The sequence below is a fragment of the Magnolia sinica genome, chromosome 15 (genome assembly GCF_029962835.1).
Source record: "Magnolia sinica isolate HGM2019 chromosome 15, MsV1, whole genome shotgun sequence".
Classification (NCBI taxonomy): Eukaryota; Viridiplantae; Streptophyta; class Magnoliopsida; order Magnoliales; family Magnoliaceae; genus Magnolia; species Magnolia sinica.
This window is the reverse complement of record NC_080587.1, coordinates 76,827,690-76,971,868: the sequence shown is the minus strand read 5'-3', so window position 1 is coordinate 76,971,868 and position 144,179 is coordinate 76,827,690. Positions and strand designations below refer to the sequence as shown.

Here is a 144,179-nt window from a genome sequence, read left to right as displayed (position 1 = left end):
TAAAAGATTAAAAGAATAAATCAATCAACCACAACTCAAGGGATTATAGTGGTTCGCCTGTGTGTTCACCAACTGTTATACAACAGCCACACAAAATGCTACTCCACTCCTAATATCCTCACACAGGGGATATTAGCGTTCACTAAAAATAGGTTTTCCCAGGTTCACCCAAAACCTTTACAATTGTGTCTTTGTATGTGGGCTTACACAATTAAAAAAACCCCACTTCTGAGTTTTCCTGGCTTTCCTCAGATAACCAAAATAATAAGATTTTTCTGGCAAATCTTGAAAGAAACTAAAATAATAGAAAGGAATTTACAATATGTAAAATACCTGAAAATCTCCTTCGTTGTAGCAGCCCGGTAGAACCAAATCAAAGTAGATGATTGAATGTCCAAGTTCAATGTCCAGTACTCGATTACAATGGTTCTAATTCTAATAGATTTTAAATTAAACCAAATAGGGCTTGCCTTAATTGATTTTGATTCCAAAGAAAGGGAATAATAATTCCTCTTTATCAAATCAGATTGGAATATAAGAAACAAAATCAATTAAAATAAAGCTAAGGAAAGAGAATATTAAATAAGCACACTTAGCTTAGATGGAGCACAAAATTATCTCTCAGAAGTTCGACGAAGATTGGCTTGAATACTTTAATTAAATCGATAATTTCTTCTGAGATTCGTGCACTATTTATAGGTGAGAAGATCGGGTCTTCGACTGGTCTAAAGTGCTCTTCGACTAGTCGAAGCAACAACAGATATTTGAAAAATTCGGCTGGATATGCTCTGACCGTTCTACGACTGGTCGAAGCTTTCCTACGACTAGTCGTAGGTCACCTACGACTGGTCGTAGGTTTCCTTCGACTGGTCGTAGGTCCTGTAAACCATCGCTGGACTTCGAGTCGAAGGTTATACGACTGGTCGAAGATCAGTCGACACTGTTCCTACGACTGGTCGAACAGATTCTAGAACTAGTCGAAGGCTAACAGATTTTATCCGGAATTTGTAACAAACTCACGACTGGTCGAGGAATTTCTTAGACTGGTCGAAGCAAGTCTAGGACTAGTCGAAGAAGGCCTAGGACTAGTTGAAGAACAGACCAATCACATGTAAAATAACATTCGACTTATGTATCCGAAATGACCTACTTCTAAGGTCAACCTATGGTCAATCAAACCTCAATCATGAAGTATGGACATTGAAGCATTAGGAACAAGTGACCTTAAAGTATCAGTCTTGAAGTCTTGATGTAGATCAATCTTGAAATCTTCATGTAGCTCAATCTTGAAAGTGGCTTGAGTTTCAGCTTGAGTCTTGAGTTCAGCTTGAGTCTTGCCTTGTGAGCAGTTCTTTCATTCAAGATCTTGAGTCTTGTACTTGAGAGCTTTGCTTGTTGTGAGCTTAGCTTGTTCATGAATGTTGATCCTTGAGAGAGCTTCACTTAAGCAAGTTATGTATAACATAACAGTGATTTTGTCATCACAAATTTGACAATAGACAGGGATATAAACTATAGCACTTACAATCTCCCCCTTTGTCAAATTAGTGACAAAACACATTATCAATATAAACAAGAGTAAAACAACTGGTTAATACCTGTAAATCAATATTCAACATTCAACCAGTTTCAACCAGTTTCATTCAACAAGATCAAACATATACTCCCTTTAACTCCCCACTCTCCCTGAGTAACATAACCAATGCTACCCCTCTCATAATCATAGTAAGAACAAACCATTCTCCCCCTTTTTATCACAATATGACAAAGGAGAACTAAATAAAGGAGTTCATGAGAGTAAACATGAGGAGAGAATAGAGTATAGCAAAAGAGTCATAGAGATACTCAAGATAACATCACATATATCTAGCATAAATATTACATCAAGAACAAATATCCAGCTTAAAATCCAACTCAAACTCAAGCAAACAAGTGCTAAGTAATAAAGTTATTACAGACCAGAAGTTTCATAAAAACTAGTCAGAACTAGAACTTGAAGATGGAGCAGGAATAGAAGGATTAAGTTGGTGCATGCCTTTGTTCAAGCGCCTAAGATATTTGCGCATGTATTTGAATTGCAAATCATGAGCAACAGACATGTTTTCCAACTTAACATTTATATTCTCAACTTTACCTTCTAATGCACTCAACGTGCATCAACATCAGATGGTATAAAATCTGGATCATTAGCTGAGTCAGAATCCAGTTCCTAAAAAATGTCATCCATATTAATGTCAACACCAGCTTCTTCAGGACCACCACCACCACCACCACCTTGTTCAGGAAGCAGATCCAACTTCATCTTATTAATATTAATATCGTTGAAGATCAGATGATGGATTGGTGCTTCATCAACAGGCATATCGACTAACATATGAGTAGCCAATACAGTCATAAAATATGCAAAAGGAATGTCACTATGACCAGGATGGAGTCGAAACTGAAGAATGAAATGACAGATTAAGGATGACAAACAAATCTGAGTACCATTAGAAATAGCATGGATAACACGAACCATAAATGAAGTCAGGTCAGATTTATTACCCGAACGAGGATACAGATTAGACACAAAGATTCTGTGGAGAATTCTGTATTTGGGTAACAAATACCTTGGGGGGAGCGCATTCCCTTTTTGAGTCCATTGAACATCCATATTGCACAAGTCTTTAGTTAGCGTACGTTTTTCAGCCATTGAGGGTTTATTAGTTAAGTTATGAATTGGAATACCCTCACCATTCACAGGAATTTTCATAAGAGCTGAAATTAAATGACGATCAACGTCAAAAGGCCCTTCTCTAGTAGAAATTTGAAAAGTTAAATTATCCTGTGAAAATGCACTAATACATATAAACATGGATTGGGCAATGGACCGGTATGCAGGCCCACCCCAATGCAATAAGTTAGTCCAACCTATAGCTTCAAGCATAGGAAGGATGTCAAATGGAGCAATGTGATTGACATCAACAGGATGTTCAACGATAACATTACGTGATCTAATGTCCCTAACATATGATGGATCATCATTAGGAACAAGAAGATGACGCTTAGAGATAGCGGTCGATCTGGAGGAAGAAGAAGGACCACGTGAAGTAGTTTTTCTACCTCTAGAAGCCATTTGCAACAAGGATTTAAAGGAATAAAGAAGTTGCAAAGGATTGAGAAGTGGGTTTACTCAAAACAGATTTTTCACAACCCAAACCCCAAATCTCAATGATTTTCAAAATAGAAAGCTTCAAGAGAGAAAAGGAAGCAATCTTGACACAAATATGCAAGAAAAACGGATTTGGAACACTAACCTTGAAGAACTTGAAGGATGGGTACGACGAGTCGAAGTTCGGCTCCAAGGAAAAGAAAGAAGAAATGAGGAAGAAAGAGAAAAATTCCCAATTTGAAGTGAAACCCGTGTTCCACGACTGGTCGTGGGTATCTACGACCGGTCGTAGTACGACTGGTCGTGTATACTCACGACTGGTCGTATAAACCTCAAAAATTCAATTTACTTGCAAATTTTACAAAAATTGAAATACAATCTAGCAAATATATACAATATTATTCAAGAAGGCATAAATTATCAATTTAAAATGCACATGCCAAGATCAAATTTCATCTTTTTGAACCTGCTTTTATCAAGAGGTTTTGTGAAAATATCAGCACGTTTATCTTCAGTAGGAATATATTCTAGAGATATAACTTTTTCTTCTACTAATTCCCTTATATAATGAAATCTAATGTCAATATGCTTAGTACGAGAATGCTGAATAGGATTTTTTGAAATATTTATCGCACCGAAATTATCACAATATAATAACATAGAATCTTGTTTAATTCCATAATCACTTAGCATTCGTTACATCCAAACAAGCTGTGTACATGCATTACCAGCTGCAATATACTCAGCTTCAGCTGTTGAAAGTGATATAGAATTTTGTTTCTTACTAAACCAGGAAACTAAACAATTTCCAATAAAAAAAACAACCACCACTAGTTGATTTTCTATCATCTAAATTACCAGCCCAGTCAGCATCCGAGTACCCAGCTAATTGAACATTGGTTTCATGAGGATACCAGAGACCAAGATTTACAGTACTTGCGACATATCTAATAATTCGCTTGACAGCAATCAAGTGAGATTCTTTTAGATCAGATTGATATCTTGCGCAAATACCAACACTTAGAGAAATATCAGGTCTGCTAGCAGTCAAATATAACAAACTATCAATCATACTCCGATAAAGTTTTGAGTCAATATTTTTACCATTAGAGTCTTTTGATAGTTTCAGGGCAGTACTCATAGGAGTATCGAAATTTTTACCATTCTCAAATCCAAATCTTTTGATTAGATTTAAGGCATACTTAGATTGAGAAATGAATATTCCTTCAGGTTGTTGCTTTACTTGCAATCCAAGGAAATAAGTCAATTCCCCAACCATGCTCATTTCGAACTGTGATTTCATCAAATCTGCAAACTCAGTAGTCAAGTTAGTACAAGTTGATCCATAAATGATATCATCAACATAAATCTGTACCATTAGGATATGATCATTATGTTTTTTAACAAATAGAGTTTTATCGACAGATCCCATTTGAAAATTATGACTTAAAAGAAATTTTGTTAGTTTCTCATACCATGCCCTAGGTGCTTGTTTTAATCCATAAAAAGCCTTTTTAAGCCGATATACATGATCAATATTTTTGGAATCTTCAAATCCCATTGGCTGTTCAACATAGACTTCTTCATGTAAATCGCCATTTAGAAAAGCACTTTTCACATCCATCTGATAGATCTTTATCTTTCTAAAACATGCAATGGATATAAATAGTCTGATAGATTCAAGACGTGCTACTGGTGCAAAGGTTTCATCGAAATCAATCCCTTCAATTTGAGTATAACCTTGTATCACCAGTCTAGCCTTGTTTCTAATTATATTTCCACATTCGTCAGACTTATTTTTGAAAATCCATTTTGTTCCAATGATGTGTTTATCTTTAGGTCTTGGTACGAGATACCAAACATCATTTCTTACAAATTGGTTGAGTTCATCTTGCATCGCAACAATCCAGTTCTCATCAGCCAGAGCTTCTTTTACGTTAGATGGTTCAATTTGGGATGTAAAACATACATAATTACATATATCCTTAAGTTGTCTACGGGTGCGAACACCGGTGAGAGGGTTTCCAAGAATTTGTGTGGTTAGATGATCTTTAACAGTCCTCAACTTAGAATCAGTCTGATTCGATGAAGTATCGGGTTTATCAATGATTAGTACTTCATCATTATCTGAATTAGAAATTGGTGTGTTTAAGTGATCATCAATGACAACATTAATGGATTCTTGAATCACACCAGTCCTTTTGTTCAGAACTCTATAAGCTCGACTGTTTAAGGAATATCCTAGAAAAATACCTTCATCACTCTTCGTATCGAACTTTCCTAAATTTTCACGATCACGTAAAATATAGCACTTGCTGCCAAAAACTCGAAAGTATTTAACAGTAGGCTTTTTATTGAACCACAATTCGTAAGCCGTTTTATTATTATCTTTTCTAGTGTAGACTCGGTTAATAATATAGCAAGCTGTGTTGACTGCTTCAGCCCAAAGATTTTTAGAGAGCTTCATGCTATTCAACATGACGTTAGCCATTTCTTGAAGCACCCTATTCTTTCTTTCTACAATTCCATTCTGTTGTGGAGTTTTGGGAGCAGAGAATTCATGTAATATTCCTTGGTCAGTACAGAACTTCTCAAAATTGCTATTCTCAAATTCAGATCCATGATCACTACGAATTTTACTGATTTGAGAAGATTTTTCAGTTTGAATCCTTTTGAGAACTTTTCTTACTTCTTCAAGGGTTTCAGATTTATCCCTTAAGAAGACTACCCAAGTGAATCTGGTAAAGTCATCAACTATTACCAAGATATACTTTTTACCACCACGACTTTCCGTTCTGGTAGGTCCTATCAGGTCCATGTGGAGAAGTTCGAGCGGTCTTAATGTGGTATTTGAATTCACCTTTTTGTGTGAGTTCTTTGTTTGTTTGCCTATCTGGCACTCACCACATATTTTATCTAATTTCTGAAGTTTGGGTAAACCTCTTACAAGTTCTCGTTTGCTCAATCGATATAAATTTCGATAATGTACATGTCCAAGACGTTTGTGCCATAAATCAGTCTCGTCTGTATGGACCATGTAACATGTTTGATTAGATGAGCTGGATTCACTAATAATATAGCAATTTTCAGACGTTCTACGTCCAGTTAATATTACAGAACCCTTATTGTTTAGTATTTCACAGCTTTGATTAGAAAACCGAACATTATGATTATTATCACATATTTGTGATATACTAAGCAAGTTATGCTTTAGGCCTTCAACGTATAAAACATTTTTAAACACAGGCAGATTAAAAAGTTGAACCGTACCTTGGCTTATAATCTTGCAGTTGCTACCATCACCAAATGTGACTGAACCATCAGTCATATCTTTCAAATCGGTGAATAAGGCTTTGTCACCTGTCATATGCCTGGAACATCCACTGTCTAGGTACCACTTTGAATGACTTGTTGCTTTGAAAGCCGTGTGAGCAACCAAGTAGGTGACTTTAGGAACCCATTTCATAACTGTTTTGGGTTTAGAAACATAGTTGGTCTTCTTTTGTGTATACTTGTAGGAATGACCTATAGAGTTAGATTTTAAGAGCTCCTTGAGTAAATCAACTATCTTTTCAGCTAGTGGATTTCGTTTCTGATTAAAGTTGACATGGCTGTTTCTAGGTTTTTGAAAAGTTTTTGAATTTTTAGAAAAATCTTGATAAGTATTTTTCCCTTTTGAGTTTGAGGACTCTCCTTTAACAAACATAGGAGGAGTATACATTTGTTTAGGAGGTAAATTTTTATCATAGCCCAACCCGGATCGATCGCCACATTTTCTTGCCGGGACGTTTTCTAACTTTAGGAGCACACATTGGCTAATTCCATGTGTCCTTTAAACTCAGAAGAGAAGATACTTCAGTTTTAAGTTTCTCAATTTCATATTATAAATCAACAATTAGGGAGTTTTTGAATTCCAAATCGCATTTTGATTTTTCAAAACTATCTGAAATTTGTGATTTTTCTAAGACAAGTGAATCAAAACAATTTTTGAGTTTAGAAAACTTTTCTTTTTGAAGTTTAAGTTTGTAACAATTTTACAACTTTCCTTATATAGGGCATTGTAAGCGTCTTGAAGATCATCTTCATTTTCACATTCACTATTCAGATTTTCTTCACTTGTAAAGTCATTATCTGAAAATGTGAATTTGGCTAGAGTCATAAGAGCTTTGACCTCATTGCCCGACTCAGTTTCAGAATCTTCTGATTCAAAAGAACCTTCAGAATCAGATGATTCATCCCATGTAGCCAACATACCCTTCTTCTTGGGTTTGTCCCTTTTAAGACATCTATTTGCTAAGTGCCCATATTCTAGACAGTTGTAACATTGACTATCTTTCAAAGATTTTCGAGATTTGGGTCTAAACTTCTTTTTGTCATTTGATTTTTGAAAATCAACCCTTTTCTTGCTTTTGAAAATTTTGTAAATTTTTTTAGCTAAAAGAGCTATATCATCTTCTGAATCAGAATTTTCTTCTGAATTACATTTAGAAGATTTTAGCGCGATAGATTTACCTTTAGGAGCTTTAAAGTTTAACTCGTAGGTTTGTAGAGAACCAACTAGTTCTTCAACCCTCATATTATCCGTATCACGAAGTTCCTGGATTGCAGTTACTTTAGAATTGAACCGTTCAGGAAGTGAGCGTAGTATTTTTGCACACACTTTACTTTCTGGGATTTTATCGCCAAGACCCCACATTGAGTTTACAATGTCATTCAATCTAGTGTAGAAGTCCATAAACATTTCATTTTCCTCCATATGAATTTCTTCAAATCTGGTTATGAGGAGTTGGACTTTAGATTTTTTGACAATTGTAGTACCCTCGTGTGTCATTTCTAATATATCTCAAGCTTGCTTTGCAATATCACAAGAAATGATTCTTTTGAACTCATCCGGTGATAGTGCGCAAGTAATTGCATTTAGTGCTTTAGCATTTGCACTACTCTCACTTTTTTGAAGAGTGGTCCATTGGTAATATGGTGTGGTTTTCATTGATTTTGAACCATCAACTCCAGTAACTTCCATGATAGGAGGATTCCATTCAGTCACTATGGCTTGCCACACATTTTCATCCATTGATTTGAGGAAGATCCTCATTCTGGCTTTCCAATAGGCATAGTTGGAGCCATCAAAGGGTGGAGGCCTAGTGACTGAAAGGCTATCAAAATTTGACATCTTAAATAGCTTAAATCGTTAGCTCAGGAATTAAATCCAAGAATTAAAAAAGAGTTATTAGGCTCTGATACCACTTGAAAAGGCCAAGCTATATGTCCTAGAGAGGAGGGGGGGGGGGGGGGGTGAATAGGACAATGCCAAATAAAAACTTATAACAGCGGAATAATGAAGAAAATGATAGCCAAATTAAATAACAATGCAGGAAAGAAAAACAACCTCAAAATTCAGATCTTGAGAGGTTGATACAAACGTTATTCTAAGGACAACCTTACACCAAAAACCAGAGTTTATGGTAGGACAACCTTATTTCTAGAAAGGTCTTTGTATCAAGTCTCAAATCGAAGAGGAATACAAAAATAAATATAAACTGAATTGAAATGACTTGTAATTAAAAATGTATTGTTCTAGGGACAGCCATACACCATAAAAATGGCAGGGCAACCTTGCTGGAACAACTTTCAAATGAAATTGAAAATCAAGCTTAAAAAGGAATAGCAGAAAATAAATTCTAAGCTATTACAACATTCTCACAAAGCTTGAAATAATTACAACATTCACCACCATACATACATCCCACAAAAATTAATTAAAAGATTAAAAGAATAAATCAATCAACCACAACTCAAGGGATTATAGTGGTTCGCTTGTGTGTTCACCAACTGTTATACAACAGCCACACAAAATGCTACTCCACTCCTAATATCCTTACACAGGGGATATTAGCGTTCACTAAAAATAGGTTTTCCCAGGTTCACCCAAAACCCTTACAATTGTGTCTTTGTATGTGGGCTTACACAATTAAAAAAACCCCACTTCTGAGTTTTCCTGGCTTTCCTCAGATAACCAAAATAACAAGATTTTTCTGGCAAATCTTGAAAGAAACCAAAATAATAGAAAGGAATTTACAATATGTAAAATACCTGAAAATCTCCGTCGTTGTAGCCGGGTAGAACCAAATCAAAGTAGATGATTGAATGTCCAAGTTCAATGTCCAGTACTCGATTACAATGGTTCTAATTCTAATAGATTTTAAATTAAACCAAATAGGGCTTGCCTTAATTGATTTTGATTCCAAAGAAAGGGAATAATAATTCATCTTTATCAAATCAGATTGGAATATAAGAAACAAAATTAATTAAAATAAAGCTAAGGAAAGAGAATATTAAATAAGCACACTTAGCTTAGATGGAGCACAGAATTATCTCTCAGAAGTTCGACGAAGATTGGCTTGAATACTTTAATTAAATCGATAATTTCTTCTGAGATTCGTGCACTATTTATAGGTGAGAAGATCGGGTCTTCGACTGGTCTAGAGTGCTCTTCGACTAGTCGAAGTAACAACAGATATTTGAAAAATCCGGCGGGATATGCTCTGACCGTTCTACAACTGGTCGAAGCTTTCCTACGACTGGTCGTAGGTTTTCTTCGACTGGTCGTAGGTCCTGTAAACCATCGCTGGACTTCGAGTCGAAGGTTGTACGACTGGTCGAAGATCAGTCGACACTGTTCCTACGACTGGTCGAACAGATTCCAGGACTAGTCGAAGGCTAACAGATTTTATCCGGAATTTGTAACAAACTCACGACTGGTCGAGGAATTTCTTAGACTGGTCGAAGCAAGTCTAGGACTAGTCGAAGAAGGCCTATGACTAGTCGAAGAACAGACCAATCACATGTAAAATAACATTCGACTTATGTATCCGAAATGACCTACTTCTAAGGTCAACCTATGGTCAATCAAACCTCAATCATGAAGTATGGACATTGAAGCATTAGGAACAAGTGACCTTGAAGTATCAGTCTTGAAGTCTTGATGTAGATCAATCTTGAAATCTTCATGTAGCTCAATCTTAAAAGTGGCTTGAGTTTCAGCTTGAGTCTTGAGTTCAGCTTGAGTCTTGCCTTGTGAGCAGTTCTTTCATTCAAGATCTTGAGTCTTGTACTTAAGAGCTTTGCTTGTTGTGAGCTTAGCTTGTTCATGAATGTTGATCCTTGAGAGAGCTTCACTTAAGCAAGTTATATATAACATAACAGTGATTTTGTCATCACAAATTTGACAACAGATAGGGATATAAACTATAGCACTTATAGTTATAAGTGCACGCATCGTAGAGTCTTTCGGTCAACTACTATATGTTATGATTGACCTAAGAATTCCTCGGTCGACCAAACTACATTGCACCGTATTAAAAACACTGCATCAGTAGTATCTAAGTCTTTCTCTCCATTTCTATTAGTAGTATTAGGTGGAAGTGAAGATCAAGGTTTGATTTTACTCATATTGAATATGATCAGTTCGAATGGACTAGGAGTAGATGAACCATTCAATTTGATCATAATTAAAGATAAATGTTCCAACTAGACTAATGTAAATTAAAAATAAATGCATGCTCTCATTAGGTTAATGTTAAAGATGAATGGTTTGATTTGACTATATATGTTTACAACATGAGTGGCACAGATAATGTAAGGAAACTCTAGAAGATAGACCGCACTGGATTGAATGAAAATCCACAGTGCCATTCTAAAACTCAGCTGGTCGACCTCACAAAATTTTTAAGGTTTGGGCCATGAATTTAGACGGCGTGTATAAAACATCAACATCATGATCTCACCAGTTATGTCTCAAGAAAACATTTGATAATGAGCCCACCCTTGATACCTTCCTAGGTCCCACCGTGATGTTTATTGGCCATCCAACCCGATCAATAAGATCAGACTTGGACGGAGGCAGCAGGCTGTTTGCATATTACCTGCAGGTTTCTCTCTCTCTCTCTCTCTCTCTCTCTCTCTCTCTCTCATACACACCATGATGGTCCCACACACAAAATGGTTGGCATCTCTCTCTCTCTCTCTCTCTCTCTCTCTCTCTCTCTCTCTCTCTCTCTCTCTCTCATATACACACCATGATGGTCCCACACACAAAATGGTTGGCATCACATTCTATTAATGTTGCATGTGGTCTGGCACACCTGAACCACGCTCCAAGCTTAAATTTTTGTGTGGCATCTAATGTTTGGAGTGGTTTCATATAATCATCATGCTGAATTATATGAAAATCAAAGCTGGTTCTCTCCTAGCTATTTTCTTTTGGTGAGTCCCACCTAAGTTACAAGTCAGCCTGATTATTTATTTATTTATTTGTTTGTTTCTTGGTAAGGCTTAAATTGAGATTACACATTTAATTGTTAGAGCAAATCTTACATAAACATCATAGTGGGCCCGGCAAAAATCAAGTCCAGCGCTCCTCTCTCAACTCTCATAGAGTATAGAGATTTAAAAATAAAAAATTTTTAAAAAAGAAAAAAAAGATTTGTACATCCGCAATTCTTGATTTTGACTAACTACCGTGATGTTTACCTAAGATCTACTCCAATTGTTAGATATTAGTTAAAAGCAGGCCAATAGGTAAAAATTTAGGTTGACCTGTGATGCTAATGGGCCAGACCAGAGGTGATATAACTTGAGAGAGATATCCACCCTTTTACTAGGCTCGTCCTGATAATTAGATTTAATACAAATATTAAGCCTGTATCCCAAAAATCATATCCATTGTTGATTCACATTTGGCTGCACTAAATGAAAATTGTTTGAGGTGCGAGTGTTGCCTTGTACATTTTTTCTAATCATGTGGTCCATCTGAACCATAATGGAGCTCATTAGATTTAGTCCTCCTTTTATAGACTTCTCGATAATAATACTAATTGAATGATCATAATTAGAGGTGGGCAACGATCCTGGCTAGGCTGAGTTGGGTCTAGTTTGGTTTGGCTCGTTATTGTGTCAGCCCAGTTTGTGGATCGACTTGGTTTGGGTTTCGGGCCAACCCAAGCAGCCCCAGTTTGATTTGCTCTAGAAAAATCAGGTGCGGGCCGTGATCAGTTTGGTTGAAAATTTTGAACTGAGCCGGGTCGAGTTCAAATAAGCAGTGACTCTTTTCTTTGTTGTTTGTTTAAATAGAAAAGAATTTTAAAAAGTTAGAAATAAAGACAAAAGTATCTTACTGCATGATGTTTAATATCCTCCAAAGGAGTGCAATTTCAAAATAATTATCATCATTACCTTTGGGGTTTTTGACGGTGAATCAGGGGTGGCCGGGCAAGGGCTGTTGGATAGAGGTTTGAATGGTGGACAGTGGAGGGCGTTGGCAAAACGGCAGGACAAACGGACCAAGGAGATATCGCTAGGCAAGGGGTTTCAATAGAGAGAGAGAGAGAGAGAGAGAGATATTGGGGATTGGGTGTGGCAAGAAGAGTTTAGGTTTTTTTTTTTTTTTTTTAAATTATAACTAGTATTCTACGGGCCGAACTAGTCCAAACCAGGCGAGCCGAGCTTCGGGCCAAGCTAAGTCAGTGTTGCAAGAGTTTGGGCTCAGTTCATTTTTTAAACGGGTTGCATTAGGGTATCTAGTCGCTAGCTCAAACTCCGCTTTGAACCAGCTAAATCGGGCCTTTTCGATATGGGTCGGGCTGAACTTCCAAGCTAGACCATTTTGTGCCCAGCTCTAATCATAATTTATAAAGTCAATGGCATGAGAAATGGATAGGCAAGATTATTAGCAGAAGATGGGTCTGTATTAGATTCTTAGGACCATAGATTGATATGAGTTTTGTAGAGTAATTGGTGAAGTTTAGACTAAACCTGATGGACAGTTAAGATGGTTGATTGGGATGCCAATGAGTCCCAACTAGGTGTAGAAGATTTCCATAACTGATTAGGGATTTTGACCAAAGTAGCATTATGGTATTGTCAAATACTTCAAATGTCCTAGCTAGTGCCTAACACATTTTTTTAAAAAAAATTAGGATGAAAGTGTCCTTACTTACCTTTTGTGTTGAGCCCAGCGCACGACAACAGGAGGGATTCGGATGGGGTAAATATTGTGGGGCACACCATGGTGTTTGTAAGAAATCCACACCGCTCACATGCTTTGCCGAATCATTTTATGACATGACTCTAAAAATGAGATAGATCCAAGGCTCAAGTGGGCCACACAATTGAAAATAGTGGAGATTGTATGCCCACGGTTATAACATTCTTGGGGCTAGAAAAGCTTTGGATTAGGCTAATATTTTTATTCTTGTGGTCCATCCCCATGGTAAGGACCTTATGAATGGATTAGAATGTATATAAACATTACAATGGAGCTTAGAATGGTTTGAATGGTAAACACCTATTTTCACTATTTTCAGTCATGTGACCGGCCCATTGAGTTTCAAATCAGTTTAATTTTTTATCTCATGTCTTAACATGATCTTTCAAAATGGATAAATGGACTAGATTTCCTACAAACAACATGGTGAGCCCAACATAGCTTCTGGTGGCACTAACTACCTACAAAAGAGTTTTCTCTTGAAATCCGTGTCAATGTGATGTGATAAGATGTGAATTGGGTAGCAGGACCTAACTAGAGATAGATGGTCTTGTGGGGCCCACTATGATGTATGTTTTTTATCTACACCACCATCCATTTTAAAAGATTATTTTAGGGCATGAGCCCAAAAATAAGGCATATCAAAAGTTCAAGTGGACTACACCATAGAAAGAAGTGAGATTGAAAACCTATAATTGAAACCTTCTTGGAGCCATAGAATTTTTATATGTAACTCATTTTGTAGCCCGTAGTGTTCAATTAATGGATTTGACACATATCTCAGTCGGCCTCGTAACCCTTAACATATGACAACCTAGATTGTTAATGCATGATTACTTCGATTGTTAACACATTACCACCATGACCTCAGCCATTATCACTTGACAACCTGACTCTTACCACATGACAGCCACGAATCAAACCTTGAGAACCTCGGCCTTTAGCACATGACAACCGCGAGCGACCTAGACACTTAACACATAATGTCAGAAAATGCATTCGATAGGAAAATACCAGTGCTACTTTGTTTAAACATTTTGATTTTTGGAGTGTGTGGCAGTACCACAATGCTACTTTGTGAAAACTCTTAGGGCTCGTTTGGCCGGGTGGATTGGAAGGCTTTGAATGGTATTAGGGTGGATGGCATGGATTTCTAGGTAATAATGGTGTTGTCAGTGGATTGTCTGGAGATCCATGGGATTTATATATCCCTGGATTGCTATATCCAGTCTGTTTGGCGCGCCCGGCCAATCTTGGTTTTAAACTTTCTCATCCCTTCTAATCCCTCAGGCAAATTTGAAGGATTAGGGCAGATTTGATGGGATTTAAATGTAATGATGGTGATGTCAGCGGATTGTCTTGAGATACCTGGGATTGGGATCAGATCACCGACTCTGTTTGGCACGCCAGGCCAATCCCAGGATTTGACTTCCAATCCCTTCCAATACCATCCAATCCCTTCCAATCCGACCGGCCAAACGGGCCCTTATGATTATTTGTGGCTTTGGAAGCTCTCTTTTTCTTGCCAATATACTGTAGATGTTGCAGTATGGTCGGTGAATCTAGACTGTCCAACTTGTGGACCCTATTTTGAATGACCCATAGGTGGATTAACCTCTCTAATTTAAAGATATAAGTATCTGATTAATTGACTTTTGCCTTATCTTTCTTAAGCATCCATTTAAAGGCCACAGATTGATGACTAAAATAGTGTGTTCTTCGCTGTGGACTTTCTACTGTGGGTCATCTACAATATTTCTGATAAGATAGACGGTTCAGATCAACAACCTTAGAGCCACTTGTATCACGGAGTGGCATTGCCCCATGACTGTCTAATTGGCAACCGACGTACCTTTATGACTTTGTCATGCGATATTGAGATGCATGCACTTCCTCCTGACAGGCTAATTAATTATGGGCCCCATGTTTATGGAACTGCCCCCAAAGTCAAACTAATCAAGTGATTATAACCGTTCAATTTTTTGTGTTGAACTCGTAGATTCCTGTGATCATTTTCCTTCCCAACCATCATCTAATTGCTTCTGAGTGATGGCCCCAGACCATTATCTCATCGCTGTAATCTTTTGGTCCACTCCCCAAACTATAGTGGGTCCCATAATTTGGATGGCCCGGATTGAAAGATATATGCATATATTGCATGCGACCGCGATTGGAGTAGTATGAAGCATGCCAAATCACAATTTGAAGCTGTCGCTATTTCATGCTCATCTAAAGTGCATCACATGTTTTGGATATTGGATTCAGGTGTGGATTTGAATTTTGCTATGGATGTGGAGCGAGGTGGTTGGTTATGGATGATTTGTGTTCCACTCTAATGCGTGGACGGTCTTGATGATAATAGATGGTGACCATAGCATCAGATTCTGCGGTGTTCATGATTTCAAACATTTGCCTTTTTTTCTTTTTTTTTTCTTTATGGATGCACGTTACCCGTTTGAGAACTAGAAGAAAAAAATAATTAAAACTCTACAAAAGGGTTATTCATGTGTTCAGTTTGTGGGACCACTGAGCGTTTATGGAACAGAACCTGAACCTAAATAGTGCCCTGTTGCACCTATCCGTACAAGTGGGGTCCATGTTTTCTTGAATACTATATCAGGTCACTATACACAGACCCACCCTGGATTTTGAATGGTTCTAATTTGGCCACGGTAGTCCAGCCTAATGGCGAGAGATGAATACTTGTTTAGTCATCCAACTTTCAGTGGGGCGACCCTACCGGTCACGTTGGATGACAGTGCCACACACACTTCCCGGGATTGGGTACTTCACACGTCGGTTCTTAACAAGGACTCTAAGTATGGGTTTTATCCACACCGTCCATCCATTTTGCCATATCATTTTATGGTAAAAGCCCAAAAAAGATGAAATTCTAAGGCTTCAGTGAACCACATGTTGAGATTAAACACTTATGGATCATAAAAGATTTGGATCAAGCTGATATTTGTATTTTCCCTTCATCCCCATCCATTGGAAGCGGATTGGTTTCTGTACCACACACCAGCTATATAGCTGATGATGTATTGACGTCAGCAAGTTCTGTAGGTCCCATTATGAGGTATGTGTTATGTCTAAACCGTCCATCCATTTGGCGAGCTCATCTTAAGGCTTGATCCGAAAAATAAGACAGATATAAAGATTAAGTGGGCCACACTGCATAAAGCAGTGGTGAATTGAACAGCTACCATTGAAGCCGTTTTGGGGGTCACAGAAGTTTCGGATCAATATGAAATTTGTTTTTCCTCTTCATCCATGTATCTGTGACATTATTAATAGATTGGACGGAAAATATACGTTATGGTAGGCCCTACAAATTTTTCAACGGTGAAAATCACTATCTTCACTGCTATTTTTGGTGTGATCCATTTGAGCTTCAGATATGATTCATTTTTTGTCTAATCCTTTAAAATGATCCCTAAAAATGGGTGAACGGTGTGGATATAATAAATACATCATTGTGGGGCCAATGTAACTTTGATTTAATTTGAACCGTTCGTACAACTCAGAGCTCGAGGAGCCAGCAAATCCGTTTCCTATCTATGTATCCATAAGAACAGATTGGATGCCAACTAAACATCATGAGTGTTTTTTTATACACACCATCCATTCAGATCTCCAAAAATGATGTTTAAATCTCAAGTAAACTACATCAGATCTCCAAAAATGATATTTAAATCTCAAGTAAACTACATCACAGGAAAACAACACGTGTCGCAAGCTCAAACAAGTAATTGGAAAGGGAACTCAGATTTCTTGTCCAAAGTAGGAAAATTTTCGTTTGTAAAATATAAAGTGGATCAATCAGATTACAAGAAAATAAGTCTGTTCCGGATTCTTTGGAAAGAGTTGTGTAAGTTTCATCCTCCTTTTAAACTCTTCCTTATTTCCACATCAATAGCCTACGTGAGTTCAACACCGTTTAAAATGTGATGGAGATACATCATATGTACACATGCCATAATTTTTTTTGCAATCCAGACCGTTCAATATCTGAACAGACGATGAATCGAGCATAACCAAAATATTAAAATTTGATTTTTCTTCAATTTTGGATCATTCAATATCACATTATTTTCAACTATATGTGATAGCTGTTAACTGGAATAGGGCACTTTGGATGGTTTGGATAGCTATAAATCAATGCCACATGTGAGGAGGATGAGTCACTACCATTTCCGAATGGTGCTAAACTAACATAAGAACATCTTCGTGCAAAGTAAAGAAAAAGACAGCAAGTAATATCTCTTCCTACGTCAAAGAATTAAAAGACCTCCCTGCCATAAGGCCTTTGGTACTCTGCAGAGTTTGATGGATGATACTCAGGCACTTAAAAATTGCATAAAGTAGCACAAAATTAAAACAAATTAAACTGTCCAATCAATGATATACAGTATAGGTATATCATGAACCTTGTATTTAGCTTATTTGATTACTTGACCATCGTATTGAAATGCAAAATATCCAACGGTCTTATTTCAATAAACAAGTGTCCATGAATCAGATGTTAGAATTGGTCAACCAATCCGATCAAACTTTGCTAATGGAAGCAGATTTCACAATTTAGTCGGTTTAATTTGAGTTAATGTGGCCCACGTATGTGATTTCTCAGAGCCTGCATATCAAGTGTCATACACTGCCAGAGCTTAAAACAAACTTACCTTTCAAAGCAGTTAATCAGATGGATGTGGTAGGATCTTCAAACCGACAATACGTATTTCATACACTGATTTTTCTTGTTTAACATGAGGTTTTAGTGATCCAGACCATTGGATCCGTTGGAAACACCGTGGATGGGTGATGGTCCAAAATTTTCCTTAATCAGACAATCCTAACCTATCAGTTTGTGTCCTGCAGATAGACGATAAACATGTAAAATAAAGCATCATTTTAGTGGCCAGGATCTTTCAGTCTGGCTGGATTGTTTTGAGGGATGGTCCATTCTCCTTAACTGTTGGGCCCCACTTGTTGAAATGTAAGGCGGGGTATATTGTGTATATCCTCGGGTGGAGGATCTTCTTATAATAGACGACCCTCCTTTAATTAGACAAGACAGAAAAAGGAAAGAGTGACAGAGACTGATGCTCTGGCAACGACTTACAATCTATACGCATGCGCTCTGTCTTATGGTGCCGCATGCATCCATTTCCAAACGTTCAAATCATGGCCTACTATCGATGGATCACAATCCATAAAATACTCTCAAAACATGGTCCAAGTTCCTCACTCTCCAATTTTTCGTCATCAAATGGACACATATGTTCATCAACTATTCTCTACGGTCGTACAACCGATCTCATGTTGGTAATATGCCCATCTATGGTCAGATCCTCAACTTGGACGGTTTGGATTAAGGTGAATATACACCTCTTGTATGTTGGCTGCTTGCATGTGTGTGGTATTGAGTGATCATACTCACTAAAAGCGTGGTGGCGGATCATTTCTTAACACATCCATCCATTCCTCGTATGTCATACATGCTAGTCAATCCAGACCATCCAATTTGTAGGTCCCATCGTGGATTAGCTCTATGCCGAAAATAATACTGATCTGACCTCACAAACCTTGTGAACGGTGACAACCAAGTGAAAAAGAGAATGGTCAGTTGATGAGCATCCAAAGGTGGTTGTCTGATGCACATGAAAGACATTCAAGGTCGAGTACAATTGCACCGCCATACCAGAGCATATAATATACATTAGAATTCCACTGCACAGGCCACTCAGCCAATCAAAATAAAAGGGAGTTTGGTCATTAGGGTGGTAGACTGAGGAGAGTTTCAACACCAGGTCAAAGCTACGTGGGGCCTACTGTGATGTTTGCGAGAAATTCATCCTCTTTGTTCGTTCTGCAGTATCATTTTAGGACATAGCAACCAAAACTCATACTTATCCAAAATTCAAGTGGGCCACGTGAGAAGAAATAGTTGGAATTAAACAGCTACCATTAAAACATTCATGTGGCCACAAAAGTTTTTCACCTGGCTTAGTTTTTCATGTTTTCCGTCCATCCCAGTGAGAATTAAACAGTTTAAATGGCATATAAACATCACGATAGAGCCCAAGAAAATTTCAACCGCAGAAATTTATTTATTCTATTTTCCCTCTCATATGGCTGAGTTTCGAACCTATCTCTTTTTTTTTTTTTTTGAACCCATCTGATTTTTTGTCATATATCCTTAAATAATCTCAAAAAATGGATGAAAGGGTGGATTTCTCACAAATATCAGTGGCCCCACTTAGCTTACCAGCAAAGGAACATCCTGTAAGCCGGAGATCTCATCCCATTCTCGTACCCTTTTCAAAAAGGTTTTCAAACAAACTACATCAATTGCAGCTATCATCATCGTCCACTGGTGTGAGTGCTAGTAAATGAGTCTATTGCTTGGGTGGACCTCACTGTAATATTTATCTAAAATTCATCTTGACCAACGGGTACATTACCTCATGTGTCCAATGGTCTAAAAATATTTTCATTTGTGACTCAAGTGGACAACATGATTGGAAATGATGCATATGATCCATAATGATTACCTTCCAAAATTTTACCTTAGTAGGGCCCACCTGTACTATAGATGGTCCAAATCTAAATACTTATTTGGCATCTAATGGATGGGTGAATTTCATACAACAATAACAACAATAACAATGGTCATTGTAAAAATCAAAATCAAGGGTGGAGAACTATGTCCAGCTACTTTCTTTGGAGTAGGTCATCCCATTTTTTTGAATGGCAGGAATAGATGTTACGTCACCCCCGCCAAAAATCAAAGTTCCGTGCAAGTTATAAGGAAAAACCCCACTTGCATGTGGGACTATCTTTTGATTAAGATGGCCCATTGTTATGTTATATTTATAAAATCCATTCGAAGGATTAGATATTTAGAAAAATAGATGACCCCACTAACAACAAAATCCAACCATTGAAATCTTATCATCAAAATCTTTTTTTTTTTTTTTTTTAAAGATAAATAAATACCTATAAATAACACAAGAACACCAACTAAATCCCTCTACGAAAGAAAAAGAGAAAAATGGAAGAATCTTCAAACTCAAATACCTTACTCGAAGTAGTAGATGATTTCTATATAGCTCTCCAAAATGAAGAAGGTCTCATCCCAATCTCAGATGAGAAGTTTGCAGTAGAATTACAGCTCCAAGAAGTCATATTTTCATCAATTCTCCTTATTCTTTCCACCCCATCTCTCGAAACTGCAATCATACCGTCGTCGGAGAATAACGACACGACTCCGACGGAATCTAACACGTTGGTTATAACCGAAACAGGCGAATCTTCAAGAAGCTTCTGCGACATATGCGTGGAGGTGAAACGGCCGCATGAAATGTTCATGAACAAGAACTGTTCTCATATGTTTTGCAACGATTGCATAAGCAATCACGTTGCGGTGAAGATCCAAGAAAGCATAGCAATGGTTATATGTCCTGGTTTGGAATGTAAAGGGGTTTTAGAACCTGATCTCTGCCGTCCAATCATCCCCACCCAAGTGTTCGAGAGGTGGGAAGCTGCTCTTTCCGAGTCGATGGTTCTTGGATCGCAGAAATTTTACTGCCCTTTCAAGGACTGTTCGACGCTTCTGATCGATGATGGAGGGGATGTCGTGAGACAATCAGAATGCCCGAATTGCCGGAGATTGTTCTGTGCACAGTGCAAGGTGGCATGGCACTCGGGCATTGGGTGTGAAGAGTATAAGGGATTGCATGAAGATGAGAAGGGGAGAGATGATCTGATGGTGATGGAGCTTGTTAAATCAAAGGAGTGGAAGAGATGTTCTCGCTGCAAGTTCTATGTGGAGAAGACAGAAGGTTGTATGCATATGACTTGCAGGTCAGTTTCTTACTTTCTATCTATGTATTTATCTTGATCTTGGCCGTCTATCAAGTGGATCACACCATGCACTTATACTGGATCAATTCTCATTGTCATGAGGGCTATTTGTATACAACAAGCATCGATCAACAGCTAAAATAAAATGGCCCATTTGCACATATGGTCCACCTCATGATGTCTATTATCCAGCTGCAGAAATGAAATACAATACCGAAATATTTGTTAGCTCTTATCATAGAGGAGTAATGATCAACCTCAACCGACAGATAACTACAATGGTTTTGTTTGGGTGTTTGATTTTCAGGTGCGGGTTTCAGTTTTGCTATCGATGCGGATTGACGTGGTCGTTGATCCACTCATGTAGCTGCAACACAACGTAGAGAAAGATGAAGGTTGGATGGTGATGATTGTTTTATTAATTAAGACTTTCGTGGTAGTTGATGAATTGAGTAACTTGATGATGATTGTGATCTCATCTTAGATAAATCAAACTGTGGATTTTAAGGGGGTGTTTGGATTGTAAGTTACTTTATATATAAGATATATATGTCTAAAGTAACTTATCTTGGTTTCTACCTTATAAATGTATTTAGTAAATAATGTAATTATCAGCCAAGAGGTAGAAAAGTATGCTTGTTTTATAACACCACATAAGTATTAGTTTGTTGGGTCTACCCTTAACATAGACTTCCATCATGTGGGCCCAACCTTTGATGTGGACTACTCATTATATTGGGCCAACCTTATTGCTGTCTTCAATGTGAATTGTCCAACATGTGGGGCCTACCTTCAATGTGGACCATCCACCATGGAAGGCCCACCGTCGATGTGGGCTATCCATTATGCGGGCCCACCTTGGATGTGGCCCCACCTTTAATGTGGAGCATCCATCATGTAGAGCCTAACTGCAAAGTGCCCTGTCCATCAAGTGGGGCCTGCCTTGGATGTGGATCATTCCTTATTAGGGGTTGATCTTAGATGCGAACTGCTCTCATATGGGGCCCACCTTGATATGGGTCATCTATCATGTGGGGCCCACCTTTGATGTGGACTATCATCATGTGAGGTCCACCCTGGATGCGGGCCACTCATCATCGGCACCTTTGATGTGGATTGCGCATTATGAGGGGCCCACCTTGATGTGAGTCATCCATCATTTTGAGCCTACCATCAAAATAAACAGCCTATCATGTGAGGCCCACCTTCAATGTCTATTGCCCATCATGTGGAGCCAACCTTTGATGTGGACTATCCATCATGTGGGCCCAACCTTCAATGTGGGCCGTCGATCATGTATGACCTACCTTAGATGTGGACCATTCATCATTAGGGGCCTACCTTTGATGTGGATTGCCCACTATAAGGGGCCAACCTTGCTATGGCTCATCCATCATGCTGGTCCCACCTAATTAATGTTATTGCCAGTCATGTGGGGCTACCTTTTATATCACCATCCCTCATGTGGAACCTACCTTTGATATGGATTGTACATCGTGTGGGCCCCACCTTCAATGGGCCGTCTATCATGTGGGGCCTGATTTGGATGTGGGTCATTCATCATTAGGGGTCTACCTTTAATGTGGACAATTCATTATGTGGACTCATCTTGGTTTGGATCACCCATAATGTGGGGTGCACCTTTAATGTGGACCCTCAATCATGTGGGTCCCACCTTTGATGTGGACCTCCCATCATGTGGGGCTTCCTTTGATATGGACCATCCATCACTTGGAGGGAGAAGTAGAAAAGTTCAAATTGAAAGCAAGAAAAAAAAAGTTTTGGAGATAATAACTTTTATCGCATGAGTTACTTTTATAATGATGCTTTTCAAGCTAATATAATACTTGGTATATAAACAGCCCTAAGTATTGTTAATGAAATGGCTCAAACTAGTTACATTTAGCTACCTATTTAATTTTTCTTAAACAATTTCATTGATTAATGGGTAGTTTTATCATTTTAGTAACTTTAATATGACAGAATTAGAAGTGTACAGTCCTTTGTTTGCCACAAGAGGAATTTTCTATTTGTTGCAATGTTATTGGACCACATCATACATCATTACAAACCGTAAAACATGAAATCTCTACTTGTAGCAAGCAGAGGATCTGAATTCTAGAGGAAACTATCCCTTTGACAATAACTTGTTTAACGAGAGACTTTAATGAAAAATTAATTTAAAAAGATACTGGGAAAAAATATTATATTAATCAGGTACTAATTTGTAAAATTCCCAAAATGTTATAAACTCCAACCGTGAGTTTTATGTTTAATAATCCTTCTATGACCCTTGTGGAATAATTGCTTTGGAAAAATCATCCATTGTTATTTTCTCCATATATAGTAGACAGCTATTTGGGGTAGCAGTGTGCTTTGCTGGCACCATAAGAACCAAAGCTAGAGCCAGGTGCAAACCCCACATGGACCTACCATAGTTAGAGGTGTACATGAGTTGAACCGAGTAGAGCTTGGCACAACTCGACTCAGCTCGGCCACTAGCTGACCCTAGCTCAAACTCAGCTCGGTCCTTGAGCCTGACTAGCCAGCTCGACTCGGTTCAGTTAGCAGCTTGAGCTAGTTCGAGCGAAGATTGATTTTCACAAACACATGGAGTGCACTTTTAATTTCTCGGTGTATGTAAAATAGTAACAACTGTTTAAAGATATTTCATCAAACGCCTTGTAAGCAACATCAAAATCAAGAAAAAAGGATATCTGTTTCATATACATACCTTCCTTACCATCAGTCGACACTTCGTTGAGTCATTTCATCGAACACTTGGTGAGCAACATCACTATCAAGATAACCGAGTCACCAGACTGGTTCGATCCAAGTTCGATTCAAGTTGGAGTTCGATCCGAGTCGAGTCGAGCTCGAACTTGGTTCGAAATTCTTTCGAGCTCAAAAAATCAGATCGACTCAGCTTGAACTCAGTTTCGAACCAAGTCAAATCGAGCTTTTTCAAGTCCAGCCGATCGAGTTAGCTCGGTTAGCTCGCCCAAGCTCGAGCCTATAAAGGAAACGGGTTGGGCCAGGGCCCAACCAAGCCCAACACAAAAATCTTAATTTAACACTGAATGTTCAAATCTATCCCTTTGATCTGGTGGTGCACACATGCGCAGATAAGTGGACATCTATAAAATAAAAATAAAAACCAATGTCCAGATGCAAGATGCATTTGGTGCCGATCCACATCAAAGGCGGGCCCAAAATGATGTCAGCTGGGTGGACTAAAATGATTAGAGCCTAAGCCTGGCTCAAAAATTGACTGGGCCATGCATGACAGACTACAGGCTAGTCCAAAGCCCCAGCTTGGCTAGTTGGGGGGGCCCCTCACCAAACCTAATTCTTCGTAGGTGTGCAACTCGGGTAGTTGGGCAATCCGGGTCCAACCCGACTCAAATTTCAACCCAAACTCAACTTGACCGGAATTTGTTCAACCTGGACCTAACCTGATTTCACATAGGTTCGCATTTTCCAACCTAAACCTGACCTGAGGACCTTAACAACCCCACACCAGGGCTTTCACAACCCAACCCGAGCTGGTGTTTGATCAATCCGGTTCGGGTTGACCTGAACCAAATCACAAACCTATTTCTTAGGGCTCCCAAACCAGTCAGGTGGGCTACTATAATATTTGTGAGAAATCCACTTTAGTCCATGCGTTTTGGCAAATCAAGTTTGGACAAGTGCTAAAAAAATGAGGCAGATTTAAGACTCAAGTTCGTGCATGACAGGAAACAGTGATGATTGAACATCCACCATTGAAATCTTGGTGGGGCAATGGAAGCTTTGGATGGCTAATATTTTTATATTTTCAATTCATCCCAATAAGAATGATGTAATGAACAGTGTGGATGGCATATAAACATCTATCGTGAACTCAGAAGGTTTCATTGATAGGTATTTTCCTACCTACTATTATTTACACTGTAGTTTGACCTACTTAAGTTTTGGATATGTATCATTCTTGGGCCATGTCCTAACATGATTTGAAACATAGATGGGATGGATTTCTCACAAACATCACGATGAGCCATAAGTAAGCCTTTCCACAGACATTCCACGTTTACATTTTAAAAATGAGCCATATGTAAAGCTCAACTAAACCACATCACACAAAATAGTGGGGACAATGACATCTGACGGTTCATATCAGTTTGATATAAAACTTATGTTGGCATGAAAAGTTTTTAATGGTAAGAGTTCAATTCTCACTATTTTCTATAATGCGGTCCACTTGACGTGTAGATCTGCCTCAATTATGGGGTCGGGCCCTAAAATGAGCTGAAAATTTGGATGGACGAAGTGGATAAAATAGATACATCATGGTGTGGCCGGCAGAGTTGCGACATCAGCTAGCCGGATGGTGTTGGGAGCGAAATTGCATCACACGGTGACAACTTGAAACACGGACAGAGGAATGAACATGATGATCTCGATCACCGTCTTCCTCAAGGATAACTACTCCAAATCTATAGAACTTTTTTGGACTCCTCACAAATTGTAAATAATTCATAATTTGATTGATGAAGTAAATAAATGAATTCACAACCCTTTAAATAGAGATATCCAGCAATGAGAGAAATTTTAAAATCATATTACAACTAAAACTCCTATAATTCGCAACTTACTATAAGTAGTAAATTTATTAGTCATGATGTCTACCAAAGCATAAGGTTTTCGGCCAAAATTAGTATCTTATTTGGCTTCACCACATTGTTCTCCTAATTATTTTAAACACCTTTTGCATTGGGTGCAACTCTTAAAGTCCAATGGGAGAGTTATAATCAAATTAAAACTTATAATTTATAATAAAAATGAAATTAAAATAAGAAAATGATTATCAATCCGGTGGTATTTTGCAAATACAGCGTACGGTAGGATGTTTAAAGTAGTCCCTTCCACTCCAAAATTAATGTCTTATTTGGCTTCACCACATTGTTCTCCTAATTATTTTAAACACCTTTTGCATCGGGTGCAACTCTTAAAGCCCAATGGAAGAGTTATAATCAAATTAAAACTTATAATTTATAATAAAAATGAAATTAAAATAAGAAAATGATTATCAATCCGGTGGTATTTTGCAAATACAGCGTACGGTAGGATGGTTAAAGTAGTCCCTTCCACTCCAAAACTAATGTCTTATTTGGCTTCACCACATTGTTCTTCTAATTATTTTAAACACCTTTTGCATTGGGTGCAACTCTTAAAGCCCAATGGAAGAGTTATAATCAAATTAAAACTTATAATTTATAATAAAAATGAAATTAAAATAAGAAAATGATTATCAATCCGATGGTATTTTGCAAATACAGCGTACGGTAGGATGGTTAAAGTAGTCCCTTCCACTCCAAAATCGTATATTTTAGGTGTCATATCTCATCTCGAGTTGCGAGGTATGCACGGCTCGCGGCATGACACTCCGGATCACTACTGTCCTCCACGGGGACTTTTCTGATCCATCTTAGCTATAAAACTGTCTGCCCACTGCACCAAACACATACATCATACATACATCATGATGGGCCAGTGAGCTTTTTAGCTGGGTCGAGGGGTCACCAACCAATCCGCGTCGATGTTTTATACGATCAGGACGTCCTATGGAAGGGCATGTTGACACGTGTCTCAAAAGTAAACCATTTCTCATTATTCCGTTACCCCCAAAATCATAAGTGTACGGGATCATTTCTCCTTATTTACTTCCCCCATAAGCAATCAGAACCCCTGGTCTTCCTTAACCTTTTATGTTTCTTAAAAGTCAATGTTAGTTCACCACCGTTTAAAAATTTGCGTTTTCTCTGTGTACGCACACATGGTACTTTTCCTGCAATCCAAACCGTTCAATTTCTTACCAGACTCTGAATGGAGGTTGTCCAAAACATCTAACTTAGAAGAGAATATTAGCCTCTGATTTTTTTTTCCTTCAAATTTGGACCACTCATTAAATTTTCAACCATGGTGGTGACTCTTCCCCTTCACATGTCGCAGCGATGAATGGTGTGGTAAAACCCGTACATCACAGTGGGCCTCACAAGGCTCCTGCCCTGGTTCGATTCCGAGTAGGGGCAGGACGCAAATCCGCTTACCTCAGACCATTTGACTGGAGTCGCAATTTGAATGGTCTGGATAGCCCTACAAGTGAAGAGGATGAGTCACCACCATTTCTCCAATAGTGCCAAGTTAACATAGGAACCTCTCCGTACAAAAGCAAAAGAACCCCTGGTTAAATAAAGAAAAAGATCCCAAATAATTTCTAAGACTTTCCAGGTCACATTATTCCAAAGACAAATTTACGAAAAACACCTCAATTCGGACGCGGTTTCCTTTCCTGCCAAGGATTCTTTCCCGGGAAGTTCCTGCCAAGGATTTTGTATGGGCCACTGCGATGTTCGTTAGAAAGCCACTCCGTCCATCCATCCGTTTTTTTAGATCATTTCAGTGAGGGATTTAGTGACCGCCGTTGAAATATTTCTATGGCTACAAAAGTTTTATATCAGTTTAAGATCTTGATATCATGTTATCTCGGTGAAAATGACCTTGCAAACGATTAGGATGAAATATAAACATAAGGTGAACCCTAGGAAGGTTTCAATGGTAGCCATTTCATTTCTCACTGTTTCATCTTGTATGACCCACTTGAGTTCTGAATCCTCTTCTTTTTTGGTTGGATGATAAACAATATACCTATCAATGTTCACCCTAGCTCTAAATTATTTTTCATGGTAGGACTCAACTGAATCATGAATCCACCTTATTTACCTGATTGCCTATAATCATTATGATGGGCCCGTAAAAATCAAGTCTTGAATGTCTCTCTCAACCATTTCCCTTCATGTGTGACCCACTTGATTATACATCTAATGATCAGAGCGGATCTCATCTTGATAGTTCTGACCATTAGATGTACAATCGTATGGACTCAAGTGGGCCACAAGAAGATCAACGGTTGGAGATAAAAGTCTACACTTAATATGTAAAAGGCCCACATGAAGATTATATAAAATCCATTCTAACCATTACATGACGCACTAAAACTTAGACCTCATACCTAAATGTCAGGTCCACCGGTGAATCAAGTGGGCAACGCTAAGGGGAAAATCTTGGGTATGGCCCACCCAAGTAGCAATCATGGATGGTACGGATTTTTTGGCCTTTACTCTAACATTGGGTGACTCACCTAATAATTGGAGTGGATTTCACATAAATACTAGGGTATGGCCCACCCAAATAGCAATCATTTTTTTCATCTTTCCTTAGCTATTAATTAACATTTAATAATTATTTAATTAATTTCCGATTCCAAAGCGTTTAACCGGTTGGACTTGAGAGTGTGTCATCAAAAATCAACTATAAATAACGCAAGATCACCCACAAAATCCATAGAGAAAAATGGAAGAATCATCTAACTCAAATGCCTTACTCCAAGTTGTAGATGATTTCTATATTGCTCTCTTAAATGAAGAAGATCTTATACCAATCTCAGATGAGAAGTTTGCAGTAGAATTACAGCTCCAGGAAGCTATTTTTTCATCAATTCTCCCTTATCTCCAACGCCCATCTCTCGAAATTAAGATCGAACCGTCATCAAATAAGAACAAGATGACTCCGACGAAATCCGAGACGTTGGTTAAAACCGAACGCGGCGAATCTTCGGGAAGCTTCTGCAACATATGCACGGATCTGAAAGACCCACATGAAATGTTCGTGAACAAGAACTGTTCCCATGTGTTTTGCAACAATTGCATAAGCAAGCACATTGCTGTGAAGATCCAAGAAAGCATAGCAATGGTGTTATGTCCTGGTTTCGAATGTAAAGGGGTTTTAGAACCTGATCTCTGCCGTCCAATCATCCCCACCCAAGTGTTCGATAGGTGGGAAGCTGCTCTTTCTGAGTCGATGGTTCTTGGGTCGCAGAGATTTTACTGCCCTTTCAAGGACTGCTCGGTGCTTCTGATCGATGATGGAGGTGATGTCGTGACACAATCAGAGTGCCCGAATTGCAGGAGATTGTTCTGCGCACAGTGCAAGGTGACGTGGCACTCTGGCGTTAGTTGTGAAGAGTATAAGGGATTGAATGAAGATGAGAAAGGGAGAGATGATCTGATGGTGATGGAGGTTGCTAAGTCAAAGCAGTGGAAGAGATGTTCCCGCTGCAAGTTCTATGTGGAGAAGACAGAAGGTTGTGTACATATGACTTGCAGGTTAGTTTCTTAGGCTCTATCTATCTATTTCTCTTGATCTTGGCCGTCTATCAAGTGGGTCATGAAGGCTACTTGTATACATCAAGAGTCAACAGCTAAAATGAATTTTCCAATGTGGACATGTGGTCCACCTCATGATCTTTATGATCAAGCCACAGGAATGAAATACAATACAGACCCATTTGTTAGCTGTCATTCTAGAGGATTTCATGCTCGACCCAAATCTACAGAAACTTCAATGGTTGTTTTGGGTGTCTGGTTTTCAGGTGTGGTTTTCAGTTTTGCTACCAATGCGGATCGGACTGGTCCAATCATACTAGCTGCAACCCGACTTAGAGAAAGAAGGGGGTGTTGGATGGTGATGATTGCTTCACTAATCAAGGCTTTCATGATAGTTGATGAATTGAGAATAGTATTGTTAGCCATCTTCACAATTCAATCAAGACTATAAAAAGACTTTATATGAAAAGATAGCTTTTATAAGTGTGTTATGTCTCATACTCATATGAGGATTGAAAGAAACTGTTTTTATAATTTCTTAGTGTGTGAAGTCTTTACTGTATGGATTTATTTATTCTCATAAAATTTACCAGATCATTGGGGGTTGATTCAGCCACTCCAATGATTTTTTATTACCATGAGAAAATCCAAATGTATCTTTATGAAGGCAAATAGACACTGTGGCGGCTAAAGAAGTTTTTAATGGTAGTCATTCAATCTCTATTGCATCCCATAATATGGTTTATGATGTTTCTCATTTTTGGGCTCATGGATTAGGTGCAGATTAGCTATTACCTGAGCAACAAATTAGCAGAGCCCACCTTGATATGTTTGTGGTATGTATTCCATCAGTTTTTCAGTCTCATTTTAGAATGCGATCCCAAGCCTTAAAAAAATAGTGATTAATGACCATTAAAAACTTTTTGTAAGCCACAAGTATTGTATTCTTTGTATTTTCCATTCATCCAGGTCTTCTTGGCATTATTATCAAGTTCAATTGGAAAAAAACATTACCAAATCTTTATAACGAGCCCTTTGAAAATTTTAATGGTGTGGTCCACCTTACGTTTGGATTCACTTAATATTTTAGACCATGTCCTAAAATGGGCGGGAGAAACGGATTGACAGCCTGATATCCAACACATCATCAAGGTGGGCAGGGTAACTCCTAATCAGCTCACTCATGGATGCATGGGTCCCCATAGCTTTTTAATCAGCTAGGTGGGTGGTGCACGGGTCACCAGCCAATCCGCGTCCATGCTTTAAATAGTCAACAAATCCTACATCCTACATAGGACGTGTTGACACGTGTCACAAGATTAGATGCTATGATGTATGTGATCATTTCTCATTATTAGCCTCTGCACAAAGCAATGGAAAGAGCGACGAAGTTGGATTCGCCTCTTTTTCAAGTCTTCCCGGTCTTTCGCGCTTCCAAATTTGAAAGAAAATGTTAGTTTATCACTGTTTAAAAAGTGTTGGTTGCTCTTCACATGCGTACATTATTTTTTTCCTGCAATCCAGACCGTTCAATATCTGAGCAGACTATGAAAGAAGGATGATCAGAACATCTAATCTAGAAGAGACTCTTAGCATTTAGATTTTTTTCTTCAAATTTGTACCACTCATTAAATATTAAACAATCTCTAGAGATATTAACTAGACTCCAATGTAAGTAGTCTGGATAACTGTACATGGGTGCCACGTGGGAAGAGTATGAGTCACCACCATTTTCCAAATGGTGCTAAACTAACATAGAAACATCTCCTACAAAGACATAACCACCCGCTTAAGTAAAGAAAAAGAGCCCAAATAATTTCTTAGCCAAAGAGAAAATAGAAGTGGTACTCTGTAGAGTTTGATAGATGATACGCAGGCACTTAGAACTTGCACAAGATAACATGAAATTAAATAAAATTAAACTATACAAAGAATGATACCTCGTTTAGATATATCATGAACCTTGTATTTAGCTTAGATGATTACCTGAATATCTGCTTGAAATGCTAAATATCCAGTGGTCTTATTTTAACAAACAAGTGTCCATCAATCAGATGTTAGAATTGGTCAACTAAATTCGATTAAAAATAAGCTAATGGAAGCAGGTCCCATAATCTAGTCGGTTTAATTTAAGTGAATGTGTCCCATGTATGCTATTTGTGAGAGCCTGCATACCGGGTGTCGTTCACCATCAGAGCATTAAAAAAAATCCCTTTCAAAAGTAGTTAATTAATCAGACAGATACGAAAGGACCTTCAAACCCGAGTAGGAAATACGTGCTCTCAGGTTGAAGATGGATCCCAAACCTTCAAATTGTGGCCCACTGTAGATGGATCACAATCCATAATTCACAATCAAAACATGGTCCTAAGTTCACTACCCAATGTGCGGTCATCAGATGAACAGAAATGTTTATCAACTATTCCATACGATTGTACAACCAATCTGATTTCGATATATGTCCATCTATGGTCGGTCCCACAACTTGAACGGTTCGGATTGATGCAAATGTGCACTGCTTATATGTTGGCTGTATGTGTATGGTACTGAGTGGTCATACTCAATAAAGGTGAGGTGTATCATTTCTTGACACATCCATCCATTCCTCGTACGTCATGCCATACGTATAAGTCAATCCAGACCATCCAATTTGTGGTCCCATTGTGCGTTGGGCGAATGCCAAAAGCAATTCTGATCTGACCACACAAACCTTGTGATCGGTGATAACCAAGTGAAAGAGAGAATGGTCACTTGATCAGCATCAAAATTCATCATCCCATTCAGAGTGTGAGCCCACATTTGAAATGTGGTTGTGTGATACACATGAATGACATACACGGTGGAGTATGGTCCCTCCAACGTACCAGAGTATATATAAAGTAATAGAATGCCATTATACCACAGGGCCCACTTAACCAATCAAAATAAAACGCTTGCATCAGTTGCATGCAAAACCACGGACCACTTTCAAACGGAAAGCGCACAAACCCATCGCAAAGCGCCGCTAACAATAAAATCCAACCATTGAAATCCCATCATCAAAATTAATAATAAAAAATTAGGCACTCAAAATTAGGATCATTTTTTCTATGGTGTGACCCATTTAATCAGTGGATATGACTGAACACTGTACCAGTGAATCTTAGTGGTGGGACCAACCTATTGGAAGGTCTGGATGTCACATGTACTTAATAATTTTCAAGTTATATGGTATGAGTGGAGTGTAACTTAATTGTAGTCCTGTCCGTTGGACTTGGATTTTTCTTTTTCCAGGAAGATTCACTTTTTCTCTGAAAGATGAGACAGGACCACCGCCCTAATTTTTTAGGGGACCCACCGTGATGCTTACGTGAGATCTACTCTATCCATAAGGGCTGGTAATCCGTCCAGGGAGGGCTCTGTAGGGCTCACCGTGTTGTAAGTGTTTTATCCACGCCGTTCATCGCTTTTCTCGTATCATTTTAAGATATGAGCCAAAAATGAGGCATGTTCAAGGCTTAAGTGGACCACAAAGTGGAGATTGAATATCCACCATTAAAAACTTCTTGGGAGCCAAAGAAATCTCGGATCAAGCTGATATTTGTGTTTTCACTTCATCGACGTCTACATGACCTTATGAATAGGCTGGATGGTTTTAAAAAAACATCACGTTGGCCCTTAAAAAAGTTTCAACGGTGTGTGTCATTATCAGTGCAACTTCCTTTGGTGTGGTCCATTGTAGCTGTGGACCTGCCACTTTTTTAGTATCATATCTTAAAATGATATGAGAAAAGCGGTGAACGGCGTGGATAAAACACTTACATCACGGGGGCCCCACAGAGTCGGGCGGGAGTAGGACGCAATCCACGTCCATCCATTAGATATCTAATCATACATTAGGGCATGGGGAAAAATCTAGGAGAGAGAAACGTCAACCATTGATTTTTACGGGCCCATCACGATGCTTATGTACGCAACCATTAGATGCCTAATCCAACGTTGTTACCGTTAATTTTCACAGAGCCCACCATGATGATTATATGCAATCCACACCAACCATTAGATGACACATTAAAAATTAGACCTGGGTTCTAAAAATCAGGCCCTTCATAAATTCATTTGGGCCACACCAAGGGAAATAGCTTAAAGGGTTAGTGTTGACATGTCTACTGTTTATAATCGTGTGGGTCCACCTGAATCGCTTATGCAGTTGAGTTTTTGGACCTGGCTCTACTATGTGGTGAATCACCTGATGGACGGGCTGGATTTCACGTAAACTCTACCGTAGGGCCCATCTGTTTGGGCAATCCCTTCTCCCTCAGTCGCATTTATTGGCATTAATTAACATTAATTAATTTCCCGTTCCAAATCTGACTGGACCTTGAGACTGACTCATCAAAAATCACCTATAAATAACACTAGATCAGCTATCAAATTCCTCTAAAGAAAGAAACAGAGAGAAATGGAAGAATCATCAAACTCAAATATCTTACTCGAAGTAGTAGATGATTTCTATATAGCTCTCCTAAATGAAGAAGATTTCATACCAATCTCAGACGAGAAGTTTGCAGTAGAATTACAGCTCCAGGAAGCTTATTTTTCATCGTTTCTATCTTATCTCCCACGCCCATCTCTCGAAACTTCGATCGAACCGTCTTCAAAGAAGAACAAGACGACTCCGACGAAATCCGACACGTTGGTTATTACCGAAACCGGCGAATCTTCGGGAAACTTCTGCGACATATGTGCGGAGGTGAAACCACCACATGAAATGTTCGTGAACAAGAACTGTTCTCATGTGTTTTGCAACGATTGCATAAGCAAGCACGTTGCTGTGAAGATTCAAGAAAACATAGCAATGGTGATATGTCCTGGTTTGAAATGTAAAGGGGTGATAGAACCTGATCTCTGCCATCCGATCATCCCTCCCCAAGTGTTTGAGAGGTGGGAAGCGGCTCTTTCTGAGTCGATGGTTCTTGGGTCACAGAGATTTTACTGCCCTTTCAAGGACTGCTCGGTGCTTCTGATCGACGATGGAGATGATGTTGTTACACAATCGGAGTGCCCGAATTGCCGGAGATTGTTCTGTGCACAGTGTAAGGTGGCATGGCACTCGGGTGTTGGGTGCGAAGAGTATAAGAGATTGGATGAAGATGAGAAGGGGAGAGATGATCTGATGGTGATGGAGCTTGTTAAGTCAAAGCAGTGGAAGAGATGTTCCAGCTGCAAGTTCTATGTGGAGAAGACAGAAGGTTGTTTGCATATGACTTGCAGGTCAGTTTCTTACTCTCTATCTATCTATTTATTTGATCTTGGCCGTCTATCAAGTGGGTCACACCATATACTTGTCTCTCTCAACCTAAACCTACAGATACTTCAATGGTTGTTTTGGGTGTCTGGTTTTCAGGTGCGGTTTTCAGTTTTGTTACCAATGCGGATCGGACTGGTCTGCTCATACTAGCTGCAACATGACATAGAGAAAGAAGAAGGCAGTGGATGGTGATGATTGCTTCACTAATCAAGACTTTCTTGATAGTTGATGAATTGAGGATATTAATGGGTAGCCATCCTAACAATCCAATCAAGAACACTAAATTCAGTTATTTGACAAAAAAGACTATATAGGAGAAGATAGTTTTTATATGTGTTGATGTTTTAGATTCATTTGAGGATTGAAACAAGTTTTTATTAGTGTGTGAAGTTTCTTATCTAATAGATTTATTTGTTTTCGTTTGTATTTTCAGGCTAGTTGTTTAATTTTTAATAAAACTTTCATTTTATTGCTCTAATTCAATTTTATTTTTTTTATTACCATAGTTGGGCAAATTGGATGGCAAGTATTTATTGTTGTGGCTCCAAGAAGTTTTAGATGGTAAGGGATCAAATCCTTTCCTGTACTGTGGTCCACTTGTGTTTGGGATCTACCTCAAAATTGGGCTCGTGAATGTTACTGCGTTGATAAGACACATGTACCTACCTCATGGTGGGCCCACGCTAGGTGGATATATGGGTCAACAGCCAATCCGCGTCCATGTTTTATACGGTCAGGATGTCCTACACAAGGACAAGTTGACACGTGTCTCAATTAGGAAGAGTTACGAAGTTCCATTCACCTCTGAGTCGGAAGCGGATTAGATATGACATGGTGAGTATCTGATGACTATTGAAGTGGCGTCACCAAGCCCTGTAAACCCCACCATGATGCATGTGTTGTATGCATGCGGTCCAACCATTTTTAGAGATAGTTCTATGGCATTATCAAAAAAAATGAGATAGATCTAAAGTTCAAGTGGACCCACCACAGAAAACTGTGGGAGCAGTCACACCCACTGTTGAAACATCTATAGAGCCGGCCAATGATTTATTTTTGAAATCCAAGTGATTCATAAGTTAACATTGAGATAGATGAAGTGCATATATATATATATATATATATATATATATATATATATATATATATATATATATATATATATATATATATATAGCAGCTTCACGGGAACTACCGTGGCCATTAAGAAGTTTTGAACAATGTCACTATTCCCACTGTTTTCTATGGTGGGCCTTATTGAACTTTAGATCTATCTCATTCCTTTTGTAATGCCATAAAATTATCTCTCCAAATGATTGGACGGTATGGATACATGCATCATGGTAAGATATACAGAGCTTGGTGACGTCACTTCAGTAGCGATTTGGCTACTGACCTCGTCATTATCCAATCCGCGCCACTCCGAGTCTTCCCTGTCTTTTACGTTTCCACGTTTAGAAGTCAGTGTTAGTTTGTCACTACTTAAAAAGTGGCGGTAACTCTTCATACGAACACGTCGTATTTTTCCTTATAATCCAGACCCTTCAATATATGACCGGACTCTGAATGGGGGATGAGCAAAACATCTAACTTAGAATAGAATATTTGCAATCCGATTTTATTTTTATTTTTTTCCAAAAATTTAGACCACTCGTTGAATTTTCAACCATCTCAGAGAGATATTAACTGGACTCGCAGTTTAGATGGTCTAGATAGCTGTCCATCAGTGACACGTGTGAAGATATGAGTTACCACCATTTGCCCAGTAGTGCTAAACTAACATTGGAACCTCTAGGTACGAAGAAAAAGAACCCCAGGCTTAAATAAAGTAAAAGAGCCCAAATAGGGTCTTAGACTTTCCACGTAACATTATTCCAAAGATAATAAAACGGTACTCTGCAGAGTTTGATAGATGATACGCAGGCATTTAAAACTTGCATAAAATAACATGAAATTAAATAAAATTAAACTGTCCAAAGAGTGATACCCAGTACAAATATATCGTGAACCTTGTATTTAGCTTATTTGATTATCCGAATATGGGATTGAAATGTAAAATATCCAATGGTCTTATTTCAAGACACAAGTGTCCATTAATCAGATGTTTGAATTAGTCCACTAATCCGATCAAAATACACTAATGGAAGCAGGTTCCACAATTCCGTCCGTTTAATTTGAGTTAATGTGCTTCATGTATGCGATTTCTAAGAGCCTGCGTATTGGGTGTCATACACCACCAGAGCATTAAAAAACTCACCTTCCAAAAGCTGTTAATCAGACGCATATGCTGGGATCTTCAACCTGAGAGCAAGTATTTCATCATCGGGTTTTTCTGCAAGAGGTTTTGCTGATCCAGACCATTGAATCCGTTGGACACGTATGTTCATCAACTAGTCTAAACGATTGTACAACCAGTCCAATATTGATATATGTCCATATATGGTCGGACCCACAACTTGAACAGTTTCGATTAATTAAAATGTGCACTACTTATGTATTGAGTGTTCATACTCAACAAAAATGGAATGTATCATTTCTTAAAATAAAAGGGGTATCCAAATAAAATGGAATGTATAATGGGCAATCAAATAAAATGGAATGTATAATGGGCAATCGGTCCATGACCTCATATATAGAGGAACGCTCAGCTACGCACCAATTCGCATGTCATTAAGTGCGGACCTTCTTATCAACCATCAGATAAGGCAGACGGTCTAGATGAAGGTGCTCTTAGCGCGAGCTTGAAAAAGCGAGTTTCTTTCTCTTGCACGCCTCTTCACCTTATTCTCGAACTCTCCGACATATGCGGCGGAAGCCTTTTTCACATGGAATTCTTCCACTAGAATGCTAGGTAGGTCTCACCAAGATGTTACTGATAAATCCACGCCGTCCATACATTTTAAAAAATAATTTTATGGTGTAAACCCAAAAATGAGGTAGATCAAAATCTCAAGTGGGCCACACAATGTTGATAAAACTCTCACCATTAAAAACTTGTTGGGGCTTCCAAATTTTTAGATCAAGCTGATATTTGTTTTTTTCCATCATCCAGGTCTGTATGACCTAATCTACACATTAGATGTCTAATAAATATCATGGTGGGCCCTGAAAAATATTTAACGATAAGAATCATTATCAGTGCTGCTTCCTATATCGTGGTCCACTTGAGATTTGGATCTACCTCAATTTTGGAATAATGCCCTAAATTGATAAGAAAAAATGGATGGATGGGATAGATTTCTCAAAAACATTATAGTGGCCCCCACCTAGGTTTTCAATGCGCCAAAGGCTTTTGCAGGAAATCCGTCGCATGCGTTTCGCATAAAATTCCTAGAAACCTAAGTGGGACCTACCGTGATGTTTTTAAGAAATCCAATCTGTTCATCCATTTTATGAGATCATTTCAGGACAAGTGTATAAAAATAAACCAAATCCAATACTCAAGTGAACCATATCCAACTCTCAGGTGTGCCGTACCATGGGAAACAGTGGTCATTAAAATGCCACCATTAAAAACTTCCTATGCCTCACCATAATGTTTATTTACCATCCAACCCATTGAAAATGTCACACATACAAGAATAAAGAGAAAAGAAAAATACTAGCTTGTTCCAAAACCTTTATGGCTCACACGAAGTTTTTAGAGGTCAATCACCACTCATTCCTATGGTGTGGTCCACTTTATATTTGGACCTGCTTTACTTTCATTATTATGACCCTAATATGAGCATGAAAAACTGATGGACGACATGGATACACACGCATACATCAAGGTGTGCCCCACGGTTAGGGAAACACCCGCTATCCTGTTACCATGGTAACACCTGATCCGCTCCCATGGGAAGCAGATTGCGTACTGAGTAACTCAGTACGGTAAGCGTACTGAGTAAACTCTGTGGAGTCCACCTTGACTTATGTATTTTATCCACTTCGTCCATCCATTTTACCTGATAAATTTAGGGCTTGCACCTAAAAATGAAATATATTCAAACCTCAATTGAGCCACACCACAGGAAACAGTGTGAATTAAACATTTACCATTGAAAATTTCTTGAGAGCCATGGAAGTTTTGGATCAAGCTTGTATTTGTGTTTTACCTTCATCCATGTTTGTGTGATCTTATGAACAGGTTGGATGAGAAATAAAAATCACTGTGGGCCCTATAAAGGTTTCTACAGTGGAATCATTATTCAAACTATTTCATGTGGTATGGTCCACTTGATATTTGGGTATGCTTAAATTTTGGTCTCAACCCATAAAATAAGATGGAAAAATGGATGGACGGTGTGGATAGACCATATACATGTGGTATGTGGACCACTCAAAGCTTCCGCCCGTTCCCACAGACGGGCAGAGGTAGGACGCAATTAGATATTCTCTAATTGACAAGTTGTGTACTCAGGTGCAAGTCCCTACCGAAGTGACGTCACCAAGCTCTGTGGGCCCCACTATGATGTATGTGCTGTATCCACGTCGTCCATCCATTTTGAAATATTATTTTAGTGCATGAGCCAAAGAATGACGCAAATAAAAATCTGTACTGGACCCATCACAGAAAACAGTGGGGAGAGTGATTCCCACGGCTGAAACTATCCTAAGGCTCACCATAATGTTTATTTGAAATCCAACCTGTTCAAAAGTTAAAAGATTAATGACATAAGGTAAAACACAAATATCATCTTGATCTAAAACTTTTGTAACCTTTAGAAGTTTTTAATGGTGGACATCAGTCTCCACTGTTTTTGTGCTGGGGTCCATTGGAGCCTTGGATTTAACTCATTCTTTGAATACTGCCTTAAAATGATATCTCCCAATGGATGTAAGGCATAGATACTGAACATATATCATGGTGGGACCCATGAAATTTGGTGACGTCACTTCAGCAGCCAGTCTGGCTACTCAACCTGTCAATAGCTAATCCACGCTCCTCGTGACTACTGGAGGTGAATTTCTGTGCTGGGAACCAGGTGGGGCCCACCGTGATGTTTATATGGAATCCACCCCGTCCATCGGTTTTGCGAGCTCATTTTAGGCTATGAGGCTAAAATTGAGGAGGATCCACGACTCAAGTGGTCCCTACTAAAGGAAAAGGTGATTAGGGAAATTCATACTGTTGAAACCTCCATGGTTCTACCTCCATAATGAGGTACGCAATCCGCTCCAAGAGTCCAGGTCCTTCGGGATCTTGCTAAGTTGGCTGGAGATCTAATTTAGGTAGGGCCCACCATGATGTTTTTGCAAAATCTATCCCAATCATCCATTTTTTGAGCTCATTTTAGGACTAAAGACCAAAAGCAAGCAGTATACATACTTAATTGAGCCTTAGTGAAGGAAAAGGGGGCAGGCAAATTCCTACCATTGAAACCTCTTTGGGGTTGACAATGATGTTTACATGTCATCTATACCATTCATAACATCATTCCTACCAGGATTATCTGAGAACACAAATATTATCCTAATTCAAAACTTTTGTAACCTTCAAATATTTCAATAGTGTAAGTTTAATCTTTACGTTTTTGGCCCACTTGAATATTGGATTCGGCTCATTTTTATATGCATGTCCTAAAATGATCTCATAAAATGGATGGACGGATTGGATTTCTCAAAAACATTACGGTGGGTCCCACCTAGGTTTCCAGCGCGAATGGCTTTCGCAGCGCGAAGCGGAAGCCTTTCGCGCATTTGAAACCTAGGTGGGGCCCACCATAATATTTTTGATAAATCTACCCCATCCATCCATTTTTTTCTTATCATTTTAGGGCATTATCCCAAAATTGAGGTAGATCCACATCTCAAGTGGACCATGATATAGGAAGCAGCGGTGATAATGATTCTCACCGTTAAATATTTTTCAGGGCCTATTGTGATATTTATTTGACATCTAACCTGTAGATTAGGTCATACAGACCTGGATGATGGAAAAAAACAAATATCAACTTGATCCAAAAATTTGGAAGCCCCGGTAAGTTTTTAATGGTGAGAGTTCAATCAACCTTGTGTGGCCCACTTGAGATTTTGATTTACCTTATATTCGGGTTTATACTATAAAATTATTTTTAAAAATGTATGGACAGTATGGATTTATCAGTAACATCTTGGTGAGATCTACCTAGCATCCCAGCGGAAGAATTTCATGTAAAAAAGGCTTCCGAGAGTTTGAGAATAAGATAAAGAGGCATGAAAGAGAAGGAAACTCACTCTTTCAAGCTCGTGCTAAGAGCGCCTTCATCTAGAATGTCTGCCTTATTTGACGGTTGATAAGAAGGTTCTCACTTAATGACATGCGAACGTGCGTAGGTAAGCGTTCCCTCCTCATATATATATATATGGGAAAAGGTATTATGCGCTCCAGTTGATGGGAACGTCCCATGAGGTTCAGCTGTGTGGGCCTCACCGTGATGCGTTTCGAACATCTACCCCATCAGTTAGATGCACCATTCCATCGTGGGCCTAGGTCTCAAAAATCAAGTCAATCCGTGACTTGTGTAGGCCACACCACATACAGAAGCGGAGAGGGGCCGTGCACCATTAAAACATTCATAATCATTTTTTGGGCCCACTGAGATGTTGTTTGCAAATCCAGCCCATCCATTATGTGTGTCCCACTTGGATGAGGGTTCAAACCAAGTTTCAGCAGCATTCAAAACTCAAGTGGGCCCCACAAAGTGCTTTTATATGTTTTTGGCATGTCTTCACATGATTTTAGATGGTATGGCCCACCTAAGTTCCGTATACGGTTGATTTTTGGAATATCTCATAATTTAGAGGGGACCCATCAAATTCACGATGTTAATGGTCGACACGCATCACGGTGGGGCCCACACAGCTCGACCTCACAAGAGCTTACCGTGAGGTCGAGCGCATAGTACCTTTACCATATATATATATATATATATATATATAATAGAATTCCACTACACATGGGTCACTCAACCAATCAAAATAAAAGGCACTTGCATCGGAACCACTTTCTACGGAAAGCATATAAATCCATCGCAAAGCCACACTAACAAAAAATAAATAAATAAAAATCAACCGTTGAAATCCCATCTTCAAAATCTATTTTTTTTAAAAAATTAGGCACTCTCAAGTCGAACGGGTTAGACTATACCTCAAGAAGCGGATTGTGACCTGCCCCCACCCGGGCGTTAATCAGTCGACGAAAGGGATCTGTGGGGCCCACCGTAATGTCTTGGGTTTCGTGGGGAGTGGCGACGTGCAACAACAATGGACGTCGTTAGATTTTTCTTTTTCTAAATATGGTACTTGACGATGGACGGTTTGGATGAGGGGCGGTTGCAAAATCCACGACCGCAGAAGGAGGGATGTGGGAGAGGGAGTCTTAACTTCCAATGTGCGTTAACAGCACGCATGCACGCACGTTGTGTTTTTTTAAAAAACAAAAAATTATAGGGTGGATCAGATTGGCGGGACCCACCGAATGAACGGTTTGGATCAGAGTGGGTTTGAGGACAGCGACGGGTCCAGACCCAGGACGTAGCTAGAGAGGGAGGATCTGTGGGGGCCACCGTGATGTATTTGTTATATCTAAGCCGTTCATTCATTTTGAAAGATCATTTTATCGGATGAACCCAAAAATGAGTCATGTTTAAAGCTTAAATGGACCACACCACATGAAACAGTGGAGATTAAGTAACTACCGTTGAAAATTTCTTTGAGGTCGGAGAAGTTTTGGATGAAGCATATTTATGTTGTCCATTCATCCGGGTTTATGTGAGTATATGAACAGGTTGGATGGAAAATAAACATCACTGTGAGCCGTAGGAATGTTTCAACGGTGGGCATTATTGTCTCCGGTGCTTTCTGTGGTGTGTTCTACTTGGGCTTCAATCTGCCTATTTTTGGATCATGATCTAAAATTAGCTGTGAAAATGAATGAACGGCGTGGATAAAACACATACATCATGGCGGCCCAACACAGTCCCTGACAGGACCGTCCGATTCTGGCTACGTCACCGAATCCGGGCCCTAGAAAATAGGAAGGAGTGTAGCTATTGCGCTGACGCACGTCACTGTATATATTCTTTTTGAAACGCGGCGGACCCACTATGATGACGGGAGAGATGCAATCCGTTCATTAGCTTTAGGGAAGATGCAAAACAGAGAGACTACCGACCCTTGGCCCATCCTTATGTTAATGTGAGATCCACTCCGACCATTAGATGTGTAATTCCACTTTATACCCATGAAAAAAAAAATTTAAAAAGTTTTATAATCTCTGATTCAAATGGGCTACAAAATAGAAAACAGTTGGGATAAAGATATCTGCCCTTGATTTATACAGGGCCCACCATGCCGATTATATTCAATCCACTCCAACCATTAGATAACATATTAAAACTTAGTACCGGTCTTAAAAATGTGACTCATTTGTGATTCAAGTGGGCTATACTTGAAGTAAATAGATTGGAGGGTGAGCATTGACCTATATATTGTTTCTAATAGTGTGGTCCACCAATATCATGGATGTGGGGCTGAGTTTTTTTTCCCTGGCTCAAACATGGATCACTCACCCGATGGTTTGATGGTTGGGATGGATTTCACATGGTTACAATGGTGTGGCCCACCCATTGGGCAACCCCCTTTCCCCCTCTCTCTCTCACACATTTATTAACATAAATTAATCATTTAATTAATTTTCATTTCCAAAACGTTGAATCGGTGGGACTTGATAGTGACTCGTAAAAATCACTTATAAATAACACTAGAACACACTTACAAGCTCTCTTAAGATAGAAACAGTGAGAAATGGAAGAATCATCAAATTCAAATACCTTATTAGAAGTGGTAGATGATTTCTATATAGTTCTTCTAAATGGAGAAGAGCTCATACCAATCGCAGATGAGAAGTTTGCAGTAGAATTACAGCTCCAGGAAGCTATTTTTTCATCAATTCTCTCTTATCTTCCCCGCCCATCTCGCGAAATTAAGATCGAACCATCTTCAAAGAAGAACAAGACGACTCCGACGAAATCCAACACGTTGGTTATTACCGAAACCGGCGAATCTTCGGGAAGCTTCTGTGACATATGCGCAGAAGCGAAACCGCTGCATGAAATGTTCGTGAACAAGAACTGTTCTCATGTGTTTTGCAACGATTGCATAAGTAAGCACATTGCGGTGAAGATCCAAGAAAACATAGCAATGGTTATATGCCCTGGTTTGGAATGTAAAGGGGTTTTAGAACCCAATCTCTGCCGTCCAATCATCCCTGCTCAAGTGTTTGATAGGTGGGAAGCAGCTCTTTCTGAGTCGATGGTTCTTGGGTCGCAGAAATTTTACTGCCCTTTTAAGGACTGCTCGGTGCTTCTGATCGACGATGGAGATGATGTCGTGACACAATCGGAGTGCCCGAATTGCAGGAGATTGTTCTGTGCACAGTGCAAGGTGGTATGGCACTCGGGCGTTGGGTGCGAAGAGTATAAGAGATTGAATGAAGATGAGAAAGGGAGAGATGATCTGATGGTGATGGAGCTTGCTAAGTCAAAGGAGTGGAAGAGATGTTCCCGCTGCAAGTTCTATGTGGAGAAGACAGATGGTTGTATGCATATGACTTGCAGGTCAGTTTCTTACTTTGTATCTATCTATTTATCTTGATCTTGGCCGTCTATCAAGTGGGTCACACCATGCACTTGTCCTAGCTCAAAAATCAGCCTGTTCTGATTGTCAGGGCTACTTGCATACAACAAGAATCAATATCTAAAATAAATATTGCAAGTTGCATATGTGATCCACCTCATGATCTTTATGATCAAGCCACATGAATGTAATACAATTCCGACCCATTTGTTAGCTCTTGTCCTAGAGGATTTTGTCCTCAACTCCAACTACAGATACTTCAATGGTTGTTTTGGGTGTCTGGTTTTCAGGTGTGGGTTTCAGTTTTGCTACCGATGCGGATTGACGTGGTTGTCGACCCATTCATGCTAGCTGGAACATGATAGGGAGAATGAAGAAGGTGGTGGATGATGATGATCCCTTCACTAATCAAGACTTTCGTGACATGTTGATTGTGATCTCATCTTAGATAAAGTAAAGCTGAGGTTTTTAATGATTGTTACTGAAATAGGCCATTTGAGGATAGTAATGGATGGCCATCCTCACAATTCAATAAAAAACAATACATTCAGTTTTTTGCCATAAAGAGACTATATATAGGTGGAGATAGTTTTTGTAAGTATATATTTTGATGTTTTATGGTTATTTGAGGATCAAAAGAAACTGTTTTTCCTGTCTAACCTTATCTGATCCAGTATGAATTTTTAGTCCCTTATTGGGGTATGAATTTACATGCATATCATCGCAGTGGTGGGTCTGAAGTAGATCACATTGCCCTAGGGGTCTTGATGGGCCACTTATACTAAGGCCATTTTGCCCAAAAAAAATTGATTATTCTTCTCTAATTTTATTCTCTTTTGGGGCAAAATGAAGGTGGGTGGAATCCAATGCATGCCAAGCTTATAGATAAGGGAGGAAATTAACAAACAGAATGTGAGGATACTTCAGCAGTATTTTTAATTCAATCCCATCTAATACCACCTGATACACTGAACCAAACAGACCCATAATGTTAGGATAGGGGATAGCACGTCAAGAGCATTCTATACCGGTTCTTCACTGGTAGAGGTGTGAACTATCTCAAAGATATTGACATGGTGGTACATGACTCGACCAAATAGTAATTCTGAGACATTGACCATATCGCTTCTTAAATCCCCAATTTGCATCGCAAGTGTGAAGTTACTTTTCCGTACAGATTTATTTATTTTCATTAGTATTTTTTTTTCATAGTAGTTGAAGATTTAACAAAACCTTTGATTGATTCCTTCAATACAATGATTTTTTACTACCATAGGTGGGCCCAATTGGGACCCACCTGTAAATTAGGCACTGGACTGCTCATAATTCATCTTCCTATCTGTGTTCTCTCAGATTGGTGGGATTGGGACTTACATCTGGAGTATGTGGTACTGTAACTAGGATCACACAAGTCTGAAATAATGCAGTGGCAGGCAGCAGATCCAAACCATCCATCTAATGGTTCCATCAGTGAATGAACCATAGATAATTAATTAGACTAACCATCCTAGCCATGAGAACAGTGGCCTTCAAATGGACAGTAAAATTGGAATCAGTGAAAGTTGAAATTCAACAAGAAAAATGAAGGGCTACAACGATCCATTCAGTGTGAATTTTATGGGCCATCTACTAGACCACTGGATTGAAACACTGGATCAACAACCACACCAGTCGTGCGTAAGTTACTGAACATCGAATGCCCCCTTCCGAAGGAATGTAGTCAATTAAAAACCTGAAAGTGGACCATATCATAGAGGACATACCAGAGAGAGAGAGACCAGCCATGCAACAGTTACTGAACATTGAACGTCCCCTTCCTAAGGAATGTAGTGAATTTAAAACCTCAAAGTGAATTTAACTGTTGGAAAAGCTTATTTGGACCACATTTATGCAAATGGAACACTAACTTTGGTTAGTAGGTAATCTCTAATGTTATCAATAGAATTATATAGGAGTGTTTTTAAGAAAAGAAAAGAAGGCCCAAACAATGCATTTCTTGCAACCGCAAAAAGAAATAGAAAAAGAAGATGGTGATGAAAGAAAGAAAGAGTTTCTCAAGAATATCATTCAACAATAATTAGAAAACTAAGTCATGTGTATTTAGAGTCACTTTAATCTTTAAAAAACAAGGTTTTTCCCTATAATTGATCTCTTAAGCATTGTTCAAAACCCCAATTAACAGACTGTGAAAACCCAAGATTCGCAGTTTGGCTGGGATTTGCTTATCTTCTTCAAGATTGGAGAGTTTTTGACCCAGAGTCTAATTCGAAAACTGAAAAGAACCATTAATGAGCCAAAATATGAGTAATCTCATTTAAATTAACAGTAATTATGTATTAGAGATCTAGATCTCTAATAATAATTGCTGTTTGCTAAAATGAGATCTTAGTCTCATTTTTAGGAATCTACCAAACAGGGTCTAAGATTTCTATCATTCCTTGAAATGAGGTGGGTACTACTAAAATCCTCATGCTAGAGTGAAAACAACCATCCCATGCATATTCAAAATTCTAATAGATTTTATGGAAAAGAAAGTAGAATATAACACCTCAGATTAAACGTCTGTGATCAATGAACAACTTCCCCCACAACATCCAGCCTCCTTATGCTTAGAACCTACATTTTCAGACGTCCAAGATCAGGTCACCTAGGCAAGAGATGAAAGAGTTTTCTTCTTGACGGATTCAAACTAGATTCCTATCATCCTGACCTTGACTTGCAGCTGAAGGAATTTGACATAGTCAATGATATATCATCAAGCATCAACGCCTTGTACGTCTGCACAAAGAAAAGGTGGAAGATTTAGCATCTCTCCAGTTCCAGTGATGGCAGCACAGAGGCCATTCTAAATTCTACCTTCCCACACACACAGATGCCAGTGGAATGCACAAAATCAAGGCTATACTTGCAGTACTCATATATAGGAGGGATTATTTCCATATACATAAGGATGTAAATCACCCAAGATTCAGTGATTCAAGTTAATGATTTGATAGCGAAAGGGAAAATCCACCAAAAAAAAATTTGCCCTGACTGGGTAATTCTAACCTTTCAATTACTCACCTACATAGATAGAAGAAAAAAGAAATAGAAGAATGGTCCAGGAAAATGGACAAAGATTGGGTGGTGAGGATCCTTCAATCATGAAATCTTTTGGGGTATCCACAACCCATTGTGGGGATTCTGAGCCACCGAACCATGGGCCCCACTTGTACGAAATTGGCACATAAGGAAACCACATGTTCTGTTGCATTAGGGCCTACCCTGCAGTCCCTCGCGCCTGAAAGGCTCAATCTCAATTCTCAGACTTTCTTGAGAAATACCAAAATCTCTTAAAGATAATGTTTTCCAACTAAGAATTTGTTTGTTCTACAAATAAGCTATGGATCACTACAGATTTTACAACAATGAAAGCCATTTTTTCTCCTCCAGTGAAGGTAATTCAGTTTTCTTTCCAAATTTACCTCGAAGGTTAGAGGATTTACTGATGAGAGTGAAGGATTCTAGGCTACCGGTAAGAAGATCTTCGGCTATCGTTTGAGGATAGGGATTCCTTGGAATATGTTTGGATGCTTGATGGAATTACAATAATTTAAGATCTAACATGAAAAACACGGAACTGAAAATAGGGTTTGGTCGCCATTATGATTTCAAATTGAGAAACCCCAACTTTGTTCATCTACCTTACCCTATTTAGAATTGGATTATCACAATTCAGTTCAATTGAGCACCTAAACACATCCTTTCTCATGTCTGGGAAAGGGTCGAAGTCACACAGAAACTAAGAACTGAACCCATGATGAGAATTAAAAAGCACCCTTTGTGAATTTCATGAAAAGATTCACGTTGAAAATGGTATGCATTAGAACTAAGGTCAAAGTGAGACGATACCTTATTAGAATTTGGGACAAGTTCTTGCGAGTTCTTCTTCCTTTCATCAATTCTCTCTCGGAAGCCGCATTTGTTCATTAGATTAAAGCAACCAACTTCCCAATTTTGAAAAGTCAGAAACTAGACCAAATTCCAGAACACAAATGACAGGTTGCGGACACTTTCATGGCAAAGATGGACCAGAGAAGGCCCAATTAAAGTTCGAAATGATCTAGACTGTCGGAACCTTAAAACAGTCATATTTCGAAAACCAGAATAAGTTTTTCAACGTATCTTTTTTTGGTAGGAGAAGCTACTTTAGCCAACCAACCCGCTAGGTTTCCAACCCCGGATTTTTGAGATTCCATCAGATCGATGGTCAAAAGTCCATTTTATTTTTGTTTTACTATAAATAGTAAGTTTTAGTTCTATTATAGCTTTTGATCCTTTAAGTTTTAGGGCCAAGGAAATTTAGGAGAACAGCGTGGTTAGTCCAAATTGGACACTATTTTTGGCCGAAAACCATGAAATTTAGTAGGGGAATGATGACCATCTATAAATTAAGTTTACTATTTATAGTAGGTCACCTTTTTAGGGAGAGTCTAAAACTCCATCCAAGGTTTGAGGTCATTATTTAAAGGATTATAATTTCTTTCTTTTTTTTTTCTTTTTTTTTTTATCATCTATCAATTTATTTTCGAATTTATTAGAAATTATTTCTATTTTATCCCTCATGGATTCAAGGAAACTCTGTGAGGAATTCAGAGAGCTCCGTGGATTTGGAGTAGTTATCCCTAAGGAACACGACAATCAAACTCATCACATCTTTTCCTATGTCAACAAACCACCAAGAACATTTACAAGTGGGCTACAATGTAAAAAATTAAAAATTAAAAAATGCAGAGAATATGATCACTCTCTATCTATCCATCCATCAATCTCAATTTATCTATCAATGTATCTATCTCATATGATGATAATATCATATACTAACCAATCCAGCATTATTGTGTGGATATGTGGCCTGACCATTGCATGCTCTCACCGTGGTTTTACTGCTCGATTGCAACTAGCAACATCGGCAGAGATTGTAATTGAGAAACAGAAGATTGGTACATTATATAATGCTCTCACTGTGGACTTGCTTGCATTCAGCCCCCATTTCTCCCTTCTGAGATATAAGCTGCCTTGATTATGAAGAAGCTCTGTCATCATGACATACTCAATAATCTCCTCATCTAGAAGATGCCTTCATAGCATGTCATCTAATGGTTGGAGCAGATTTTATATAAGCATCATGGTGGACCATGCATGTAAAAATCAAGGGTGAACATCTCCCTCTCAATTTTTTTTCTTTTTGTGGCCCACCTAAATCACGGGTCTGCCTATGTTTTTGTACATAGGCTTAATGTAGGATTACACATCTAATAGTCAGAGTAGATCAAGCAAAAATACCACAGTGGGCCCGTAAAAAATCAAAGGGCGGCATGTATAAATTTGCTCCAAGGTGTTGAACTATAGGTTAAGGTCCAACCAACATATAACTTTTGATCTTTTTTGTTCATACAAAATCCACGTCTGATAGATTTTACTAATTATTGGAATCACCTCTTTGAAAAATTAGCAACATCCACCCATTGGGTGGACCATACTTATGTTTCACTATTTACCAATGAATCCAGATCCTCTGCTTACCATGAGTAGGAAAATCCTGCTTTCCTGGATTGTGATTGGTCCACATCATCACTGATGCTACAAAGCACTGCTTCATTAAATGCAATGTATGATGATGTGGTCCAATTAGATTGCAACAAGCAGAATTTTCTTGCTTGTGACTAGCAGAAGATCTGGATTCATTTACCAATATCTATAAGATGTTTTATATGGTGTGACCTAGTTAATTAGTAGGTAGGACTGGCCACTGTGGTAGGAGAATTGTACACATGCCTGAAAGAGAACCAAATTGTATGACGATTGACATGTGGCCATGATTAAAGTGGCATTTGAATAAGGTGGCATACCCAACATGTCAATGAAAGACCTACCGAGGCAAGAATCCAATTACGGATTTGGACATGATACACTTAGATCATCTTTCACAATTCTTCTTAAGTGGGAGATCTTTTGGAGAAATTTGAAGGTCTTGCCATGATCACGAAGATTCTGTATATAAATCTGAAGACCAGACCAATATCCAAGTAGATTGGCCAAATCAGGAGAGAATTGACACCAGTAGATTGGTCCTATATTCAGGCATTAATCAGAATTAAGAGAATTAGAGATTAGAATCTATTGTATCTGGTCCCACAACCAAAAGGGAGTGAGATTGAGGAAATGTAGAAATAACACCACAAAAATCTCTCTTAGGATTTAGGAACGGTTTTAAACCGTGGTTCAAGAAGGGCGTCGCAAAAATTAGGAACGGTTCCCAACCGTTTCTGAAATAGGGCGTCGCAAAAAATTAGGGACGTTTGAAAACCGTCGCAAATTTTCAATCTCCAACCCCCTTCCCAAATCGTTCTTAATTTTTGGGGAAGGTATTTTTTCTTATTTAAAAATAGTTTTAATCCAAAAAAAAAAAAAACCATGTTCTTACGAGTAAAATCCAATAAAATTGTAGCAGCACTACAATTTTAAGCACATGAGAAAAGCCTACATCAATAGTAAAGATTCTCCAAAATGCAAAAAAAAAAAAAAAAAAAAAAAAACAACGTCCAAGTTGATATACCCTCTTCTCCAAAACAAGCATGTATTTGAAGTCAATTTTTAATTTAGGTTAAACCCTTCTTAATTTTAGGAACAATATTTTTCCTTAGGAAGGATTTTGAACCCTTCTTATTTAGGAAGGGTCGATAAAAGCCATACAACTATTGAGAAAGGCAATAATTTTTTTATTATTGGCACCTGTATTTTTTTTAATATTTGAAATCCAAATAATATTGCAGTACAATTAAACAAGGTGCAATGTATACGGACCTTGACAAGATACATAACCATCACCATGATACTGAACACCATCCACTATAGGGCATTGACATAATCTACCCCTGAAAGTGTCCTAAACAAACAGACAATCCAAAGATCAGTGAGAAGTGAGAAATAAGACATCATTCACTGAGAAACCCACCTCTATACAATGGTCGTATGTTTTTACCACATGAAAACTATCTTAACATGTATCATTCGCAAGATGCATTTAACACTATCTCATTCACAATACCTTGCAAGTAGAAATATTCAATTTCTAGTTCTGCCAACAGCCGTCATTCCTTTCAAGGCACTAGTTAGTCTCAAGATCTGTACACACGACAGGAAAAACCCAATAAAAATTCAATGCCTAGATCCCATAAGGAATTTCTAGAAACCAATCTCGACTAGAAAGCCGTAGGCATGTGTTTAACCTCCACTCAAACCATATGCTTGTTTGCGTAAAAATAGACTTGCTGATGCTTTATGCCATGAGAGTTTCACCTTCTCTATTAACTGCATCGGACCACAACAACATAATCACCAAATCATGTGGATGATGAACAAAATCATGAAATCCAGTAAAAAAAAAAATGAACCTCTTTGTTGCTAGCACTGATAGCTCAACCAAACAAAGACGAGACTATCTTCTAGCCAGCAAGATTAGAAAAGAGTGACCTAACGTAACCAAATCAAGAGAAATAGAAGATTCAAAATAGGCGAAAAGCAGCCCACACCACCAAGACCATCCTATGTCAGCATGTTTTGCAATGAATTATGATAACCATGGGAACTATGAAATCCAAATGCACTTTTACATCAAGTGTTGAAACTCAAAAGCAACCCATTCAAATGACCGTTATTGAATCATAATACAAAATCAAAGCAAGGTCACTGATATGAAGGATTTTTGTCCTTCAAAGTATATGCTAAGAAATAAGGAAACAACTTAAAAGAAAAAAGTACAGCTTTGACGACATAAATGGATAAGTATTGCAGACTCCATGCAATGCAAATGTTCATCAGATCATGGTGCTAAGGCCAAGAACTGTCTGTAGAACTGCAAATGCAGCTTGGAAGAAGCAAGAATCCATCAATTTTCTTTCTTTCATCAACTTGGGGAGAACCCCAACTGACCAAAATCTTTTTCATATGCATATTTTATGTCCCTGTTTTCTACATACTATTGAGGTAGCTTAAGAAGCTTGGTACTCTCATTTTTTAGTGCTTTCAACATAAATATGTACGGACTCACTAACAACAAAATGGTGTTAGTGTACAAGTAGTGTACAAAGGAGGGAAGAACGTCATAGTATACATCACTTATCTTAATGGTGCCACTCCTGCTCTCCTCCATCTTGTTCTCCAGCATTTCTTTAAAAACTGAAGATTTGCTCGTCCATACAAGAAACTTCGAACAAGCGTAGCTAGACAAATGCGTTCAAAAAGTTCTATCTGAATACAACTTTGAGGCTAACCAAACGGCCCCAAGATAAACATGAATATAGTATAAGTGCTACATATGCACGCCACAAAAGCACTTATACATGCATGTGCACACATAAAGACACTAGCATGTTGCATCTACGAAAACTTCCCTGTTACTGTAGTCTGTCACCATTCAACACTTTCAGTACTTACAAGGAACGAATGCTATCCTTAATTTCCTGTAGATGATTATCATCCTTCCAATGAGCTGTTGCATCAATGTCACAGATGACCAAATATTAGAAGGTATATGAAAAAACTAAGAGATCATCTTGACCTGATTCAGAATGCCAGCTTCCAACAGTCCAAAAGAAAATTGACATAGGATAAGGCCACCAAGTATTACTAGATAAAAGAGGAGAGTCAGGGTTCCAATGTGCTTCTTCTTTTGAACTTCGAGATACTTCCTGCAATTGTATGATTGCCCTGATTTGTGGCTTAAGATCATTCATGGAGAATTGCTATAGCGGCAATAGTACGGGAACTAAGAAATGGAAAGGAAAGGCAAAATTTCAAAAGCATTATGATAATCACTGGAGTGTTACCTTTTTAAAAAATTTCCCATAGGTTATGGTTTCAGTTATGATTGGCTGTTAGATGGTGGGTGGGCTCCTGGCACGATTGATTTGAAGATCCAACGGTTGCCTACCTTCTGATGAGGGTGATTTTATTTTTATTTTTGTGAAATGGGCACTAAGGTGGTCATTCATAAACCAAGAACATATAAAAAGATGAAAATTCTGTTCATATTGGAAATGCATTTATCAATCCTGATTAGGAAAAGAGAATATAAATGAAATTGAATTACCTGATTGTCCCAGTCAGTTCTCCATGTAAGGTAAGATAGTACAAGAGTATGAACAACCGTGCCGAACAGCATTCCAATCCAAATCCCCTACAAAACAAATAACATAATTAAGAAAACCAACCTCCTATTGCTGCATTTAGCAGTTTTTTCCAAGCAGTCATTTGGTAGTATAGATTCTTGGAAGTTAGGATTTTCAATAGTGGATTTTTGAACAACATTCCAAACAACCTTGCACAACATAAAAACCAAATCAAGATGCATTGAAAAAAAAAAAGGAAGAAGAAGAAGAACCAAAAGTTAAGCTTATTTGATTATCTATCAGATTGGTGGAAATTTATTGGAATGGCTAAAAAATGAAAAATATCCAATGGCTTCAACAAACAAGCATCAACGAATCAGGGGCTAGGACTGCTCAACTATTCTGATTTTCAGACTGTAACTCAGCAATAGTGGTTTCCAAAATTTAGTTGGTTTAATTTGAATTATGAATGCCACAACCATCAAGAAACAAAACCTAGATGGGAAAAGCAAAGAAAGAGCAATTTTTGAAATCCAAGAGGTCTCTCTGACCTTCTGCCCTCTCTCTATATATTTCACAGCAAAGAGCTCCTTATTTTTTAAAACCTATTGGTACAAAGACCTGAATGAAGGGAAAACGTAAATATCAGTTTGATACAAAAATTTTGTAGCCCATGAGAAGTTTTTAATGGTGTGACCATTCAATTACGTAATTTACTATGGTGTGGCCCACCTTAGATTTGGATCTGCCTCATTTTCGGATTCAAGCTTGAAATAAGTTGAAAAGATGAATGGTGGGCTTGAATAAAATACATTCATTATGTGAGGAAAATTTTTGGTTACTGAGTTTTACATTTCTCAGCTTATTAATTCCTTAGTTTCTGGGAAAAATAAAAAATAAATCAGTTCTTGGTTGGTTTTTACATTTCCCATGAATTCCTTTTGGTCATAAATCTTGCCCCAACTTCTAGGCAGGGAGTGGAAAACTTGGGGAATTAAAACATGATTTTAGACTCTTCTAAGGTTTTCCCAGAATTTCATGAATAAAGTAGTGGCACAAGTGTATGCATAGAGTCCAAGTGTATGCATAGAGTCCAAATATTTATGTATATGGATCTCTATAAATAGGTTCTCTGGATCTCTAAAACATGATTTTAGACTCTTCTAAGGTTTTCCCAGACTTTCATGAACAAAGTAGTGGCACAAGTGTATGCATAGAGTCCAAATATTTATGTATATGGATCTCTATAAATAGGTTCTCTGGATCTCACAGATGAATTGGACCATACATGCATGGGTTGCTTGGGGGTCCCACAGTCTAAGATGAAGTGCGTTCCACAGGCGGACCTAGTTGGCCATGTTTGGATGTGCATGTGAGATGAATTGTAAACGTTCCATTTAAACAGTCTAGTCTGTAAAAAGCTGCAGGTGGTGTTCCTCCAATTCCTTGGTATCATAAAAGAAATTAATTGCAATTGGATCATTCCATCTTTATTAGATTAGTATTCAATTCAATTGGATAGATCATCCAAATGTGCACACACCCTAAAGGTGCTGGAAATTAGTGCCTTGAACAACATCAACAAACACAAAGCAATATGACAACATTCAACAATCAAATTTCAGTGGCTTAATAAACATTAAATGATTCTTGAATCAGATATTCACTAGTTCAAACAGAAACTATATCACACAGAGGAAATTTTTTTTTTCTTTTTGCATAGCACATTAACAACTCATTATTTGCACACGCATGTAAGGTGTAGTTCATCTGAATTGATAATCAGGTGAGCCCTGATTGGACAATTCCAGCCCTTGGACTCGAGCACCTCCTTTAGGGGAAAAAAGGATAGTGAGAGGAGCATGGGTTGATGTGTTGTAATTTTCCCTAAAAGTCCTCAAATACAAAGGCTGAAAATCCTCAAAGACTGGCGGTCCCATGATCAGTTTGGTTGGAAAGAACTAATAGGTGCTTTCGGAATAGCAGGGCCATAGCTGCTCTAGGATTTTAATCATTAAGGCAATTCTATAGTTGTCATAAGTGGGTCATGAAATTGGTATTCCATTGGTGACTAGCATACATCATGGATAAGATTTATGACCCATACTCTGATTTTGAGGTCTTATCCCACCAGTACTGATAAGCAGCGAACCTTTAGAATGGACTGTCTGTAAGCAATCAGTTCCCCTAGAGGAGAAAGGGCCACCGCCTGTCTTTGTTTTCCAGTTCTTGCTTATCAGGACCATGCATCTATAAAGTACACAGACAGGCCTTCCTTTTAGTAACTCGGCTTTGCTTGGTACTCTTAGTCGGTTTCCTCACATCCACAGATTCATCTTCAATGTCCTACAAAAAAAAAAAAAAAAAAGTTTGTGTCATTGAGCATGCCTCTTTGGCGCCAGGAATTTGGTAAATGGATATTGGGTTGTCATTTGAGATGTAAGTTGCATATGCAGAGTCGCAGACTATAATAGATTTATTCTTGCTTGCAAATTCCACCAGTTTTTGTTCCACAGCATGTTTCACTTCTGAAAAGAAAAAGATAAACAAAAAGATAAAAGAAGGAAGAAACACCCGTGTGCCACACCGAGATGAGTGTAGAGCTGGCAAATCTCTCTAGCTAGAGGTTACTGACAATGTTAGACTGTTTCCTAAGAAAAACAAACTGCACATGTGGACAGCTAGGCTGTGCAGAAGACCCAGTCAGAAAATCATGGTTGTACACTCTTCAGATGGATGCCACACTTGGAATGAGCTGTGATTGGTCATGTCAACAAAATGACAGAAATATATGAATGTAACAATAATCAAAGTCATGCCAAAAGGTTACGAAGTTATAAACTCCACAAACACAGTGTCAATAAGATAATAATGAGAACTGATCGTCTATAAATCACCTACCATCCTCTTAAAAATGGATGATTGTAGAAGAAGAGAAGGCATGAAAAAACTGGGTTGTAGTGTACAACCAGTCCTCTAGAGTAAATACTCTACCCAAGCAGTACATATGAAAATTACATACATTGCATGACATGATAAGGTTCTTAACAAACGAATAGCACATGATACAAATTATCTGTTCAACCATGGAGAGGCATTTACAAATGAGAAGAAACAGGCATTCCATGAACAACACAGAATCTGCTGTTGTGTTTGGATGCACTATTGTATTGAATCGCAATAACTAATTAAACGAAGTGCCAAATTATCCAAATGTAATTTCCTTAGCATTCATAGGGCTTAGGCTCAATAGTGCAGTTACAGGAGTTCCAAATGTAATTTCCTTAGCATACATAGGGCATATAGAATGGGCTAGCCTCTTGGAAAGTTCCTCTTTGCCAATCCTCAGAAAGCTGTTCTCCTGCAAGATTGAGTAAACTTTGGCATATAGAATTTGGAAAAAATAAAAAATAAAAAATCAATTCATATATGTGTTCATGCCTTGATCTTCGTGGGTTGGTGAACCCGTTTTTGGATGTCTTGTGATCCAAAAAGTTTCTTCACCATCTCATCCAATTCTGCAACCTTCCTCTTGAGATTAGCCTTGTCCATCCATACAAAAGGTAGAAGTGATAGCAAACATCATTAAAGCAAGGTACGGTAGATGGTAATGAACTCGAACAATATAAAAAGGAATTCTCCACACCTTCAACGTCTCATTTTGGGCCGTGAGCAACTGATCTCGTTGTTGAAGCTGCTTAACTGTCAGTTGGGCATCTAGTACTGCTTGCCGTTGATTGATTTCCTCAATCCAGCTACAAAAACAGAGCGCCCATATGAAACTAGTCCTAGAACTTCATTTTAAAATATTGCAATAATGAAGACATGAATGCAAGATGTTATGCGGTAGGAGTGAATAGTTCCATGCACCAAAAACAATGTTCTTTAGGTACTGGAAATCCTTTTTTTCTGCCAGAAACTGCAATTAAAACGATAAAAAAATAAAAAATTTGCTGCTTGGAGGAAATTCTTTTTTCACCATTTGGAGCCTTTACTGCAAAATGTTGTTTTGAGGCTTGCTTTGCTCTACTCTCCCATGGCTAATTACCATGATCTTTGCAACTATTTTGAATCCCATCAGATAAACTATCCAATTAGCTCTAGATCGTCATAAATCGACATTTGAGTATGAAGTTGTGGTCGAAATGATCAGAGGCTTTACGTTAGTTCTCTATTAAATAGAATAAAAATGAGCTGATGGCCCAAACATGTGATTCTCCTTTTTTATACAATATAATGTGAGACTTCGGAATCTAATACATTAAGGATCAATATTTAAATGGCACCAAGGAAAGAAAACAGATGGAACAGTGGAATTTCAGGTGTAGTAAATTAAGAGAACTTACCTGATTAGCAGCATCTTTGGCGTATCTAAATAAAAACCAGCAGGCCTGGAAATTGATCTGTTCAAGAGTGCTGGAAATTAAAAAATGGACTTTAAGAGAAAAGAAGGGCTCAAGGATAGAGTCCTTCAAACAGAAAGTAGATGCCTAATAATCAAAACCATCCAGGCTGCTTCCTTTTGAGACATGCCACTCATGGAAATAAGCTTGGATGCAGTACCAAAAAAGTTCCAATTGGCGAAATATCTGGTTCAAAAGTGAGGGCCAATCACTCATTCAAGACAAACATTTTGCTTCTTATTAAATGTGAAATCTTCCAGATTGGGGCATCAAGGGCAGGCTTAACAGGCTTCCTTCAGATTGTGTGGGTGACATGGTGATGGCCACCGTGAAGAAAGGTAAACCAGATCTCCAGAAGAAGGTGATGCCTGATGTGATCGTTTGCCAGAGGAAGCCTTTTAGGCGAAAGGACGGTGTTTACATGTATTTCAAAGATAATGTTGGCGTTATAGTGAACCCAAAGGGTGAAATGAAAGGATCTGCAATCATTGGCCCCATTGGAAAGGAGTGTGCTGATCTGTGGCCCCATATCACTAGCGCAGCCAATGCCATTGTATAAAAAGAGTTCCTTGTTTGCAGCATGCTGCCATTTTTCGAATACTACCGGCAACTTTGGCATTAATGATAGTTTCATGCACTTATTAAGCTTGACTTGTGGATTTGTTTAGTAGAATAGCAATTACTTTTTATTTTTCATCGCTTGTTCTTGGACTAATGTTTTCATGTTGTCATTCAAATCTGTGTTGGAAAAAAAAAAACCTGTCACAGCCTGCAGAACTTCAAAGCCAGTCGAAACAGTCCGCCAATGGCAGCCGGCTCAGCTTCATCAACTGGGCAATGGAATGTGCATGTCGCCAGATGCTGACAATGACCTTTCCCCTTCCAGCATTTGGACTGGTGCTGAAAATTTTTCATGGCTCCCTCAACTGACCATATATGTTGCTTCCACCGTGTACCATCACCTGAGAAAAAAAATAATTCTATATGCATCATATGTTCATGCATACAAAAGCATATATACATGTCAACAGGGATATACATGTAGTCAGCTCAAAAACTGATTATAGTAACAATCAATTGAATGAAAAATTATCAAACTAAGGGAGCGAGATCGAGGAAATGTAGAAATAATTAACGTTGATTGGATCATTCAGATGCAACAATGACCTGATCAATTTGAGATGCGAGAAGGAAGGGTAGAGATTATTCTAATCAAGCCCAAATTTAGATGTAGTAATGTCTTGAAGGTCCAATAAAGGATTATCTATGTAAAAGTGAAGATCGGGAAACCAATGATTTCAGATTTACAGAGATTTTCCTATTCAAAATGCAAGCTGTAAATGCGAAGGATCATGCACCATCAAGGAAACCCAACAAGGGTTTTATTGCCTTAATAACATATAAGAGAAACATGCGATGCAGAGCTCCAAACACATTCTATCTTCTTTTACATTTATCCTAGTACAGTTTAGCCTAGCATAGCCTACCTTTAGCATATATTACTACCGTCCAGTGCTATCACTACAGTACCATATGTTTAACACAAACATCTACGACCATAAGTTGTTAGATTCTAATCAATTGAGTTCTAGCTCAGGCTATCAACTTTTTGGTTGCATCCTACTGATCATTTGCATAGATTGTCTATTCATATGGACGAATTATATATTTATCCTTTTTTCATTATTTTTAGCTTGTTTTTACTTTGTCGATTATAATGAGCCGCATTTTCATATTAATAAAATTAGAATTACTTTAGTCTTTTTTTCATTTATCTATTCATATTGTTTTTTTGAGAAATACATTTGTAGCAAGTAGTAGTGAAAGAAAGTACTTAATATAAAGTAAAAAAAGAATACATTAGGAAGGACCTGCTACCCTTTCGCAAATCGTATGATCGCCGCTCATGAATATAACTGATGCCTGGCTCAATAGTTGGATTTCCTAATCCGGTCTTACTCAGCCATTTTAGTGTGGGGGTCACTAGTGTTTAATCAAACATTGAGTTGAGTACGACTCTAGAATGCCCGCACTTTCTAATTGCACCCATGAATCGAGTACAACCCTCGATCACATGTGTGGCCTTGTGCTTGATTGGATTGTGCATATAGGGCCAACTTGTTAGAAGGTTTGGAGTCACATGCACTTAATACCTCTGAAGTTATGGTATTGGTGGATTGTAACTTATAGTCCAATTAGTATACTTAAGAAATCTAATATTTTTTTGAAGATCCGCTTCTCCTCATAATAGGGGAGGCAGTACTCCTGCCTTTGATTTTCAATAGGCCACTTGTGGAAGTGAAATTTACATGAGATCCACTCCTATGAGTAGATGTGTAATCCTATGTTAGCACCATGGACAAAAATTCAGACTGACCAGTGATTCAAGTGGGCCACAAGAAGGGAAAAGGTTGGAAGAGGAATGTTCATTGATTTTTACATGGCTACCATGGTGATTATATAGAATCCACTCCAACCATTAGATGACGCACAAACAATTAGGCCGGGGACTAAAAGTCAAGCCCATCTGTGATTCAAGTGAGCCTCAATCAGATAAACAGTTTGGAGAGTATCCTGTTTCTAACAGCATAGCCCACCTAAATCTGGCTGACTTTTTGGTCCTGACTTTAGCATGAGTGACTCACCCGATGATTTGGGTGGATTTTACATCAACACTACGGTGGGGCCCACCCAAGTGGACAACCTCTTCTGAAGGTGGATTACCTCCTGGCTTGTGGACAGTGCTTGTGGCACTACCATAATGTATGTGTCCATCCAATTTTCCATATTATTTTAGGACATGACCCAAGATGAAGTAGATATAAATTTCGTATGGACTACACTATAGGAAAAAGGTGATAATTGAACGACGTACCATTAAAAACTTACTGGGTAGTACATAAGTTTTGAATGAAACTGATATTTTTGTTTTCCCTTCATCCGGGTCTGTGTGACCTAATCAACAGGTTGGATGGCATAGGAAGATATTAATGGTAGGTGTTCAATCACTAATGTGATGGACGGTGTGGATAAATTACATACATCATGGTGGGACTGCATATCACTGTTCAATAGCCATTTCGCTACTCGCAGCGTTAGTAGGCAATCCACGTCAACCCCTCTTGCTTATTAGCATTAATTAATATTAATTAATTACTTAATTAATATAAAAAATCACCTATAAATAACACAAGAACGCCCACCAAATCCCAAAAGAAAGAAACAGAGAGAAATGGGAGAATCATCCAACTCAAATACCTTAGCGGAAGTAGTAGATGATTTCTATGTAGCTCTCCTAAAGGATGAAGATCTCATACCAATCTCGGATGAGAAGTTCGCAGAAGAATTACAACTCCAGGAAGCTATTTTTTCATCAATTCTCTCTCATCGTCGCCGCCCATCTCTCGAAACTGCAATTGAACCGTCGTCGAAGAAGAGAAAGACGACTCCGACGAAATCCGACACGTATATAACCAAAACCGGCGAATCTTCGGGAAGCTTCTGCGACATATGCGCGGAGTTGAAATCGCCGCTTGAAATGTTCGTGAATAAGAACTGTTCTCATGTGTTTTGCAACGATTGCATAAGCAAGCACGTTGGGGTGAAGATCCAAGAAAGCATAGCAATGGTGATATGTCCTGGTTTGAAATGTAAAGGGGTTTTAGAACCCCATCTTTGCCGTTCCATCATCCCCACCCAAGTGTTCGAGAGGTGGGAAGCCGCTCTTTCCGAGTCATTGGTTCTTGGTTCGCAGAAATTTTACTGCCCTTTCAAGGACTGCTCGGTGCTTCTGATCGACGATGGAGACGATGTCGTGACACAATCGGAGTGCCCTAATTGCCGGAGACTGTTCTGTGCACAGTGCAAGGTGGCATGGCACTCGGGCATCGGGTGCGAAGAGTATAAGAGATTGAATGAAGATGAGAAGGGGAGAGATGATCTGCTGGTGATGGAGCTTGCTAAGTCAAAGAAGTGGAAGAGATGTTCCCGCTGCAAGTTCTATGTGGAGAAGACAGAAGGTTGTGTACATATGACTTGCAGGTCAGTTTCTTACTATATATCTATCTATTTCTCTTGATCTTGACCGTCTATCAAGTGGGTCACACCATTTACTTGTCCTGGCTCAAAAATCAGGTTGTTCTTATTGTCATGGGGGCTACTTGTATACAACAAGAATCAACAGCTAAATAAAATTTCCAATTTGAACCTTCACTGTACAAATGTAGTCCACCTCATGATCTCTATGATCCAGCGCCACAAATGAAATATAATACCGATCCACTTGTTAACTCTTATCCTAGAGGATTTCGTGCTCAACTCCAACCTACAGAAACTTCAACGGTTGTTTTGGGTGTCTGGTTTTCAGGTGTGGGTTTCAGTTTTGCTACCGATGTGGATCGACGTGGTTGTCGACCCATTCATGCGAGCTGCAACATGACAGAGATAATGAAGAAGGCGGTCGATGGTGATGATCACTTCACTAATCAAGACTTTAGCGATAGTTGATGGATTGAGTCACATGACGATTGTGATCTCATCTTAGACAAATCAAAACTGTGGATTTTGAGGATTGTTACTGAAATGGGCCATTTGGGGATGGTAATAGATGGTCATCCTCACAATTCAATCAAGACAATACATTCAATTACCATAAAGAGTCTATATAGGAAGATATAGTTTTTAGAAGTTTGTTGATGTTTTATAGTCATTTGAGGATCAAAACAAACTGTTTTCCTGTCTATCTTCATCTGAGCTAATTTGAATTTTTAGTCCCTTATTAGGATGTGAATATACATGCATATGATTGCGGTGGACAGTTGGATATGATGGGTCCATCGTAGATTGCACATGGACTTAGGGGTCTTGATGGGCCCACTTACTAAGGCCATTTGTGCGAAATGTGTATCTCTCGGTTTTCTCTAGAAAAAAATAAAAATAAAAATCAGTTCTTCTCTATTTTTATTTTCTTTTTGGGCAAAACGAAGGTGGGTGGTGTCTTCTTCAGAGACTTGGTGTTGGGATATCTTCATGGTTTGTGCATGCTATGAGAAATTGTATCTTGGAGATGGCATGTCGGGGGCCTTCTACACCGGTTATTCACAGCGAGGGGCGTAAACTATCTCAAAGATAGTAACATAGTATGCGCCTCAACTCTAGTAATTCTGTGATGTTGACTGCATTTTTTCTAAAATCTATCGTTAGTGTGAAGTTCCTTTGCCACATGCATTTATTTGTTTTCATTCATATTAGGATTTAACAAACCTTTGGTTGATTTCTCCAATCCAGTGTTTTTTTATAATTACCATATCTGGGCCCAATTGGGACCCACCTGTAAATTAGGCACTGGGCGGCTCATTGTTCATCTAACCATCTGTGCTCTCTCAGAATGGTGGGATTGGGACTTACATCTGAAGTATGTTGTATGTATGTGGTATTGTAACTAGGACTACAGAAGTCTGAAATAATGCAGGGGCAGGCAGCAGATCCAGACCATCCATTTAATGGTCCTATCAGGGGATGAACCATAGAAAATCACACTAGACTAAACATCCTAGCCATAAGAACAAGTGCCTTCAAATGGACAGTAAAATTGGAAATCAGCAAAGGTTGAATTCAACAAGAAAAAAATGAGGAGCTAGGTCCATCCATTCAGTGTGAATTTTTTGGGCCATCGACTCGACCACTGGATTGAAACACTGGATCAACAACCACACCCACCATGCGTCAGTTACTGAACATTGAATGTCCCCTTCCCAAGGAATGTAGTCAATTAAAAACCTGAAAGTGGACCATATATATATATATATATATATATATATATATATATATATATATATATATATATATATATATATATAGAGAGAGAGAGAGAGAGAGAGAGAGAGAGAGAGAGAGAGAGAGCGCGCAAAATTGGCTGATAGAGAGTAAAATCCAAGTCTTACGTTGATAAGCATGCAAACTTTAAAAAAATTCCCTAAATACACCTGAGCTATGTTCAAAATCCCTTCCAATGTCCTGTTAAATCTCGAAGTTTACACCTGTTCGAACTAATTGCATGGGCAAAGTTGTCTGTTTGCTACTTGCATTGTGTATAGTAGAGATGCATTGGTATCTTGCAACAGCTACCTAAATTCCTATACCAAAAACTCAGTTCATTGCTATGACTAAAGAGTAGAAACTATCCAATTCAAATCTCAACTTCAACTCTTGAAACTATTCAAAAATACATTTGGATTCATGTGTATGCATGCACATAGGGATACAATGTTAGAGAAGTAAAAAAAAAAAAAAAACGGAAGAAGAAAAAGAAATACCAAGCAACAGCGGTTCACATGCTCGTTAGAGAGTTGGTACTTCTGAGAGAGGTCTTGGGATCAAACCCTCCCTCTCACTTCTTTTGAAAACGATTTCCAAGTGAGCGACAGGCTTCAAGTCGCTGCAAGTTGTGTCAAGTTGACTGAATCACAGGGTTGACCCAACGAGTCACACTCAATCTCATCGATTCGAGTTGACTTGGCCAAGTTTCAAGTCGATTCACCGAGCACCGAGTTTTAGAACTATGGTGTATATAGGCATCTAAGCAAGAACTGCATAAAAGCTAGAAACCCAAACCCACTTTCAGTACAGTGAAAATTCTCAATTGAAGAAAGGAGATAGTTCATTTATGCATTGGGCTTCCATTCTCAGCAAACTGATTAAACCTTCATTTTTCTCATCAAAATATATACATACAACTAAATATCGTGTGTATACAACACATGTACACATATCTATTGGCATGTATACAACTACTGCCTAAATTTCAAAAATCAAAACCCAGTTCGGCTACACCAATGGTTTCAGAACTCTTATATTCAATGCGGGTTTCTGCACTTTCTCCTGTTTAACAATAGCCTCATTACGGCCATCGATCATGGTATCTTCACCGCTCTTAGAGAGCAATGGTCATGAGGCAGGGCCTTTCGTTGATTGCTTGATGCCAGTTATCTTCGGGCCTTGTTGTGAACATGTGTCATCCCTCCGCTGTCAGCTCCTGTTATGCCCCCAGCCCCGCCTCTGCTTTGGCAATCCAAAAAAAACTGTGCGGCTTGCATATGAGCTGCCTCCTGCTCTAGGCCTTTTCTCATATGGCCATGTTGTGCCGCATTTGCTGTCCCTGGGTAATGTTGTTGCTACTTGGTGTTTGTATGATTGATCTGTTGCTTGGGAGGAGCTGGATGCTTGGTAGGTGGAGGAAGTTGCTGGTTGTTGCAGGTTCTGGAAATGGCTCTTTGGGAGATGCTGGATGATTGGCGGTTGTTCTGCGGCATGGCTGGTTCCTGTGATGCTGCTTCAGTGCTCGGTCTGAGCAGGATCAGAGGTGATGGATGGGCTGATTGTTGGCTACTCTGAGCAGGAGAGCAAGGAGTTCCTGGCTCACTGTGGAGATATCCAGGAGGAGATGCTGGGTGATTGGTGTGCTATTTCCTTGTGAGGCTGATGGAGAAGTCTGCTGGAAGGTGTGATTAGCCCAAGCAGGACTGTGGTTGTCTGTTGTATGCTTGCTGGGCTTGCTGCATTGCGGTTAACCTGTTGTGCATCCAGAAGGAGTAGAAGCAAATCCACAGAAGGCCAGCCACATCTCTGTTTTTCAGATGAAGCTGCTTCTTTGGTTCAATTGCCCTGTGTCCCACCTTCAACAGTCAGCCTTTTCATCATCTACCAGGGCTGCTGTCCATTGTTTTCCTTGAGCTGCTGTGTTTTGCTGTATTTATTTGGCACAGTGTTTTCCTTTTTGTGGTTGATCTATGTGATAGATGAGGCCCATTCTTTTTTGTGGCGCCTGCCTGAATTCCTGTACAGTTTTGCCAATCAACAAAGTTAAGTGTGGTGTGCTCCCATCTTTCTCCAAAAAAAAAAAACTCAAAAAGAGAATTAGAATATACTTTTGCAGTAGAAATTGTCAACAGCAATGGTCATCATATATGCCCATTTGTTTCAAGGTATTGTTGGCTGTCTGGTCTATAATTACATGGGACCAATGTTCAAAAACCCAAAACTCAACATGCGGACTCAATGACCCAATTCTGAGTTAATTTGAATCTGAATCTAAATCAACTACTCGACCAAATGTTGTATATTTAGAAAACTTACGCTCTCTTTTTTTCATGAGTTTTGAAATACTCAATATGTTCTTTTGTACTCAGGTGGAAACCAAGTTACCCATTTAACTTGATCAAGCTTTGATTGAGTCAACTCAGTGACTTTTTAAAGTGCCAAATCGCTCTTTTTGATTCTTCATAGAACTCCTAGATGTAAACTGCTGCTCTGAAAAGCAAACATATTCTTACCTAGAACATGAATCCAAAGTTCATGGATGTGAAACATTTAGGAAAACCTATGATTTATTTCTTTTATTTTCACTTTCAGAAAAGCTTATTTGGACCACATTTATGTAAATGGAACAATAATTTCGGTTAGAAGGTAAGCTCTAATGTCATCAATAGAATTATCTAGAGGTATTTTTAAAAACGAAAAGAAGGCCCAAACAATGCGTTTCTTGCAACTAAGAAAGGAAGTAGAAAAAGAAGATGGTGATGAAAGAAAGTTTCTCATGAATATCATTTAACAATAATTGGAAAACAGAGTCATGTGTATTTAGAGTCATTTTAATCTTTGAAAAAACAAGGTTTTTCCCTATTATTGATCTCTTAAACATAATTCAAAACCCAAATAACTGGCTGTGAAATCCCAAGATTTGTAGTTTGGCTTGGATCTGCTTATCTTCTTCAAGATCAGAGAGCTTTTGACTGACCCAGAGTCTAATTCGAAAACTGAAAAGACCCATTAATGAATCAATTCAAATCTTTTCGAATTTTGCTGTTAGGGCCATATTTTGTAGACGCAGAAATATGAGTTCATCTCATTTAAATTAACAGAAATTGTGTATTAGAGATCAAGATCTCTAATACATAATTACTGTTAGTCTCATTTTCAGGAATCTACCAAACAGGGTCTAAGATTTTTATCAATCCTTGAAATAATGTGGGTCCTACTAAAATCCTCATTTGAGAGTGAAAACAACCATCCCATGCATATTCAAAATTCAAATAGATTTTATTGATAGGATAGTATAATATAGCACCTCAGTTCCCATGCGTATTCAAAATGCAAATAGATTTTATTGAAAAGAAAGTACAATATAGCACCTCAGATTGAACATCTGTGATCAATGGAACTGACCCTGCAGCACCCAGCCTGCTCCTGCTTAGAACCTACATTTTCAGACGTGCAAGATCAGATCACCTAGGCAAGAGATGAAATAGTTTTCTTCTTGATGGCTTCAAACTAGATGCCTATTATCCTGACCTTGACTTGCAGTTAAAGGAATTTGACATAATCAATGATATATCATCAAGCATCGACGCCTCGTCCATCTGCACAAAGAAAATGTGGAAGATATAGCATCTCTCCAGTTCCAGTGATGGCAGTACAGAGGCCATTCTAAATTCTACATTCCCACACACATATTGATGCCAGTGGAATGCACAAAATCAAGGCGATACTTGCAGCACTCGTAGAGGAGGGATTATTGCCATATGCATAAGGATGTAAATCATCCAAGATTCAGTGATTCAAGTTAATGATTTGATAGCGGAAAGGGAAAATCCACCAAAAAAAAAAAAAATCACCCAGACTGGGTAATTCTAACCTTTCAATTACTCGCTGACATAGATGGAAGAAAAAAGAAATACAAGAATGGTCCAGGAAAATGGCCAAAGATTGGGTGGTGAGATCCTTCAATCATGAAGTCTTTGGGGCCATCCACAACCCATTGTGGGGCAACATGATCAGGATTCTGGCCACTGTACCATGGGCCCCACTTGTACGAACTTGGCACATAAGGACACCCACATATTCTGTTGCATTAGGGCCCACCCTATTGCCCCTCTCTCCTGAAAGGCTCAATCTCAATTCTCAGACCTTCTTGAGAAAATACCAAAATCTCTAAAAGGTAATGTTTTCCAACTAAGAAATTGTTTGTTCTACAAATAAGCTATGGATCACTACAGTTTTTACAACAATTAAATCCATGTTTTATCCTCTGGTGAAGGTAATTCAAGTTTCTCTCCAAATTTACCTTAAAGGTTACATATGAGAGTGAAGGATTCTTGACGCAGGGATGAACGTGATGAGGATAACTACTCCGAATCCACGGAGCTTCTCTGGACTCCTCACAGAGACTTCTCGAATCCACGAGGAAAGAAAGCAGAAAAATAGAAATAAATTCTAAGAAATTCGAAAATGATTAATTGATCACTAAAAACGAGTTCACAATCCTTTAAATAGAGGTACCAAGCAATGGGAAAGAAATCAGAATCAAACTACAACTAAAACTCCTAGAATCCGTGACTTGCTATAAATAGTAAACTTACTATTTATAGACGGTCGTGATGTCTACTAGTGATTAAATGATCACTACAAACGAGTTCACAACCCTTTAAATAGGGGTATCAAGCAATGGAAAAGAAATCAGAATCAAACTACAACTAAAACTCCTAGAATCCGCGACTTATTATAAATAGTAAACTTACTATTTATAGACGGTCGTGATGTCTACTACTGCGCAAGGTTTTCGGCCAAAAATAGTAAGTGTTTTATTTGGCTTCACCAAACCGTTCCCCTAATTATTCTAAGCTCTTTTCACATTGGACGCAACTCCTAAAGCCCGATATATGAAGAGTTATAATCAAACTAAAACTTACTATTTATAGTAAAAACGAAATTAAAGCAGGGAAACGACCGATCCAGGGGTTTTTCGCAATTCCGGGCTGCGCAACCTGGCATAGCGGAGTTGGTTGGCTAAAGTAGCTCGTTCTACCCCAAAATCATATATTTTACGTCAGGTAACTCATTCTGGATTGCGAGATACGCCCGATCTAAGGTCCGACGGTCCGGATCACTTCTGTCGTCGACCGGGCCTTTTCTAATCCATCTTGGCCATGAAACTATCTGCGACCCGCTCTACATCATTTCTAGGCTGCTGGAAATATGATCTTCAGCTATCTTTTGAGGATAGGGATGCCTTCGAATGCATTTGGAAGCTTGATGGAATTGAACTGCAATAACTCAATAATGCGAAAATAACTAAAGTGTAGATATGTGCACGCCATTCATAATGAGGGACTAGCCCCCAAATTGAAATTACAATCATTTAAGATCCAACTTGAAAAACATGGAACTGAAAATAGGGGTTTGGTCACCATTATGATTTCAAAGTGTGGAACCCCAACTTTGTTCATTTAGCCCACCCTATATAGAATTGGATTATCACAATTCAGTTCAATTGAGCACCCCAATGCTCCCCTTCCCATGTCTGGGAAAGGGTTGAAGCCACCCAGAAACTAAGAACTGAACCCATGATGAGAATTAAAAAGCACCCTTTGTGAATTTCACAAAAAGATTCGGGTTGAAAATGGCATGCATTAGAACTAAGGTCAAAGTAAGACGATACCTTATTAGAAATTGGGACAAGTTCTTCATCCTCTCAGGAATTTCTCTCTCCGAAGCTGCATTTGTTTATTAAATTAAAACAATAAACTTCCCAATTTTGAAAAATAGACCAAATTCCAGAATGCAAACCGCCAAGAACATTCACAAGTGGGTAAACATTGTAAAAAGTTGTAGCCAAGAACATTCAAAAGTGGGTAATATCCATCTCTATTTATCTATCAATGTATCTATCTCGGAGAACGTGGACCCTTTCTTTCTCGGTCACCTGTATGATACGGGCTTAATAAGTTTTAAGTTGATTCCGATTCATGCAGTCGTCTCTGCTGCATTGGTGTTTTCACTCTCCATGATAACAAATGTATTTCAACATATCTCAGGAAGAAAACACAAACCGTGTGGAGCCCACCCAAGTTTGTTTTCTGCCACCACTGGCCAGCTGCTGGGGAAACACAGCCACTCATGACACTGGGGTGGGGCCCAACAAGCACTTGCTGCAGAGGGGGGCCCACAAGCAAGCACCCAGACCGCCCATTCTTCGACAGGATGGATAGTCAGAGGCCCCAGCGGGACTACCAGAGGAAAGCCCGCCCGACACCGATGGAGCCTCACGTTCACATCGATGCCTTTTAGATGACGCATGAACACTGAAATCTCCACTACAGTATAATTTGTCTGTCCTCCGGCAGTGAGTGGAGTGAGCTCTCCTCATTTGGGACTCACTCCTCAAACTTGTAACACTCTTATAGTGTAATACGACGTTCTTTCCCACTCACTCTTGTGTTCTCTAACATCCTAGCTGATGTTTGGTGCATAGCTTTGATAGCTCTCTCCTTGAAAGCCTTTGTCATACCTGTAGCTTATGCAAACATCGAGTTATTGGCCTTCTATCTCAGTCTTCCCGGACAAGACCCAGAATGGGTTTGACATAGCCATTGAGTGATGCCCTGAGCCTTGAGGTCAGTAGGTCAGCCAGTCCTGAGTAGAGACGGGCGGTGTGCTCCATTGTTGGCATTGTGCTGTCGGTCCAGCATGAGTAGATCCAGTTTAGCTCAAAAAAGAACCTCTCCCTCTTCCCTTGGTTAGCCATTCAATATTATTATTAAGACTAACCAACCCCTCTTCTCACTTGGCAAACCGACTGCTCCTTGCGTGGAATGGAATTCCCTGAAGGGACATAGATAAAGTGACCAGGTTATCTCACACGGCGAAGCCTGACCCCCAGACCGGAGCAGTTTCAGCTGGTCATTAAAATTAAAAAATTAAATTAAATTAAATTTAAAAAATAAAATAAAATAAAAATAAAAAATAAAAAATCTATCAATGTATCTATCTATCTAGGATGATAGTAATATCATATACTAACCTGTTAAGAAATATTGTGTGCATAAGCGGCCTGACCACGGCATGCTCTAACCCATGGTTTTACTGCTCCATCGCAACCAGCAGTAACAGCTGGCGGAGGTTGTATTTGAGAAACAGAAGATTGGTACATATAATGCTTCATCAGATCTGCTTCCTGTAGATTGTGACAACTGGATATAGACAATGTAGGGTAGCTCTTAACAAAAATGAATTCATGTGCTTGCTTTAGGAAATTTGAGCTAAATTGAAGTGGACACTTGTTATAACGATTCCGAGGAATCTACATATTACTTAAAAGGCACAGTAAAAGAATCCCTTAGTTAATCAAACACAGTGTTGTAAACCTAAACTGGCATTGAACAAGAAAAGTTTCTGATTTGGTTCTGTGGTACAACCACTGGTGTGCTTGGTGGAACCAGTTGACTATTAAAATATTGAATAATGCAGAAACTAAAATAACCACATAAAGGGGGAAAAAAGAAAAAGAAGTTAAAAAAGATTAAAACAAACATTTAATATATATATATATATATATATATATATATATATATATATATATATATATATATATAAAATATTTAGTACTATGTAATACAAAAACACAATGAAGTTTAAGCACCTATCAGCTCCAATAGCTGAGAATGGAAAAAATAAAATAAAAAATCAATTACCTATCATTTTTTAAGGGTAACTGAAATTTTATTAAAGCAGAAGAAGAAGAAGAAGAAGAAGGGAACAATAGGGATGATGAGGAATTATCCGGGTAATAGAAGGGAGAAGAACCCCTAAAAAGCCTCAATCAGACTCCCTATAAAAGTTTCGAGAACTATTTCTTCCTCCGTGACAATCCTCATGGTGATTATCCAGGTGCGTGCTCATTCTCTAATCTACTCTGTGAATCTTGTTCACCATCTCAAAATAACACACAATCATGATGTTATTGTTCTCCTATCCGTTCCTCTACATATTATGATGCCAGTTTAATTTGTTCATAGAAATGTTAAGAAGGAAGCTATGTTCTATTATCTGAGTTATTAGAAATGATCATAGCAAAGGTATCCGCTATTTACCCCCACCCTGTTGATACAATCATCCTTCCTGTGTGCTATTGGAAAACACTAAAATACATCTGGAGATCCTAGCATGAAAAGGGTCTTGGTTGAAGCATTTCTTCAAAAGATTATTGTGCAGATTTCAGTATAAATATAAAGAAGAAGAAGAAGAAGAAATTAAATACTTCACAATACTATAAAATACTTTTGTCTTCCTCATTACGTATGGATACAATCTTTTAGATTTTCATCACAAGAATTTAAAGCGTTTAAATGAGTAAATTACTTAAAGAATATAATTAGAATTTAACATTCATGAGATTATATAATTTTTATTAGTTGTTGATAACTTGATGACATTATAAGCAAAATAAAATAAAATAATAATAATGATATGATTATACTAACTTCAAGTATGGACTAACAGGTAAATAAAAATGAAGAGGGAAAAGAAATCTCACGAATGCAGCTAGCGTATGTCAATGGAGGGTATGTTATGAATCTTATGCCAATCCTCTCCTCTGTCTTTTCGAAGCCTTTCATTGAATTCATCAGGCATGTACCACAGCTCCAATTTCTCGAGGGTAATCACATGTTGCAGTCCTGGAAGTTTCTTCAAATTATCGCAAGCATTGATCTGTAAATGTAAAAGACTTGGCATAGCTCCTTCCTCCACTCTCCACTCTTCTAATTGATGTAACCGCTCGAGATGTAAAGATTCGAGTCGAGGAAACCCTTGTGCAGCACAAGCCATTCCCACTCCCCTGTATGACCAGTCCAGCAATCTGAGAATGCGAAGGTTCTTCAGCTTCTCCAACATCGGCAGTGGGTCAGGTAATAAAAAGGAGTATTTCAAGGTAAGCTTGGTGAGGTTTGTGGGAAGTTGAACAGACTCAGGTAACTTCTCTAACTTTCCATCCAAACGCAACTTGCATAACTTGTGAAGAAGTGGAAAAGGAATATTCAATGGGAATGGGGATCCTGTCACAAACAAGGACTGGAGGCAGTCCAATTTCACAATGGATTCATACAATACCTCAGCATACACTCCTTCATCATCTAAACGCATTCCTAGTTTTTTAAGATTGACGAGCTTTCCCAAGCAAGCATGCATCCATTCACCAGCCTTTACATATGATAGAGTTTTGAGGTTACTAATCCGGTCGAGTCGCGCATGCCCTTCTAACACACAAGGACCTCCATATGCATTCTTCACTTGGACATGTCTTAACTGTTTCATCTTCTCTATTATGATGCTGGGTATGTGAAGGACTTTTTCATAAGTTGTTACAGTTAGTGTTTGTAAATTGTGAAGATTGCTGATCGATGATGGGAGCTTTTTTAACCAAGTGTTGGTACAGCTGATGTATCTTAAGTGGATCAGTGCACCTAACTCACTTGGTAGCTCTTCTATTGCTACATGGTGTAGATCTAACACCCTGAGCAATTTAAAGCCCCTGCAGAGAAAATTCTCTTGTTTTGGTCCATAGAGCCTCTCATGATCAGCTTGGGTGTGGATCAACACGGATCGAAGGAGTGGAGTGGAAGATTTTGAGGAAGAGCACTCACTTGAGGCAGTCCGGTAAATTGCATGTCGACGGGCTTTAGACGTCGATAGAGTATCCACATTCTCATGATGAACTTGGAGAAACTTATCTTCCTTCGCCTCTGATATGGAAAGATCCCGTAAAAGATCATGAATACGGCAACTTTTAATACCCCCACTTGAACTTCTTTTCGCAAGTTGAATCAAACTTCGTTGAATCAACTCTTTTAGGCAATCTTCTCCCACCTCTTCTAGAGTTTCATCTCCTCTCTGCTGCAGAAACCCTTCTGCAGCCCACAATCTAATCAACTTGGCAGCAGGGAACTCATAGTCTTCTGGAAAAATCCCTAAGTAGAGAAAACATGGTTTTAAGTGATGGGGCAGATCTCCATAACTCAAAGATAATATTTTAGAGATTTGGGGTTGTCCTTTGACAAATTGCCAGCTAATGGTCTTGCGTACTTTCTCCCACTCCCATGCTTCTTTCCTTGACAAGAGCCCTCCAATGACAACGATCGCAAGAGGTAAACCATGGCATTTTTCCACAATCTCTCTTCCCAACTTCTCCAAATCCTGCGAGCAACCAGTATCTTGTCTTTGGAATGTCTTCCTACGAAACAATTCCCAGCTTTCATCTGTTTCTAAAAAACGTAATTCATACGGCGGGCTTTGTGCATCTGCATGTAAAGCTACATCTTTGTTGCGCGTGGTGAGCATGATCCTGCTTCCATTCTTCATATCAGGGAAAGCATCCTTGAGATCATCCCATGCTTCATTTGTCCATATATCATCTAATACCATCAGGTATCTCTTCCTTTGCAAATGCTCATAAATTTTGTGCCTCAACTGAAAGACATCCATTTTCTCCACTTTCTTGAGCTCATCTTCTGAGAGCACCATATAGCGATTTATGATGTTCTGAAGAAGATCTCTCACACCATACTCTTGCGATATAGAAATCCATGCGGAAGACTCGAAATGTGTCTTAACACGGATGTCATTATAAACTTTCTTCGTAAGAGTGGTCTTCCCAAGACCACCCATTCCAACTACAGAAACAACACAACGGCACTCTCCGTCTGTCAATCGGGCCACCAATATCTCCAAATCTTTCTCAAAGCCAACAAAATCTGGCTCTTGAGAAAGAGGAGAAGTGAGCCTCCACTCTTGGCGGCTTAGACCCGCGGAGCTCGTCCCCGCTGCTACTTGGCCTATATTTTCAATTCCATAAGTCAGCCTACTTTCGGAGATCGCACGGATTTTATTCTTTATCCGTTCGATCTCCGATCCCACCTTATGTAGACCTATCAACTCATTGAAGATGAAAGCATACCTTCTAATGCGGCCTACAAATCCTCTTCGCCTCATGGTTGCTATCTTGAAGACAAAGGTGTCAATAACGTCCTCAGCATCGTATGCAACATCTCTCACATCCTGCACCCAGTTCTTCACTCTTTCATCTCCTTCTTGTTTGGCATCTGCATCTTTCAAGAAGCATCGTATCCGCCTAAATTCTGCCTCAAGCCATTCGACTTGATCACGAACCCCATGTAAGAAAGCAGCTTCTTGAATTAGCTGGTCAGCGAGTTTTTGTAGAAGGAACTCGACAAGGAACTCAACAACAGCCATCTTTTCGCACTCTTTTCTCTCACAGGAAAGAAATTGTTTCGTATCTTTTTATTTTTATTTCAGAAAGGTGGGAAAGAGAAATTCAGATCAAAGCTTTCTTTCTTTTGAGTTCATGTTGCATGTCTCTCCATTTATAAAGGCCAAGTTCACTGGTCATGCTACAACAGTACCTGTTGTTCTTCAGTTGACGAGTCTGGAGCCTCCCATGTGGTGGACTTTATGGAGGATGATCCACCACAGATTTAAAAAACGCCATACACGCTATCCCAACCGTCAAATTGTGGCCTCCAAATGGATGGTGAAACAAATGAATTATCAACCGTCCATATTCAAAAGTTCCAGCATTATTGATGGGGAAAGGATTTCGTTGGCCATGCATGCATGTATGCAATTTTGGAATAGAAAATGCTGGCTTGATTCCCCCCAATGTCTTCAATGGTTGGAGATGCAAGAGCACAAATTTCTTGGTGTTGAGTGAGGCATTAATGCCTTCATATCATGGACTAGAATTTCCGCATGAAAACTTCTATGGTGTGGCTCACCTAATGATCGTTTAAACCTTATTTTTAGGCCATCTCATCAGCATATTGCTAGCTCACTAGATGTAAGTTTAATGGTAGGCATACAATGATCTCCACACCACAGTGGACGGTAACCACTATCACTTGTATGGCTAGGATTACATGATCAATGTGATTTTTGAGATTCATTTCATCATTGATGATGTGCCACACGATTTGGATGGTCCAGATGCCCATATAAAAGTGCCACATAAGAGTAAATGGGTCACAACCACCATCACTCATAAACAATGGCTCCAACAAGATGTTCAAATAATTTAGTCCAACATAGGAAGGCTAAGCATATAAAAGTTTATTATCATTTCATCCATGAGAATATCAATTTCCAAAAAATTATCAAAACCTATATTTAGTGTAAATCATAAGCTGTAAATATTCTTTATTTGACAGTATCATATGCACCAGTTTCTTTAATATATTAGAAGTTGGGCATTTTAGATATCTATGCTTCGACTTAATGTAGAGTATTAAAATCAAAACATTATATTCTAAGTAGTCCGGTAAACTAGATATGTTTCTTTTAATAATAGAAATAAGAGAAGAGGCTCATCATAGGTACCTTTAAAAACAACCAATCTACAAAATGATTTAATCATTGTTTGAAAGTCATAGTGGGGGCCGCAGACGCGGTCTAGTGGTGCGTAAGTCAAGCCACATCTATCAAACACAATTTCCTACCCTCTCCTGCGAAAAAATTCCTCATGACTATTGATTTTGTCATTTTTAAAGAGAAATGATTAAAATACCAAAATTTATTGTTTTTCTTTAAGAAGTGTTAGTCAGAACCGGATTGGCTGATGTACCACACATCACCGACCTAGTTTCGTATGCCAAGTTTGACTGAAGATTTAGATCTACTTCATTTTTTGGCTCATGCACTGTAATAATGATCCAAAATGGATGGACAACATGGATAAAACACATACATCATTGTGGGGCCCACAAACTAGTGACGGTATCAGTACGTGATTGGTGTCCAGCTGCTCTCAACTAGTGAAGACTCGGCGTCGGTGGATCCCTGACTGTGATGTATTTGTCTTATATCCACGCCGTCCATTCGTATCTTGCTCACTTGAGTGCACAGCCCAAAATCTAAGGCAGACCGCATGATAGGAAATAGTGGTGATTGACGTTAAAAATTTCTTGTGGGTTAAAAAAGTTTTGGATCAAGCTTATGTCTGTGTCATCACTTCATTCAGGTATTTGTGACCTAATCAATAGGTTGGATGGCAAATAAACAGTATGGTGTTCCTAGGAAGTTTTTAATGGTGGGCATCAATCACTACTCTTTCCTATCATGTGGTTCATATGAGATTTGGATCTGCTACGTTTTTGGCATCACGCTCTAAAATGATATGAAGAAATGGATGGACGGCATGGATATAAGAAAAATACATACAGAAATCCATTGAAGCCACGTCCAGCCAGTACATCATTGCAATTATTGTAGGAAGGAAGATTTAAAATGAGAAAATGACCACTGGAGACAAAATGGATTAGCTGTTACCAGGAAACACCGGCAGTGTTACCAGGAAACACCGGCAGTGGGATTAGAAGGGATTAGGTGGGATGGAATTGCATCGGTTCTGTGCCGATTCCACTCTATGTTTGGGAAGAATGGAAGAGCTGTAGATGGAATTGCATGGGGTCAATGTTAGCAAGTTGCGTAGGTCCCACTATGATGTGTGGGCTATATCCACACTGTCCACCCATTTTTCGAGATTATTTTAGAGCATGGGCTAAAAAAGCAGGTAAATCTAAAGCTCAAGTGGACCCCACCATAGAAAGCAACGGGGATTGAATATTTACCGTTGAAAACTTCTTTGGAGCCACATAAGTTTTGGATTTGTCTCATTTTTAGGCCCATGCGATAAAATGAGGTTACAAAACAAATGAATTGGTTTAGATATAACACATGTATGTTTTTCTCAATAATTTCAAATGATGGTGGGTATCCATTCAATGTACCACCGTGTTACCAACAAAGTATGTAATTAATCTTATCCCATGGCAACAAGGGACAATCCTCCATTGGTAATAATTATATATTTTTTAAATCCCATCCCACCTAATCCCTTCTAATCCCACCACCCAAACACGACGTGGGTGTTATCTAACCGTGTGGGGCCCACCTTGATGTATTTGTTGTATATCCACGCCGTTTATATGTTTTTCTATCTTATTTCAGTATTCAATTTCTAACCTTAAGAAGATTCAAATCTCAGGTAGACCATACCACTAAAAATAATGATGCATGACCATTAAAAACTTTGTGGGACAAAATAGTTTTGTATGTAGCTAATATTTATATTTTTCCTTCATCCGGATTTTTTTGACATTATCAACAGGTTGGATTGAAAACATAGTACAAAAACCTTGCATGAGCCCTTTGAAAATTTTAATGGTGAGACATTCAATCACCACTCTTTCCTATGGTGTGGTCCACCTGAGACTTGTATCAGTATAATTTGTAAAACCCCATTCTTAAATGGGCTGTAAAAACGGATGGACAGCATAGATATACAACAAATCATCAAGGTGGCCCCCACGGTAAGGGTATGGTTACCCATGTAACACCAAATCCGCAACCGTGACTACTTCGGTCTTTCCACCGTAAGATGAAGGCCTTGTTGGCCGGGCAGATTGGATGGGATCCGAAGGGATTGAAAGTGATTGGAAGATAGATTTCAGTATTGGCCAGGCGTGACAAACAGACACAGGATCCTGATCCGGGATATAGCAATCCCATGGATCTTAAGACAATCCACTGACATCACCGTCATTACCTTTAAATCCTATCCAATCCACCCTAATCCCTTCAAAATTGCCAGGGACGTGAGGGATTTAAAGGGATTGGAAGGTTTAATCATGGGATTTGCCGTGCGTGCCAGACAGACCCGATATAGCAATCCCGTAGGTCTTGCACCAATCCACACGCAGCTATCATTACCTTAAAATCCATGCAATCCACCCTAATACCATCCAATCCCATCCAATCTGACCGGCCTAACAGGCCCTGAAAGTCCTCGATAATCCAACCATCTTTTTCACTCTACGGTGGTATTAAACATTGGATGTGATATTCAACGTTAGAGCATTAAGACATGTGAAACGGATTGGCTACATTGGCTGGTGGTAGGTGCTCTGTGGGCCCCACCATGATGTATATTTTCCACTCTACGTTGGGAATAAACGTTGGATGTGATATTCAACGTGAGAGCATTAAGACATGTGAAACGGATTCGCTACAGTGGCTGGTGGTCCTTGCTCTGTGGGCCCACCATGATGTATGTGTTTCATCTATGCTGTCCATCCATTTTTTATAGATGATTTCATGGTACGAGACAAAAAATGAGCTATATACCAATCTTACGGGAAGCAGTATCGAATGAACGTTTACCATTAAAAAAATTTTGGGGGCCCTAAAAGTTTTGGATAAAGCTGTTCTTTTTTTATTTTCCACGTCATCTGGGTCTGCATGACCTAATTAACAAATTGGATGTCAAATAAACAGTACAGTGGGCTTAGGAGGATTTTAATGGTGGATATCCAATCACTATTGTTTTCCTGTGGTGTGGTCCACTTGATATTTATATCCCTATCATTTTTTAGATCAAGCCTTAAAATGATCTGTCAAAATGGATGAACGGAATGGATGAAATACATACAACATGGGGCCCACAGAGGACCGACCAACAGCCACCGGGCTGGTGGGCAGGGGGAGTAGCCAATCCGTTTCCTAAGACATGAACCTTCAGATGCAGAGTCTCAATCGACGGCCCCGCCTAACATGTGTCAGTCTTGGGAGGGAAGCACGGTTCAGTGTTACGAAACTCAATTCTCTATTTCTTCGTGCACTATTCTCCTCATGACTCCACTCTACGATTTGAAATTTTCTTTTACTCCAACCTGCTTGGTGCACCATCATGACTCTACCATCAATACAAATGGTTGCATGATTAGTGAATCACGACAATCCATTAGGTGGGCGTTACATCCAATCATGATTAATGAAGCAGAGCAATATAATGATCTAAACCATTGGACCAATGGTGTTAAAGTCCTTTGATATATATGATTTTGGGAGATAACTTATTCCGGTTTGCTGGATATGTCTGATAATTCATTCCGGTTTGTAAGATACGTCCATTTTAACTTCGGATGGTCAGGAATATCTTCGCCTCCAATTGGGCCTTTTCTAGTCCATCTTGGCCATAAAATTATCTACAACCCACTCTACATCAAACATGGATATTTGACTTCTTGGTCAGATGATTTGGACAGTCCATTTGATTTTCACAGATAGAGATAGGCCTCAGATAGAATACATGAGAGACCAACACATTTTTTATTTTGCTAAGCAATGGATTCCACTTGAATACAATTTGATTATATTCAATATGCACATGCAATGTGCAGAATATCTCTTATCTGGTTTGCAATAACAGACCATTTGCCTGTTTACTATCAGGCAACCATCACCATTTATTCATTTGCTCACTAACAGCTCCATATCTCTTTCTACTGCGCCTTATATGGCAGGTTGGGGCTGGGCTAAAACAGCCTTATTTTTTTAATGAGAACTTTCGAAAATGACTTAGTGGATAGAAAGTTCTTAGAAACAAAAAGATAAACATAATAATAATCATAATAATGCAAAGACCATGAATCTAAAATGACATTTTGGGCAAAAGAAAAGACTATTGGACCATTCAAACACTAAATTAAAGATAATAGAACATAGTTGCAACTATTAATGTTGACAAGCCACATAGCACTAAAATGCTCTGAAAAAAAAAAAAAAAAACAAACCCGCTTCACATCAACGGAATCCACTTCAAAATGTACCACAAAACAATAACAAAACTACTCCAGTACCTCACTACAGATGAAGATATTCATGGCTGATCATGGAATCAACAACAGTTCTTTCCATCCATGCACATTGAATCACTTCCCCTTTATCATGAGGGTACTTTTAGAACCATAGCTTAGCAAAACAATAGCATTCCTTCTGCATTTAATGTTTGCAAATGAAAACAAAACTCACTAGTGCTAAAAACATGGACAATGACTTCTTAGTTGGGTGCCTTGAATTCTGTTCAATTTCTTTTTTGTAACAAGGTTAATTTAGTCCTTTTGCTTGTAGGAGTATAAACACTTGTTAATATGATTAAGGCTTGGATTTAGTCCAATGTACAGAAATCTAACTAGTGTTCATTATAAAATTCTAATATGCTTAACAACCTTACGAGAGATGGATCTTTTAAACTTATATTACCAACATAAATCACCTTACACCACTCATATCTAGCAAAACAATGATCTTTCTTTGTTTTGATCATTGTCTGTGATGTAGACCGGGTCGCGGACAATTTCATGGCCAAGATGGATCAGAAGAGGCCCGATCGCAAGCGGAAGTGATCCGGGCCATCAGGACTTTAAATCAGGCATATCTTACAATCCTAATTTTTGAAATACCTTCAGATCAACGGTCAAATTCCCACTGTGTTTTTGCTTTTACTATCCATGGTAAGTTTTAGTCTAAGTATAACTCTTCATCCTTTGGGCTTTATGGGTTGCGCCCAACATGAAAAGTGCTTAGAATAATTAGGAGAACGACACTTACTATTTTTGGGTGAAAACCATATGCATTGGTAGACATCACGACCATATATAAATAGCAAGTTTACTATTTATAGTAAATCACGAATTCCATGAGTTTTAGTTGTAGTTTAATTTTAAAACTTCTCTCATGGCCTAGTATCCATATTTAAAGGATTGTGAACTCGTTTATTTCATTAATCAATCAAATTACGAATTTTGTAGAGTTTATTTTTTATTTTCCTTGCTTTTTTCTTGTGTATTCGAGAAGTTATTGTGAGGCGTCCAAAGAAGTTCCGTGGATTCGGAGTAGTTATCCTTGAGGAAGACAGTAATACCTCACCACGTTCAACCCTATGTCAATATGTTATCACAAATGCGACTCTAAAAAGAAACATTATCAAATTTTATGTACAAAAGTTTAGAATTAAAGGCTTTCACCAATTTAGGTTACCTTGACGGTTAGCCTAACTTGTTCTAACATTTGAATTTTAGGCTAAAAAATCTCTCCATGGATCAACATTCACTGGACTATCCTAAATATGTCTGACTTAGCTCAATATATGGTTGATATTGAGCTGAAAATATCCTGACTAAAATTAATAGTTGGATTTTCTTCTTTAAAAATCAACTATTAATATCAACTTTTCACAATCATGATCAACTAAAATAGTTGAAAATACCCTAACTAAAATTAATAGATGTATTTTACCCTTTAAAAATCAACTTTTAACAATCATGATCAACTAAAATAGTAGGGCCGGCTATTAAGTGAGACTCATCACTGATATGTTTTCCATATGGACTCACTTGGTATGAAACTAACTGCCCAAGTATCAATATCTTTTAACGGTCAAGTTCATCATACACAGAGTGGATCGATCAAATTCCATGATTGGGCCATCCTTTGGTCAATCAGAGCCGTTATTTATATTCAGAACGTGCTAATTCGGCTTGAGAGTAAATTCAAACCCAATCTGATCTGATATCAATCTGATCTGATATAAATCAGATCCATTCAAAACTTGTGTGGGATCTGGACAATCCGACCCATTCATCTCGAATTTTCATCTGATTCTGACTATCGGATTATGTGATTGGGCCCACTTAATGAGCAATCGATTTTATCCAATATTTCTGTGATCTACCGGCAATCAGATTATGCGATTGGGCCCCACACGCTGATCCAACCGTTCAAGAGTCGTGGCTCAAACCTAATTATAATCAAAACAGAGATGGTCCCACATTCCAAAGTGGTCAAATTGCTGATGGGCCCTTTGATCAGTGGATTTGGACAGGTGAGCCCAAAACAGACTGGTTTCCCGCAATAAATGGGCCCAAAGCCCCATTCTTACATCAATTTAGGGGTGTACACCCAGCGAATTGAGCCAAGCTGGCCTCAGCTCAACTCAGATCCCACTAGCTGACCCCAGCTCGAACTCGGCTTGCCTCGGTCCTCGAGCTTAACTCGCTAACTTGGCTCGGTTTGGTTAGCAGCTCAGGCCAATTCGAGCTGAGTTCGAGCCAAGATCAAGACAAGTTCACCTGTGCAGTATTTTCGCAAACACATGTACTACGCCTTCAAAATCCCACTGTGGTTTTACGAGTATTTTATCACACCTTCTAAGTAATATAAAAATCAAGAAAAAAAAGGATATTTGTTTTATATACATACCTCCTTTGCCACCGACCACACTTGGTTGAGTCGTTTCATCAAACATTCAGTGGGCAATATTAATATCAAAATAACCGAGTCATCAAACCAGTTTGATCCGAGTTAAGTGGAGCTGAGGCCAACTCAAACTCAGCTTCGAACCGAGTCAAATCGAGATTTTTCGAGTTGAGTCGAGTCGAGCTAGCTCGGTCCGTATCCGCCCCCATGTAACATCATATAGGCCAAAACCACGCCTGATACCAGCATAAAAGACTACCCCAAAACCACGTCCGATACCAACTTTAACGGGCACGAACCAGGCCCGATATCAACTATAAACGGGGAAAGGCCCAATTCCGGGGCTTAGGCCCATCGCTGGTTATTACTACCGCCCTAGTCCAGTGACCGCACGTTTATACCCTTTGAAGGGTACGTCCACCGTACGGCTGTGGTCTTGGAGAAGTCCGGCCACCGCACACCCTTGCTCTTTTATATAGCCGCTGGATACGAAGCCGGCAGGTATGATCGTCCGGCGACGGGAAGGTAAGCGATCGGCTTTTTTTTTTTTTTAATTCTTTCTTCTTCTTTAATTAATTAATTTATTTATATTTAATTGGAAACCGAAATCCGATTTGGTTTCCCTGGCAATCCGAGACTGCAATCCGGCAAGGGTTTCCCTGGCAATCGGAGATTGAAATCCGGCGAGGGTTTCTCTCTCTTTCGGCAACTGGAAACTGAAATCCGGTGAGGGTTTCTCTGTTTTTCGGCAACCGGAAATTGAAATCCGGCTATAGACGGTAAAGGTGAGCAGTGGGGGGGGTTTTTGGTTTTAAATTATTATTACCAGGTCTTTCTCCGGTCTGTCCCCCTATTCAACGCTTGGAATCCGGCATCCGTGACTGTGATTCCGGCGGCTCTGACGATCGGAAATAGGGTTTTCAAAAAGAGAAGAAGAAGAAGAAGAAGAAATTCCATCACATGATGCTGTCCAAGATCTAAATGGGAAGCCAGTGCTGCCGAGGTGACGACTCTACAGCCCCACTTTGGTTTCTGTCGCTGAATCGCCTACTGAGCTGGGTCCTATATATAGACAGCTTTGATGGGTTTGCATTCATGGTTGCATACAACGGTGATTGGAGATGTGTCTGGAGGTCAATGGCAGCTGAATGAAGCACGGCGTGAATACGGATCCACTGATTTCAGCTGCCCATCAACAGCATCTATGCCATGAACAGCAGCCATCAATGGTGTTGGATCATGGGTTGAACACATAATCTTCAAGATTGATATTCAAGTAGGCTCTGATACCAAATGTAAAACTGAAATTGTGGAATAACGAATCTTTTTATGTATCAATAATGGAGATTAGATAAACTCAATCTTAAACACATACTTGAATGGGAAGCCATTCCTCATTATTGATGTTCTTGGACAAGGATGGTACTTGATCTTCTTCTATGGAAATCCGGAGATGGGAGAGAGGTTTTCCGTATGTGTGAGTGAGGGGTCCAAGACCTCTTTTTAGAAAGAGGGGTGTAGCGTCAACCCAACGCAACTCCTCAACTTGGAGTCCCTACATTGAATAGAGTCCATGTCTATCCAAAACACACGAGTCCACGGGTATGCTTAATCCAATTAATTTAACGATCAGATCCAAACCAATGATCATGTGGGGCACACTTAATAGAAGTCTTACATTCTCCCACTTGGGCCACATTGATCAATTGAAAGAAAAGACAATGTTTTTTTTAAAGAATTTTACAAACCACATTTGTTTGAAACTTTCTAATGTGTACTCGCTAGGTTTTAAATAAACACTACCATTGGATAATATGAGCAACGCTTCTCAGACCTTGTCCATCACTGATACTGGATGAGTGGACCTGCCTGATTGGTGCATGGTGTTCTTCATGGTAGGGCCCACCTTATGCATGGCTAGGATGTCCTTCACATGGCATATTATCAAGTGAACCAGTTCTAGCATTTGATAATGTAACCATTCATCCCCTGATGAATTTCAGTAGTATAAATGGCAAAAGGCCATCCTTAAGTCTTCTAATCCTAGGAGCATTTTCTACCACCCTCAGGTGGCTTCAACATATGCACCATCCATTTTGGCTTCATATGTTGTATGTATTCTGCATAGAGTGGCAACGGGCCAGGAGACCTGCCTGTCCCAGATTCAAACCAAGCTTGGACCTATCACCTTGGCATGGCATGCATGGACTGATCAATTTTTGGGCTGGGCTTGGGATCAAGTCATTTTAGCCTGACCCGACCCAGCTCAATTCATATATGTATGCATGTCATATCCTACAAAAATGCTATTCTAATCCTTAATTAGGCAATCCATGCATCTTGCACATAGACCGTTGATTTCATTCCTCTAGGTGTCTATTTCTTTGTGCATGTGTGGCTCACTTGATCTACAGATAGATTAGTAACATTCCAGTGGAAAATAGGAATCTTTAGTATTTTTCAGTCTGGGCTGGGCAAGGTTGGGATGGCCCTGAACCTAGCTAGAATTTTCGGGCTTGGGTCTTGGAGCTTAAGTGTGGGGCTGGGCCAGGTCCCAAACCGGCGCATTGCCACTCTTAGCCATTTTCCCTGAGTTGGCCATGCATAAGATGACCCCTTTGGTTTGGTAGCAGCTGTTCTTTGAATTGCAAGGCTGTATTTGCTTATGAAAACTCCTGTGGTTGTTTCTTTTTACTTATTTTTCGTATTGAATATGTGAATTTCATTTGTCTGCAGTAAAAGAAGGGAGAAGAGATCCCTAGAATAGTAGAAGAGTGGAATCAAAGAGACTCCTTGCTTTGCAAAATGGCAGAGAAGATGGGCAATGAAGCCAGTAGCAGCGGCGGCAGCATCCACAGGGGTGAAAGTGTCGTCATCGATCACGGTTGCCGCTTGAGCTCTTGCGGTTACTGCAAGTCCGGAGGATTCACAAGTTGCTCTCATGGTTGGCACTCTCGATATTTTCTGTTTCTTTATTTTCATCGGTAACTGATTGTTTATTGGATTTAAATGATTGTTTCATTTCTAATGTAGTGCAGATCATAGTATAATTTAGACCAAAAGGGTGAATCCACCAGCATTTCTGCCTTTCTTTGTTCTCTAACTTTTAGGGGTTCATTTGGGAGCATGTAACCAGTGGTAATTGGTGTGAATTGGTGCGCTTGGAAGTGTAAAAGGGGGTGTTTTGAAATCACAGCAAAAGCATGTGAATCCATTTCACATGGATTCCGATTATCACTAATTCTCAAGTCACGGTCCTCTCTCTTGCCTCCAATGCAATCCAAATACAAGCTACCAAACACATTTTTGTGGATTCCGATCACATCCATTGGATTCCGATTACATGTTGCCAAACACTACTAGTGATTCCAATTCATGTGGATTCCATGGTAATTACCAATGCATCTCAAATACACGCTCCCAAACGACCCCTCATATAGGTTGCATTTGGTTGCCACAAATATCACAAAATTTCATTATATTTTGCACTGAATGAGACTGATTGATCATGACATATCATGATAGTTGGTGCAACCTAATGCAGCCTTAGTCTTTGAGTTCTTAGATGTGATTAATTGTGTAATCATGTGGCTTCGATGGTGATTTTTGTTGATTTGATCCCCATGTTGAGTATTTTGATTGATAATAACAATGATTTGTGTTGTTCAGTTTTTTTTTTTTTTCCCCACTTTGATAATCCTAATTCAATCTTTAGGAAAGTTTTGGTCGAGAAGATGCTCTAAAATGGATGTTTACATTTGTGAGCTTCTAGCGGCAGTTCATAGTGCAATGGAATCTCTTTTATTGACATTTCTAGTGTGAAAGTGATGTGTGTGCATGCCTTAGGAAATTTGAGCTAAATTAATGTGGACACTTGTTATTAGGTTTCTGAGGAATCTGCGAATTACTCGAAGGCACACTACAAGAATGCCCTAGTTTATCAAACACAGTGTTGTAAACAGTATACTGGACATTGAACAGGAAAACTTTCTGATTGGTTTTCTGTGGTAAAACCACTGGTCTGATTGGTGGAACCAGTTGAATATTAAAATACTGATAATGCAGAAAATGATGTGTTTTTAAAAATAACCAAGGAAAGGGAAAATAAGAAAATGAACTCAAAAAATATAAAAACAAACATTTAATAAAATAATACCGTATAAAATATATTTAGTACCATGTAATACATAAGCACAATGAAGTTTAAGGCACCTATTAGCTCCAGTAGTCGGGAATGGGAAAAAAAATACTGTATAAAAAAATATTTAGTACCATGCAATGCATAAAAACAATGAAGTTTAAAGCACCAATTAGCTCCAGTAGTTGAGAATGGAAAAAAATAATAAAAAGTCCATTACCTATCTTTTTTTCTTTTGTTTTTTGTTGGGAAGGATAACTGAAATTTTATTAAAGCAGCAACAGAGGATTGTTCACACTCCAAGTATAGGGTTGTGATGTAGTAATAAACTCGGTAAGACCGAGGTCGAATCCATAGGGACTGAAACTTGTACGTAATCTGAAAATAACTAGAACTAGAACTAGAATGAGATGAAATCTAAACCAAGTGAATATGAGGGAATAATGGTGAAAATATTAATCTAGAAATTATAAAAATCAAAGGTAGAAAACTAGGGTACTAAGGATCCACTTGTAGATATCAGGGAGATCTATGCTTGATTCAAGAACTCAACTGGACTTCGAGTCTCATCTTCATCCAGTTGGAAGCTATAACCATGAAAATCAAATCTAAACTTCTTTTGATCTAGTTTTCAAGAGATAAGAAGGATGTAAATTAGAATGGTTTCCATCACAAAACTATGCCCATGAGACAATGCAAACAACAAAATTAAACCAATCTACAGCCAATCTGAGTGATGTATAAATGTTAGGAAGAGTTCTGTCATCCAACCATGTCCAAGGGGCGATGGTGAGCAACAGAGCTTCCTAACTTCATAATCAGAATAATGAAAAGGAAATACTTAAAGCCATCGCAGATCTATTGTAATTGAAGTCACAACAAACCATTAAAAACTAAAGGCATTCCTTAATCAAACTAGAATCAAACAACAGTTCAGTAATGAATCAAAACCGTAAAGTCTTCCATCACTCCACAAGCTTCACCTCTTAGCCCTAGCTAAGAGGTTAGCTAACCACAGGCATGATTAACTAAGTCTCAAAAGAAAAGAAAAATAAAAAAATAAATCTAAAATAGAAAAAAACTAGAAAACAAAACTCTCTCTCTCTCTCTCTCTCTCTCTCTCTCTCTCTCTCTCTCTCTCTATGCGCGTCCCAACTTTGGATTGAATGCCCTTTCCGTTCTTCCTCTCTCTCTTTTATATACGATGGAGGTCGCCTGGGAGTGCGTAAGGGCTGGAGTCGGTGGAACTCTTTCGCACAAGCGTCGGTTTAGCAAGTCGGTGGAAACAAAGAGGTTACGCAGCGAAAATGCAAACCGCGCTTGCATTTGGACTGAGTTTTGGGACGAAAGATCGTCCCAAACTCTAATTTGTTTCCATAATTGGGGTCAGGACCCCCCTCTGCATCTGCTGGATGGATCGGATCATCGATCCGATCATCCCTTTGATCGCACAATGGCCCACTGCGGCCAGACTTCTCGGGCCATCACGAAATAGGGCCTGCGTATTCCTTTACGCTGTGAAGCTCGGTGGGCCCATTATCAGTGTCTTCATGGAAATCCACTCTGTCTATTAGCTTTCCCTCGAAAAACCATTCGGGAAGGGACGGTTTTGGATTGATTTCGGTGTGGCCTACAGACTCTTTTACTCCGCCGTCCATCCTCCGTTTGGGTTCTTCAAATACATGAAACATCCGAATAAATCAGGCCGCGGGTCAGGGTACGGTCGGTTTGGTCCTCTGAAGGCAATGAACGATTCGGATCATCCACCTGCATGATGATGGTGGCCCACTTGCACGCGACCGCAAGGCTCTGTTTCTCTATTACATAGAGAAATTTGAATTTGGATGGAAGTTGCGGTCAAAGGCAGTTTGACTGCTCTGGTCGGCTCGGTGCACTGTGAGATTACATTTGCTATGTACACCATCCACATGAAGTGGGTCCCACCTTGATGCGTGTGAGAAATCTGCTCCCTCCATCCATTTTGTCAACTCATTTAGGTGGTTGAGCCAACGTTTGAAGCATATCCAGATTGCAAGTGGGCCTAGAATCAATGATTTGTGGGCTGATCTGTCAGTTGGGCCACTTCCACAGGGATCCGAGGGCTAAAATTCGACGTGTACGGTTAAGCTATGATCCTCAAGCCAAATCTAAAGTTTCGAGCTGAACGGATGGTGAGAACCCAGTGATCTTGCATTCAGGATGACTTTTATGCCTCTTTAGTGTGAAACACGTGATTTTCTCGAATCTTGGCCGTGTAAAATTGTCGATTTCGGTCCTCTGGAGTCCGTCCCTTGCCTTGGTGATTTATGAGTATCAAATTCATGCTTTTAGTACCCTTTTTCAGTCCAGGCTCGTAAATACACCCCGCAGCACAAACACGACTAAAATAAGGCATTAAACAGTATCGTGTTCGTAAAATCCAATAATAACTGAGGTCTAATATGCAATATTTGACCCTCAACAGGGATAAAAAAAGGAAACAGCAAGGATGAGATGAGGAATCATCCAGCTAACATGAGGGTGAAGAATTCTCTCAAGAACCCAGAAAAACCTCAATCGGGCTCCCTATAAAAGCTTTATCAGCCCTAGCCTATTTCATCATTAATCATTTTCCTTGATTCAGACTTGCACCCTTGTCATGGAAGGATCTCTCATTGCATTGTAACAAGTGTTTTAAATATCGACAATATCGGCCGATATATCCCACGATATATCTTGTATCCCACTTGTGCGAGACGAAATGCATAGGTAGTGCCGATATATCCCACCTATTCGATCCGGTGAGCATTTTCGATTTTGGAACCTTTTTTAGTTTGCTGCATATCACGTTAAATCAATGTTAAATGGTTACAAATCTATGATTCTTCATGTTTTCCATGAAAAGTCATCGATTTGGTGCTTCAATTTCGAGATTTGGGGGAGATGGGGCAAGTTGTGGAAAATTGGGAAAAATCGAAATTTCTCAATTTCTCACAAATCAGTTTCCAAACACAAAATCAAACTGGTAACCTGATCTAGTGATTCGTCTTTTTCTTTTGAATGCATTGCTTGTGTTTCCATACATGTCTTCTTACATTTATAAATTATATGAATAGACGTTAACTATACTTGCATCAGTTCAGTTGGACAGTGCATGTATTAGGACCCCATACATAGGAAACCCCTATTATGTGCACTTTTTTTTTTTTTGTTTTGTAATGTTTTTATTTCTAAGTGTGTATTGATGTCTTTTTCAACAATCCTTGAAGTTTCCTGAAATATTTGACCAATTTCCCAATGTTCCCATGTTTCCCAACAACAACGATACATTACGCGATACAACCGATATATCCCATGTGATAACCGATATGTATCCGTATACCAAGGGTGCAACACATTATGCGATAACGATATTTAAAACATTGATTGTAACCAATGTGCATACCCAAGAGTCGAGATAAGATGAAGGGAGCTTTTCTTTCTTATACCCAATGTGCATACTCTTTCACCTCCTCATTGCTAAGCTGCACACCCAAGAGTTCACTGTTCTTTATATATTGATTTTCTGACCTAACACCGTCTCAAAACCCAACAATTACCTTCAATTTCTAGGCTGTATGGTTTTAGAATAACCAGCTGAACTGGCTGGTTGGACTGGTTTTCATCGGTCTTGACCAGTTTTGGATGGTTTTGACTAGCTTTGAGCTCAGTGTTTGTTTAGTATGAAACTGGACCCCCTTAGGCCTTTAGTTCAGGCAGAACCTGATAGAACAATTGATTTGGTTTGTTTGGGTTTTACAAAATTGCTCACGTCATTGGCATCAGTGTTCAAAACCTTAACGGACTCATGTACCTTTCTCTTCTTAGTAAATGGCCATCATGCTTCTTTAGAGAGAATTAAAGGTGAAAGTGGTTTTCCTTTGTTTTGATTATTGTCGTTTCAAAGTCTGAACTCTCAAGGGTATATTCAGTGATGCTCATTTGCTTCAATATTTTTATTTAGGTGAAAAGGATAAATAACATGCATTATTTTGGGGGCTAAGCCCTTTCTTAATTGGACAGTGCTTCATGTTGCAACCTTGAGGTTGTAGGTTTGAACCAGGTTTGCCTGCCCAAAAAGGACATGCATTAACCTTGCTTTAATCAATCAGTATGTCAATGACTATATATCAGAGAAATTGTGATAGATTCTTACAGCAGAACCATTTGTTACATGTGCTTTTCCTTATTGAAAATTTGGTGGCTTGTGCATCTCAGTCACACTCTCACTATTAACCATCTTTACCTTTTAATCATCATGATGCGGTGCAACTCAGTTATCAAATCAATGAAATATCGACACCGAATTGCAAAGAAGGAGACAAGAATTACACTCACAAGAATCTTTGAGTAGAGATGGAGAAATAACTTGATTAATATCAAACTTTTTCTTACAATGCTTAAGAAAAAACTAGCACTTAGAAAATTTTGGAATGACTAACTCCTACACCACCACCCATAGACCCTAAATGAATCTTTAATGAAAATCCTCCCCAACTAAGAGATTGATTTCAAATCAATCTAATCTACCTAAGATGGTACAAGCCTTAGGGCCTGTTTGGGAGCGTGGATTTGGAACCCCATGGATTCGGAACCCCCTGGATTTGGAATCCTCCCATTGTGTTTGGCACCTAGAATTTAGAATCCCCTTTAATCCAGAAGTAGCTGTGCATAGTATATTTACAGGGGTTTGAATTTAATTGTTAAATTAATTTTAATATCTCTAATTAGTTCATTGATGTAATGTTTGACACAATGGTTGTGACAAGCCCGTTGAAATATATACTTTGGTTTAAATGATTGAAGTCTTGGTTCTACATCATACAGTGAATATTTACCTCTGTAAGGCTTTAGATATAAAGTTGATTTTATTTTATTTTATTTTATTTTATTTTCTTGTTTGCATGACTTTTGCAGGTTTATGGGCTCAGAGCATTACAGTTGATGACTACCAAGGTGTGTGACTTTACACCAATATATTAAAAACTAGACTGGATGTCGAACCAGAAATGTGTCTGGTGGATCAGTTTCAACTTCTGGTTCATTTTGGTTGTACCAGTTTAATGGGTGAAATCAAATGGTTATGATCCCTAAAAAAATCAAAAGGTTACAATTGTCTGATCAGTTTATTATTTCTATGCCATGTGTATTAATGTATGGCGGATGAATTGCTGCTTTTGTTTTGAATTCCCTTTTAGATTTTCTATACTTCCAATATATATTTCTTAATTTCTTTTGTGCACATCTGTTGGCAGAACTTCTTGACCGAGGCTGGAGGAGATCTGGGTCATTTCTTTATAAACCTGAGATGGAACGGACATGCTGCCCCTCGTATACCATCCGTCTCAAGGCAGGTGATTTTGTTCGCAATAAAGAGCAAAATCGTGTATATAGACGAATGCAAAGGTATTTTTGCTGAGTCTCTCCTTTTACCATTTGGATAATGCCTCCTCTCCATCTAGGCTGTCTTTCTACTCATCAAGATCCTAAACTTAAAAGGAATGCTTAGTGGTGTGGACAGCATAATAAATCATGTCTAGAGTTGAAAAATTAGTAATAAGGAATTCTTTAAGGTCCTGTTTGGAATGCGGGATGAAATGGTATGGAATTGCATTAGGTGGAATTAACACCGTTATTACACAATGATTATATATCTAGAAATACCATGGTATTTTGACCGTCTTATCCTACCTTTGGGATCAAATTCTTCCTTTGGGAAAAAACACTGTATTAAGTGAAACCGCGTTTGGTGGACCATGGAATTGTAATTAACGGACCAGATTTCACAACTTATACCGGTCACCTGTATGCATATGCAACTTGATTGTCATGTGTAAAGGGTGCATATGGATGGACGGTGTGGATGAAACACATGCACCAATGTGGGGCCCACAGATGTAGTGGATTTTGAAATCCACTGGAAATCCCACCGTATCTCGTATCTCCCGCTGGGACTGGCTGATATGAAACTTGGATTAATCCAGTTCCATACCACCAAATCCCACATTCCAAACAGGCCCTAAGATATTTTTATTGGAATCATCATTATCATAACCTTGTCCTAGGCTCCTAGCTACTTGGGTTGGCTTTACGAATCCTCTATGATTTCCTAACAAAAGTTCAACGAATGGCTGCCTCTTAGTAAAAAAAGAAAAAGAAAAAGGACTATGTAACCAAGGTAGAGCATAGGTACACAACAAAGTATGTCATGAATATGCCTTTTACTTTAAGATTTTGTATGTCGGATGTGGGTGTGACTGCTACACCAATTTTGAAGTGTGCGTACCATAGCAGTAGACAACAACGACATCCCCTCCATTATAGCAAGTTAAAACAGTCATGACAAAAAGTAATAGTAATAATAAATTTATAAATAATAAATAAATAAATAAATCCAATGACATATAACACATGACTTAGAGGACTTATAACCAGGCTTAGGTGAAACAAGAATTGTGGGCCAAGCTTTAAAACCCCTATTCACAGAGAAAATCAAACTTTTTTCTGCACTTTTTTTCTATGCAAACTGACAAAATCTCCTAGCAGTTAGAACAAAATGTCCCCTTGCATAATGTGGATTCCAAACATTCATGATCTGTATGTGAATTTCTTCCTAGTAGCAGGTCCTCTATGATAAGTAGTGTTTTTTTCCTCGAGCCTTATACCCCTTCTTGGTTGACCAGAGACTCAAAAGTAGTAACATTTCCCACATAAAACAAAAAAACTGGCACTCAAAATACACACGTGCATTTTCAAGAGACTTTCTAATCCCAAAAGGATGTATAGCCTGGTCACTCCACACGCCAGCACATCTGAAAATCTGGCATCACCCGTAGTGCATATCCAGTCTATCCATCTAGTGAGATCCCACTCAATGTGCAAGTGTAAATTAATGTGCAGATTTTTAGATGGTACACTCAATGTGAAAAAACCAGACAAAGTTGAGGATACGCCCAACTCTTCTCAGGCTCTGTGCAGCTTGGTCGGTAATGCATCTTCAAGCACAATGGTGTCAGAATCTATCGCAAAGGAGTCCTTTGCTGGGGGTTGTGGAGATAACCATAAGGCTGAAGAATATATCAAGTACTTGTCCAGCAAAATTGATAATGCTGTAAGGACATGTGTGGAAAGGGGTAAAATTCCTTCTGTTCAACTCCCCAAGGCTATTGTTAAAAAAGTGACACAGCAAGCCAAGAAGAAGCTAATTGAAGTATGTGGAGATCTGTTGTACACTAGCAACATTTCATTTCAGATAGCAGCAGTGCTGAGACGGTCTCAATCAGCAGAAACGGATGCTAACCAATTAGGGTTATCAAAGAGCAGTATTACTCAAAGTGGGCAGCTTTTCGAGGTTTCACCAAAACTTGTTGCAGAGATGCTTGCGTGCTCATTAGATCAGCAGGGAGAACTCTCCAGTCTGTCAATCAAAGCTTGCAATGGGCACCTCAATTTTTATTCCTCTACCCCTGAAACTGCTTCACGGGAAACATCTGTTAATTTCGTCTCTCCTGCCCAATCTTCTGGAGGCAGTGGAGGTAAAACCAAATGCAGCGTTCTAGTTAATAACCATGAGTTCTCTCAACATAAACGGCGAAGACTTGAGATTCGTTTGAAACGGTCAACTTTTGATCCCGAAGAATATGCTTTATATAGAAGATATCAAATTAGAGTGCATAATGATAAACCAGATAAAGTCACAGAAAGCTCGTACAAAAGATTTTTGGTGGACACTCCCATAATTTTTGTTCCACCATCTGGCGATGGGACTGTTCCACCTTGTGGTTTCGGTTCTTTCCATCAGCAGTATGTGATTGATGGGCAACTTGTTGCAGTTGGTGTGGTGGATATCCTTCCGAGATGTTTGTCAAGCAAATATTTGTTCTGGGACCCAGATCTTGCCTTCTTATCGCTTGGGAAGTATTCAGCTCTGGAAGAAATAAAGTGGGTGAAGGAGACACAAGTCCATTGTCCTAGTCTTCAGTACTATTATCTTGGTTATTATATTCATTCCTGCTGCAAGATGAGATACAAAGCTGCATACCGTCCATCTGAACTTCTATGCCCACTTCGTTACCAGTAAGTTCCCATTCCTTCACAATCTATGGACAACCAAAGCTTTATGTAACTTTGATATCGTTGCCATAATGCACCTGTTCATATATTTGATAAATGTAGAGTTTTGGGGTTTTGAATGCAGACTTCCTAAGTTATTCCCATTTTACTAAATAATGCCTCGAGTAATCGTTATTCCTGGGAATTGCTTTTGGAGAGGTGGAATGACCAACATATCCTTGCTACTTTTCTTCTTCTTCTTCTTCTTCTTCTTTAATAAATTTAAGAATTGTCGGGCCAGTGGTATGTGCATGACATCCAAGACATCTAACAAATGCAACCCACCATGATGATTAGACAAACGAAAAAACCATAAAAAACAATGTACACCCCCCCAAAAACATTGAAAATCACGTGCGGCCCATTTGCTGAACTGATTGGCAAGATTCTTGGTTCGTCTAATCATCATGGTGGAGTTCATATGTTGGACAGGTTGGATGTCATGCACATAACATGTACACTTTGCTGTATATTTCTGCAAAAATCTAGTTTTCAAGGGTATATTTCATGATTTTTCCCCTCCTTGAAGCTAGATCATGGGAGGCATTTAAAGGAATTTTGCAGTAAAAAGCCCTAGATTTTTCAAGGGAAATTTTGCAATTTTTTAACAGGATAAAACCTAGGCCATACTCCTTCAACATATGTGTATCTAATCAGCATCATGGGTTCAGGGTGTGTAACACCCATCTCATAGTAATTATGTAGGTTATGATACCATTTTCAGCTGGATTACACCTTTCAAGGTACATTCTAAAGATATTACTTATATTAGTTGATTCTTTGCCCCCAATATAGATCTCTTTCTGGCTGCAAGTTATGGTTCTCTTTGTTAAGAATCTGTTATGTATTCTGCAGATGGGTTCCATTTGATACTGTAAAGCCATTACTTGATAAAAAATCATACGTTGTTCTATCTGATTTTGCAAAGTTGGAGAATGGGGCATCTTCCCAACTTCAGGCTGCAGAAAACTCCATTGAGCAGGCATGCATTGAGCCCTGTCAAGAGGATCATATTGTATCTCATAGCGATGAAGAGTCTCTTAGTGAGGAAGACGAGGAAATGAATCTTGATTCTGAAGTCAACTTCGGCCCAGAAACCAGCAGCATGGAAGTTGAGTATGAATTGAAGGCTGATGATATTAGTGATATTGTTTTGGATTTGAATGGCGTTCGCCTGCAATATAAGGTACGCATGAAATTCTGTTTTCAGCAATGTAGAAGACAAACGGAGAGAGAGGGAGAGAACATGTGTAAGTTGAAAGGAATTCATGTCTTACTGGAATCTACAAGATGCAATAACAAGAATATAAGATTTAAGTTATTTTAGGACCCAGCATGCATGAATTACAAGATTCTGAAGCTGGGGCAGCACTGATCCCTCCCTCCCTCTCTGTGTCTCTGTGTCTTTACCTCCCTCAAATGTCCCTCCATCTAACAACACTGCCTGTCTTCACCTCTCTCAATGTTCCTTCATCTAACAACACTGCTTGTGTTTTTCTAGGATTTACAACGAGCGTTTCGTCCCATTCGCGAACAGAGGCATAAGGATTTGTTGGAACTGCAGCTGCATAGATACACGAGAGCAGTGGGCGCAGGACTCTCGCGTCGAATGGTTTACTCCCTTTGATCACTTCCCCACTAATTTATGAAATATGTGTCAATTGAGGACTGAAGATGCATCCATTCATCAGCTGAAGATGCTGCCATTGTGGAAGTCATTGGTTGCTGTGTATTGTTTTATTGCATCCATTTTGAATGAGGTACAGATTCTCATACTGGTTTTGTTTGTTGTTTTGTATTGATCCTTCCTGTTTAAGATGTAGGTCCTAGATAATGTAGGGGAAAAGGTAGTTAACTTGCTTGCCAGAGTCCTCCAAATTGTAGCTGACCTGAACCTCTGCCCCATGAGTGCCCCCACCCTTGGTGATTGAAATTGTTGGCATGAAGGGACCCACTATGATGTGCTCAATGTAAAAGTCACTATTCAGAAGATCTGGTGGGTTTTCCAAACTACCATTTAAATTTAAGAAGCTGTTTTTAGTTCTAACCATCCATTTGCCTGCCATGGTGAAGCCCACATTTTTATGCACTGTCCATAACTGGGTATTGCCTAGGTGTACCCTGCATATCCATCATGGAATAAAATGGGGGTTTGGCTTGGCATTCTACTTACTGGTGGGCAACTCAATAAATTGCAATCTTGGGATAAAATTATTATACTTTAACATATGATCACAAGTATGAAAAGAGCCTAGCTCATAAGGGTTTAAAGACATACAGAGCTGCAATCCTAGCTGCTGGTTGGATGTAATTCCCTATGTCAAAAGTCTCTTCTTGCCACCATCCAACTCTACCAAACTCCAACTGGGAACTTGGATCTCTCCTTTGACTAATGGGTCCCTGAACTAACTAGTCCTGGCAGCTTCAAAGCCCATATTATGCAAGGAACGCGTTAGGTTGGCCTTTGATTAGATAGTCATAAGCGATTTGAAGGAAACAAGCAACTTTGATTAGATAGTGATAAGCGTTTGGAAGGAAACAAGCAACTAACAACAATTATGTAAATGACAATCTGTATTATTGGGAGGGCTGAGTAAGCAGCTGAGAATATCAAATTTCAGAATTCAGATGGTCCAATGAGAACTCTAGTGGAGAGAATGTATAGTCATCAACCAGTTATGCTCATCTGATCTGAGTTTGGGACATAGCCAACCAATGGTAGGGGTCCATCAGACTAATTCTCTGTATACCTGAACCATGGACCCCACTTGTACCAGCTGAAAATCAAAGACCCATCATTTCCTCCTCCAGTACGTGTCACCCATTCCTGTCATCATCATCTACTCTCTTTTCACTCCCACTGAGGGGTTGACGCTATGGAACGTCATAAGAGAAGAAAGAAATAAAAATCAGTGGGAGCATGTAAGGAAGAGTAAAAATGGGGCAGATGATATTTCAAAGAGTTTGGCAATCATCTTCACAGAATAGCATTCCTTCATTTTCAATTGGATGCATACAGACATATCGATTGTGTCTGTCATTATAATGTTGACAGAATGGCCCACCTGAGTTTTGGAATGGCCTGAAATTTGGCGTGACGCCTCATCCAAGTGGGACACACACAATGGATGAGGTAGATATCTGAACCACATCTCATTGGGCCTATGAACAATCAGGAAGGTTTCAATGTGTGTGCATCCACTCTCAACTGTTGTCTATGGTGTGGCCCTCCTAAGCCATGGATTGGCCTGGATTTCAATCCCATGGTCCATCATGAAAGGATGCGTTTGATTGATGGTGTGGATGTTCAACACACATCACGGTGGGGCCCCACAGAGCCCCATCTCATGAAACCTTTTCCACACATAAATTAAAACTCAATTAATTGTATGGACATGTCATCATGCATGCATGCATACATTCATAATTGATTAACAGAATGGACATGTCAGCATGTCGAGTTTCTAACATTTGACACGTGTGGCGTGTGAATCTGACCCCAATATGAATCCATGCGTACATTACATATCTACGGAATGTTGCCACTGAGAAGCAGTTTGAGAGGCAATATTCTGAGTGGTCTTAGGCATTTGAATGGGTATGCGGTCGAGCTCATGGGAACTTCCCATGAGGTCGAGTCTGTGTAGGCCCCACAGTGATGCGTGTCGAACATCAACACCTTGCATTTGATGGGTCCCCTTTGAATTATGTGGTATCCCAAAAATCAGCTGTATACGGAACTTGGGTGGGCCATACCATCTAAAATCATGTGAAGACATGCTTAAAACATATAAAAGCACTTGGTGGGGCCCACTTGAAATTTGGATGCATCTGAAACTTGGTCTGACCCCTCATCCAAGTGGGACATACATAATGGATGGACTGGATTTGTGAACCATATCTTGGTGGGCTCAAAAGATGATTATGAATGTTTTAATGGAGGGTAACCCCTCTCAACTTTTGTATGTGGTGTGGCACACACAAGTCACAGATTGACTTTATTTTTAAGCCTGAGGCCCACCATCGAATGATGCATCTGACTGATGGGGTAGATGTTCAACACGCATCATGGTGGAGCCCAGACAGCTGCCAACGGTTTCAAGAGAAGGGTAAAATAATTTGTAACCATTCTGCATGGGAGTCCAAAACCCTATTACCGTTCGTTCGATAAGGCCCGTTGCCCCCTAATTATTAAGGCTGCAATTTGAGAGAGGACCCAACGTGCAACCTAACCTGAATTTTAACCTACGGTAACTGACCCTAACCTCACGCAACCCGGACCAAATACATGTGATTGTTCCCAACCAAACATAAGCAGACCCAAATTTGCTCAACCCTATTAAAAATAGGGTTGGAATGGTTTGCCATTTTTAAACCATACCCGACTCGAGGACCTTGACAACCCAACTCGGGTCAATCGGGTTCGGGTTGATCCGAACCCGAACCCAAGTTGCAACCCTAATACCTATGGCTCGAAAACCAGTCGACTTCAAAAGACTTATACTGAAAACCCGACCTGGGGCAGAAAGTAAAAGCTGGAGCAACAATCAGGGCCGTCCAATCTTTCAGTGGACCATATTTTTAATCCTAACACGTGGATTACTTTCATACATCTTGACTTACCTGATGACTGACTTTGTTTTTATTAATTTATCTTTTCCCAGGAGTCTTCGTGGTGGCTCATGTTCTATATATACGGCCAGGACGTACTACTCACGGACGTGTTGACACGTGTCTCCTGAGAAGATCCTTACTCCTTAAGCAACTGGAAAGAGCTACGATGTTTCATCCACATCCCTTAGTCCTCCCTACTACCTCTTTCGTTTCCACATCAAATATTCTATAGTAATTCACCACCATTTAAAAAGTGGTGGTGACTCTTCATATGTACACATGTCATAGTTTTCCGACAGTCCAGACCGTTCAAATCTCTGACCAGACTGTGAATCGAGCATAACCAAAACATTGAACTTAGATGAGAATATTAGTCATCTGATTTATTTATTTTTTTTCCTTCTATATATTTTGGATCACTGATTATTTTATGTTTCAACCATATATAATAGCTACTAACTGGATTCCAATTTGGATGGTCTGGATGACTGTACATCAGTGCCACATGTGAGGATGAGTCACCACCATTTCCATAGGAGTGCTAAACTAACATAGGAACCTGTCTGTAGAAAGAGAAAAAGCCTTCGACTGAAAGAAAGGGACACGGATTGGCTCGTGACCCAGCAACTAGCCATTGGCTAGTGGTCGATGATCTGTGGGCCCACCATCATGTAACTGTTTCATCCACACTGTCCATCCATTTTTTCAGATCATTTTATGAAATGAACCCAAAAATAACGTAGATACAAGTCTCATGTGGACCACGTCATAGGAAACAGTATTGATTGAATGCTCGCCATTAAAAACTTCTTAGGGCCACGAAAGTTTTGGATCAAGCTGATATTTTCATTTTACTTTTATCCAGGTCTTTATGTCTTAATCAACAGGTTGGATGTCAAATAAACATTACGGTGAGCCTAGGAAGCTTTTAACGGTGGACAAACAATACCTATTGTTTTCCTGTGGTGTGGTCCACATGAGATACATATCTTCCTCATTTTTCGAATCAAGCCCGAAAATGATCTGAAAAAATGGATGAACAGTGTGGATAAAACACATACATCATGGTGGGGTTCACAGAGCAGCGACCATAGCCACCCCACCTGGCTAGTGGCAGCGTCACTGGCCAAACCGCGTCCGAGCCCAAATGATTTCTTAGACTTTCCACGTCACATTATTCCAAAGACAAGAAGATATAGAAAAAACACCTCAAATCCTTCGGACGCGGATTTCCTCCAAAAGACTTTCGTACTAAGTTCCTGGGCTTAGATGGGGCCCACCGTGATGTTTGTTAGAATTATACTCCGTCCATCCGTTGTTTTAGATCATTTTAAGGTATGGGACCAAAAATTATCCGGATCCAATACTCAAGTGGGCCAAAAACGTGAGGATTGAACTTCCATGGTTGAAATATTCCTGAGGCCACGAAAGTTTTGAATCAGGCTAGTATTTGTCACTTCGTTCATCCCATTGAATGACGTTATGAACGGTATGGATGTCATGTAAACATCACTGTCGACCGCAGAAAGATTTCAATGGTATGAATTCCCCTACCCACCTTTTCTTTTAGTGTGGCCCACTCAAGTTTGGATCCTCCTCAATTTTTACAATTACATGATAAAATGATCTCAAAAAACGGATGGACGGAGTAGATTTATTATAAGAATTACAATGGGCCCCACCTATGTTTCCAGCGAAAGGCTTTACAGGAAATCCGCGTACAATTCCTTCCCTTAGTACTTTGGTACTCTGCAGAGTTTGATAGATCATACACAGGTACTTAGAAAATGTATCAAATGACATAAAATAAATCAAATTAAACTGTCCAAATAATGATACCCAGTTCAGAAACTTCATGAAAAAATAATTAATCTTATTTGATTGCCTGACTGATGGATTGGTGGACATTTATTGGACAGTTAAGATGGAAAATCTCCGATGGTTTTATTTCAACAAACGAGTGTCCATGAATGAGATGTTAGAATTGCTCGATCAATCCAATCTTTCAAAAGTAAGCTAATGGAAGAAGGTTCCACAATTTAGTCCGTCTAATTTGAGTTGATGTGCCCCCATGTATGCAATTGCTGAGCGCCTGTGTATCAGGCGTCATACACTGCCAGAGTATCAACTAACTCCCCTTTCGAAGAGAGTTGAACTGATGGATAGTATCTTCGACCCGAAGCAATCAATACCGTCCAAGGTTTTTCCATGTTGCACATGAGGTTTTAGTAATCCAGACTGTCGGACCCACAACTTGGACGGTTTGGATTGAGGCAAATGTACACTGCCAATATGTTGGCTGTTTGCAAGCGTATGGTATTGAGTGGTCATACTCAATAATAGTGGGCCGTATCATTTCTTTAGACATCCATCCATTCCTCGTATGTCATACATGCAAGTCAATCCAGACCATCCAATTTGCGGGTCCCATCATGGATTGGGGAAATGCCAGAAGCAATACTGATCTAACCATACAAACCTTGCGATCGGTGATAGCCAAATGAAACAGAGAATGATCACTTAGCATCCAAATTCATAATCCCATTCAGAGTGAGGGCCCACATTTGAAATGTGATTGTCTAATACACATGAACGACAAGCATGGTCGAGTATGGTCCCACCACCATTTCAGAGTATATATAATATAATTCCATTACCCCACAGGGGCCCACTCAGCCAATCAAAATCAAAAGCACTTGCATCAGTTGCATGCAAAACCACTTTCGAACCGAAAGCATACGAACCCAGCAAAGCCCTACTAATAACAAAATCCAACCATTGAAATCCCATCATCAAAATCTATCAAAAATCACCTATAAATAACTCTAGAACACCCACCAAACCAAACAGAGAGAAATGGAAGAATCATCAAATTCAAATACTTTACTCGACGTGGATGATTTCTATATGGCTCTCTTAAGTGAAGAAGATCTCTTACCAATCTCAGATGAGAAGTTTGCAGTAGAATTACAGCTCCAGGAAGTGATTCTTTCATCCATTCTCTCTTCTCTTCCCCGCCCATCTCTCGAAACTGGCATCATACCGTCGGAGCAGAACGAGACAACTCCAACGAAATCTGGTATACTGGTTAAAACTGAAACAGGGGAATCCTCTTCTCTTCCCCACCCATTTCTTGAAACTGCGATCGTATCATCGTCGGTGAAGAACGAGACGACTCCAACGAAATCCGACACGTTGGTTAAAACCGAAACTGGCGAATCTTCTGGAAGCTTCTGTGAGATATGCATGGAGACGAAGCCGCCACTTGAAATGTTCGAGAACAAGAACTGTTCTCATGTGTTTTGCACGAATTGCATAAGCAAGCACGTTGAGGCAAAAATCCAAGAGAACAGAGCAATGGTGATATGTCCTGGTTTGGAATGTAAAGGGGTGTTAGAACCTGATCTCTGCCGTCCAATCATCCCTGCCCAAGTACACGAGAGGTGGGAAACTGCTCTTTCCGAGTTGAAGGTTCTTGGATCGCAGAGATTTTACTGCCCTTTCAAAGACTGCTCAGCCCTTCTGATCGATGATGGAGGAGATCTTGTGAGAGAAGCAGAGTGCCCGAATTGCCGGAGATTCTTCTGCGCACAGTGCAAGGTGCCATGGCATTCAGGAGTTGGGTGCGACGAGTATCAGGCATTGAATGAAGATGAGAGGGGGAGAGATGATCTGATGGTGATGGAGCTTGCTAAGACGAGTGGGTGGACTAGATGTTCCCACTGCAAGTATATTGTGGAGAAGACAGAGGGTTGTATACATATGACTTGCAGGTCAGTTTCTCACTATCTATCAATCTATTTCTCTTGATCTTGGCCGTCTATCAAGTGGGTCACACCCTGCATTTGTCCTGGCTCCAAGATCAGGCTGTTCATGTGTGGTCCACCTCATGAATCGACTAGCCTATTTCCGGACCAGCACGTCCGTGATGGGGCCCATTTGTTGAATTGCCCAAATCCTCCCCCTGATTTAAACCTTCTTCACATGGATGTGATTGGCATTTTTCAAGCTATGATGTGCAGTAGAGAATGCTCACTAAACATCTGAATAATTTGTGACTTCTCTCTTGGGTGGAAGATCTTATTTGAATCCACACCACTCAAGTTCGATGTAATCCGATGAAATACACGTTGTTCTTAAGAACTCCCAAGAACCCTGCTGACCTGACCAGCTCTTGGGGCCATTAAAGCCTTCTCTGATCTCTATGATAGAATTCGAACCACACAATTGAAATACAATACCGACCCATTTGTTAGTTTTTATCCTAGAGATTTCACCCTCATCCCCAATCTACAGATACTTCAATGATTGTTTTGGGTGTCTGGTTTTCAGGTGTGGGTTTCAGTTTTGCTACCGATGTGGAGGGGCGTGGTCTGATACTCATGCTAGCTGCAATACAGAATAGAGAAAGGAGGCAGTGGATGGCGATGATCGCCTAGCTAATCAAGGTTTTTGCGATAGTTGATGAATTGAGTCACATGACGATTGTGATCTCATCTTAGATCAATCAAAACTGTGGATTTTAAGGACTGTTAATGAAATGGGCCATTTGAGGATAGTAATGGATAGCCATCCTCACAATCCAATCAAGAACAATAAATTCAGTTATTAGCAGTAAAAAAGACTATGGGAAGAGATTCTTGGTGTTCTTGATGTTTTATAGTAAGTTTAGGATCAAATGAAACTGTTTTTCCTGTCTACCTTCATCTGACCTTGTATGAATTTTTAGTCCTTACTGGGGTGTGAGTTTACATGCATTTGATTGTAGGGGACCGTTGGATACAACAGGTCCATTGTAGATTGCATATGGCCCTAGTATCATACTGATTGGATGATCACTGCTGTTCCATAAGGGCCCAGACAGTCGACAGTAAGATCACTTTTAGTCTTAACTGTCCATTTTTCATGCCCTTAATTATAGTACTATATGGCTGTGATTATCCAATCATGATTTATTTATTTTATTTTTTTTCTTTTTGCAATGTGAAACCTTCTGTGGATTCCTCAAATCCAATGATTTATTATTATTATTATTATTATTATTATTATTATTGTTATTATTATTATTATTATTATCAAAGGTGGGCCTAATTGAGACCCACCTGTAAATTACGCACCAGGCAGCTCATAGTACATCTTCCCATCTGTTCTCTCCCAGAATGGCGGGATTAGGACTTAATCTGAAGTCTGTGGAATAGAAACTAGGACGACACGAGTCTGAAATACTGCAGGGGCAGGGAGTAGATCCAGAACATCTATCTAATGATCCTATCAGTGGATAAACCATAGAAAATCACACTAGACTAGCCATCCTAGCCACAAGAACAGCAGACTTCAAATAGATGGTAACATTGGAAATCAGCAAAAGTCGAAATTCAATAAGAAAAATGAATGGCTAGGAACATCCATTCGGTGTGAATTTCAACTATGGGCCATCTCCTGGACCACTGGATTGAAAGACGATCAACAACTACACCTGCCATGTGTGTTTGTGTGTGTGTGTGTGTGTGTGTGTGTGTGTGTGTGAGAGAGAGAGAGAGAGAGAGAGAGAGAGAGAGAGGCTGCTGAATAGGGATAAGGGAGAGAACGGGTACTCGCTACTCACATGAAAGAAAAATGGCAGGAATGCCCCGTGCTCACAAAATCCACTGATACAAAGAGAGTAAAATCCGAGTTGTACGTTGATAAGAATGACACTTTCAAAAACTTCCCTAAATACCTATGTTCAAAATCCCTTCTAATGTCCTGTTAAATCTCAAAGTTTACTTCTCTTCAAACTAATTTCATGGGCAAAATTATCTGTTTGCTACTCACATTGTATATAGTAGAGATGCATTGGCATCTTACAACAGCTACCTAAATTCCAATACCTAAAACTCAGTTCAGTGCTAGGACTAAAGAGTAGAAACTATCCAATTCATATCTTAGCTTCAGCTCTCAAAACTATTACAAAAATACATTCAGATTCATATATGTTAAGTGTGTGTATTTCATAGTTCAAAAACTCAGAAATTCAACTGACTTGATGTTCAACCAGGTCTGGTTGACTCAAAGACTCAGATGAATCTTTACTTGACTTGATATGTTTAATTAATTTAATAATTATCATCAATATTTATAATGTCATATAGGGGTAAAATGTAATTTAAAAAAGAAGAAGAAGAAGAAATAACTAGCAACAGCGGTTGGCATGCCCATCAAAGACATTAGTACTTATGATAGAGGTCTTGGGATCAAACCCTCCTCCTTTTATTAAAAACAATTTCAAAGCGAGTGACTCGGTTCAAGTCATGGCAAGTTGTGTAGAGTCGACTGAATCATCGAGTTGACTCGGCGAGTCACGCCGAATTAAACCTCATAATTGAGTTTCATGGTGACTCGGCTCAAAATCTCATCAATTTGGGTTGACTCGGCTGAGTTTTGAGTTGATTCACCAAGTTTTAGAACTATGGTTTACATAGGCATCTAAGCAACAGTTACATAAAAGCTACAAACCCAAACTCACTTCCGTAAAGTGGAAAAAAATAAATAAATAAATAAATAAATCTCAATTGAAGAAAGGAGATAGTTCATTTATGCATTGGGCTTCATTTTCTCATAAAAACGTATACATACAACTACATATACATGTGTATACAAGCACATGTACATATGAACGCATGTATATTGGCACATATACAACTACTAGCTAAATTTCAAAAATCAAAAAGAAGTTTACTAGTGTGAATAAAGCTAAAAAACAACCAACCTCCTGATTTCAAAGAGAAAAATGAAGATACCGGTTCAGCTATCCCAATGGTTTCAAAACTCTTATATTGTGTGCAGATTTCTGCATTTCCTCCTGTTTAACAACAGCCCCATTACAGTCATCAATGATGGTATCTTCACCATGGATGTTACTGGCCATATTCTCCTTTGTCGTGCTCTAACTGCCAGAGGACAAGGTCTGGGTCCCAGCACTGGCTGAGCTGCTGCTTGGTGAAATTAAACCGTGGGCTGTTCCAGGACTCTTTCTAGCAGCGGAAACCTTATTGGAAGTTGCCTTCCTGCCAGAGATGGCAGCTGCAAGAGCAATAGGCATGAGGCAGAGGCCTTTGGTCTGAAGGTATTGCATGGCAGCGGCTACATTAGATCCCATCAGCTTCACTACTTCTTGCTCGAAGGCAATGTTGTCCGATGATTCAGAAAGGTCGGTTTCCTGTCTGCCCGATGGTGATAGAAGTAGAGTAGAGCCCTTTGGAATTCAAATCCAATAGAGAATTAGAATAGTCTTTGCAATAGAATTCTCATCAGAAATAATCATCGTATATACACATTTCTTTCAAGGTATTGACTGGGGTCTGGCTATAGTTACTTGGGACCAATGTTTAGAAAATCTGAAACTCAAAATGCAGATTCAATGATCCGAATCTGAGTCAATTTGAATCTAAATCTAAAACTACTTGACCAAATGTTACATCTTTAGAAAACTTGTGCTTTCTTTTCTTTTTCTTTTTTTTTTTTCTTTTAGTTTTGAAACACTCGACATGTTTTTTACTGTTCTCAGGTGGAAATCAAATTACCCATTTAACTTGATCAAGTGTTGATTGAGTTGAGTTGCGAGTTTCAAAAGTGCCAAATCATGCTTTTCGTCACTGCATAGAACTCCTAAACATAAGCCACCCCCAGAAAACCAAACATGATATTACGTAGAACATGTACTTGAATCCAAAGTTCATGGATGTGAACATGTCGGAAACCGTATGATTTATTTTTCTTTTCAACTTTCAGAAAAGCTTATTGGGACCACATTTATGTAAATGGAGCACTAACTTTTGTTAGAAGGTAAACTCTAATGTTATCAATGGAATCATCTAGGGGTGTTTTTAAACAAGAAAAGAAAAGAAGGCCCGGAGAACGTGTTTCTTGCAACTGAGGAAGTAGAAAAGGAAGAAAAAGAAGAAGATGATGATGAAGGAAAGAAAGAAAGAAATTTTTTTCTCAAGAATGTCATTTAGTTATAATTAGAAAACAGATTCATGTGTATTTAGAGTCGTTTTAATCCCTGAAAAAACAAGGTTTTCCATATAATTGATCTCTTAAGCATTGTTCAAAACCCAATTAACCGACTGTGAAATCCCAAGATTTGTGGTTTGGCTGGGATCCTGCTTATCTTCTTTAAGATTGGAGAGTTTTTAACTGACCCAGAGAATCTAATTGGAAAACTGAAAAGACCCATTTGTGAATCAATTCAAACTTTTTGAATTTTGCTATTAAGGCCCTGTTTTCTAGATGCCAAAAATGAGTTCATCTCATTTTAGTTAAGAGTAATTATGTATTAGTTATTACTGTTAACTACAATGAGATTAACTCATTTTTAGGTGTCTACCAAACAGGGTCTTAAGATTTTTATCATTCCTTGAAATAAGGTGGGTACTACTAAAATCCTCATGTGAGAGTTAAACAATCATCGCATACATATTCAAAAGTAAAATAGATTTTAATGAAAATAAAGTAGAATGTAGCACCTCGGATAGAACATCTGTAATCAATGGAACAACGGCTCCCGCAGCACCCAGCCTGCTCATGCTTAGAACCTACATTTACAGATGTCCAAGATCAGGTCACCCAGCTAGAGATGAAAAAAATGTTCTTCTTGATGGATTCAAACTCGATGCCTATTGTCCTGACCTTGACTTGCAGCTGAAGGAATTTGACATAGTCAGTGATATCATCAAGCATCGACGCCTTGTCCATCTGCACAAAAAAAGGTGGAAGATTGAGCATCTCTCCAATTCCAGTGACAGCAGTACATACCCCCAACACACACACACACACACACACACACACACACACACAAACTTCTCATTCCTCAAGACTTGGGTAAACAAACTTCTCATTCCTCAAGACTTGGGTAAAAAAATACCAAAAGCTCTTAAAGATAATTTTTTCGAACTAAGACATTGTTTATTTTACAACTATGCTTGGATCGCTACAGCTTTTACAACGATGAAGCCATGTTTTCTCCTGTAGTGAAGGTAATTCAGTTCTCTCCAAATTTACTTCAAAGCTAAGAGGATTTACAGGTGAGAGTGAAGGATTCTAGACTACCAGGAATGAGATCTTTAGCTATCGTTTGGGGATAGGGAAAGCATTGGGATGTATTTGGATGCTTGATCGATCGAACTACAATAACTCAATCATGTGAAAATAACCAAAGTGGGGATACGCCCACTCCATTCATAATGAGGGACTGGCCCCAAAATTGAAATTACAATCATTTAAGATCCAACTTGAAGAACATGGAACTGAAATTAGGGGTTTGGTTGTCATTATGATTTCAATTTGAGGAACCCCAACTTTGTTCATTTACCCTATATAGAATTGGATTATCACAATTCAGTTCAATTGAGCATCCAAACGCACCCTTTCCTGTGTCTGGTCAGGGGCAGAAGCCACATAGAAACCAAGAACTGAACCTATGAATGAGAATTAAAAAGCGCCCTTTGTGAATTTCATGAAAAGATTCGGGTCGAAAATGGCATGCATTAAGAACTAACGCCAAAGTGAAACCATACCTTATTAGAATTTGGGACAAGTTCTTGCAAGCTCTTCATCCGTTCAGCAATTTTCTCTCTCCGTAGCTGCATTTGTATATTAAGTTTTAAAAAAAAAAAAAAATCAACGAACTTCCCAATTTTGAAAAATCACATTCTAAAACTACACCAAATTCAAGAATGCAAACTGCCTAGAACATTCTTAAGTGGGCTACATTGTAAATAAAATAAAATTGCGACAAATATGACTCTTTTTATCTATCAATATATCTGTCTCAGATGATAGTAATATCGTATACTAACCCGTTCAGCAATACTATGTGGATCTGTGGCCTGACCACGGCGTGCTCTCACCCGTGGTTTTACTGCTCCATTGCACCCAGTAGCAGCAGCTGGCGGAGGTTGTAATTGAGAAACCGAAGGTTGGTACATATAATGCTTGTTCGAATCTTCTTCCTGTAGATTGTTACAACTGGATATGGAAATTGTAGGGGAGCTCTTAACAAAAAGAAATTACCAGATGGTGAGATTAGATTTTTGAGTCGTGCTCCCCCTCAACAAAGAGGAAATTATGAGATGGGGAAAAGAAATGGCAACTCAAGAGAGTGGGATTTTGGGTAGAACTATCACTCCCTCCCTCCCTTTCGGTTTTTTAATGGGAAAACGTGTGCAAGTTCTGGATCATCTCCCTGCCATGAATGAGCTGTGGACTGAAGTTCAAGCATGTCCACTCATCAAGTGGACCATACGTCAATGAAGAAAACGGACAATTTAAAAAACTGAGCAATGGTTATGGTCCACATTTGACGTGTAGGCATGGCCCCACCTGATAACTAGAATGGCCCGTCTTTTGGGCCATATAGAACAGCCCACCTGACGAACAGGCCGGATCACGCCAAGGGGAGGGCATGATTCAATATCCCACATGAATAGCCATAGCTGAGCTCTACCAGAGAAGTATATAGCAGAAGCACTGAATAACTAGAGTATATGGCACCTGCGGATGAGACTGCAATCCAGGCGTAGCTCTGCTCAATGTAGGTGGACCAGCAGTAAAACGAGGCGAAAGACAGCTTTGCAGATCATCTTGATCCTATAATGTTACGGAAGCATACCAAACATTAGGGGAAAGAGTCCTTGCTAAGAATATGAACACATGCTATCATGACTACCATGACATGCCTGCGCATGATCTGGGGCATTCATCATGGGCCCAGCCTTTTATGTGCCCTGGCTCAAAATCAGTCTGGTTGTTCATCAGGTGGGCTGCATGATTAAGGTAGGAATGGACAATTAAAATAACTTAAACTACAATCCACATTCAATGCACAAGTGCAGCCCAACGAAGGAACCAGCCCAATACTTGGGTCATTGCATCTTCAGCCTGCCCAATGAACGCCCTGAATCTCACAGGCTTATCCCACACTCTCACATGTCGCTAAGAGAGGGTCCTCTTTGATATCTTTTCTAATTCTCCAAATTGAATTCATACATTAACTGAAGCTGCAGGAAAATTGTCCAGCAGTTGGAGTTTCTTCCCATAGGATCTTTTTTGTGTAATATTAGCATCGCCTTCCACAGATTCTCCTTGCAAGCCAAGATGTTGTAGTTTACCTTCCCCCATGACTGGAGGCAGAGAAGATATACCCTTGTATGATAGTGGCCATAGTGGTGAAATGGACTCATGCAGGCTTGAGGATCTGGTCATCGGGCTATTCTCTATCAGTTCCTGTATTGAGAGATGGGATTCGTCATGGCGGGATGGAATTGATACATGATCCGGATGCTCTTGTCGCAGTTGGGTTCCTCCTGTAAATATCCCATGACTGATGCAATAGGTCGAGTTCCTGCTAGCTAGAATAGGAGAACCATCATGCTCCACATGTCTAGGCAGCCCATGAGCAGCTAAGCTCCCAATGACATGGCCTGAGGCAACTATACTTGTTGGTGAGTTCTTCTCGTTCCCATCATATACCATTGAATCGGCTGCTAAGCCATTTCTTTGAGCTGTACTTCCATCAACCCAAGATGAACAGGCAGCAGGGTTCACATCCATCCATGACGAAGACAAGATGATTTGATCAAGAAAATCATCCATAACGAAATAACTGGTTGGTGTGGGCAATTCACTTGGGCCCACCAGGACAAGTGAAATGACAGGGCCTTGATGATCAGATAGTCGTCCTCGTGCTGCAAATCAGCTATATTTTAATAGAAAACAAATATATGAATTCATTGCAGACCTACAAAGTGTGATATATGTACTCTACCAAATTCCAAAGCTGCTATATAACAAGTAAATATTCAATTGCATCCGATCTTTGGTAATTAGGCAACTCTTACTATCAAATCAACCTCGAAAATTTACAAACTCAAAAGAGAACGCATCATTCTTTGAATTAGCAGCTAAGTTCAAAGTAAATGCAAGAATCCTTACTCCCATTTTCAATACGAATTACACCAAATAGAAAATTTCCTGCGATGATCTATATAATATAATATTAAAATAATTCAAAAAATATTCCAAATGAAGAATTTGTATGACTAAAATGAAACCCAAGAAAATCCCTCTAAATTCCTGATTCAACAACCTAATTATCACCACCAAAAATAAATCAACAGAAAATCCAAATAAACTCAAAAGAACAAATGTCAGGCTGTCAATCCAAACAAGCGATGGATACACATGCATCTGTTATCAGCCATCTAATTTCGGATGAAATGACATTAGCTGCCCATCTGTAAATCGACATTAGCTGCCCATCTGTAAATCAGGGCCAGAAACATGGATGGAACAGTAGCCCACACCCTTCCACATGCGTTTTTCATGGTCTAGTAAAATGTACTTCCTCCCTCAAATTGAGGATGAGATGAAATACAGATATTCCCATCTGTGGAATGGGGAGTGTCCAAATATGCCCAAATTCAATACCCAACTCCTCAGCCAACCCGTCTAAAATAAAGAGAAGAAAAAAAATTGAAAATTCAAAAAACCCAAAAGAACAAAACAAACCAGGCCTCAAAAGTAACGACTAAACACAAACGGAAACCCCTGAAATCAATACTTCATTTCGCTCATTCAAACAGAAGTAGAAAGATGAAATCCCACCAAAAAAATTCACCTGGCGACATTCTTCAAGAAATGAATAGAAAACAACCCAACTCATCCAAACAGCTCAAAACAGAATGCACTAACCCAAAACACCAAAACCCATCAAGCAAACATCAAATAACAGAAAATTTCAATAGATAAATACATATCACCTTATTCCCTCATTCTCTCAAATTACACTGAAATAAAACATGTTTCAAAGTTACAGGTAAGTTGAAACTCAGCCTCACTGCCTGTGAGATTTTCACAACTTTTTCTTGTAAAAAAAGTTAGCCAGTAACTTTCCTCCCCAAAACACCACCCGTAACAAAGTTACCTGTAACTTTCTTACATTTTACACAAGTTAAAGGCATCTAAACGGCTCCTAAAGAACGAAAGAGAAAATCCAAACAAACCAAAATGGGAAGAACACATGAAGCATCAAACAAAATCAAAACTCATATAAATTGCTTTGAATTATACTGAAAATTTCAATAATAATAATAATAATAACCTCCAACTAGCAATTCTCCAAGGATTAGAAAAAAAACGAAAATCAAGCAACTATAAAATTAATCAGGAAAGGGAAAAAAAAAACATCTACTTAAATATCTCTGAATTTCTAGGGAGAGAAAATGTGCCGACGATGTGAGAGAGAGAGAGAAAGAGAGAGAGAGAGAGAGAACTCACATAGAAAGCCAACAGTGTATAAGCTTCTGAATCAAAGGTGAGGAGAAGAACGAAGCAAGAACTATCACACTGCAGTTTCTTTTCACCGAAAAATCCAAACGTTTTTCTTTTTTATTTTTTACGTGGAGACTTACTATATATTCCTGATGGGTTCGGTAGTCTCCGCGAGTACCCGAATTTGTAGTCGGAACGACACCTGACCGTCGTACATGGGCCCATATATATTCTGAAATATGGATAGTCAAGTACGATAATCCTAACCGTGTATTAATGGAATGTGAGCAATTGTCCCTGGAGCTTGATGGAAAAGAGGCCAGATCCACTAGAAATTAGCAAAGCTGACGTGGGTTAATCTTAACTTCAAACGTGATGTGTGGGGCCTACATTGATGATGTGCAAATGACATCCAATCAGTCCATCATGTGCATAGACTCATTTTTCCAAGTGAGCCAACATGTTTTGGCCATTGAGAATTTTTAAGTGTCATTTGAATCCTCTTTAAGTTTTTAAGTTGTAGCTGACTTTCAAATGTAATAAAGTAGGTGGCTTGCATCTACCCAAATCCTTTTCTTTCATGCAGTCCAATCCACTTAAAATATTTTCTTTCATGCAGTCCAATCCACTTAAAATATGTGCCTTATTAGGATGAATAAACACTAGAAAATTCAGGCCATTTGTATCATGTTATGAGATTTTAGACATGATTTTATATGTTGTAGCTAACCGAGCTAATCAACGAGGTGGATAGGTGGACCTTATGAAGTTTTTAGTGGTCGCCGTTTAATGACCATTGATGTGGTCCACTTGAGATTTATATCTGCTTCATTTTTATTTTTTTTTTGGACCCATCTCTAAAATGGGCTGGCAAAGTGGATTGACGGCATGGATATACAACACATACATCAAGGTGGGCCCCACGGTCAGGGTTGCACTCACAAGGTTGGATCCGGTGTCGCACCTAATCTGCGTCCACACCCTGGTCCAATCCAATCCGCTTTTGGCTACCGAGACCCGCTAGATGGATGGATGTGATGGATGTCCCGCGGACTACGATTTGAAAGTACTCATGCGGTATTCATGCTTTCTTCTTTTCCTTTTTTCCGTAACCCAAAAAGATTCTGGTTACGTGGCAGCCTCTTATAAGACCACTTGACCAGGTTTCTGCTCTTCAGTTCCGGGATGGGGAGCGGATTACGTGCGGCCTCGGCCTAACCCAAGATGGTGCGTCGCTTATACCGGGGATAACCTTAATGTATATATTCTATATCCACTCCATTCATCCGTTTTTTCGTATTATTTTAGAGCATGGTACTAAAAATTAAGCAGATATAATTCTTATTGTACCATAACATGGGAAACAAGGGTGAATGACTATTAATGGGCCAAAATTTTTTGGATCAATCTGATATTTATTATATCCCTTTATCCATGTTTATTTAATCTTATCGACAGGTTGGATGGAAAATAAAAATTATGGAAAATATTCGGTAGGCCCTAGTAAGTTTTTAATTGTAGAACGCTTAATCACCACTATTTCCTGTGCTATGGTCCACTAGAGATTTGGGATCTACTTCAATTTTTGACAGAAAATGATATTTAAAAACAGATAGACAGAATGGATATACAATACATTCATCTAGGTGGGCCCCACCATAATGGTCGTACCATCTTGGGTGAGGCCGGGGCCGTATTCCCATGAATGAACTGTTTCGATATTTCCACAGCTCTACCTTTGTCGTGACGCGTCGAAAAGGTTATTCGCTTTAGTGACAGAAATGCCACTGGAATCAACGGCTAGTTGTAGGAAATACGTCATACGACTCGTTCTTCATGGGTATTATGGTCATTTTCGTGGGAGGTTTTTGTTCCCGGATAATGCGGAGATGTTTAGGTAATTGGCGTTGAAATAGGGTTTTCTGTTGATAATGGACGAAAATACCTTTCCAAGCATCTGAGTATCATGTTTGTAATATGTGGGTATTATTGTAAATTTGTAATAATGCACCGGATAATGCGGAGAGGATTTTGGTACTGGGGAGTTACTTGATACTCTAACATAGTACGATGCTTTATACGCAGGCGCTCATAAATTGTCCATGTGCCCTACGCTAGGCTGCAGTTCGATTCGGGAGGTAGGGATTAGCTGTTAGTTACCTTAACCGTGCAGGGCTCACACGATGGATTTGTTGTATATCTACGCCACCCATCTGTTTTTACGACTCATTTTAATAGGCGGTGCAAAATCTTAAAAAGATCAAAATTAGAGGTGTACGCCAATCAAACCGAGTCAAGCTGCGCCCAGTTCGACTCCGCTTGGCCACTAGCTGACCCCAGTTCAAACTTGGCTCAAACTCGGTCCTTGAGCTTGACTGGCCAGCTCAGCTCAGTTCGGTTAGCAGCCCGGGCAAGTTCAAGCCAAGATCAATTCGAGTTCACCTGTGGGGCATTTTCACAAACACAGGAGTGTATCTTTAATTTCTCATGGTATATAAAACAAAAGCAATAATTTCCATGTATTTCAGCAAATAGCCGGTTAGCAACATTAAAATCAAGATATAGGAGTACTTGTTTCATATCCAGACATTTCTCGCCACTTGCTGACAATTTGTTGAGTCATTTCATAAAACACTTGGTGTGCAACATCAATATCAAAATAATTGAGTCGCCAAACTAGATTGATTTGAGTTGGGGTTCGATTTAAGTTGAGTCACGCTTGGGCAAGTACGAACTCGGTTCGAATTTTTTTCAAGCTAAAAAAATCAGCTCAAACTCTGCTCGAACTCAATTTCAAATTGAGCTTTTTCAAGCCGAGTCGAGTGAGCTAACCAGGCTAACTCGGTTCGTGTACCACCCTAATCAAAATGTCAGGTAGACTACATCCCTAGATGCAATGATGAAGGACTGTTAAAAACTTTGTGGGGAGAAAAAGTTTTGAATAAAGCTAGTCTCTGTATTTCCCCTTCATCAGTCAAGGTACTCTTGACACAGTAGCAAATATACATTACCAAAACCTTACCATGGCCCCTTTGGAATTTTAAATGGTGAGGCACTCAATTACCATTGCTTCATGTGGCACGGTCCACCTAAGATTTAGATCTACTTAATTTTTGAACCACATCCTAAAATGATTTGAAGAAACAAATGAACGGCATGAATATACAAAACACCATCAAGGTGAGCCCCACAGTAAGGGTAGTATGGCCCACTTGAGTTTTTGATCTGTCTGATTTTTAGTGAAACGGACTACATCCAACCCACTTGGATAATAAGTTGTTTGATTAGTTTTATGTGAGGCCACCATGATGTATTTATTTATCCTCACCACCCATCTTTTTTTAGATCATGTTAAGATATATGCCTAAAAATGATGTAGATCCAACTCTCCAATGAATTAACCACATTAAATAGTAAGCTTGAGTTTTTTCCTTTTTTTTTGGGGGGGGGGGGGGGGGGGGGACCTCAAGTGTTGAAACCAGGTATCTCCACTCAGTTTGCCTGTTGAGCTATGGATATGGGTGTAATAATAAGCTTGAGTTGTATGAAATGCAAGTTATCTCTAGCGTAATCCACAATAGCAGGAGAGCGATAGATCTACCTCATTTTTGGCTTAATATATCTCAACATGATATGAGAGGCTCATACCTTGATATACCTTAACATGATATGAGAAAAGGAATGGATAATATAGATAAACAGATTCATCATGGTGGGCCATACAGATTCGGTCGGACGACATATTATCCAAGCAAGGTAGACGCAATCTACTTTCGTTTCTTAGATCCATGTCCTATTGTGGTCTTTCAAAATAAATGAATAGAGTGGGTTTATCACAGACATCTCCATAAGCCCCAAGTGGGGTTGGCACACGAATATCTATTGGGCGGCGGGGGGGTGTTTTACACACACTCCATGTTAGCCACCCCCGGTAGGGATCAATACCAAGACCTAAGTATTGAAACCAGGTATCTCCACTCAATCTGCCAGTTGAGCTATGGATATGGGTGTAATAGTAAGCTTGAGTTGTATTAAATGCAAGTTATCTCTAGTGTAATCCACAATAGCAGGAGAACGACAGATCTACCTCATTTTTGGCTTAATATATCTCAACATGATTTGAGAGGCTCATACCTTGATATACCTTAACATGATATGAGAAAAGGAATGGATAACATAGATAAACAGATTCATCATGGTGGGCCATACAGATTTGGTCGGATGACGTATTATCCAAGCAAGGTAGATGCAATCTACTTCCGTTTCTTAGATCCATGTCCTATTGTGGTCTTTCAAAATAAATGAACAGAGTGGATTGGTCAAAGACATCTCCGTAAGCCTCAAGTGGGGTTGGCACACGAATATCTATGTGGCCAAATATGTCATAAGCAATCTGCTCCCTTTCTTAGGAGTTTTGGGTCCATCTTGATAAGGTGAGAGAAATGTTCACATGTGACCTTGTATTGCTGACCGCAAATGGGTCATTCTTTTATAGCATCTGAGTTGTGCAAATGGTGGGCCACATTAGGAGAGCTACAATGGATGATGTTTTGTCACCGTGAATCTGTGTGGCCTACCCAACGAATGTGCCATTATGAGTTTTACTTTAGATGATTTTCTTGATGGTGTCCACCACTTTCATGTCTCGGATTCTTAATCTTTAAGTGATTCATTTTTTATTTTCCTCCTTCAAACACAACATATTAGCATGAAGTGAAAATTGTTGGAGGTTGAATTTACCGATACCCAATAATCTATGTTTTTTTTTTTCCAATGAAAGAATATTAGTCAGTTATGAAATTTGTACTCGCTTTTGCCCCTTCAGCTCCACACAGGAATGACATTGTGGGATTTTTATTTTTATTTTTTAATGACACCCACACATATGAGGAGTAGATGGTCATTGTGGGATTTGATTTGATGGTACTGTCAAAGATGGGGCCCACTCAAATCCCACTGGTTGTACTTGTCTCAAGCTTGATATAGGTGAAGGCCCTGGTGTATGTATGACAGAAGGATGGACCTGATGAGGTCAAGCTCCGTCTTCTCTAAGGATAACTACTCCGAATCCACCGAGCTTCTCTAGACTCCTCACATAGATTTCTCGAATCCGCAAAGAAAAATATAAGGAAAATATAAATAAATTTTAAATAATTCGTAAATCGATTAATGATCCAAACAAACGAGATTACAACCCTTTAAATTAGGATACTAAGCCTTGGAATAAGTTTTGGAATTAAACTACAACTAAAACTCTTAGAAATCATGACTTACTATAAATAGTAAACCTACTATTTATAGACGGTTGTGATGTCTACCAGTCATCACGGTTTTCAGCCAAAGATAGTAAATGTCCTATTTGACTCAACCCTATGATTCTCTTAATTATTCTAAGCACTTTTCATATTAGGCACAACTCCCAAAGCCCCAATGAAGAGTTATTAAAGAAATGAAATTAAATATGGTATTTTACAAATTCGGCGTACGCTAGCTCATCCTATCCCAAAATCACATATGGTAAGTTGGATAACTCATTCCGGTGTGCGAGATATGTCTGTTTTAAGGTCCTAATCACTTTTGCTTCTGATCGGGTTTTTTCTAATCCATCTTGGCCATAAAACTATTCATGACCCTTAAGAACAACTTAGAAAGTACTAATCATTTTCCTAATCCTGATTACACACAGTATATATACTACCCAACTGGAATAGGAAACAAATCGCGTACTTACACAATTTTGTGCGTGTCTTCGATGAGACCTTTAATGGCATCGACAACCATCAAGGACCAGTCAATGATATCGAAGATTCTTCGAAGCATCAGTAGCAAGATCCAAAACTATCCAACAATCAACTAAGATTTTTCCAAAATTTTTCAATGGAATCGAGCATTTGTCAATAGTATCGGCATCTGCTCGATGGAATCGAGTGGTTTATCAATGTCATCAATATACCCGAGTGGTTTGTCGATATCATCGGCATACCCAGTTCTAGATAGATTTAAGACATTGACAACAGAGTTTACAAATGGGTGAACAACTTAAGTGTATCCCACCATTATATTTATATGAAATCACCGGGATAATCAGGCGTGTTAGTCCATGTTAAGCAAGATTGGAAATAAGCACCATCTATGATTCACCTCGATCACAAATGGGCCTAATTTTTGCACCCCAACCCTAAATCTTGGTGTGGTATGTAATGGCTAGAGTGGTTTTCATGTAATCAACGTGGTAGTCATGTAAATCAAGGATGGACACCTCTCTCTCAACTTATTTCATTTGGTGTGGCACATATGAAGCCCGAGTGGACCTATTTTTTGTCTTTGGTCCTGGCATGAGATTGACATCTAACAGTGAGTGGATCTCACATACACATCACAGTGGACCCATAAAAACTCAAGGGTTGCCCGCCCATAAAATTTCCTTCTAAATTAATCTTTGTTTCTTTTTTTTTTTTTCTTTTTTTCTTTTTTTATAATAATTGGGAGAGGCTTTGAGCCCACAGTACGTAATGTATATGTGAAGTCCACTTTTGACCATGAGATGTCTAATCCTAGTTAGGTTCATGTGGGCCACATCAAAGCAAACAATTAGGAGAGAGATTTCCGCCCTTGATTTATTTTAGAGCCCACCATGATGATTACATCATATCAAATCCAATCATTAGATGTCACATCAAAATTTACATCTAAGGCCGAAATATCAGGCCCATCCCTAATTCAAATGGGCCACTAAACAATATGGAGGGTGAGGGTTGTCCCATACACTTTCCAATCATGTGGTCCACATGAATTACAAATAAAGCCGATTTTTGGGTTCTCGGCCTAACATGGGGTGATGGACCTGCTTGTCAATGTGGATTTCATAAAAGCATTACACCGGAGCCCACTGTAGTCACCCTTTGCTCTCATAGCCAAATCCCAACTTGGGTTAAATTTGGTAATGAAAAATAACAAATACTTAAATTAATGGGATAGTTTATTAAAAATCATTTGAAAAAATATATCCAAATATAAATTCCATATTAAATAAGTAGTTTTAAAAAATAAATAAATTAAATGCCTAATTATCATGGTCGCACTTTATCAAACTATCAAAGCTCCTTATATTACCATATACACTAATAAACTAGAGTTACAGGCTACATTATTAATACTAATACTATATAGTGTACCAGGCAATAGGCTGAGGTGGGCAGGTGGCTATGTTTTCTTTTTTCACACGCACCACCCGACATACACACCCATGCATGCCGTAGTGAGATTTCACCACCTATGGGTATCGAACTGAAGACCTCATGTTGGAGCTCAGAGTCTACCACTGAGGTAAGGACTCGAACCCAATGGCTAAGTTATTCATTAAAGGCCCTAGCCTGGCCACACCCTACTACTAAACCTAGATTTCAAGTCCTAATCTAGCCCTCAAGCAAAGTTTAGTGGCTCAAGCCCTGGCCCTTTAGGGCTAGGTCACCCAAGCTTGCGAGGCAGCCTAACCCATTGCCACCTCTAGTATCCACTACAAAACTTCTTATAGGTTAAGCATCACCTACAAAGCCATGTGTGGGGGCCACCTTTCATTGAGCACCTTATGTGAAAATGATGAGCTACACCATAAAGATCACCTGTAGAGAAAAATCACTTTGATCCACTCCTCAGCTGGGCCACTTCATTGATGTCAATGGACAGCTAATGGTCTGACTCAATGTATAGGTCTGGTCCGCCTAATGAGCAGATCGGTTGGATCTCCACAAAAAATGGTTTGGCTCATAATGGCTATATGTGAGTGTGATAAATTCTCCCTTTTCATATTGAAAGAGGAATAAAATCTGAGCGAACACTGATCTAACCATAGGCATTTTTAACCTTACTGTTTCTATGGGGTGGCTCATTTAAGTGTTGGATCTCCATTATGTTTGGACTCATGTCTAACCATGAGTTGGTGAAACCCATAGATGGAGTGGATAGAACAAAAATAAAAATAAAAATAAAAATCATGGTGGGCCCAATAGAGCTTGCCCTAATGGCAAGACAATTCATAAATCTTGGATGCGTGGTACAAGTGTTGGCATGCCCGACTTGCTGAGAATATCGTGGAAGCAAACTCGAATTCAATTTAAAAAAATAAAAATAAAAATAAAAATAAAAATAAAAATAAAAATAAAAAAGAAGATAAAATCGCAAACAAAACATAAAGAGAATGCAAGAATTTTACATTAAAAAACCCTTGCGGGAAATGATATCAACATGAAACGACGAGCAATTCACTATGAAACAACATTACAAGATATAGAGAACTTGCAACAATAAAAATCTCTTTCAAATCTCCCAAAATCCAACATTTTTCTTGCTAGAATCTTTAAGAACGTCTTAACATTCACTTAAAATACTCTAATCCCGATCACACCCGATATATGTACTATTATAATTAGAATTAGAAACAAATCGTACACTTGCGCAGTTTCGCATGCTATTGATCGATTGACATCGATCGAGACGCATGTTTGACAATCGAACACACCAAAAACTGTCCAGAGAGATCAGGATATTTTTCAACTTACTGTCGATTGATTGACCTGATCATGGTCCAAAATGCCCAGAGAGCAATATGTCTAATCCCGGGGTGGTTTAATCAATTGAGCATGACTGTTGATCTATCAATGTCTCCTATTTCTTTCTGCATAGATTGAAGACATTTATTCAGGACCATGTCTAGATATTTCAAAAACTAGCCGAGCTCAATCTTACTATGTTAGAACAGTTTTGATGTCAATACCAATGTTGAAGGTCAATAAAAATGCAAGGAATAGGATTTTTGTGTTTCCCAACAACAGAGGAACCAGATTCTTAAAATGATCGATTGTTTGCAAGAAGCCAAATCAATGAATTTTTATTTTTTATTTCCTTGGAGATCATTCAATGCTGCAAAAAGCCTTAAAAGGGGGCGTTCGTGTGTCAGATTCCGGAACCGAGAGCGAATGGGCTATTGATGATTGCCATCTGGTAATTGGCTGGAAAGGGTGGCGCGTCAGATTCCAGCAAATTAGCATGAATTATCATCGAATAGACAGTACCAAAAGAGACATCATCTATCACAAGTAACATGACGCAGATCCAATGAATGTCATATGTATGGTTAATGAGTGTCTTTAAACCGTCTATTCTAATTGTACAATGGTGGCCCACTTGATGATTGGAGCAGAACAATGGGCCAGACAGGTTTAGACTGGGCCATTCATCAATGGTCCAGGCAGGCCCAAAAAGTGGGCCTAAATTCAAGCCTGAGCCCATCCCTTGGGACCAACTTTGGAAGTGAATCCCTAACCCTACAGGTCTGGTAACCCAGCCCATTGCCACCCCTAGCTACTGATGTGGTGAACCTGCGATGCATGATTCCAGTCCTGAAGAGCAACCCACAACCCCATGATCCGATCCGACCCGACCCACTTGAAATTCATCAAAACCCAACCCAACCCATTTAATTGTAATTTAGCCAGGCTCATTAATATAACACAACCCACCATGACCCAACTCTGGGCTAAAAATGAAATAAAGGGACACAAGGTATGAGTAGACCGACCCACTTAGTGAATGCATACATACATACATAATCACATGTGTACATATCTACTTGTCTTCTAATATTTTTGTTTCAACGTATGGGATGGGCCACGCCATCTGGCCCAGCTCATTGATGGCCTAATGGGCGATCCAGGTTGGGTGGGGTTCAATGCCCAACTAACTTAAATGTGCCACATTTCTACCCCACACCCAAAGGGTCTCAATCATATCCTATTCCATGTTTAGAAAGATGTATGGGTTGAATTATTAGTGGTGGGCCATGTGTGAGTGGCAGGAATTCATTTCCATGTGGCAATTTGGTAGGAGAGATTTGGGGGTGACATGAAATGAAGTGGGGATCACAACAAGCTCATAAATGTATTTCTTAAAGTTGAGAGAGACTCATTTATAAAAATGGGACCCATGAGTCTCTTGGACAAAGTGTCATTAACCATAGGTCACAGTGGTCATGATCCATTGACCATGTGGTTGGGGCTCGACCCATTGACCTCTCTCTCTCTCTCTCTCTCTCTCTCTCTCTCTCTCTCTCTCTCTCTCTCTCTCTCTCTCTCTCCCCTGCATTTTTGGTGAAGGACAGACAGGAACATTATGTATCTATGGCTGCATGTGTATATACACATGCAGGGTTGAAACTAGCCAGCCTGGCTGTGGACCCAGATAGGATATTTTAGCTTAGCCTATGGCTGGAGCTTTTGATGAGATCATTTTAAACTCACCCAACTCGCCTAACTTGACTTCATATGGACAGATGTTCTAATCCACATACATGTAATGTTTCAATCATCAACTAGCAACACATGCACTTTCATGTACATGCAAGCCATGGTTTTCATTTTTCCAAGTGTCTATTTCTTCAGGTATGTGTGGCCCCTTTGACCAAGGGATGGAGATCTTCTACAGTCACAAGTTCCATCTTCCCATAACTTCTTCATTAATGGCCAAGCTTGAACTCTGCAATAGAGCTCCTCAATTCAAATTGTTCCAAAGTCAATCTCCTTATTTTTTTATTGATTTAAGGATCTTTATTATTAGTATTTTTCCTATACATAACATCCATCTAAGTAACTATGGACAAATCAGTATTAATACTTTATCACATTGCTTTTTATGACATGATTCATAATAGGTTATGTATATTGGAATTATATACCGTTGATTGTCTCCTTCTCTCTTTTTTTTCACTCTTCCACTTACCCGCATTCCTCTATTTTTTCTTCAGAATCTATAATAAGAAGAAATAAGAAAATAGATTCAATCCAATCATCAGGTAATAGATTCAATCCAATCATCAGGTAACCCACTTACGGCCTGTTTGGATTCATGTATAGTATTGTATTTGGGTACTGTTCGTGTATACATTGGACGTTTTTCAGAATACATCCAAATCAATCAGATACTAATCAATGTTTGGATTGGAGGTATTGGTTGGCATAGTATACTGTACCTTATACAGATCAATGTTTGGATAGGAAGTATTAAAACTGGATAATGTACAATCATACGCATTTCAATACTCTACCGGTACGAATGGTCAATCCACATTTGGGTAGCAACCCACCTGTGATATGTAGACCCCATGTGTAATCCTGACATCATCTACGCCCCAGAAAACATGTTAACAAAAACTAAATAAGAAATCATACATTTTAATTTTAAAAAAAAAAATAGAGAAAACAAGTAGATGATATTAACAATTCCAGAAAACAAAACAACAAAGAAATTTAAAGACGAATATTACAAACGATATTGAAAGTCTAAGAAAAAAAAAAACTCAAAAACGAATATTACAAATGAGACATCTGTAGGTACATACTTTCAAACAGTCCAAACAAGGACCATAATGAATCGATAATATGAAAAAAAAAAAAAAAAAAGTGCAATTTAGAGAAACAGGTGTTTCAGGAGAGTAATACCTTACAAACAGCTCGCCCTGAAAAACTCAGAGCATGTTTGCGGGGAATAGGAAATCTTTCGAAATAACAAAGGATGGATTTTTATAAGCCAACGCATTCCAAACACCAAAAAATCTGTAAGCCACAGCCAGAATCGTGTACTTGATTCTGTGGCGTATGCTCCTGTCATTTAGCTTTTCACACACATCACCCGATTTTGCAAAATTCCAATGTTGGGTTCTTAACCTCAGAGATTTAAATTCATTTTCAGCCCAGCGGAGGTATAACCATAGGTGGATAGGGAGTAAATGCGATACAAATCTGCTGGTATATACAACAGATCGTATACACACCATGACGCAAAGGAAACAGGACATGCATGTCTCTGAGGGAAATACAAGGGCCATACAGATGCAAACCGCTAACCTGCACTGGTCTTTCGCTCCCAGTATCACCCTTGTTTGGAAGAGGGAGATTCATACCTGTAGGATCGCCATATGAAACCACGATCAGATTTGCGATTGCCCGATTGGCAACTCGCAATGTCGCAAGCAGATAATCCTGCCCACTGAACGGAGTAACTTGCGTGCGGAAGAGAAGATTTTCAACAGCAAAATGACATGCAGAAGATCGATATTAAACGAAGGGGCTGATGGTGTAGAGATATCTCCTTCTCCCGTTGGAGAATAGCCTCCGAAGTTTTAAAAAACTTGACCGTTGTCGAATACAGTGCAATGAAGAGTACAGTACTGACGGACTGTGAAACCACTTACAATACTCTACCGCCTTTTGAAAATTTTGGCTCGCAACTGTATTCACGCGCATGGGATTAAATGCTTATTCACCCTAATCCAAACACGGTAAACGTCACATCATACCATCTAATACGATAGAATACAACCGAAAACGCGTAGCCAAACAGGCCCTTAATTAGGGCATCTCATTTCCAAGGTCAACAAGTTAGATGCCATATTAATGCAACCATATATACCCTATAGTTAAAATTTATTGGCAAAACATAATATTACCAGGTCAAAACATTATAATTTATTTTTACTTTTCGAATTGCAAATTACATCAATAATATATTGTATAAATATTATCATTACAATTTTAAAATGTTTGTATAAAATTGTAATTAAGCAGTTAAATGCACATGCAATAAGAAATAGAACATGTATTGGATACTACATGCACCAGGTCCTAAGCGGAGACAAACAGTCCTATCAGGGGCTTTGTGAGGCCCTCCATGATGTACATGTTTTATCCACTTTGTCCATCCATTTTTTAGAAATAATTTTAGGGCATGGATCAAAAAAACACAACACCACAAGAAGCAGTGGAGATAGAAAGCCTGCCATTGAAAACTCTTGGGAAATATAAAAGTTTTGAATCAACCTGGTATTTATGTTTTCCCTTCATTTAAGTTTACATGACCTTACTATCAAGTTACGTAGCAAATAAACATACTGAAAGCCTTAGAAAGTTTTCAACGGTGAGCAGTTCAATCTCTACTACTTCTACCGTGTAATGTACTTGAGCATTCAATCTACATCTTTTTTAGTCCATGTCTTAAAATGATCTTTCAAAATAGATAGACAATGCCGACAAAAACATATACATCCTAGTGGGCCCCACAAAGTCCCTAACAGAATTACCCAATCCACATTTAAGAAACAGAAAAAAAAAAAAATTTGTAATTTTTACAATTTTACATTATATTGCAGTGAAAATTTTCTATCCAAACACACATACGAATGGATGGAGAGTTCAAGCAAACACATGTACCCACATGCATTCCGGGCAGAATCTTAAGATGCCTGTGAAAATAGGATTTGAAAAATCGAAATTGTAAGTTATGATTAGATATCCTTCCAAAACTCCTTTTAATTTAGTGGAATCAATGTACGTGCACACCAAATCTCGTGGTACTTGTACTCATTGATATCGTGACCAGCAAGGAGAATCTGCGTTTTAGCTTTTCTCTGTGCACCCACACGCTTGTATGCACGCATGCACACGCACGAGTAGGACAACGACCGTGTTTTCTAGTTGAATTTGAGATCTTGCGAAGCCCACATCCACCTCTCTCACGTGCAGTAAGTCTGAGTTGTGCATCAGGTGGTTGCTGGCACGTGTGATACACCTGATGAGTGGACGGCCTTGCCTTCGGAACAGATCATAAAAAATGGTGGGTCCCACCATAATGCATTGTTAGCGTATCTCATATGGGTGCCAGGTTAACACGTGTGGCTGTGCTTGTACCTTCACATGAAGCACACGTGCCAGGCTGTCGCGCTCGTGGGACATCCGGACAATTCATAAGGTGTCCTTATGCCTGACCGAAAGATAAAAGTGGTCCACCAACAAGGCAGTCACGTGTGTACATCGGATTTTTTTTTGTTTTATTTGATGTACACGCCTTCTTTATCTGTATATTGGTAAAAACCCCTCATGTATGCATATTTGTGAAATACCCTACACCTTTTCCACGTTAGATAAAAAACCTCAAACCGTTAGTCCGTTATTTACTAAGAACTTAAACTACAGTGAGTTGTGAAGGAGAAGTGTCCAACCTTGTCCGGATATTTTGAGAAAGGTCTACAATATAGTAAAAGAACGTCTTTTAACGGTCAGGATTTACCGTTAGTTATTAGCTTGTTTCAGTGGTCGAAATTTAAAGTCCTCAGATTGGGCTGCGAGCCAGAACCAGCCATGTGGATGCTACACTGACCGTAGGGCTCACCTGGATGTATGAAATGTACATCCAAGTTGTCCATCTATTTTGTAAGTTTATTTTACTGCATGGTTCCAAAAATAAAGCAGGTACATATTTCAAGTGGAAACGGTGCTTATTTATCATTAAAAATATTTTATGGGCTAAAATCTTTTTGATCAAGCTGGTATTTGTTTTCTCCTTTCATCCAGGTCTGTGGGACCTCATCAATGGGTTGGATGGTCAAAAAAACATTATAGTGGACCTTAAGAAGTTTCTAACCACCAATGTTCAACAACTACTATTTCTTGTGGCATTTCTTGTGGTATGATCCACTTAAAATAAGGACCTTCTTCATTTTTTAGAACATATGCAGTAAAATAATCTGAAAAAACATATGGACGGCATGAATATGTATTGCTTCAGTGTCATACCTACATCATTGGTTACTGGTTGTAGCAAAAGATGGATTTTTGGTCCAAATAGCTTAAGTAGTGTGATGTGGTGGTGGTAGCATGTTCTTTCCTAACTAAAGGATTTTGACGCTCTAACGCTAACTTTTTTTAAAAAAAAAAAAATGAATATGTCCATCTACCATAATTGGCCCTCGTATATGAGAAAGATTTTTTAATAAAAGGGACCTGACCCTACTAAAAATTGAAATTTGACTCACTCTTAATCGATCTGATCCGTTCATTTTAATTGGACGGTCATGAACCCACGGTAGAGTTTCTCTATTTTTTGTTTGAAGTTCTTCATGACTCACAAGTATATTAATGTTGTGCATTAATTTTGAATTGTTTCTTTCAACATGGTTCATTTATGATGAGTTTTACCCTCAAACTTAGACCAATGACATAAAATTAAAATCCCTAACATGTTAAAGGGTTGGATTTACTTACGACAACCCAGTGGGCGCCATATAAGATGTATATAGGTTCAAAACGTGGAGCCCTTGCGCACTAGGGTCATTTGATTGTTTCCTTCTTCCCTCCTTAGTTTTTTTTTTTCCCGGGAGGGGAGGATGGTGTTTTCTTGTTCCCTTACTCATTTTTATTCATTCTTCATTGGTTTCCTTTATAGTTATTTTTTTATTTTTTTATTTAATATGAATGATGTGGGTTTGTGAAAGTAAAAAGAGTGTGGAAGAATAATATAATTGATGAATTTTTATAATAGAAAGATGTTGTAATTGATAAATTTTGTAATAGAAGAATGTTGTAATGCATGAATTTTGTAATGTAAGAATGTGATGAATATTAGAATGGATGAATGTTTTAAGGGCCTATTTAGCCGGGCGAATCTCATGGCATTAGGAGGGATGGGATGGATTTTAAGGTAATGATGGTGGTTTCTGTGGATTGGTTTAAGATCCATGGGATTGTTATATCCCTGAACAAGTTCACTGGGTCTGTTTGGCACGCCTGGCATATCTCGGGATTTTACCTTCCAATCCGTCCAACCAAGGGATGGGATCAATTTTAAGGTAATGATGATGATGTCAGTGGATTGTTTTAAGATCCATGGGATTGCTTATATCCCGAGACAAGTTCACCGGGTCTGTTTGGCTCATCATGCATATCCCGGGATATCACAATCCCATCCCTCTTAATACCGTGGGATCGGTCTGGCCAAACAAGTTATAAGGGCTGAACGTTGTATAGTGGATATTGATATTTACTGTGGATTGCCTATTTTCACTGTAGGTGGTCGATATTTTCATTATGTATTGCTAATATTCAATGTAGATCGTTGACAATAACTATAACTCTTGATATTAAGAGTGAACCGTTGATATTTAGTTGAGGACCAGTGATATTCAGTTTGTCTTGGAATATCAACGATTCTCAACTGAATATCAGCGGTTCTCAACTACATATCAGTTGTCCACTTTAATAATATCTACAATCCTTATTGAATATCAGCAGTCCACTATTAATATCTGTGGTCCACAGCGAATTCCACTATTAATATCAGCTATCCTCTATTAATATTTGCGAACCTCACTGAATATCAATAGTCGACTGTTAATATTTATAGTCCACAATGAATTCCGCGATCCGTATTGTCTCACCATTCATGCAAAATAATAATAATAATAATAATAATAATAAGACCCCCACACTTTCATTCTTTTCACAAACTTCCACCATTCATATAAAAAAAACCCACAACGGCTATAAAGGGAACTACCACACCCTCCTCCATTTTACAAATTCCCATCAATCATATTCAACCAGACAAAAAATAAAAACAAGCATAAGGGAACTACTGTATCTCATATCTTTCATAAACTCTCACCGTTCAAATTTCTTCCATTATAAAATTAATTTATTATAATATTCTTCTAGTACAAAAATTGATACATTACAACATTCTTATACATCCTTCTCCCTTTTACAAACTCTCACCATTCATACCCAACAAAAAAAAAATTTAACTATGAAGAAAACCATCACACCCTCCACTCTTTATCTCACATTATTCATTTTTTATTTTATTTTTTTAAAAACAACTATAAAGAAAACTAATGAAGGAATAAGGAATGATGAAGGGAACTAAAAAAAAATAGCATCCTTCCTTTCACACCCTCCTCACCTCTCATGAAATTAATATTAAAAATTTTAAAAAAAATTTGAAAAAAAGGAAGGAAGAAAGAAACAGTCAAATAGCCCTTGTGCGGCAAAGACCCCACGTTTTAAACTCACGCACATCTTAATTGAGGCTCATTGGTTGTTTTAAAGCAAATTCATCATGTTCACATGCAAAATATTTTAATTTCATATTATTAGATTAAATTTGAGAGCAAAACTCATCACAAATGAACCACATAAGAGAAAACAATTCAAAATTAACGTACAACATTAGTATATTTGTGTCATAGAAAACTTCAAACAAAAAACAGAAAAAACTCTTATATACGTTCACAAATGTCCGATTAAAATAAATGCATCAAATCAGTTAATGAGTGGGTCTAATTTGATTTTTAATGGGGCGCACGTCTCTTTTAAATTTAAAATAATAATAATAATAATAATAATAATAATCTTTCTTAAAGACCGCCATACAAGGGGCAAATGTGACATAGGAAAATTTTATTCCATGAAAGAACGGAAAAAAGTGGCTTCATGGCTAAACAAACTTACTCTAGGGAAGAACGGGCTCATGACCACATCGCTTCACGGGTATTCGGAACAAAACCAAAATCCCACGAAAGATCTGAAGTCTTTTCTAAAGACGCATATGCAAGAGGGTTTTTTTTTTTTTCAAGTGCAGGATACGTGAAAGGGATGTGTTTATAGAAAAACCTTTCTTAAAACTCGTGTATAGTGGTGGCCCACCTAATGAGTAAACCTCCTAGATTTCGTGCCTTGTCAATCTCACGGTGGTTGCCACAGTACGAACCATTCACACGTGTCCTGTTGGCACGCGTGTTGCATGTAAAGACGTGTGCGAACATGTGCATGTGGGGCTACAAAACCTCTCAATGTTTCTCTTACTTGTTCCTTTTTTATTTCTTTATCGTCTCGCTGGCAGTCCACTCCCTTCTCTGTAAAGGTTTCTAATAAAGCTTTGTTAATTCCTCCCACATGTGCGAATCGCACACATACATCTAAAAAACATGTCACAATGAAACACGTGTGTGAGATCTAACCTTTCCATCAGGTGAGATACACTGATTAGATCTTCTACCATAAAAATAAAGCTATTTTACCTCTCAACTGGGCCACATGATAGAAAATTAAATGAACGGTTAAGAAAAAGCCTTCATGCCGTACATTGTGGCCCACCTGAAGAGAGGGATTTCTTGATTTTAGACGTAAGATCCAATCTTAACGGAAAGCTCAGATCTCACACACGTGTCTCATATTTGCATTGTGCGCCTGCATGTGAATATGTACGGCTCTGCACGCGTGCGGAATCAGATATCTCTTGATAAGAATTAGATGACAAAAGGTTCACCAGCCGGAGATGTGGGGCCCTTCATCATAACTGTAATGGAGTAGTATTGTGGCCGTTCACGCGAGTAGCCATTTGGATGGCTGACATCCCGACAGTTGGCAAGTGGCATTTAGACATGAGATCTGGACCGTTCGTCTAATCGGACGGGCACATTTAGTATTTTTCGTGACAAAAAATCAGGATCAATCTGTTATCCGGTGGGCCACAGGCATGTCTTGAATTTTAGCCGTCCATTTTTTTTCATACGCTTGTACCCCATATGATGAACAGAATGAGCTGATTTTTGGCCATATAACATACGCAGTGGGGTGCAGTAGATGAACGGCTCCGATCTTTCCCACACACGTGGCAGTAGTTGGATTGAAATGGCTGCTTCCATCTCTAGTTATGGCATTTCTCTTGGTTCTCGAAGACAAAAGCAACTTAGCTGGACAGCATTTGCTTTCAATGCATGGATCTGATCAAGGACGAGTGCTGGGTGAATTCCAGCGAGAGGACGCTTTTTTGGCACTTATCTCTTACGTGGAAACAAGGAACGAGTAAGCGATCCAAGCCGTTCTTCAGATTGATCCAAATGTCATCATGCTGATCCTCTAGATAGGTGGACCACCCAAAAGAAAAGAAACGGATGGCTAAAAGAAATCAATCTGACGGTCCATATTCAACTTGTATTCACTGCCTGCCTGATAAGTGAACTAGCTCAATTTTTGGGCCCGTATATTTTCACAATGGGCAAAATCTGATGAATGTCCAGGATCTACTACACGTGGACTATTTTGGCACATTTGCTGCAAAACACTCCAATCCATCCCATGAAATCGCGTACACTTGTAAAACCAGGACACCCGGATTTTGGCTGTCCAATGTCCCAAACCACCTAATAAACAGACGAACAATAATGACATGTGGCCCACATCCATACCTTCAAAATTCAAATTTCTTCCATGATGGCCCACCCCTTTATCTTTACCCTCTTCGTTCTCTTTTTTCCCTCTCTTTTTCCTTCTTTAGTGATCTCTGCCCTATCTTTGTTTTACTAGGATTTTGGTGTCCACCCAAAGGAATGGAAATCAAAGTCTTCTCTTCAAATTTCAAAAGAAATGTCAAAGGAACCATAATCTCTTTCAATGAGAATGATAACATTACAAACTTAGTTCTTCACATCTTGATGATCACTTTATCTGTAGAGCATCCGATCCGAGGAAAAGGTGGGTCCCATCATGAAGATCATCTAGAATAAAAATCAGAACAATCTGATCATCGCATGGGCCACATGAATGAAATCAGTGGGTGGCTGATGATATTGCATAACGTGCAATTGTGGCACACCTAGTGAATAGATCAGCCTGTTTTTCTTGTCTGGTGATCTGATGATGGGGGCCAATAGTCTTCACCGTCCGGATGTTCTACACATGCGACAGATTGGCAGAAAAGTGGTGTAGCTTGTTAAAGCTTAGACTGCAATGGTTGTATGTGATCATTTCTTTCTATTACTGTTTAACGACTTTAATAACGCTAAGGAAGATATTCATTCATATTCAATCACTGTTAGTAGCGTCATCAAGCAATTGATACTACTCTTAGATGGGTTAATAAAGAAAACTGTGATTACAGAAGTTGTCTGATGGAAAGTATACAGTACACGTGGCACATTTTATACGAGATCCACAACGTTCATTCGTAGGGCCTACCGTGGGTGGGCCATACTTCAAAAGATTGGGCGGATTGGAGTAAATTTTTCCCTCTGAATGTCCACCTTACGTTTGTATAATCATCCATCTATGATGTATAGTCCCATGGTGTTGACTATACGTGAGGCCCACTGTAACATGTCTGCCATCTAAACCGTACATTAGAAGTACACTGTCAAGAAAATGGGCTGCCCCAAAAATCAGCCAAATCCAAAATCCAGGTGGGACATGCCGTCAAGAATAATGATGCAGCCCACCTGACTTTTCTAATGGCTTAATTTTTGGTATTGGTGTACACCAGTTGAACTGAGTCGACTCCACTTGGCCACTAGCTGACCCCAGCTTGAACTCGTCTTGGCTCGGTCCTTGAGCCTGACTGGCTAGCTCGGCTCGGCTTAGTTAGCAACTCGGGCCAGTTCAAGCTGATTTTGAGCCAAGATCAAGCATGTGCAGCATTTTCACAAACACATGGAGTGCACTTTCAATTTCTCACCGTATGTAAAACAGCAGCAGTTGTCGAGAGGTATTTCATCAAACACCTTGTAGGCAAGGTCAGAATCAAGAAAAAATGGTATTTGCTTCATATACATATCTTCCTTGTCACTAGCCGACACTTCGTTGAGTCATTTCATCAAACACAGGGTGAGCAACATCAATATCAAAGTAACTGAGTGACTGAACTGGTTCGATTCGAGTCAGGGTTCGATCCAAGTCAAGTCGAGCTAGGACAAGCTCGAACTCAATTCAAAATTTTTTTTTCGAGCTCAAAAAATCAGCTCGACTCTGCTCAAAATCAATTTCAAACCAAGTTGAATCGAGCTTTTTCGAGTCGAGTCGAGTCGAGCGAGCTAACCAAGCTAACTCAGTTCGTGTACAACCCTAATTTTTGTGGTGCTCCCGCGTCCACTTAGGACGCGGATTGGGTGCTACCCCCTCTAGGGCTCTGTGGGGTCCACCGTGATGAATATGTCTCATATATGCTGTTTATCCATTTTAACATATCATTTTTGGGCATGAGACCAAAAAGGACATAGATTGAAGGCTCAAGTAGACCACATCACAGGAAGCAATGAGGAGGAAAAGCCTACCGTTGAAAACTTTTTGGGGCCACCAAATTTTTGGATCGAATGCATATGTGGGATATGGGCTTAAATGGGTAACACAACTGAAGGGCAGATTGAATTTCTAGAATACATTAATGGTGGGCCAATGGAGTTTGATGCAAAGGGAATGTTCAGTATAGAATCGTGCAAGGTTTTTCCTGTGGTTCACCCCATCCATGGTAGGGCCCAAGGAATGAACGTGTAGATCTTGCACATTTGTGCCACGTGTATAAGATATACATAGGAAGCTCAGGTGCTGAGTTTGTACAGGTGGGTCTGTGTCTCAGTTATGTACAAATTTGATATGGTGGGCCCACAGTGATGGATGGACATTTCTCCCAAAATCCTCAACTTGGAGATCACAGGCGTCCATTCTTTAGATCTTGGATTACAAGTATAGCGGTCCACACAAGTGACAAAATTCCATGATTGATGGGTAGTGTTTACGCCTATTTTTTTCGGCACATGCCACCTATCAGTACTATGGGTTCGATCTTGTCAAAGTATACTCACAGTTGAGGATATATTTTACTCATTTCCTTTGGTGATGCGCTTTTTATTGTTAATACAGTGGTACACAACCGTATGCATGACTTTAAGGAACGAAGCGAAGAATAACATGTAGCCATTAGGCCTATGATTGAAATAACGTATACAACACATCTCTAAAATACCTATCGAAGCAGAATCCTTTCACATATTCAAATATGCTCAATAAAATTGTTTTTCACAATCCTTTCGAAATGTAACATTTTCTTATAGACGTTCGAAACTCTTAAAGCGGTTATGTAATCAGATAGGACTAATATTTGAACATATTGGAACTAATGAATTGGTAGCCAATAGGAATTTGATGGATTTAGTCCCATGAAATCCATAAATATTCAAGGACACGATTTGGAAAATGGTGGAGATGGTTCTAATTCAACCAGATTTAGATGTAGCAATATTCTAAAAATTTTGATCCACGTAAAAGCGGAGACTTGAAAATAATTTCAAATTTACGGAGATCTCATGAGATAACTATATAAAATTCGTAGTTGCGAAATATCCTAATAAACAAAGAAAATCGGCAATGTTTTGCCACCTCCAAAAGCTATAAAAGGAGAATTTATTGAAGAGCTTATTGTTATACACCAAACATAATATATAATTCTTTATATTTCAATTTAAATTTATGTTAATATGTCCTAGTCTAGCCTTAGTCTTAGCATAAAACGTTATTATTCAGCACTACCGCTACACTACTGTCGGATTAGTATAATCATCAACAACCCTCTATTGTTGAATCCCGATAAACCGAATTCTTACTTGGGAGATCAAACCTTCTGATCGCATTCTGCTAACCATCCACCTAGATGGTATATTTATTAAGATGGTTTCAAGTATTTATCTCTTTTATATGTCTCTATTGATTTTTTACTTTATCACTCGTAACGAACATCATTCACAAAGTAATAAAATCAACATTATTTTAGCTTTCTTCTATTTTATCTCTTTATCTTTGTTCTTTTCAAAAATAAATTAACCGAAATTATTGGTGAAAGAAAAATTCTTGAATGTAAGGCAAAATGAATTCATTAAGAATGACTAACCTTTACTCTTTTACAAATCGCTTAATCGCTAATACAATCAGTAGTGGAAAGGGCACTTGGATTTTCATATCTGATTTTAATTGGTCCATCTCAATATGGGGGCACCAGCATTCAATTAGACATTGAGTCCAGAAAGATTCTAGCACACCCACGCTTCCTAATCTCACGCATAAACTAAATACAAGCCCTTATTCACACATGTAGCAAAGTGTTTGATTGAATTGCATAAATTCCAAAAATAGACGAGGAAGAAATGCACCTAGTAGGTTTATATATTTGAACCATAAAATATCAATAGTAGAACACATTAAATGGATGCCCCTAATTAATAATCACAGTGACATAAGTCCAGCAAACACATCACTCTAAAGTAGATAGGGTAAGGTACGGGTGACACCAAGTTCCATTAGGCCATGATAGTGGAGCACCCCTTGATGCACATGTAGCATATCTATGTTGTCCATCCATTTTTGTCATATCATTTTAGAGTATGGTCGTAAATCCAAATATCTGGCGGACCACACCACAAGAAACAACAGTGAATAACGTGGTCCACAAAAGTTTTGGATCAAGTTGATATTTATGGTTTCCCTTAATTTCCGTATGTGCTACTTTATCAACAGATTAAATGAAATTTATGTTCAAAATAATGGGCTAAAAACACTAGAAAATATTATAAAAATATATATAAAATATGAATAATAAAAATAAAGTAAGATAAGATGACATTGAGGCACAATTGAGTTACTTGGCTTGAAATCAATTTTCCCTTCCTTAGATCATGTCCCATGTACAGTAAGAATTTTGGACAATTGGCCTCCATGATACAACGACTATTATTTGGTCCCAACAAAAACGGATTTTGAAGAAACAGAGAAAGAAATCATTGGTAAAAAATTGTTAGCACAAGTGTACTCTCAGTCCACACATTGAACCAGACTCAGACCTAGCCCAACATGACAACACACGTTACACGGCAGTAGTATGGTTCACTACACACATTGTAAAGAGATAATCCAACTCAAATGGCTATTATTAATGGGCGGTTAAGCCTTATGCAAAACCACATCTCTTATATATATGAGATTTATTTGGTTCTTTCAAATATGGAGCCAGAGAGTTACAATAAAAATGAAAATATTTTTAAAACAAAAATATGGAGAAAATACAACAAAATAAACATTACCATATGCTTTGAAAATTGAACTAAAAATTTTTAAAAATTATTTTTAAAATACAACAAAATAAACATTACTATATGCTTTAAAATACAACAAAACAAACATTACACAGGCTTTATGAAAATTTTTAAGAGCAAAGATGTTGGGTGAGGCCATCGACATCTTTTTGAGAAATCTACCCAGCTGTTCATCCCTCTTGTGTGATCTCATTTTAGGATCGACCAAAAATGAGGTGGATCTAAAACTCAAGTGGGCCACACAAGAGGGAACAATGCGGATTCCATGAGAATCATTGAAACATTCTTATGGCCATAAAAGCTTTGCATCAGGCTGATTTTTTTATATTTTCACTTCATTCCGGTGGTAATGACCTTATAAACGGTTTGGATGACATATAAACATCAAGTTGGAGCCCAAGAAAATTTCAATGGTAGATATTTCTTCCCCTAATTTTCCCTCTCGAATGGCTCACTTGAGTTTTCAATCCACCTGTTTGTTTCTCTTTGACTAAAATGATCTCACCAAAAGGATAAACGAAATAGATTTCCTACAAACATGTTGGTAGGCCCATCGAGCATCCTTGAGCAGGAACTTCTTGCAAAGGGCTTTCACATGAAATCTGCCTCCTTTGATAACTGTTATTTCCTATAACGTGTTTCACCTACGATTCGAATCTACATCATTTTTAGGTTCATGCTCTGAAAAATGATTTATCAAAATAAATAGATGCGGTGGACCATTTCGGTGTCTCCCCGACCTGTCCGAGTCCACTCCCATTTCTCGACTCATCCGCGTCAATGCCATAACATAACCTCTCAATTGCACGTGTTATGGGTCTCACGTGCGATAGCACAAATGCCTGAGGCTAATGCGAAAAGAATCGGACTGACGTGGGGGTCGAATAAAAAACCCTGAAAGTGGTAAAAGTAAGAGACTAATACCAGCACGTTCGAGTCCCGACAAGTACACCGACACGATCTCGATTGTCGTGTCTACCAGAAACCGCGTAAATTTCTTTGAGAAAACTTATTAGATGCATCGGCTGTATTATAATTTACAATGCATCAGTCATTTTTCCGCTAATAAGTCTCCCATTTACAAAATCCTATCCTTCAAAACTGTTCCAAAAATCATTAAGGTCTTATGATATGAAAATCAGATGGTCCAAAATTATATTTAGATATTAATACAATAGAAATGGACAACATCTGATATAGTTACTTAGAGTATTTTTGTGATCCGAAAGTACTAAATCGATATATATCAGTAAAAATAAATTTAAATTAAGTGTTTCACATTTTGTACGGATGGGATATTATTTTAATATGATAAGTTAGGAGGTAAGAGTAGCTGTATTGGAAGTTATGATGCAGCTGCTGTCTGATCATTTCTTCTGTTTCTTTTCTCCCAGGGGTAACTAATATCGACACCCAAGTTAATTGATAGATTACCCCTTATAAATTTAGTTTTAGTAAAAAGTTAGCCCAACTTTGTACTAATTAGTGGCAAAAGGTAAGAATATATGTGGGGAGTATCAATACAGAAAGAAGGAGATAGTGGAACCCGTGACAGATTGCATACGTGGAATAGATGATACGCAGACTGTGATTGATGATACGCAGGCATTTAGAAATCACATGGAAATTGCATACGTGGCATGCAAGCATTCAAATTATACGGTCCAAATTAAAAGTATCAGTTTGGATGTACCATAAGCCAAAAACTACACCTATCTGACTATCAGATTAGTGGATATATATTTAACGGTTGAAAATAAAAAAGTCCAATGGTCTTGTTTCAACAAGAATTTGTCCATAAATCAAACGTTAGAATTTTCCAATAAATCTGATTTTTTTAATTCTAATTTTTTAAAAATATTTCTCACAAATTAGTCGGTTTATTTGAGTTAATATATAGCACATGTACAGTTTATATATAGGGTCAGCGTATCAAGTGTCATACGCAGCCAGAGTATCAATGGAATGTTGCGCAATTTTGTAAAAGCAGTTCCACTGCGGAGAGATATGAAATGGCCACTCTCGCTACGCGCGTGATTGAGAATGTATGGACGAGATCGGGCCGTTCATCTGATGGATACCTCTAAGAGAATTCTAGGCGTCGAAATTCAGATGTGTCCAGACATTAGGTGGGCCACACATACATTAAGAAAAAATGGTGATGTGTGGTGGTTTTCAGGCCATGGGACATAACAAATGGATATCATCTGATGAACAGCCCGGATCTTCCGCTAATGAGTTACACTGAGGATTGTACGGCTCTGAGAATGTCAGCAATTATCCCGCGAAATAATATATGAATTATTTTAAAATTAAAATTTTCACGTTAAAAAACATTCTCTTCTCGATTCACACAACTACTAAAGGTTTTGACTTGGAATGATAGCTCACCACTCTTTTGAAAATAGTTTGTGTGTCAATCTACCGTGTGTTTGGAAGTTTAAGAGTAATCCATACGGTCCAAAATGGTAAAATGATTTTTGATGGGCCATAAACCTAAAATTTCAATGATCAGATGACAATAACCATGAGAATTAGCCTATTAAATCTGGCCTGCTCATTGTTTCAGTTTAACCGTCTATTTGATTGCCAGTAGTTGGACGGTTAGGATAGTTCTGTCAATCTAATTTTTAATACATATTTCATATACAATATGCCCTCACAATTTGGTTGGTACGGATGTATGTACAGATATACCAGATGTAAGGAAGGTGAATCACCACCGTCATATCAGGGGTGGTGAACCATCGCTTGAATCTGTTCCGTTATTATAATTCGTCTGGAGCCGGTTCATCCGCAACGTTTGCTTCGACAACGTGTATGGGATACAACATGATCTATGCATGAAATCGAATCCGTCCATCATGTCGGTCCGTAAGTTTCTAGTATATGCCAAGAATCCTACCATAACTAATCTCATATGGGCTACACTACGTAAACTAATGCCTAAAATCACTAAATTTACATGTTATGGCCTATCTAAGTTTCGGAATGTCCTAATTCTTGGAAATATCATTCATCATAGAGAGTCTCTTCTTATGAATGGATTGGACGGCTTATATACAAATTGATGTACTCCACACAATCTGAAAGGTTTTAATGGTTGGCGTCCTCACCCTAACTGCTGCCGTACTGTTATGCACTGTTGTTTTCAACAATAATAATTTTTGGCATTCCAAGAAAAATTGAAGGGGCGAACCTTATGGACGGATAGGATTTCATCCATATATCATGTAAGGCTCACAAAAGTCCTTTTAGAAGAAGTCTATTCTACAAACGCTGCAAATGAACCTGATGTCTTCGTCTAATGGTTTATGGAGTACATGGATTGGGTACTGCCCCCACCACGACTTGGAATCGGATTGCGTACTGAGTTACTCAGTACGCTCTTATCGTACTGAGTAAACTCAGTTGGGCCCACCGTGAAAATAATTGGTTTATCCACACCGTTCATACGTTTTTTCAGCTCATTGAAGGGTTTGAGCCCAAAGTTGAAGCAAATCCAACTCTCAAGTGGATCATAAGACAGGAAACAGTGGGAATAATGATTTCCACCGTTGAAACCTTCCTAAGCCCTACAGTGATGTCTATTTGTCATCCAAGCTGTTAATAATATCAAAAAGACATGGATGAAGGGAAAAAAAACAAACATAAGCTTAATACAAAAATTCTATGACACTCAAGAATTTTGCAACGGTACAAGTTCAATTCACACCGTTTCATATGGTGTGGTGCATTTGATGTTTGAATATCCTTTAATTTTGGTTCCATGTCATAAAATTATCTAATAAAATAGATAGACAGAGCGGATAAAATACATAGATTATGGTGAACCCCGCAAAGTTTACTCAGTACGCTAAGCGTGCTAAGCTACTCAGTACGCAATCCGCTTCCCCACGACCTCGCTAGAGACGGACGGTCCTCTCAAGGCCTCAATGGTGCCCACCGTGATATATATATATATATATATATATATATATATATATATATATATATATATATATATATATATATATATATATATAGGGAAACACTCACCTGCGAACCAGTTCGTACATACTACGTACGAACTTTTTTGAGAACCCATCATATGTGGTGTGGATCCGAAATCTGAACCGTTCATGTGAAGCAGCACCTCTTGAAACCCTCAGGGCCCAAGTTTTACTTTGATCTAAAACTTTGATGAGCCATGAAAAATGAAAACAGTTTCCTCCCTTGATTTGCATTTCTCTTTGCTATGGCCCACCAGAATATTATATCGGGCTGAAAATTTGCCTTATGGGGTTTTATGGGATTCCGCATCACATGGACCGTTCAGATTAGACACCCATGGCACGTGTGCAAAGGTGCGCACGTACGTAGGTGCGCAGGGAGCATGACTAATATATATATATATATATATATATATATATATATATATATATATATATATATATATATATATATATATAAAAGTTACTATACGCTCGACCTCGCGATAAGCTCCGTGAGGTTGAGCTGTGTGAGCCCCACCGTGAGGCGTGTCGACCATCAACACCGTGTATTTGATGGGTCCCCTTTAAATTATTGGATATCCCAAAAATCATCCGTATATGGAACTCAGGTGGGTCATACCATCTAAAATCATGTGAAGACACCGTTAAAGCATATAAAAGCATTTGGTGGGGCCCACATGAAATTTTCATGGGTCTGAACTTGGTCTAAACCCTCATCCAAGTGGGAAACACATAATCAATGGGCTGGATTTGCAAACCACATCTTGTGGACCCAAAAAATGATTATGAATGTTTTAATGGTGCACGGCCCCTCTCCACTTTTGTATGTGGTGTGGCCCACAAAAGTGACGGATTGACTTGATTTTTGAGACCTAGGCCCACGGTGGAATGGTTCATCTGACTGATGGGGTAGATGTTCGCAACACATCACGGTGGGGCCCACACAGCTCGACCTCATGGGATGGACCCGTGAAGTCAAGCGCATAGTACCTTTTCCCTATATATATATATATATATATATATATATATATATATATATATATATATAAGTGGTCCATCAATTTTTACGGATCATTTTAGGGCAGTATACCAACAAGGAGACAGATCGATAGCTCCAGTTGACCACACCACAGGAGGCAGTAGTGACAATGACCTCCACCGTTGAAACATTCCTAGGGCCTACGGTGACTCTTATTTGCCATACAACCTTTTCATAAGATATCATATACCTAGATTAAGGGAAAACATAAATATTAGCTTGATCTAAAACTTCTATGGCCTAGAGAGGATTTCAACGGTAGATGTTCAATCCCTGTGGTATGGTTCACTTGAGCAATCCATATGACTTATTTTTAGGCTCAACATTTAAAATAATTTTTCAAAATAGATGGACAGTTTGGATGAAACACATACATCAGAGGGGCCCAGAGAGCCTCTGACAGGACCGACCGTCCCTAGCTGGGTCTGGGTGGGGGTAGTACCTGATCCGCGCCTGTTAATAGACAACTTGTTGCTTTAAATGGCAACTCCCATCACCTACACAGTACACCTACTAAAAAGGTCCGACGTTCTGGACCGTCCATCCGGTGGGCTCCAACGCTATCGGACCATGGTCCAAAAGGCACACCAGCTTGTGACAGCCTACCAAAGCAGCAGATTAGATATTAAAAATTAAATAAATTTTAAAAAAGCAGTCAAACGTGAAAGCAGCAGTCTACCGAGTTTCAACGGTGACCTATCAACAGTGGGGCCCACCTATACGATATTTCAAGTCGGTAGCGGATTACATATTGAATAAACTCTGTGAGGGCCACCATGATGTGTATGTCTTATCCACACCATCCATCCGTTTTAGCAGATCATTTTAAGACATGAGTCCAAAATTGAAAGATATCCAAAGCTGAAGTGGACCACACCATCAGAGAAAGTATGACTTGAATGCCTGCCGTTGAAAACTTCCTAGGGCCACAGAAGTTTTCGAACAAGCTGATATTTGTGTTTTCCTTTTATCCATATATTTGTGGCCTTATGAACAGGTTGGAAGACAAATAAACATCATTGTGGGCCTCGAAAGGTTTCAACGGTGGAGGTCACTATTCACACTCTTACCTGTGGCGTGGTACACTTGAGCTGTGGATATCATTCAATTTTGGGCTAGTGCCATAAAATGAGCTGGAAAAACAGATGAACGGTGTGGATAAGACGCATACCTAACAGTGGGCCTCACAGAGTTTACTCAGTACGCAATTTGCTTCCTCCCAAGTAGTCAAATAATAGATCTATCCGCACTGGGGCCCATCTAATGGATAGTCTACGTGGTCAAATCATAGTACCTATTTCCGATGGTGCCTTTAAAAAGTGAGAAAAAATAGTGTATTCAACCAGTGATCCATCTCCACCACACACGTTGCCCTAATAATCATCTATCCAGACTGTTCAATTGTTGGACCCCACCAATTCACTGAATGTGGATCTTATAAAAGGAGTGTTAATATTAAAATCTTACAGGCCTAATGTGACTACACTTTTTTTTTCTTCTTTTGTTAACTTGTTAGTGTACCCACTGCTAGTTTTGAAACGATGTATCATTCACTCAATCTACTACTTGAGCTATGACCTCGGTGTCTAATATGACCATACGGACGATATATTAGAGCTGAATTTTCGTCTCTCCACGTTTGCCAATATGGCATGGGTGAGATTTGGGCCATTCATAAGGTGTGGCCTGCGGTTGCATTCATCATCCGTCCATATTCAACACACCCATTTAGCTTGGAAGATGAATTGACGTGGAGAAGGATGTGATGAGGTTGATCATCATCTTCCTCAACAGTAACTACTCTGAATTAATAGAGTTTTGTTGGAATCAACTAGGGAAGGAAATATAAAATAATTTCTAATAATTTTAAAAAAGTTGGTTGATGATAAAAAAATTAAAATTTACAAATCTTTAAACAGTCATAGGAAGAAGTTTCAGAATCAAAGCTCCCACTCAAAACTCTCTGAAAAACAAAACAGGACTTATTATAAATGGTAAACTTATTATTTATAAATTGTCATCATTTCTACTAAAATTTCATAATTTCTATTAGATTTTGTGTTTTTTTTATAAAAAAATAAAATAGTAAGTGTAGAATTTGGCCTAACATTATTCTCTTAATTTTTCTAAGTCTCTTTCATGTCGCCTACAAACTTCTAAAGCTCATCGGTCAAGAGTTACGATCGAATTAAAGCTTATTATAAATAATAAAAATGAAATTGAAAATAACTTTCACAAATTTGGCATGAGCAACCTAGCATAGCAGGGTTAGTTGGCTGAAGTAAATTCTCTCACCTGAAAATCATACATGATACGTTGAAAAACTCATTAATTTAGTTTGCGAGATACAGCTGTTTTATGATTTCAGCCTTTGATCGGGCCTTCTATGGTCTATCTTGGCCATGAAAGTGTCCAGTGCCCCTCTAATTCATGAATGGACTAATCTTGTTTTTTGGACGGTGCTTAGTCATGCATGGTCATGATGGGCCTCACCTGTGAATGGTCAAGATTTCAAATAAGTGGCCCACCTTGGGACGTTGGTCATGATCATCTTCTCAAATTAAA

At 38.9% G+C, this 144,179-nt stretch overlaps 10 protein-coding genes and 2 long non-coding RNA genes across 17 annotated transcripts; 8 read left to right on the top strand and 4 right to left on the bottom strand.

The window, feature by feature from the left end:
* Nucleotides 1-20,215: 20,215 nt before the first annotated feature.
* LOC131227480 (E3 ubiquitin-protein ligase RSL1-like) lies at nucleotides 20,216-21,716 on the top strand. The gene is made up of 2 exons (XM_058223268.1): nucleotides 20,216-21,059; nucleotides 21,367-21,716. The coding sequence occupies exons 1-2, from the start codon at nucleotides 20,248-20,250 to the stop codon at nucleotides 21,440-21,442; spliced, it is 888 nt and encodes a 295-aa protein (XP_058079251.1). The 5' UTR covers nucleotides 20,216-20,247; the 3' UTR covers nucleotides 21,443-21,716.
* A 6,693-nt stretch (nucleotides 21,717-28,409) lies between these two features.
* LOC131227482 (E3 ubiquitin-protein ligase RSL1-like) lies at nucleotides 28,410-29,983 on the top strand. The gene is made up of 2 exons (XM_058223270.1): nucleotides 28,410-29,266; nucleotides 29,533-29,983. Exons 1-2 carry the CDS (start codon nucleotides 28,455-28,457, stop codon nucleotides 29,600-29,602), a joined length of 882 nt encoding a protein of 293 aa, XP_058079253.1. The 5' UTR covers nucleotides 28,410-28,454; the 3' UTR covers nucleotides 29,603-29,983.
* A 3,692-nt stretch (nucleotides 29,984-33,675) lies between these two features.
* On the top strand, nucleotides 33,676-34,984 carry LOC131227481 (E3 ubiquitin-protein ligase RSL1-like). Its single transcript, XM_058223269.1, has 2 exons — nucleotides 33,676-34,519; nucleotides 34,653-34,984. The coding sequence occupies exons 1-2, from the start codon at nucleotides 33,708-33,710 to the stop codon at nucleotides 34,720-34,722; spliced, it is 882 nt and encodes a 293-aa protein (XP_058079252.1). The 5' UTR covers nucleotides 33,676-33,707; the 3' UTR covers nucleotides 34,723-34,984.
* Nucleotides 34,985-43,302: 8,318 nt separating this feature from the next.
* On the top strand, nucleotides 43,303-44,815 carry LOC131227155 (E3 ubiquitin-protein ligase RSL1-like). The gene is made up of 2 exons (XM_058222879.1): nucleotides 43,303-44,137; nucleotides 44,447-44,815. The coding sequence occupies exons 1-2, from the start codon at nucleotides 43,326-43,328 to the stop codon at nucleotides 44,505-44,507; spliced, it is 873 nt and encodes a 290-aa protein (XP_058078862.1). The 5' UTR covers nucleotides 43,303-43,325; the 3' UTR covers nucleotides 44,508-44,815.
* A 6,321-nt stretch (nucleotides 44,816-51,136) lies between these two features.
* On the bottom strand, nucleotides 51,137-52,070 carry LOC131226787 (uncharacterized). The gene is made up of 2 exons (XR_009162020.1): nucleotides 51,428-52,070; nucleotides 51,137-51,323 (listed from the first exon to the last, which is right to left on the bottom strand). It is a non-coding gene; the product is annotated as an uncharacterized LOC131226787 (long non-coding RNA).
* A 4,842-nt stretch (nucleotides 52,071-56,912) lies between these two features.
* LOC131227008 (large ribosomal subunit protein uL14x/uL14z/uL14y-like) lies at nucleotides 56,913-58,270 on the top strand. Its single transcript, XM_058222694.1, has 2 exons — nucleotides 56,913-57,012; nucleotides 57,972-58,270. Exons 1-2 carry the CDS (start codon nucleotides 56,913-56,915, stop codon nucleotides 58,268-58,270), a joined length of 399 nt encoding a protein of 132 aa, XP_058078677.1.
* Nucleotides 58,271-60,923: 2,653 nt separating this feature from the next.
* On the top strand, nucleotides 60,924-62,494 carry LOC131226786 (E3 ubiquitin-protein ligase RSL1-like). Its single transcript, XM_058222511.1, has 2 exons — nucleotides 60,924-61,752; nucleotides 62,078-62,494. Exons 1-2 carry the CDS (start codon nucleotides 60,944-60,946, stop codon nucleotides 62,178-62,180), a joined length of 912 nt encoding a protein of 303 aa, XP_058078494.1. The 5' UTR covers nucleotides 60,924-60,943; the 3' UTR covers nucleotides 62,181-62,494.
* A 2,082-nt stretch (nucleotides 62,495-64,576) lies between these two features.
* LOC131226788 (uncharacterized) lies at nucleotides 64,577-72,184 on the bottom strand. The gene is made up of 4 exons (XR_009162021.1): nucleotides 72,080-72,184; nucleotides 67,060-67,127; nucleotides 66,900-66,965; nucleotides 64,577-65,545 (listed from the first exon to the last, which is right to left on the bottom strand). It is a non-coding gene; the product is annotated as an uncharacterized LOC131226788 (long non-coding RNA).
* A 49-nt stretch (nucleotides 72,185-72,233) lies between these two features.
* On the bottom strand, nucleotides 72,234-74,793 carry LOC131227007 (putative disease resistance protein At1g50180). Its single transcript, XM_058222693.1, has 2 exons — nucleotides 72,353-74,793; nucleotides 72,234-72,255 (listed from the first exon to the last, which is right to left on the bottom strand). Exons 1-2 carry the CDS (start codon nucleotides 74,791-74,793, stop codon nucleotides 72,234-72,236), a joined length of 2,463 nt encoding a protein of 820 aa, XP_058078676.1.
* An 8,193-nt stretch (nucleotides 74,794-82,986) lies between these two features.
* Nucleotides 82,987-96,910, top strand: LOC131228250 (arginyl-tRNA--protein transferase 2-like). Of its 4 annotated transcripts, none has more exons than XM_058224154.1 (7): nucleotides 82,987-83,175; nucleotides 85,387-85,594; nucleotides 91,724-91,762; nucleotides 92,062-92,212; nucleotides 93,707-94,882; nucleotides 95,774-96,104; nucleotides 96,420-96,910. In XM_058224154.1, exons 2-7 carry the CDS (start codon nucleotides 85,456-85,458, stop codon nucleotides 96,543-96,545), a joined length of 1,962 nt encoding a protein of 653 aa, XP_058080137.1. In that variant the 5' UTR covers nucleotides 82,987-83,175; nucleotides 85,387-85,455; the 3' UTR covers nucleotides 96,546-96,910. The 4 variants fall into 4 exon arrangements, with proteins under 4 accessions (XP_058080137.1, XP_058080138.1, XP_058080139.1 ...); XM_058224155.1 differs by having other exon boundaries at nucleotides 82,992-83,151; XM_058224156.1 differs by lacking the exon at nucleotides 82,987-83,175 and adding an exon at nucleotides 83,282-83,435.
* A 5,381-nt stretch (nucleotides 96,911-102,291) lies between these two features.
* Nucleotides 102,292-104,238, top strand: LOC131227041 (E3 ubiquitin-protein ligase RSL1-like). Its single transcript, XM_058222735.1, has 2 exons — nucleotides 102,292-103,305; nucleotides 103,865-104,238. The coding sequence occupies exons 1-2, from the start codon at nucleotides 102,389-102,391 to the stop codon at nucleotides 103,935-103,937; spliced, it is 990 nt and encodes a 329-aa protein (XP_058078718.1). The 5' UTR covers nucleotides 102,292-102,388; the 3' UTR covers nucleotides 103,938-104,238.
* A 1,861-nt stretch (nucleotides 104,239-106,099) lies between these two features.
* Nucleotides 106,100-112,979, bottom strand: LOC131227040 (transcription factor LRL3-like). Of its 3 annotated transcripts, none has more exons than XM_058222732.1 (8): nucleotides 112,850-112,979; nucleotides 110,561-111,258; nucleotides 110,066-110,161; nucleotides 109,372-109,524; nucleotides 109,090-109,155; nucleotides 108,203-108,268; nucleotides 108,040-108,108; nucleotides 106,100-106,766 (listed from the first exon to the last, which is right to left on the bottom strand). In XM_058222732.1, the coding sequence occupies exons 2-8, from the start codon at nucleotides 111,164-111,166 to the stop codon at nucleotides 106,458-106,460; spliced, it is 1,365 nt and encodes a 454-aa protein (XP_058078715.1). In that variant the 5' UTR covers nucleotides 111,167-111,258; nucleotides 112,850-112,979; the 3' UTR covers nucleotides 106,100-106,457. The 3 variants fall into 3 exon arrangements, with proteins under 3 accessions (XP_058078715.1, XP_058078716.1, XP_058078717.1); XM_058222733.1 differs by having other exon boundaries at nucleotides 110,561-111,269; nucleotides 112,850-112,941; XM_058222734.1 differs by lacking the exon at nucleotides 110,066-110,161.
* Nucleotides 112,980-144,179: the final 31,200 nt, after the last annotated feature.

Coding starts and splice junctions, on each gene's coding strand:
- LOC131227482 (XM_058223270.1), top strand. CDS start 28,455: ATGGAAGAATCATCTAACTCAAATGCCTTACTCCAAGTTGTAGATGAT. Junction 29,267..29,532: donor TGTGTACATATGACTTGCAG/GTTAGTTTCTTA, acceptor TCTGGTTTTCAG/GTGTGGTTTTCAGTTTTGCT.
- LOC131227041 (XM_058222735.1), top strand. CDS start 102,389: ATGGAAGAATCATCAAATTCAAATACTTTACTCGACGTGGATGATTTC. Junction 103,306..103,864: donor TGTATACATATGACTTGCAG/GTCAGTTTCTCA, acceptor TCTGGTTTTCAG/GTGTGGGTTTCAGTTTTGCT.
- LOC131227040 (XM_058222732.1), bottom strand. CDS start 111,166: ATGGATGATTTTCTTGATCAAATCATCTTGTCTTCGTCATGGATGGAT. Junction 109,156..109,371: donor CACATAGTATTGCTGAACGG/GTTAGTATACGA, acceptor ATACAAATGCAG/CTACGGAGAGAGAAAATTGC. Junction 108,109..108,202: donor TCCTTCAGCTGCAAGTCAAG/GTCAGGACAATA, acceptor CTGTAAATGTAG/GTTCTAAGCATGAGCAGGCT.
- LOC131226786 (XM_058222511.1), top strand. CDS start 60,944: ATGGGAGAATCATCCAACTCAAATACCTTAGCGGAAGTAGTAGATGAT. Junction 61,753..62,077: donor TGTGTACATATGACTTGCAG/GTCAGTTTCTTA, acceptor TCTGGTTTTCAG/GTGTGGGTTTCAGTTTTGCT.
- LOC131227007 (XM_058222693.1), bottom strand. CDS start 74,793: ATGGCTGTTGTTGAGTTCCTTGTCGAGTTCCTTCTACAAAAACTCGCT. Junction 72,256..72,352: donor ATGGCTTGTGCTGCACAAGG/GTTTCCTCGACT, acceptor TTACATTTACAG/ATCAATGCTTGCGATAATTT.
- LOC131227481 (XM_058223269.1), top strand. CDS start 33,708: ATGGAAGAATCATCAAACTCAAATATCTTACTCGAAGTAGTAGATGAT. Junction 34,520..34,652: donor TGTTTGCATATGACTTGCAG/GTCAGTTTCTTA, acceptor TCTGGTTTTCAG/GTGCGGTTTTCAGTTTTGTT.
- LOC131227008 (XM_058222694.1), top strand. CDS start 56,913: ATGGTAATGAACTCGAACAATATAAAAAGGAATTCTCCACACCTTCAA. Junction 57,013..57,971: donor GTTGTTGAAGCTGCTTAACT/GTCAGTTGGGCA, acceptor GAAATCTTCCAG/ATTGGGGCATCAAGGGCAGG.
- LOC131228250 (XM_058224154.1), top strand. CDS start 85,456: ATGGCAGAGAAGATGGGCAATGAAGCCAGTAGCAGCGGCGGCAGCATC. Junction 91,763..92,061: donor TACAGTTGATGACTACCAAG/GTGTGTGACTTT, acceptor ATCTGTTGGCAG/AACTTCTTGACCGAGGCTGG. Junction 92,213..93,706: donor GTATATAGACGAATGCAAAG/GTATTTTTGCTG, acceptor ATTAATGTGCAG/ATTTTTAGATGGTACACTCA.
- LOC131227155 (XM_058222879.1), top strand. CDS start 43,326: ATGGAAGAATCATCAAATTCAAATACCTTATTAGAAGTGGTAGATGAT. Junction 44,138..44,446: donor TGTATGCATATGACTTGCAG/GTCAGTTTCTTA, acceptor TCTGGTTTTCAG/GTGTGGGTTTCAGTTTTGCT.
- LOC131227480 (XM_058223268.1), top strand. CDS start 20,248: ATGGAAGAATCTTCAAACTCAAATACCTTACTCGAAGTAGTAGATGAT. Junction 21,060..21,366: donor TGTATGCATATGACTTGCAG/GTCAGTTTCTTA, acceptor TTTGATTTTCAG/GTGCGGGTTTCAGTTTTGCT.